This window comes from Brachyistius frenatus, unplaced genomic scaffold (genome assembly GCF_029030835.1).
Source record: "Brachyistius frenatus isolate BFR_SWC_R1_liver_20210118 unplaced genomic scaffold, ASM2903083v1 Contig_16, whole genome shotgun sequence".
NCBI lineage: Eukaryota > Metazoa > Chordata > Actinopteri > Embiotocidae > Brachyistius > Brachyistius frenatus.
In genome coordinates, this window is record NW_027210615.1 from 4,041,229 (window position 1) to 4,163,124 (window position 121,896).

General features: G+C 41.6%; 1 protein-coding gene across 1 annotated transcript; it reads left to right on the plus strand.

Moving 5' to 3' along the window:
* Positions 1-45,816: 45,816 nt before the first annotated feature.
* Positions 45,817-98,745, plus strand: ajap1 (adherens junctions associated protein 1). The gene is made up of 6 exons (XM_069694052.1): positions 45,817-46,766; positions 72,597-73,336; positions 89,011-89,098; positions 89,239-89,481; positions 91,491-91,623; positions 92,560-98,745. Exons 1-5 carry the CDS (start codon positions 46,738-46,740, stop codon positions 91,561-91,563), a joined length of 1,173 nt encoding a protein of 390 aa, XP_069550153.1. The 5' UTR covers positions 45,817-46,737; the 3' UTR covers positions 91,564-91,623; positions 92,560-98,745.
* Positions 98,746-121,896: the final 23,151 nt, after the last annotated feature.

Consider the following 121,896-nt stretch of genomic DNA (forward strand, 5'->3'; position numbering starts at 1 on the left):
ACACACACACACACACACACACACACACACACACACACACACAAACACACCTGGGCTACAAGGGCTGTCAAAACTTCTTTTTTTTTTTAAACTAACATTAAATCAAAATCAGCCACCCATTAAAACATACAGGAAATGCAACTTGCCTTGGCTAAGTGTATTTCTATCTGACCCAATACGTGATTACAAGAGGAACTAGTATTTCTCCACAGTCAATTCACAGCTGGTCATTGGAATAGACTGAATTTAAAGGGGGAATAAATCCATTTTAGGTTTGTTAAGTACTACACGTGTTGTATAAAAACCCAGAAGAGGAGTTGCATTAGCCGCTACTGGCATAGCACACCTGCATCTCATTCTAGACTGTTGTGGTTGAGTTCTAGTGTTGGTGGTGTCCATCAGGCACCGGGCTTTGACAAAGGACAAGAACGTGTGCACTAAGGTCGAGCTGGTGAACAACACCATCGTCCATCGCCAACAGCTGACAGTCATCACAATGAGTCGTCAACACCTGCCTATTTTCTGACCTGTATTTTCTGTATTTTAAGTTTACGTGAAAATGGTCCCGGTGTGAGCAGTGCAATTAGGCAGACGCATGGGTCTGGAGTGACCTCGCTTCCCTGCTCTATATGCAAAATGGACACGTACGTTAAGCAATTAAATAATAAATGCACGAACGCGACAGATTTGAGAGGAAAGAGGAGTCAAAGCAACAAGCGTTTAACATGACGAGAACAAGACAGAGGTGGTCGGGTGAGCGAGAGTGACAGAGCATCTGTTGCTGCCATCACGGCAGACAGAGAGAGAGAGAGAGAGACCAGTGCAATGATCAACGCACAGCTGGATGAGCAGCAGAAACTGTGAATGCAGCTGGACATAAACTATGAATATACATCATGATCCACATTCTGCGACGACAATAAATCACGCGGTCATTCCAGCAAAGCAGCGTTCGCCAATTTTGTGCCGATACATTTTTACTGATCGTAGCGACACGAATGAGCTGCAATTTATCCCGAGGGGCAGCGAAGGTGCTTTTCAACCAGCTGTGGAGGATGAAGCACAATGCTGCTTGTATCTTCAGTCATTTACATAACGTGTTAAGAAATGACCGATGTGTATTGTGAACTGACAAAACAGCAAACACTTCAAATGTAACAAAAAAAACAAAAAAAACAAACGTTGATATCTGCAGTTCTGTCCATCGTGAGTCCAGTGATGTCGAAGCAGTGCCGGGGCTTCCCCGCCCTCCCAAGAAAGACAGAAATACAAATGTACTCATAGAACTGCAGTCCCGTCCAGTAACTACTATTTGTGTACTTAGTTCCTGTGCAGCTGCTTCATTTCAGCTCAGCGTGAGAGTCACGCAGGCATTTTTCTGTCACTGACAGTTCACCGGTCTGTTTCTCTGCTGTGTTCTGTGTTTCATGAGGACACGCAGCGCAGCAGAGCAGAAGGTGGACACATGTCAACGCCGCCAGACTTTATGACAGCCACACCTGTTATGTGACTGTAAAAGAAAGCGCAATTAAAAGCCTAAAGTTAAGCTATCAATGAACAAACCTCGACTTCAAATTGCTAAAAAGCAGACACCTTTGTTTGTTTAAATACACCCGGCCTGTACCTACTGAAAGTGGTGAGGATGCTGATGTTAGCAAACCGGTGGTCAACCAACCACCACATCAAATGAGTAAGGTACACTTTGAAGTGAATACATGAAGAATTCTCACATGGTTCTCTCACAGTAAAATGTATAAGAGCAGCTCACAATCCAACCTGTGAATCAGCGTTTTCACTGGAAGTTTCCAGAGCCGAGGCGCCTGGATGCCACAAAGCTGATCGCCATTTCTATTAAGTCCATGCAGATTTGGCCTTTTAGTTAGATATGTGTATAATAACACTGTCTCAGTGTGAAGAAGCGAAGTTGCATTTAAGTTGGAAATAAGTGCACAAAGGCATCAAAGTTGAAGTATTACTAACAAAAAAAACAAAAACAAAAAAAGGCATTCAATCGATTGAGAAAAGATTTTGGGAGTTGTTGTTTATTCCGCCCGAGACGAGGCAACTCTTACTCCGATAACACTGGAGATTGATGGTTGAACCAAGCTCACGCCGTGTACCTCGCTGTACTGCGGGTCACACTTTTCCAGCCGATGGCTTTAACCTCACTGTCAATGGAGAAGTGACAAAACGAGAAAAGAGATAAATAGAGACATGGACGGACGGGGGAACGAGGCTCGTGATTATTGTACTGTCCATGGATGAGACCTGAGTTAAATGTGCAGTGGCACCGAGAGCGAAAGTGATGGTTGACCTCTGATTGTTGGACGAGATTTGACTTGTACAGCGTGTGATAAATCTACTGGCCTCTTGTCACGATAAAATATCTGGTGTCAAATCCATAACTGGTACACCAATGATTTGCAGCACTGCAAGGTCATGACAATGATGTACAGCGTCTGCTAGACAGCCAGATCTGCACTTTGATATAACTAACATCTGCAGGTAGACAGATGTTCCTCAGAATTTATGGATAAAAGTCAAACTGTGATGGCCTCCATCTGGCAAAATCTCAGGTTTTTTCTCCTGCTGATATTTCAGGTTAAATGTAAGATTTCACAGAATCAGTCAATAATCATACACTAGAAACTACTCATAACTCCGTGGGATAGTGCTGGAAAAAGCCTAACTTTGCTCTTTAAAAAAAAGATATAAAATAAGATATATTTCAAAAATAATTATTTCTATCTATCTTATTTTATTGCATACGTATTTGGTTGCTTTCTGTAGCCTCAATCAACACGTCAGCTAAACACCCCACATGAGAGGCTTTTCTAAACAGAACAATTTACAAATGTCCCCTAAATGCCGAATAGGAAAGCTATAGCTTGGTGCTACAATTTACGGATGTTCCATAAATGCCTCATAAGCTATCAGTAGATGCTCGCTAGCTGGCTGTACACAATAGACGCCTTAAATTACTGCAGTTCAGACAGGTGTGTGTCCAAGAATTAGATTAAAACGAGTGAGATAAGGAGTTCTGATGTCAGATTTACCCAAACTGAAGTGGACTGATTACATCTACGTGCCTGGCTGTGCATAAATGGAGCAAAGGTTTTTTGCGATAAAAGTATCAAAGTTTGGTAATGTTGGGTCTCAATGTCAACATGCCAGTAGTGTAAAGTATGCTGCAGCACAACGGCTTGTTGGTTGGATGGTGGAACAGTTTCAGAAATTTCCACCAATTTCCAATGTTGGAATCAGGGTTATATCTGACAATATCTGAAACCGACAACCCGACAGCAACCCCACGCTGTGATTGGTGAGCTTTGTAGGGCGGACATCACATCGCAAAAAGAGACTTCTTTTAAAGTATAATCCGACCATTACTGCATTGGTTTAGATGATGTGTAAGTTAAATATCAGAAAAAAAGCACAATATTTTGTACGATAAAGACATTTTCCCCAGTTTAACAATTGTTAAATTGTTAACAATTTAACAAGCATTTGCCGCTCTTGATGATAATCTCTTATTTACTATTTTATCCACACACAAAGTCGACAATGTGGAAAACTCACTTCAGTATTCTACGTTCATCTCGCGTGGAGAGGAAAGCATTTTCAATTAGAGCAAAACTCAGATGACAAGTGCATCACCGTGTCCCGCTGAAACTAAATCCACTAACATCCATAAAAAGCAGCAGGTAACAATAGCAGCAGTCCAGTTTCGTCCTCGAGCTGCTGGCTTCCTTAAAAATTCTGGCCATTACTTAAGAGCTTGGCAGAGTGTTCTTTTAATATGCTTTTTATCCTGTGCCCCTCAAGAAAGTCTTTTCAATTCTAAAAGTGGGCAAATGGTGATGTCTGTCCTCCTCTTAATGAGAGCGCCACAGACATTATTCTTTTATGAATATTGCTCTCAGGCTGCCTGACCTGTGCAAAACAACGTTGTGGTACTCAGTCATACCGTGAGTGATAATGAGCGAATTTAATCAGCTTTCGGCCTCTCGCACAACACGTGATGTACATTTTAAAATGAGCCGTTGCCACAGGCCCAGCGGAGGCACGAGGACTGCTGGTGGAACACCACAAAATGGACGTAAACAGAAATCATATTCTGAATGGCCTCTGGATGCTCAATCAGTATTTGTGAGCATAACTACCCAACAATTCCCCAAAATCCAGAAAATATGGGAACAAACCTGTGAGATGCATCATGCTGTACAGTGGAGTGCTGCTCAGCAAATAATGAACAGCTTTGCATGTTAAAAATATAGGAGTCAGTACTTTTTGGTGTTAGTTATGTAACCCGGCATTCTTGAAGGTTAACTTCTCGCAGTCAGTCTGGGCTGCAGTTAATAATCTTCTTAGATTGATCACCTCCATAGTGAGGCAGTATAACACATCCGTCTTTGCTGTCTTTGGGTCCACACCAGGCGTGTTTAACGCTGTCCCCTTTGAACAAAAATGGATAGGAATGAACAACCTAAATGCTACATAGCTATAACATATTAAAGAGGACAATGATAACAACAATGATATAACAAAGTTCCAAGGTTCCAACAAAATAGTTGCGCGAAGCAGTCGGATAGTCTGAAAAGTTGTGAACACTCCTATATGTTTGCCAAACTTATTGGTAAGAGACAACAAAGGCAAACAGTAACATGAATACCCAAAGTGTCAATTTTAGCTCGTGGCAACCAACGGCTGTGGGCAGCCAACCTTGTGCAATTAGGAATATATCAGGCGCATTTTGTGTGGGTTAAAGTGGGTTGGATAATCTGAGTAACCTGTTGGTTTATTGACAACCTGCCTGGAAATGTGACTTGTCATGTTTCAGCATGTTCTCAGAACAATGTCCAAAAACGAGGAAATAAGCAGCATTTTTAATTCCCAGGGCACCTCACAAATTATGCTAGCGTCGCAGAGATACAAACAAGGCGCCCTTTGTTGTTTGCGATGTGACCAATTCCAAAAAAAAGAAATCAGGTGAGGTAATACAGTATGAATGGTGAGAAATTCTCCACAAAGAAGAGGGTGGGGCTGGTTGAATGGATCAAACTCAGGACTTTCCCCAAGGCAAGACGACCGTGTCTGTTTCCATGAAGCATCACAAACATAACCTCACGAATGTTACATCGTGTACGTGACGTCACGTAGGTAACGCCACTAACATCGCATCATGAACAATTTGTCACATAGCTAACATAGCAGTGATGTGTGTAACATCACGTACAAAATGTCGAGACCGTAGACACAAACGTAGGGTCACAAAACGTATGTGGCGTCACATACGCAGCATCAGAAATGTAGAATCACAAACATAGCGTCACTACTGTACACCAAGAACAAATATCACATTATGCATGTGACGTATCGTACTTCACCCAAATTACGCAACCTAAATAATGTTACCTCCATAAGTAAGATATTTATTGGAACCAGAACCATTACCTTTTTGTGAACCCAACCAAGTACTTTTAGTGCCGACACCTGACTGATTCACCTTGTGTGAATCCAAGAGATGCCAGCAGGCCGTATTTGACGCCATTGAGAATAAGAACAGCGCTACATCATTATAAAACAAAAATGTTATATTCAGTTGTAAAACATTCCTCGAAAGGGTATTTAATGTGTGCATTTGAACTGTTAAAGCTCACTGGGCTCATTTATGTTCTGTCATTAAGTAATCATAATGACTAATGTGGCACAAATTTAAAAATAGCATTTAGCTAATAGTCAATCGGACTGTAACAGAAACGTAGAGTACTGTAAATTGCTGTAAATAAAAACAGTATCACACGTAACTACTGCATCCATTTAAGAAAAGAATTGGAGACCTTATCATATCTGATCATAATGAGATCAATATAGAAGATACAGTACTTAAAATATAAAATTAGTTGCCTGTCTAATCAATATAATTGATAGATAAGGATCTTATAATTGTGCTCGTTTTCTTCATACACGTGCCAGGAGTTATGACACTCTTTCTCATTTATTTCATATTTTTAGATTTATTTATGAGATGCTAAGTCAAAATTAAAAGATATGAAAGCCATAATTATGATAGATACAATATCTAATTTGACTTTAGTCCAGTTTAGTGAATGTAATGTGCTCCTGTTCTAGATGTGTATTGAGTAAACAGAAAAAAATCCTATGGACCTTTGAGTCAACGTACAGAGTTATAAACAAGCAGCTGTGGTGCTTTTTTGTTAATTGGGCCTTAAATCAAAGGCCTCACAGTGACTAAAACTACATGTCTAGAGGGAGGATAAATAAAACGATTCAACGGCCAACAATAAATACACACCGTAAAAGTGGCAGAAAACGGCAAGGCTTGGGCCAATTTGAACGATGGGAGTAACATGAGGACATGGGCTCTTAGAGCGAGCTGTGACAGTTCACACTTATTTTGCTTCAGAGTGTTGTATTTCAAGATCATTTCCACCTCTCTCCCATCAGCCCATTTGCATTTCTTACTGCAAACGTTTGGCAGCCACCGACAGCCTTCTAATTCTATTGTGAAACATCTCTGCCTGAATCAAATTGTGTGTTTTCTTCATGCCGAGCCCTGGCACAGCACACTGCAAGTGGGAGACTGACTCTTATATCACCAAATAACACTGACATTGACTCATATGCAGAGTGATCAATACCAGTCAAGCATTCTGAAGATTAAAACAGAACGACAATACATTGAATACACTGTATTATGCAAAGGAAGCACAGTGGTCAATAGATGAGCTTGTCCTCATTAATACAGCAGATTAGAATAAAGGGGCTGGATTTTGATGTGTGACATTTAATAAGACTGGCCCAATAAATTCAGTACAATTTTTACAGTTGCAATTAGTGATACTTTATTGGGAAAAACGGGCAATTTGTCAGTGGCTCTTTCCTGTAAGCAGTGCTAATGAAGTGTTTCCGTCTGCCTTAATTGCTGCAAAGATTTAAACCTTTCTGAGCAGCCAGTGCTGGTCTGGCTCTGCTTTTTTTTTCTGGAAATGGTCCACACTCTGAGGCCCTCTGAACGATGCTTTGTGTGCAACTTTCTTTACTGCGGTTATTACGAGTTGGTCCTGAAGTGTATATACAGCACAGGTAACCAAAGAACACTGAGGCTAAAGTTAGTTCCATACAAATTTAGCCAATGTTTGATGTTAGCGGAAGCATCTGTTTGCCAGAGATGTATTTACAAAGACTTTGCTAAACAGCAAATGAATACGAAGATGAACTTTCTGTGGTAGTTCGCAAACTTTTGCCTTCATGGGGCACCTCATCACCTGAGTTACTTTGGATCTGAGAGTTGAGGATTTGCAGGTGCAAAAGGCTTTTTGAAATTGGAGTTTATACAGAGAAGTGACAGATTCAAGTAAAACCTGAACGATTAGAGACACGACAAATACAGGTGCTTCCATAAGTGACATGATTGGTTACAGTGTGGTTTGATGAGTTCAAAGGTGAATCATATAATTCAATTCTGCATGGGCTTGGAAAACTTGATCCTGCAGTTTAGGGAGCTTTGCTTGATATAATCTGACCCAATGAAGACATTGTTGCGTTTTAGCTCAGGTCTGGACTTTTTCAAAGTGACAGCACGGTTATGCTGACTGGCCACTTTAAGTGATAGGCATTACCAGCACAAAAATAAATTCTATTCTTGCTGGAAACGAGTCGACTACTATTTGAAGCATGTGATCTCAGCGCCACACACGTTTTACCAGAGCCTGGTAGTAAAACATCCTTTTTACTTTCTTTCATTGTCTAATAGCAGTGGTCAAAGAGCTTTTTGGTGCATCACCGCCTCCTACTACCCATAATAATGCATTACTACCAGGCGCAGATAAAAAGCCGGGGGAATAAGACACAAACTATTCCATTTTATACTTAAATGATTATTTGAAAACTCTAAAATCCTAATCCATCCCTACATGGCAGTTTTACCATTTCCCCAGACATCCAGAGAAATAATTATTTAGACTTTGATTTCCCCGGCTTTTGTAGTTTTCTGTGAGAGTAAATTCAAGATCTTTTGAGTTTTAACAGCTGGTAAGATGAAAGACTTTTGAATAAGTTAACTTGGGCTTAAAATGGAAATTTGTGACTATTGGTGACATTTTATACAATGAAGATTAAAAACATTATAAAGAAATCAATTTTCAGATGTTTTTCTATGTTATCATTTGTTGATGGACAAAAACAAAGAAAATATTTGATGAAACTTTACAACAGATGAGCTCAATATGACCGAAACCAATTTGCAGGCAAGAACAGAACCACAAGACGAATCGGAGTTGATATTACACTGCAGGAGAACAAATTTCTAACAAGTGTACGATCAATCCAATACGTTGACAAAAATTGCATGGAGTGGAACTGGGACCTTGGAGGCCCCTGAAGGATTGGGCCCCCTATTCAGTGGCCTGCTTTGCCTGGTTGGTTGTCCAGCCTTGCGTGGGTGAATCCAATTCAACTGATTGATAGCAATTCATGTTGCACTTTACTGAGCTTTATGTGTTTACATATGTTCTCTGGTGTCACAGACAGCTCATTAAGTAATATGAGGCCTGCACCTCAACCTCATACATCAGAAGTAGTGACCTTCAGACAGAATTGAAACAAAAGTGAGTATTTTTTTTTTTTTACCAGAATATTACAGAAGGATTGTTATTGTGTGGTTTCATTCACTTTTAGATGAGAAAAATACATGACGGACAAAACAAGGTCAACAAACCTCTTGGTGAACTGCTTTCGGCGCTCTGCTGTATCGGGGACAATACCTGCATTCGCACACAGACAGGCATATGTGTTACCATGGTTACCAAAGGATCTTGTACAAACACTGTGTGTGGTATACACCCTGTATCAGAGCAGCTGTTCATGATCAGCAGATGGATTTTTATAGTAGTTTAGCATTTACATTGATACGTAAATCCCATACTTACTTTGACACACTCCTGTGGTGGAACTGATCTTCTTTTACGCCACAAATGGACGGCGGTGGACGACTGGTAGCCACACTTGAGTAAAAGTACAAATATCTTAGCAGAAAATGACTTTGGTAGAAGTTAAAGTCACCTATTACAGTATTATTTAAGTATACTTAAAAGTATCTCATATTTACTGCATTTAAGTATCAAAAGTTATTTTGTGATGATTAAAGAATTTGAAATGAAAAGTACAAGTTAAGGCTTTTAGTAAAAAATTTAAAAAAAAGTGGTCAGGATTTGAAGAATTACTAGGTATATTTCTTCTAAGTATGTCCACCACCTTAAAAACGGAGCTTACATTGCAATTGAAGAAAAAAAAAATACATCATCTCAATTTAAAGACAAAAGAAAGTTTTTCCTTCATTCATCTGCCCTCCCTTCCTCTTTTACAGTGACAGCAGTAATTACTTCAAACTTCAAAAGAACTCTCAAAAGAGAATTCAGTCTCACTCTTTTTGGGCTGAAGACATGTCCCGTGATGGTTAACAGCTTTTTTTTTTTGGAGGCATCACACCTTCACAGACAGCCTGCACACGGCTGGGAAGGATTTCAACAAGTCCATGAGATCTGCTGAACAGGCCGAGCACACATCCAGCTGTTTGGCTGTTTGGAGCCGCCTTGTGTTTGGAGACGACAGCAGGGCAGAGACGAGGTCACCCTCAGCAAATGAACTGGAACTGGTGGCATCACCGAGCTGTTTGATGTCGTCCATTTGTGGAATGAAGTGATACAAATATAAATGATTGGATGAATCCAACTGTCTTAACATGTCACGACCCCAACCTGAGGTTACGGACTAAATAATTTGCTTTAATTTGAGGCGTTTAAATTTAGTTTAATGGGTCGTAATTGATTTGTGAAGTGTCAAAATGTTCACCCAGACACTCATTTTTCACTGACCCCATTTTGTCTAATCCGTTTTGATTGAGGCATAATCTTCTCCATCGCTGTGGAATTTGGAAGAAGAATTGCAGCTGAAATCAACTTGGGGTCTCCTGACGTGGCCAGGAGGCGTTTTGAGAAGGGTTGAGGGCAGATGCCATCTCATCTGTCAGCAAAATAACCTAAATGTGTCTCCCTTGTTCACCTGCCACGTCCTCTCTCTCCGCCCCTCAGAAACACAGCTTGTTTAGTTGAATCTGTTAGTGTAGTCGGACTCATTGATCCTTTATCTGACTGAGGTTTAAACAAGTTCGACTTTAAGGCCACCCAACCCTGGCTCTGAAATATCAATAGTGGTTTGCATTGATAAATCACTGTATTTATACTGTAACTTCTCCCATAAAAACATTCCCCCTGTTAAAAAAAATTACAAATCACCTCCTAAATGTGGCCAAAACAATTCCTAATTCCCACCTGTAGAGGATCCACCAGAGCAGGGGCGGGCAAACCTTTTGGCTCAGGGGCCACATTGACTTTTAAAATTTGACAGACAGGCCGGGCCAGCACCAGATGCATACATATCAAACATAAACATAAAAAAAGGCATTACAGTGTTCATACTTACATTCACTTTTAGTGGGAACAGTGTTGTTGTCTCTGTCGGTGCATCGACGTCTGGTGTTAGTTTTGTTGTGTTCTCAGAACAGATCTGAGGTGTTCATCACTCAGCTGGGACCTGTGAGGTGCTTTGTTGGTGTTCATCACACTAAAAGTCTGTTCACACACGTACGTAGAGACAAACAACACCAGCATCTTCTGGGACATCCTCTGGGACATCTTCTGGGACATCCTCTGGGACATCTTCTGGATGTTTGGAAATTTGGCTGCTTTAATGAAGCATGAAACTCATCCAGTTTAAGAGAGTTGAACTTCTCCTTGAAGACGGTGTCCCCTTCAGGGGTTCCACGGACACAAACTCCTCCGTTATCTCAAAATGGTCATGAATCCCTCTGATAAACATTAAAAGCTGAGCGGTGTCCTTTATGTCATCACTTCCGTCCAGTGCCAAGAAACATCATGTAAATGACTCCGCTTTTTTTTGTTTTGTTTAGCTTGGTAGCTAACTCTTCGTCACTGTCCTGCGTGATGAGCTCATGTTTTCTAACGTGTCCTTGCTCTCAGGACACCAGACACCTGCTGTCTCCACCATGCACTCTTTGACAAACTCCCGTTGGAGAAAGGCTTGATCCCGCAAACGATCTGCGGACCTCCGAGCGGTCCGTTCCCGCGTTGACTGCTTGTTCGCGCAATGAGCATGCTCGGTGGGAAAGTGACGTCTGATGTTGTATTTCTTTAAAACCGTCTTCGACCGGACTTCAGAGAACAAGTATTTATTCGTCCGTTCCTTATTCAACACTCGGCGCTCGCTGTCGACTTTTCTTTTCTTTGGCCCGTCCATCGTCGCAGATGTGTTCAGAGCAGCAGCAGAGTAACAACAGAGAGCAGCCCGGCCTCCGCTAAATCAAGTCAACGTGTCACCGCGCCTAGTGCGCCACCTGGTGGACCGCCGGGTATTACAGGACGAGGTCAAATGAATGCAGTCGTAATTATGATATGATTTGATTTGGGCAATTCTGTACCAATCTTCGGCGGGCCGGATTAAAAAGACCAACGGGCCGGATGTGGCCCGCGGGCCGTAGTTTGCCCACCCCTGCACCAGAGGCTTACACTACTTCAATAATGGCAACATGACTCATTCAAATGTGACGGTGGACAGGTTGATTGTTGGAAGTGGCCATCCTATTAGGGTATTTGCTTCTGCTTTCAAGATGTTGGTTGTTTGGGTGACTGGACTCATGGCAGCAGCATAATCTGTGAGGAATTGGAGTTCAGATGGATTAAGACTGTGATGAAAACAACAACAACAACAACAACAACAACAACACTGTCATACAACACTATATAACCATTTCTTTAGATTTAACAAAAATGAAAGTTATTGGTGCCAAAAACAAGGGAGGGAAAACACATAGACATTTCTATACTGTGTTCCAAATGGCCCAGTAGGATGTACGAACACTCATATTTTGAGTGCACAAGTGCTTTCAAAATGTCAAGTATAGGAACATGCAGTGCACTACAAGCACCAGGATGATGCACTCAAAATTGTCCTTAAAAGAAGTGTGAAAAGCTGGATCCTTTAAAGAATTAAGGCGACTGAGAAAGCTGCAGATGTTCCTGAACACCACACAAAGGTGTTTATTTTTCATTACTGCAGCGAAGCCATCAGTGTGTTTACCGAGTGTGTTAAACAGAGGGCACAAAAACACGTTCATTTCTGGGTAAAATAATCAAAGCTACAGATATTTGGGTGGGTGACGTATTCACATGCTGTGGTGGTTCCCAGTCAGTGCACAACTGCAGTGGGCGATTTGAAACTGTCAAATTTCCTGCACTACACAAGTAAGAGTCCAACATGTAAGAGCACTATTTATTAGTGCACTAAGGGAGATATGTCAGTTGGAACACAGCACCAGAGATATCCATAACACTATATTCAATAATGATGGAAAGATACAAACACACATAAATCTGGAGGGACCAATCCTCTTCAACAGTGTGTGAGCTTCAGTATTTGTTCCAAAGTGCATGACACTTACTAAACGTGTAAACGTTCTTGAAGGCTTCATTGGATATTGCTCATTGCATCAAACTATTAGAGAATGTAGCAAGCACAGAGCTCGTGCTTTGGGAGCTGGAACTTAAATCATCATCTTTTTACAGAGATGCTGACATCCATGGATCTTCACCTCCCTTCTTGATAATCATCCTCTTCTAGTTAAGGTGCATCACCATCACTCCTGTCAGCATTTCTGATCATCTTCACCCAAAACTCCCAAAAAGGTTTCATGAAGTTAGAGCTATTGTCTGTTGTTGTTCTCAAAATCTTCCCCTGAATTTTGAACTCGGAGTGGATGTCATCCAGGGCGCTTGTCAAGCAACCCATGACATGTTTGCTCACCTCAGTTGTTTACAGACTGAGGCTGCTGAGGATCTTTAGAGACTGACAGATCAATCCGATGGGCAGTAACACCACAGAGGCTCCACCTTCTTTATATACCAGGAGTCGGTGCTGGAGGCAATGTGGTCATCTTCTTCACAGCCTCAGTCACCCCCTTCTTCCTTCCCATGGAGGCATCATCAATCATGGTATGCTTGGATTTATGGAATTTTTGCATTACTCAGCAAATCCTTCACAAATTCTATAAACAGTTCTTGTTCAACAACACACAGCGGCTGGAAACCTCGGACCACACATTTCACGACAGCATTGTGAATGGACCCCTGAGACACAGTCCATGTGTTCACTAATGTGGTCTGCCTGCTGCTGGAGGGAGTCTCAGTAGCCCTTTTTCTCTTTGTTGATGTCAGCTTTGCACATTTTTTAAGTTGGTGTTGTTGGTTTCTCTCCAACAGTGAGTCATTTTCTGGACATAACAAGTTATATTTAAGAAAGTAAACCTACAGTTGAGTTTAGAAATGTCAATATTTCTGGGTTTCTTCGGGTCAACGTAAGAGGCTCTTCATTGTGAAGAATATTTCAGTCTAAAATGAGACACCCTCAAAGGAAAATATGGCCACGGCTGTTTGTCTTTGTCACCAGCGTCATTTGTCCATAGAGTAGCAGGTGACATCACTTTTTCTGATTCCCTCATCAAGTCAGTCTCATCTACAAGTGCAAAGCTACTAATGTAGTCACTAACATCGGACATGTCTATGCTTGAGTGGGAATCTAAACTTTACAGCGCCTTTGAGAGAACTTGTTTCTACTTGTGCATTAATGTGATTAACCAATTATGCACCAAACCTGCCTCTTGTGCATTTTCTCTTCCAACATCATTTGACATGGCGAGAAGCTCAAAATGGCCCCCATACCAAAAATGGAGACTAAATTCAAAATGGCGGACTTCATGTTCAGTTGGGGTCATTGTGCCAAGAGACTTTTTTTTTTGAAGATGTAGGTGTGATCTACATGTTCACTGGATTTGGTGCATGTAGGTAAATGTAGCCACCGGGGCTTGCAGTTTAGGGGGCGCTAGCGAGCCATTTCGCCACTCCTATATTTCTGCTGCTGCTTTAAGATTTAGAAGATTTCAAAATAAAATCTGAGTGATTTTACAGTCTAACGCAGATTTTTAAATGAATCAAATCACCCCGTGTTCATCACAATATTTGCGTCCGCAGACACGTTGAAGGTTCAGGACGATGAAGTCGGAGATGGGACGACCTCCGTCACCGTGCTCGCCGCAGAGCTGCTGCCGGTAAATTCCTGTGTTTTCATACGTAGTTTTCTTGTATTTGAGAATAAACTCTTTAACCGTCACACTTTCTGATCGGCAAGAAGATCCACCCACAGACCATCATCTCCGGCTGGAGGAAGGCGACTCAGGCCACCCGAGAGGCTCTGAGGGAGGCGGCCGTCGACCACAGGTGAGTTTCGAATTTTCAAACACCAGAAAGCCAAAATAAAATGCAAAAATGGTCAAATTCAATTCAATTCAATTTTATTGCATCAAATCACAACACGGGTTATTTCAACAATGTTAAAATTCTTATAGCAGAACTTTGCAACATTATGCATAGAAACCCAACAATTAAACAATTCCCACAGAAGCTAGGAGGGAAAAACTCCTCTTTAAAACCTCCAACAGTAGGAAGGAAAAACTCCCTTTTAACAGGAAGAAACCGCCAACAGAGGAAAAACTCCCTTTTAACTGGAAGAAACCTCCAACAGAGGAAAAACTTCCTTTTAACAGGAATAAACCTCCAACAGAGGAAAAACTTCCTTCGAACAGGAAGAAACCTCCAACAGATGAAAAACTCCCTTTTAACTGGAAGAAACCTCCAACAGAGGAAAAACTCCCTTTTAACGGGAAGAAACCTCCAACAGAAGAAAAACTCCCTTTTAACTGGAAGAAATCTCGAACAAAAGGAAGGAAAAACTTCCTTTTAATGTATTAAAACCTCTGAAAGAAGAAAAACTCCCTTTTAACTGGAAGAAACCTCCAACAGAGGAAAAACTCCCTTTTAACGGGAAGAAACCTCCAACAGAGGAAAAACTCCCTTTTAACTGGAAGAAATCTCGAACAAAAGGAAGGAAAAACTTCCTTTTAATGTTTTAAAACCTCTGAAAGAGGAAAAACTCCCTTTTAACCAGAAGAAACATCCAACAGATGAAAAACTTCCTTTTAACAGGAAGAAATCTCCGACAGAAGGAAGGAAAAATTCCCGTGGAAAAGTGAAAAGTATGAAAACAAAATGCAAAAATTAAAAAATTAAATGGAAAAAAAAGATGATTAAAAAGCGAAAAGTTCAAAAACAAAATGCTAAAGTAAAAAAATAAAAAAAAGACACATTAGATGTAGAAAGGAGGCTAGGTCTCGGGGAGTCTCTCAGTCCCCAGTACCCATCATGCAGCAGTCAAAGTGAAGCACAGGCTGTTCTCAAAGCTGCGTTGATCGTGCTGCAAACTGCTCCTGCTAGCAGCAGCAACGAGGACAAGTACTCGTGGCTGTCCCTGTCTTAGGTTGTCCCCAGGTCTGCAGGGGGAACTTACCCGTCATAGGTAAACTAGTCTTCCATACCCGCCTATTCCAAGTATCTTCATGTGCACAACGTGCAGAGACCTCTGTCCCTGCACCGTACAGAAGGACTGGACACACAGTTGTCCTTACCGTGCCTGCTCACGGCTTGGACAGGTCAGGTACTCGTGGCTGTGCCTGTCTTAGGTTGTCCCAAGTGTCCAGGGGGATCTTACCCGTCATGGGCGAACCAGTCTACCATACTTGACCCAGAGTCCTCTGAAAATACTTGGAAACGATCGATAGCAGCTTTGAGGACAGCGTGTGCCTGACCTGATCACGTCATGATCAATACTGACGACTCACAATTCTCCCCAGTCACTTACTGTCTTCACGGCTAAAGCTAACAGGACAAAAACAGACCGTAAAAAAGCAAAAACATACAAAATAAAGTGAGACGACCTAAATAAAATGCAAAATACCAAACTAAAATGTAAAACTAACTCAATCATAATTGCGACTGATCAACTGAAAAACATCTCTCCTCCCCAGAGTTCTGATTATGACATCACAGGCGTCAAAGGCATTCCATCATTCCAATCCGACAAGGCTGTCATGGCCACGCCCTCTTTCTTGGCTCATTGCTCAGGGTATGTAACCACGGTAACCATATTTACATAACGGTGGCCAGTTGATAAACAATGATCAAAATTAAAACTGCAAGCAGTGATATGTGTGCCCTGGCATGCTGCACGATGGGGATCCAGCGGGTCGGGCCGCCGGCTCATTACATTACACTTTTTTTTTTTTCATTCTTGTTCCTTATTCTTCTTAAAAATAAATTGCCTCTTTTGGCAGCTTTAACATACTCAAAAAGTTGGTGCCTGACTTATGTGCAAACTTTCGTGAGGTTTGGAGCATCCCTGGACCTTTAACATCAACTTCCTGTGTCACGGCAAAACATCAAACTTTACCGCATCGCATTGGGCTTCCCAATATGTCCTCATCAATGTCCTCATCAATGTCTAAAGGCTATTCTGACCCAATTTGAACCCACCGCACAAAAGGTCATAGTGACAACGTGAGGATCTCTTTCCTCAGATAGCTAGAGATACAACATGAAGAAAAATCGCCTCACAAGTGTTATATCTGTGTTTCAAAAGTAATCAGCAGCATTTAAACTGAAAAACATTGACGCTGTGGCTTCATGGGATTAATTTTAATTCAACTCAAAGTGTTGAGTTTAGAAATGTCAATATTTCTGGGTTTCTTCAGGTCAACATAAGAGGCTCTTCATCCATTGTGAAGAATATTTCAGTCTAAAATGAGACACCCTCAGAGGCAAATACAGCCACGGCTGTTTGTCTTTGTCACCAGCGTCATTTGTCCACAGAGTAGCAGGTGACATCACTTTTTCTGCTTCCCTCATCAAGTCAGTCTCATCTTCGAGTGCAACGCTACTAATGTAGTCACTAACATCGGACATGTCTATGTTTGAGTGGGAATCTAAACTTTACAGCGCCTTTGAGAGAACTTGTTTGTACTTGTGCATTAATGTGATTAACCAATTACAGTGCATCCGGAAAGTATTCACAGCGCTTCACTTTTTCCACATTTTGTCATGTGACAGCCTTATTCCAAAATGGATTAAATTCATTTCCCCCTCAAAATTCTACACACAATACCCCATAATGACAACGTGAAATACATTTTTTTGAAATTTTTGCAAATCTATTAAAAATCAAAAAATGAAAAAAAAAATCACATGTACATAAGTATTCACAGCTTTTGCCATTGCACTCAAAATGTAGCTCAGGTGCATCCTGTTTCCACTGATCATCCTTGAGATGTTTCTACAACTTGATTGGAGTCCACCTGTGGTAAATTCAGTTGATTGGACATGATTTGATATGCGGGCTGCCCAATGTGCAGATCAGAATATGTACATAAAAGTTACAGCAACTTGTAGCTTCATGGTGAGAAGCTCATAATGGCCACCACGCCACGGGCACACCAATCGACGCAAACAAATTCTTTTGATGACTAAGAGAGGACAGACGAAATTTCAGGTCTGTACATCAAAGTCTGGGGGAGGATTTTGTTAAAGTACAACGTGTGCGAATCGCCAAAAATGGAGACTAAATTTAAAATGGCAGACTTCATGTTCAGTTGGGGTCATTGTGCCAAGAGACTTTTTTTTTTGAAGATGTAGGTGTGATCTACATGTTCACCGGATTTGGTGCATGTAGGTAAATGTAACAACCGGGGCTGCAGTTTAGGGGGCGCTAGCGAGCCATTTCGCCACTCCTATATTTCTGCTGCTGCTTTAAGATTTAGAAGATTTCAAAATAAAATCTGAGTGATTTTACAGTCTGACGCAGATTTTTAAATGAATCAAATCACCCCGTGTTCATCACAATATTTGCGTCCGCAGACACGTTGAAGGTTCAGGACGATGAAGTCGGAGACGGGACGACCTCCGTCACCGTGCTCGCCGGAGAGCTGCTGCCGGTAAATTCCTGTGTTTTCACACGTAGTTTTCTTGTATTTGAGAATAAACTCTTTAACCGTCACACTTTCTGATCGGCAAGAAGATCCACCCACAGACCATCATCTCCGGCTGGAGGAAGGCGACTCAGGCCGCCTGAGAGGCTGTGAGGGAGGCGGCCGTCGACCACAGGTGAGTTACGAATTTTATGCACGTCTCAAAACAAATGTATATGTAAAGCGTACCAGAATTTAAAATAAAATGTCAAAATATAATGCAAAAATATAAAATTACATGACCAGATTTTTTCATTTTCAAACACCAGAAAGCCAAAATAAAATGCAAAAATGGTAAAATTGAATTTTATTGCATCAAATCACAACACAGGTTATTTCAACAACGTTAAAGTTCTTATAGGGTTAGGGTTAGGCATGATTTGGAAAGACACACACCGTCTATATAAGGTCCCACAGTTGACAGTGCATGTCAGAGCACAAACCAAGACATGAAGTCCAAAGAATTGTCTGTAGACCTCCGAGACAGGATTGTATCGAGACACAGATCTGGGGAAGGGTACAGAAACATTTCTGCAGCATTGAAGGTCCCAATGAGCACAGTGGCCTCCATCATCTGTAAATGGAAGAAGTTTGGAACCACCAGGACTCTTCCTAGAGTCGGCCGCCCGGCCAAACTGAGCGATCGGGGGAGAAGGGCCTTAGTCAGGGAGGTGACCAAGAACCCGATGGTCACTCTGACAGAGCTCCAACGTTGCTCTGTGAAGAGAGGAGAACCTTCCAGAAGGACAACCATCTCTGCAGCACTCCACCAAGCAGCCTGTATGGTAAAGTGGCCAGATGGAAGACACTCCTCAGTAAAAGGCACATGACAGCCCACCTGGAGTTTACCAAAAGGCACCTGAAGGACTCTCAGACCATGAGAAACTAAATTCTCTGGTCTGATGAAACAAAGATTGAACTCTTTGGCCTGAATGCCAAGCGTCATGGTTGGAGGAAACCAGGCACCACTCATCACCTGGCCAATACCATCTCTACGGTGAAGCATGGTGGTGGCAGCATCATGCTGTGGGGATGTTTTTCAGCAGCAGGAACTGGGAGACTAGTCAGGATGGAGGGAAAGATTAGGTTAGGTTAGGTAGTTAATTTATTAATCCCAAAGGGGAATTTTTTTTCGCTACAACAGCATACAGAAGCAACAAGATAATAATAGAACAATAGAAAGCAATAAAATAGCAGTAAAATTATAAAATATAAATATAAAATGCACAGTATATACAGTACAGTATTTATCTATATATATTATATACAAACAACCAAAAAACACAGTAAACAGTATTATTTTGCCAGAGGTGAGTTATTATACAGTCTTATTGCGGTCGGCAGGAATGATCTCCTGTATCTGTCCTTGTGACAGCGGAGCTGGAGGAATCTTTTGGAGAAAGTGCTCCGCTGTCCCTGCAGCAGGTGGTGGAGACGGTGGTCAGGATTATCCAATATGGATAATAGTTTGTTCAGCGTCCTCCTCTCCACCACCTTTTCCAGACTGTCCAGTTTGTAGCCGATGATGGAGCCGGCCTTCTTAACCAGTTTGTTAAGTCTGTTGGTGTGAATGCAGCAATGTACAGAGACATCCTTGATGAAAACCTTCTCCAGAGCGCTCTGGACCTCAGACTGGGGCGAAGGTTCGTCTTCCAACAGGACAACGACCCGAAGCACACAGCCAAGATAACAAAGGAGTGTCTTCGGGACAACTCTGTGAATGTCTTTGAGAGGCCCAGGCAGAGCCCAGACTTGAACCTGATTGAACATCTCTGGAGAGATCTGAAAATGGCTGCGCACCGACGCTCCCCTTCCAACCTGATGGAGCTTGAGAGGTCCTGCAAAGAAGAACGGGAGAAACTGCCCAAGAATAGGTGCCAAGCTTATAGCATCATACTCAAAAAGACTTGAGGCTGTAATTTCTGCCAAAGGTGCTTCAACAAAGTATTGAGCAAAGGCTGTGAATACTTATGTGCGTGTTATATTTTCGTTCTTTATTTTTAATAGATTTGCAAAAATTTTAAACAAACTATTTTCACTTTGTCATTATGGGATATTGTGTGTAGAACTTTGAGGAAAAACATGAATTTAATCCATTTTGGAATAAGGCTGTAACATAAAATGTGTAAAAAGTGAAGTGCTGTGAATACTTTCCGGATGCACTGTATGCGCCAAACCTGCCTCTTATGCATTTTCTCATCCAACATCATTTGACTCACAATTTCTTCAGATTTTACTTTGTAGTAACCAAGTAATGGTTCCAGAAAATTTTTGGGACGACAAATACTAATTTTGTTTAGGAAATGCGGTGAAGTAAAATTGAGAATGGGCAGAAATATAAATACTCAAACAGTACAGATATTCACCAAAATAGTACCGATACAAAGTGCTTTTACTTTGTTACATTAAACCACTGCTCAACTGAGCGCATCCTTTTCAGATTGTTTTCTCCACACCAAAGTTTGATTGACAGCTTTCACGCAGGCCAACAGGAACTGTTCTAAAACGGCAAATGAAGCAGAGTTAGTTTTAACAAAGTGGTCAGGTATGAAAGCCTCCTAAAGAAATCTCACGTCTTCGTCAATGGAAGAAAAAAAATAACAAGCAAATACAGAAATGTTGAAAACATTGGGGAACACAAAAAATGTATTTAATCTGCAAGCAGTGATGTGCGGGCTGCCCGATGTGCAGATCAGAATATGTACATAAAAGTTACAGCAACTTGTAGCTTCATGGCGAGAAGCTCAAAATGGCCACCATGTCACGGGCACACCAATTGACGCAAACAAATTCTTTTGATGACTAAGATAGGACAGACGCAATTTCAGGTCTGTACATCAAAGTCTGGGGGAGGATTTTGTTAAAGTACAACGTGTGTGAAGTGACAAAAATGGAGACTAAATTCAAAATGGCGGACTTCATGTTCAGTTGGGGTCATTGTGCCAAGAGACTTTTTTTTTGAACATGTAGGTGTGATCTACATGTTCACATGATTTGGTGCATGTAGGTAAATGTAGCCACCGGGGCTGCAGTTTAGGGGGCGCTAGCGAGCCATTTCGCCACTCCTATATTTCTGCTGCTGCTTTAAGATTTAGAAGATTTCAAAATAAAATCTGAGCGATTTTACAGTCTGACGCAGATTTTTAAATGAATCAAATCACCCCGTGTTCATCACAATATTTGCGTCCGCAGACACGTTGAAGGTTCAGGACGATGAAGTCGGAGACGGGACGACCTCCGTCACCGTGCTCGCCGCAGAGCTGCTGCCGGTAAATTCCTGTGTTTTCATACGTAGTTTTCTTGTATTTGAGAATAAACTCTTTAACCGTCACACTTTCTGATCGGCAAGAAGATCCACCCACAGACCATCATCTCCGGCTGGAGGAAGGCGACTCAGGCCACCCGAGAGGCTCTGAGGGAGGCGGCCGTCGACCACAGGTGAGTTTCGAATTTTATGCACGTCTCAAAACAAATGTATATGTAAAGCGTACCAGAATTTAAAATAAAATGTCAAAATATAATGCAAAAATACAAAATTACATGACCAGATTTTTTCATTTTCAAACACCAGAAAGCCAAAATAAAATGCAAAAATGGTAAAATTCAATTCAATTCAATTTTATTGCGTCAAATCACAACACAGGTTATTTCAACAACGTTAAAGTTCTTATAGCAGAACTTTACAACATTATGCAGAGAAACCCAACAATTAAACAATTCCCACAGAAGCTAGGAGGGTAAAACTCCTCTTTAAAACCTCCAACAGCAGGAAGGAAAAACTCCCTTTTAACAAGAAGAAACCTCTAACAGAGGAAAAACTCCCTTTTAACTGGAAGAAACCTCCAACAGAGGAAAAACTCCCTTTTAACTGGAAGAAACCTCCAACAGAGGAAAAACTTCCTTTTAACTGGAAGAAACCTCCAACAGAGGAAAAACTTCCTTTGAACAGGAAGAAACCTCCAACAGAGGAAAAACTTCCTTTTAACTGGAAGAAACCTCCAACAGAGGAAAAACTCCCTTTCAACTGGAAGAAACCTCCAACAGAGGAAAAACTCCCTTTTAACAGGAAGAAACCTCCAACAGAGGAAAAACTCCCTTTCAAATGGAAGAAACTTCCAACAGAAGAAAAACTCCCTTTTAACTGGAAGAAATCTCGAACAAAAGGAAGGATAAACTTCCTTTTAATGTTTTAAAACCTCTGAAAGAGGAAAAACTCCCTTTTAACCAGAAGAAACCTCCGACAGAAGAAAAACTCCCTTTTATCTGGAAGAAATCTCGAACAAAATGAAAGAAAAACTCCTGGGGAAAAGCGGAAAGTATGAAAACAAAATGCAAAACTTAAAAAATTAAATGGAAAAAAAGATGATTAAAAAGCGAAAAGTTCAAAAACAAAATGCTAAAGTAAAAAAATAAAAAAAAGACACATTAGATGTAGAAAGGAGGCTAGGTCTCGGGGAGTCTCTCAGTCCCCAGTACCCATCATGCAGCAGTCAAAGTGAAGCACAGGCTGTTCTCAAAGCTGCGTTGATCGTGCTGCAAACTGCTCCTGCTAGCAGCAGCAACGAGGACAAGTACTCGTGGCTGTCCCTGTCTTAGGTTGTCCCCAGGTCTGCAGGGGGAACTTACCCGTCATAGGTAAACTAGTCTTCCATACCCGCCTATTCCAAGTATCTTCATGTGCACAACGTGCAGAGACCTCTGTCCCTGCACCGTACAGAAGGACTGGACACACAGTTGTCCTTACCGTGCCTGCTCACGGCTTGGACAGGTCAGGTACTCGTGGCTGTGCCTGTCTTAGGTTGTCCCAAGTGTCCAGGGGGATCTTACCCGTCATGGGCGAACCAGTCTACCATACTTGACCCAGAGTCCTCTGAAAATACTTGGAAACGATCGATAGCAGCTTTGAGGACAGCGTGTGCCTGACCTGATCACGTCATGATCAATACTGACGACTCACAATTCTCCCCAGTCACTTACTGTCTTCACGGCTAAAGCTAACAGGACAAAAACAGACCGTAAAAAAGCAAAAACATACAAAATAAAGTGAGACGACCTAAATAAAATGCAAAATACCAAACTAAAATGTAAAACTAACTCAATCATAATTGCGACTGATCAACTGAAAAACATCTCTCCTCCCCAGAGTTCTGATTATGACATCACAGGCGTCAAAGGCATTCCATCATTCCAATCTGACAAGGCTGTCATGGCCACGCCCTCTTTCTTGGCTCATTGCTCAGGGTATGTAACCACGGTAACCATATTTACATAACGGTGGCCAGTTGATAAACAATGATCAAAATTAAAACTGCAAGCAGTGATATGTGTGCCCTGGCATGCTGCACGATGGGGATCCAGCGGGTCGGGCCACCGGCTCATTACATTACACTTTTTTTTTTTTCATTCTTGTTCCTTATTCTTCTTAAAAATAAATTGCCTCTTTTGGCAGCTTTAACATACTCAAAAAGTTGGTGCCTGACTTATGTGCAAACTTTCGTGAGGTTTGGAGCATCCCTGGACCTTAAACATCAACTTCCTGTGTCACGGCAAAACATCAAACTTTACCGCATCGCATTGGGCTTCCCAATATGTCCTCATCAATGTCCTCATCAATGTCTAAACGCTATTCTGACCCAATTTGATGTAATTTCCTGTTGCCAGCAGGGGGCGCTATGACTATGACCGAATATTACCAGACAGGTGTTTTCGGGGCGGGATGTCAAAATCGGTAATTGGATTTTGTTAAAATACAACACGTGCGATTCGCCAAAAATGGCAACTAAATTCAAAACGGCGAACTTCCTGTTGAGTTCAGGTCATGATGCCAAGAGACTTTTTTTTTATACATGCAGGTGTGATACACAAGTTCAACAAATTTGGTGCATGTAGGTGAAACTAGTTGCCGGGGCTGCAGGTTAGGGGGCGCTAGCGAACCATTTGGCCACGCCCACTCGCGTAATCATTAAAATACGTAATGGTTGGCAATGAATCACTGAAATCTTAATGGCTCCTGCAAATAATCCCTGTCGAATGTAAACAGGCCTCATTTGAATATGAAGAAACTGACAAGTTTTTTTTCGTGGTGAGTTGAAATATTTTTGCAACTGATCTAGTGAACTGTGTGGATTTGCACAGGATGCATGTTTGTCTGCCACGTTTACTAATTACGTAAATGCAATTTTTAGTTCATCAGAAGTACGGTGAGAGTTGGCAGGGATCAAAATCAGTCATTTTATCATCCGTTTGCATACCATTTATTAAAGTTTCCAACATGATCCATTCATTTCTCCCGCCACTGCAAATAATCTCGATTCATTCATGATTCCAGGATCATTTCCCCTGAAGTCAGATCAGTCATTTATCCATTCATCTTGTGTTTGTAATGTTTGTCAATTGCCGTTACGGACAATTCAAGCAAAAATCATCTGCATCTGTGGTTGACCTATAATAAATATAAAATCCAATTTTTCTATCTTCTTTTGCAAATTTTAAAATGTACTGAACTCTGCACTTTTCACATTTATAATTTATGTATAATTTTTTTTAAAGGTCTTTTACCCAAAGACTCCAAAACCCCAGAACTGGCAACAGGACAGATACATGGACAAAACACACTTTATGTTGAACATGTGCAGCATGTTATAATGTCGGGAGTGATTGGTATTTGACCATAATTATGATCGACTGTCCCGAAGAGAAACGGTATCATTCATACCGCGGACGTGTTTATTGCTGCCGTGTTTCACGGTGAGTGCACAGATTCACAATTCATTCATAAAGTACGTGTCTGTGTCGCGTCAGTTGACTCTAAATTTAGGCTCAACGCAGCTGTGTAATTTAAACAAATGGCACAAGGCGCCATAAATTGAGCATCATGGGGGCTTGAAAAGTCATGTATTTACTCTGATATGTCACTTTTCTGCTGCACTCAATCAACCCGCTGCGAGCGCGGCGGGACAAACGGCGAGCGAGGAAATTGAAGGCAAAGGCTGTTGTATGTAAGAATCCCCACGTCGCACTTCCTGATTTATTTTATTTGCTCTCACTCGACGCTTACCTTCTCTCCTTTCCGGCTCTCTCGACCTCCCTCTCGCAACGTCTCTCTCACTCTCCCTTCACAATTATCTCTTATAGCCTGTGAGGTGATTAATGGGTTTCATTTGACGTCCTCTCCTACCCTTCGCAGAGCACCAACAAATAAAACCACGGCCCAACACACAAATTGTCCCTCAGAAGAGCAGTAAAACTGGGCAAAATACGGGGGCTGCAAAGACAATGAAGCAGAGAGATCTGGCCTTTGGAAAGGAAAACATTTGCAGAGGAACGGCCTGGAACGATTTCCTCTGTAGCCTCTCTCCCCAGAGAAATCCCCCTACTGCTAATCTACAGTTATTGCTATTGCCGACGGCAGTCTCCAAATTAAAGAAGGGAGGGGGATAAAAAACACTTAGACCTTATCGTCTCTTTACTACTTGTTGTTCTAAGGACTTTTCTTTGTGGTTCGGAGCGACCTTCCAGGTGCCATTACTCGACACATTATTGGCGTACGATTTCTGAAGGAGGACAAAGGTAGATTTCAGTAAAGATCGCCATCTTTACATGTTTCGTTGCAGGTTTCAGAGGGGACATTTGAAACTGCCTTCGCTTCAAGTTTCTGAAGCTGTAAGCATCCAAATATTTGTCAAAAAGCATTATGAGGACTTCAGACCTCAATCACTGCCAGGGATATAACCCATGCCAAGAACCCGACTCGGTAATTTATCGCAGAGCGTTTTTTTGAACAGTGACTGGCACCTTGGCATTTTGCCTCGCGACATAATTAACAAGAAAAAAAGTAATAGCTGTGTAAAACTTGTGACATGTAGAAAATTGTGGTTTAGAAGAGCATGTAAATGTAATAGTGGATTTTTCTGGAAGTCTAAACTGCATCTCATTATATTCATCAGCAGAGGAAGCTGAAATATCTCATCAACCTTGTGGACGGATTGCCATGAAATTAGGCTAAACTCTGCCTGGTGCTCATTACTAAATGTTAGCATGCTAACATGCTAAACTAGGATAGCGACCATCAACGTGTTAATATCGTCACTGTGAGCAGATAGACATGCTGATGTCAGGAGCAGTGATGCATTCAGCTGCATGCCAAGTTATGTAGTCTACGGGTCGGGGACACTTTTGGCATGTTGCTAGAATCAGACAGCGAAAAGCAATTCACCAACAAAAACCTGGTCTGAAGTCAATGGTGCCGTATTTTACTGCTATTTTAAAAGGTCCATAGACAGTAACATGCACCTACATCGGTGCGTGTACAACATGCATACACGACTTGTTTCACACAGTGACATGCAGCAGTGCATGAACATGCAAAAGATCAAAACTAAAAAAGATGACGGTGTGAAAGATGATACTGAACATCAATCTGTGCACAAGCAGATCCGTTTCCTCTGCAGAGAAGCTTTTTTTTTTTTTTGGCAAATCAGCCATCACAATAACATCCTGCCAAGGTGTAAGGGCACATGGCTCTTGAAGGGAATGGGAGATGACGTTCAAATTTGTTTACTTAATGTTATGCCAGAAACACACCTATGATTAATTAAGGAAATATGCACTTGCAGTTGGTGCTTTTGACTGTGTGCTCAGACTGTTAAACACTGAGCGCTCGCTCTTGTTTTTCCTGTCAAACTACTTTTTCTAAAAGATAATTTTCATGCTCAACTTATTCTCAGTTTATATTCTTCCTATGAGCAGTGACTCTTTGTCGCATTCATATTGCTCTGAATGAAGACACGTCTTCCAAGTCAACTTTGGTGAGTGGAGGTTTGCTGACAAACCATGAGGCCCTGTAGACCGGATGATTCGAATGTCCTGTGGTACTTGGGCCTTCACAGATACGATGTCCACAAATCTGCAAGTTTGGAAAAAGACTGGCCATTTGGATTCAGCCAAGAAGAAAGTCACTGAATCTGTGGGTAGTAACAACCACAATAACAGTGACTGCCGTGCTCACCATCAGGTATCCGGTGTAACAAGCACAGCGAGCAAATACAGACATCAAACACACTTTTGCCTCTTTTATAGTCACTTATAGCCACATTTACACATCCAACAGCTTTATTTCAAAGAAGTTTTACTGGATTGCATCCGTGTCCGATCTGGAAACACAACCCCGAGCATTTCTTTTCCTGTACATTGTTAGAGGGAGGTGCGCCTCTCCTTCCTGCTCCAGGCCATTTGCAGCAGTCTTATCCAGGAGGCATGGTGGGAAATGCCAGCCAATGACATTCAGCTCTGTAAAGGGTACATCATTCCATCTGCTTTGCAGTTTGCAGCTGTCTGACCACTTACCAAAGCCTGTTTGGGCATCATTACCGTATGTTTGCCATCCATCCAACAAGTGGACCCTATGTGAGACAAATATAGAGGCAGCCCCGAGGTCATCCAGGAGCTGAAGTACCAGAGAGGAAAAGGACAGAACTAATGTGAGCGCTTTGCTGACGACCCTCGCACTACTGTGCTGATGTAAGTGTCCTGCCATGTCATAATGGCATCGCTGCATACATATAACATGACATTTAAATGACATCTAAAGGCTTTTTTTTCCCATGTGCAGTTGTCAAATGCCGTCATCATGCAAACAGGACAAGACTAAAGATGATGCTGCCTTCTTAAAGTTTGCAGATATTCATTTGCCAATTAGCAAATGGTAAAATGTAACCCACACACCAGGCCCAGCGAAGGCATTCAGCACAAGTGGCTCTCCAATCAGCAAATTGCGACGGCACACCGCCGTGTTTTACATTAGTGAGGAAACTGAGGCAATGTGTAAGTAAGGGGAGATATAAATCATTCAAATCACTTGTCTCGAAACCCTGAAGGAATTTATCGCCAAGGAAGGAATGGAAAGGTGGCGGTGATGGAGGCGGAGGCGGAGGCGGCGGGGGTGTCTCCGAGAGCTTTACAACCCTTTCAATAAACAGATGATTAATTTTGGGGGAGTTGTCAGGAGCGGTCCCGTACTCTTGATCTTAAATCGATGTTTTGAGGATAAATTAGATGGCACAGAGAGGGGGAAGAGAGCGCGAGGAGAGAGGAGGAACTCAGCAGAGGCTACATTACAAGGTGATTATAAGTGTCTCTGAATTGCAATGGTACAAGGCTGCTGTACAATGAGGAGTGTGTGTGTGTGTGTGTGTGTGTGTGGGTGTGTGGGGGGGGGTCTTTTAGCCCTGATTTCTTGACGAAGCTTGAGCCTTCAAATTTATGCATTTGGAAAGCATCTGTTGAAAAGTGTTGTACATGTTGGAAGACTTCTGTGCTGGCAAATCACGAGTGCAAGTGGTTCCTCAGAACATAATGATCCAACATTTCCTTTGACAGCTTTTTGACGAGCAGTAAACCGGCTGTTAAACGGCGCCCAAAAAGCGAGCACATGTATGTACATTGTAAATATACTCTGGTTAAAACCACACATTTTTATAACAAGCTGTTAAGGAGGGCTGTCATTGTTCTGTCTGAATTGTGATGCTCCATATTGAGAGGGAGTACATTTGGCTCCTGCTTTACACTGGATTAAACTAATCTGATTTGAGCCTGTGATGAATCTTATTGGATTTGTGACCCTCGTTTCTCCAGCAATGGCGTAACCCACAGAGGCAGAGGAGCGCTGAGGAGGAAAACAGGTGTGGCGATGAGGGGGTAAGACGAGATCAAACAAAGAACCCAACCTTAAATAATCCTCTTGGAATTCTGAATAACTGAATGTGCGCTAAATCTGCATTTACCCATGGGACTGAACGGGGCATTAGGACAGAAAAAAAAGCAAATTTATTTTGTTTGTACAGCAAAATCCTTTGAATTGCAGATGAAAGCAAGTGAAACCTATTAACTGCCTCATAATATGCTGGTGGCACACAAGCTCTTCTCAAAACACACTATGATTCAGCCCCTGGCAGACAATAGTAGTGGTATAGTATGGCCGGATATGTTACAAGGATGATTGTTGCTTTTCCTTCAAGGGTCCTTTTCTTTCTAAATGTCATATTTGCGTAACTCGAGATGAGAAAAGAAAAGTTCATAGCCGGAGTTTCTTTAATCCATTGGATGACATTTTTATTTTATTGCTCAGCACCAAAGTGATTTATACTATCCCAGTAGTGCAGCCTGAGGAATAATACCATCAATTTGCCCTAATTCAGTTTAAGTGACAAACCTCTCACTGGGCGAACTCCTTCCCTCCGATCACCTCACTGCTTAAGTGGCCAGCAGTTGAAAGTGGGACTGTGCAGCATAAAGCCCAGATTCCCCTGGCATCATAGCGGCAGCTTTTCAAGTCAGATTACTGTCATAAGCCAAACTATCCCAACAACAAGCAGGTGGACCCGAAGATATTTGGTGCCATGGCGGCTTCAGTGTAAAGCAGGGACAGAGAAATCAGTCTGATAAATATAATGTGGTTTCACTTCATTCTAAAGGACAGTTCATTCTTGAATCCCGGTTACAGTAGTTAAGAAAACAACCTTACAACAAGGTCTGTTTAGTAGTTGTCACGCAGCTTTAAATCGTACCACACCGCATGATTCTCATCAGGAAATATGAGCAAAAAAGCATTTTAAAGGTCCCATATTGTATGAATTCTAATTCTTTAATCTGCGGGTCTTTGTGCTATATAAATACCGTTAAAGTGTCAAAACCCGCAGTCAACAGATGCAACTGTCGCGTTTGGACAAGGTGTTTGGATTCCGACCGGTTTGTGATGTCACAAACTCACGCCCTTGTCTTATGGCGCACAGCTCATTGTTCAACCTTTTATAAGGAAGAAATCACAGATCGGCCTTTCTGTCGTGAAACTGTCAATCTACAAAAGAAAACTGTGGTTGACCTGGATGTGCGTTGGGCTGTGACAATCATGAAATTAGTCATACAAATAATTGTAATTACTGTGAATTTTAAGCCACAATTACAGCGTAAGACTGACAATAGTTTAATAGTTCACATACAACTAATGATGAAGAAAAGCCATTTATTGGCTGCTGTATTTGGCTTTGCAATGAAATTCATAACGTTAATGCCAGTTGATGCTGATCAACATGTCGTCGGTTGAATATTAGAAGTTAGGCACCTCAAGATAAACTGGTGCTGGCGCTAATTCTCTACTTATGTTCCATTAAACCACAGCAAAAGAGAAAATGGGTGAAAATGAGATGACGCCATTAATAGAGTCAAATCTCAAACAGTGGAAAATTGTGACGTGAATTCCTTCCAGCTGTTTTTAAAAGATATGAATGGAAACACTTCTGATCATCATGCAAAATCGTGACGATTATGCTCAAATAATTGTGACCAGGCCATTATTTAATAATTGTGACAAACCTAGGCATGCGCCACTCAAAAAAAAAGAGTCAGGAGAGGGTCGTTGATGTCAATGCTCATTAAAGACAGGTCATAAGACAGCCTGTTCTTGGTGAAGATCCAGAGAGAAGCTTAAGACTAGACTTAAAACTTAAATAATATATATATTTTTTTTTTACTAAAAACCACAAAAATATCTTCTGAGAAATGTCAAACATGGGAAAAGTGTAAAACATGCAGGTTTTCCAGGAGCATTAGAGCATCAGGCGCAGCACTGAGGTGTTCTTTCACAGCGCCTAAACTGAATGAAGACACACAAAAAAACTACACCGAGTCCCTCCCCCCTTAAGACAAACGCTGACAACAGCTCAAAATGCAGGAACCTGCTACGTCACCACGGAGAGGCTCCACATGCAGCTTCCACCCTGGAAACCAGGCGTTGATCAGCACCACGGACAGCGTCTAGCACCACGGACAGCGTCTAGCAACACTATTGCAACAGCCTCCCCTGGACTCAAACCATCAGTCTAATTTCTCCAACTATCAAACGAAATAGCTTTCGCCAGCGTACACCATATGCTAACTTCTTGTCTTCTTGCTAACAGTTGCTAAACGGTTGGGAAAACATCTCCGGGCACGCCCCAAACTTCTTGCATGGGCCGCTGGAAGCTTTGTGGCTGCGGTGCGCTGCAATGTTTGCGCCATCAGTATTTAGGCCACTGCTGTGCACCCGGAGAGTTAAGCAAAACCGTTTGCCTGCCGACCTCAGACCTATTCCAACACTTTGTTGTTTTAAAAGCCGACTGAAGGCCTCTCTTTTCATTCAAGCTTTTTCTTACATGAACAAAACAAATTCACAGTCTGTATGTTTGTTTTTAAGTGTAGGTATGTGCAGTTGTTTCCGTTTACTTTGTACATTTTTGGTGATTTTGTTGTTTTCATGCAAGGAGCCTTTGATAGCTTATGTGTAAGATATTGCCATCAAATCAAGTCGAAACGGAATTAAATTAAATTTGTGACAACTCCGTCAGCTGATGATATGAAAGAAAACTGAAACAGCTGAATGGACTTTCTGTTGAAGGCTATAATTAGGTTTTATTGCAAAAATGTAGATGCCCTTTGATCCATCAACAACCAACCCTGACTGATTGGGGAGGACGTGATAAAGGTCCCCAGGACATTGCAGTTACATGGCGGTAGTATTAAACCGCTCATCTACTCGCATGCCAAAGTACTTTTTTTCATTTTACATACAAATTGTTCCCAGTGCAGGTTGAAAGATCAATTTCTAAGATATAAAACTACTTCCATCCATTCCTTAAAGCTTCAGTAGCAACAAATGTATTTCTCTAAATGCAGACAATATCTTTTCATAGTCTGGACAATTTTCTGAAACCTGAAGTTGGTCCTTTATCAGTTTTTCTCCCAGAATGCCAACAACTACTAGCCTGTGGTCGTTCCTCTTTTTGCTGCCTCTCTCTCCATAGACATCCCATCCTACTTAATACTAAAGCTAACCATGTGTGATATTGGCTGTGCTGGCTGTCCAATGACCACAATCCACCCATTTCACTACGGCAGAGTTTTGCTTCACCAATAGTGAGGGAACCGTGGTCACTCTGGTTACATTTTTTCCTTACAAAAGCATTATAGCATTTTTCGCAGTGACATGGGCACAGAGGTGACCCGAAATAAATCAAATGACCCTCGTGGTCATGCTGGTCATCATGCTCTGTTTCTCAAAAGGGAGGTGAGGAGGTGTCTCTGACCAGTTTTCTGCCTCAGCAATTTCTCCACAAAAACTGCGTGGACCGTGCTTTACTTAAAGGAGGGAGATATACATTTTCAGTTCCGCGTTTAGTCTTATTATCTCGACAACATGTAAAAGGAGTTCGATGGAGCTGCTTAGAAGTGTTTCAATATCCCTCCATGTAACATGACCTGATCAGGCAAATAACAGACCTATCCGCTTTGGGCTGATTTTGCTGTGGACACCGAGAGTCCAGCTGGAAGCTACTGTACACATAGTGCTCCTCCTCCAAGCTTTTTATCCACCGTCTCTGTACGGCGCCGTTACCATTTGTTAACAACTTTTTTTCTGCCGAGACACGGGGAAAAAAAAAATACGCTGCACGTGTGACCTGGAGAAAATGGAACGAGGTGTTTCTCTGCGCTTCCGTCAGCGCTATCGACCAATCAATTAGAGCATTCTTTCCTCCGCGGTGCAGTTTCTGCTTTAAGTTATGCCTCTTTTCTGGCAGCGTTATGCTTGTTTCCATAGCGATGACTCCAGTGCTCCCACACTCTCTACTTCCAGGTAGGCACTGCTGGGGCGACAATCCTTCACTGAAGAATTTCTCATCATTACAGCTCCTCTGCAAGACTAAAGAGAGATATTCTAGCAGTAAGTCAATTGTCTTTGAGCGTGCTCCAATAAATTTCCATTGATATCTCATTGAAAGGCTCCGGAGTTTACATTCAACATACCAGAGAGGCTCCATACCACGCTGTGCTAAACCGAATGAAACGGGACAAAGACAAACCGACTAGGATTTCTACTTTTAAGCCATACTTAATTAATATCCAGAGGAAATGGGAAAGATCGTATCGAGAACAGCACTATGTTTTTTGTGCATTTTGTTTCATTATGCCATTCCTATGTAATAAAATTAAACATAATATTTAGTCACGGGATATTTTGGCATCCTCTGAGCTTGAAAAACACGCTGCTTAACCTTTAGCCCCCACTGCTAACACAAATTGAACATTTCTTCAAGGTCAGCTCCCAACATTTCACATCACTGCACCCCCCCTCCTCCTACCTCCCTCCCTTCCCTCCCCCCTCCCAAACTGCCTCTGCTGACGTTGCTCAAAATCTGATTTATCTCGCTGCCTCCGTATGATTCAACAAAATGACAAAAGGTAAGCGAGCTGCACAGCAAAGAGCTGGAGCAGAAGAGACGTGTATCGTTCAACATGTAACAGTCTCTAAAGAAATGCTTTACCGCAATGAACTCTGCATATCATACGTGTCATATGGGATGCTTCTTTTTGTAGCTCTCTCTTTTTTGGGGGGGGGATACAGTTATTTCGGCAGGGAAAGCTCTTGCAGCCAGAATGCACAGGGATAAGGGTCTTGCAGCCTGTCAATTAGCAAATCGAGCTTGATTTAATGTTCCCTCCACCATCCAATCATGTAAAACACTCAAGCAGGGGGGGTGATTTATCACGTGCCAATCTTTCCCACATCTAGAAGACACCACGCAGGCAGGGAAATGAAGAGTCACTTTGCCGTTGTCGTTGTTGTTTCTTCACTTATTCCAGGCATACGTCTGTGGCCATCCATGGGTGCCAAATGAAAGAACCCCAGCCTGTTTTCTCACAGCTATTGGCTCAAAGACAAGCAATTGTTCATCATTGTATACTCAATGTCACATTTTCTTCATGCTCCACTTTCCCTCAGTTGCCTCTTTTTTTCTTCTTTATTTTGCACCTAATAAAATGAGAGTAATTCTGAACAGCCACATTGCTCAAATTTGGTACTTGCATCATCAAAGCTGTTGTTTCTGTTCAGGCAAATGTGTTTGACTTTGCTACAGCTGTGTGAAAGCAGACGAAAGAGTTTGAAAGTGTATCACGGAGATGATAGTTGTTACAGACACACAGAGCCGACAGAAGATGGGTACATTTTTGTAAGTGTGCAATTCCTCCTCCACCTTCACCTTCGAGCTGTCCAAACACATCCAGCTCTCTTTTAGACTTCTGCTACCACAAACAGCACAAATATGAACACATTTTCTTTTCCTTTCCACAACAAATACTTCATGTAAGAGTAAAGGTGAATGTGAGCTGAAACATCACAAAAAAACAACAACAACAAAAATGCGCTGCTTGTCTTTGAATTCTTGAAAATAGTCGAGTGGCCCGGTGTGCTGACAGAGCATTTTTGTGTGTGTGTGTGTGTGTGTGTGTGTGTGTGTGTGTGTGTGTGTGTGTGTGTGTGTGTGTGTGTGTGTGTGTGTGTGTGTGTGTGTGTGTGTGTGTGTGTGTGAGAGACTGTAAGACAGAATAAGTGCATGTCTGGCTTGACACTACGGTCTTGCTGGGGAGTGTGGAGTATCACCGCCCTGGATTGCAGGAGATCAACGGAGATCCACACGCTCAAACTGCCGTCCTGCTCACACTTACTCATGTGCCATCACTCCAACACGTAGAATAACATCAAGGAAAAATCTCAATCAGCTTGGGCAAAAAGCTGACTTAAAGTCAAGCAGATGCAAAAGCACTGAACATTATTTTAAATGAAAGTTAAAGATAAGTCAACCTAATTTTCTGCTTGAAAATAATTGCCTGATGTAATTGGAAATTATTGCCATTCATTATCTTTTCATCATTATAACTGTGTGGACTGGACCGCATGGTCATGTTTGTTTCACACTACGAGGCAGATTACTGTTGCAGCTCCATGTGGTTGAAAGAACTGCGAGAAACAGCTAACACAAAAAAAACGGTCAAAGTCAGTAGATCAGAGGCCAACAGGGATGAAACTCCCAAACATTGGATCCTACATTTCCCACAATGCAACATGCATTCAAGGACCCCTAGGAACTTCTCATGTAACCAGGCAGTTGGGAATTGGTATAGCGTGCGTTTTATTTCTGCTGTCAGAATACAGAAACGTGACAAACAACCGTGTCATCGTCCATATAAACCAACACGGGAACCAAATGGAGCTCAGTATTAGTTGCACACTACATTTCTAAATGTTTTGTACTGCCGTTCTCAACAGTTAACACGGCTAGCAGACAAAGTAGGCTAGACTAACCAAGGCTAGCTATTTCACCTTATTTTCAGAGCTGGGAAGTTCCTTCTTGCATCAAATGACATCAAACCTACTTCTCTGAGCTCTTACAAATCTTCTACTTTCCTTGTGGCATTGTCCAAGGTCAACAGGCATACAAGTTGTATTTTCCCAGGTTGGACATTTACCACTTCTCAGTTGCTCATGAATGCACCATTAGACTTTTGACTGCGGGGGTTTTGGTGCTGAAGCTGCAGGTGGTCAGCGGTATTGACACACGACGCACAGCGGAGCTTCACAAACACCCTTTAATCACGCTTTGAAAAAGCCCGTGTTCATCCATTAGTTCTTAGCTGATGTCGTGTTCGAGCTGATCCTATTCATCATATCAGAGTTACTGCTTGCTGATGATCCTACACCTTCTCCTACAGACTCCCCTTTATAACTAATGTTATTGCAGAGAGACCCGAGCCTATAACTGCTCAGTGACCTCTGCTTTCAGTCCAGACATTCTCCATTAACCTGAAATAACCCGCAAATAACACAGCTGCAGCTAAATGCCCGACGAGGCAAAGGAGGTCCAGAAGAGAACACGCTGACAGCATCTCAACACGATATCAGTTTAATTCAAGTTGTGCGTCCAGCCGTCTCAAAATATAACAGGGAGCCACTAAAATCGATACAAATCCTAAAATATAGAAAACTAGATTGAAAAATGACATCTGCATTATAAACTGTTTACTCAACAACTTTAAGAATGTAAATATTTTATTCCAATTGTATTCTAAAGAAAACACATATGGGTGTGGGAGTTTTCAGCACCTTACAATAGAATACAACCCAGCGAAAAACACAGCGACCCACTCACTTCGTGGTGGGCATGCATTGATTGAGCCTAATTTAAGAGGCTGTGAATGGATTATATTATATTGTAAGGTATGCAGTGTTCAGATCCCCCACAAGCACTTTCATTATACATTAGTGGGTTGATTCCCACAGACACATTCCCGTGGTGTCAAAAACTGCTGTTTTGTCAAAGCTGTTGGCATGAGGAGAGATACGCTCGAAGTGAAAAGCTATAACCTTCATGAGTCACTATTCCAAGTTACGTCAATTGATCCACATTAGCACCCGAGTTACAGATATTTTTGTGACCACTGTTCCAGGCGCATCTGCAGTTGCATTTTGTGATTGTCCCGCGCACTTATTTGAACCCAAATCACGATCTTGTCCTGAACCTAACCACGTGGTGTCTGGTGCCAAAACCAAAGGCAACATACATATGAAACGCCAAAGGGCACCTTGTACGTATCTCTGAGGCGCCAGTGTGTCGTGACAAGATGACAGACCTGGGATTACAACAGGTTGAATTCAATGTTGGAAGTGTCAGATGTCACTAATTGCGTTCACAAACATGGAAGATTTTTAAGGCCTCAATTTTAAGAAATAAAGTCATGTAAAGAAATGAAGAAAAATATGGTTCATGTTTTTGTGTTCCCTTTTTACAACCATGGACTTTCCGATCACAGGGAACTGTTCTAATGTAAAAGGCCGTCCGTCATGACTCCTATTAGCTCATACCAGTGATGATAAACTCAACAACTCCTGGTTCTGGCCCACGTTGTGATTAAACAGTTGACAGATGATGCCTCTCTACTATTTGCTATTATTTGCAACCCTTCCTGAAACCTTATGAAAGTCCATTTTATGTCAGCGATTTCATGCTGCTCTCCTCTGGACAAGAATGAAATGCAACTCACTCCCTCACTCTGTTTTCTCTTTAGTGATTTAATTAAATGTAGCACAGAAAATTCCGGTCACTGTTCAGTCCTGAAAGACAACAGGGTAATTAATTGTTTCATTAAATTACAACACAGTAAATGCATGTACGAGGAGGAAATACTTATAACAATGTTTCTTTTTTTGTTTTTCGGTTTAGAGTTTAAATCCTCTACACAAAGAGTACACTGATTAGTAATAAAGTGTCTCCTGCAGCAGCAGTTGAGGTTTTAGGTGTGTATGACTGGGTGTTATAATCCAAGAGGGAGCTGCCTCTTCAATTATGCTCCGACAGAACTGAGGAAGTAATTGAAAAATATATGAATGAATAGGAGCCATGGGGCATTGCTTAGAGGGAGTATTAGAAGGAAAATGCCTAATGTGAAGCAGTCTTCTTGACTCGACTGTAAGTGAGCACCATTTGGTTTCTCTGACAGACAAGTGGGCTCGAGTCAATGCCTCCTGTTATTTGAAGTAACGGTAGAAGTACTGCCCTCCTGTTAAACTTAAAAAAATGATTTTATGTTAAATGTTCAAATTTCCCCATTCGGTGGTTTATATCCCGTGATCAACGACTCCATGTCTAGTAGATAAATCCCTCAGATTCTCCGAGTCATGGCAAACAGCCAAATCTGAATCCTTGGCCCCTCCACATGGGGCCCCATTAATGCCCAAGAGCTACGGGACACTACGAGTGACCCTATAAATTACTCTACTATCTACCAGGCTTCATGCACAGTTACAGCTCAGTGTTATGGATGAAATACTGAATATGTACCAGCACCCAAAATGATAATTGTACTCAGCATTTATTCCATTGTTTCTCACTGTTTGGTACAAATTTTACATCTTGAAAGAAAACACAAACATGATCCCTGGAAAGTTGTACCGTTAATCCCAGCTGCCACTAAAATGTTCATCCAAACGACGTTGCCATAGAAACACATCAGCTTTAGTCTCTATTATCTGTTTCATGCTCCACATTTTTGGCCCATGAGATGTAATGATTGTCAGATTGTCATGACATGCTGTATGGTGGCTATCAAACAGAGCTGACAGTGTGCAGTAGATGTGAATGTATGACTGTTACGACCATTAGTTTCAGTTAAGGAGTCTGAACTATGTGAACAGGCATCATGTAAATTGTGGCTGCAGCCATGCTTGTCCTCCATCCTTGAAAGCTGAAAGTGTGCGACCAAGCACAGATCAATAAGTGGCCATTCAGTGTGACGCCTCCTACAAAATAAGAGAATGACTTGCATCAAATGGAAGCCCAGAAAGGTCATGTGCTGCACTTGCACCAGCTTATTGTTCCCCTGATGTATTTGGAGGAATTGATTGTTAAGCAGGGAATTGTGCCAGCCGGCCACTACAAGAAACATTTAAGGACCAATCGTTTTTTGCAAGCAAATGTACCGTTAACTTTTAACAAAGTAAAAGTAAATCTACCTGAACAGGATCTCTTTGGGCTTACACATTTTGTGATGTAAAAAGCTGCTCGCAGAAATGCACAGACTCCCATGACAGCAACTATTTTCCTCTCATTCTGTTGGGCTTCAGGGAGACATGTCTGGCAGCCCACTGTGATTGGCACTACTTTGCCCACAATAAGTAGCATGAAGAGGAAACTGAAAAGTGCCCATATTGCAGCTTTTGCAATATCTTTTATTTGTGCTTGTAATTTCAGTCTGAAATTCCCACTGGCAATTACTTCAAAAGTTGGAAACTTGAGCATAATCGGGGCTTCCAAGTTTTCGGCAAGGGAGGCATCACGGTGGAAAAAATCATTTTGGAGTGTTGAGAGAGGATTGGTGGGATATGCTGCACGGACAGTCAATTAGCCATTTGATGTCTATTTTTCCCATGTTTTAGAAAATAAACTACTATGCAGAAGGGCCTTAAGATGCAAATAGCGTCCGGCTCCATAGACTCTCATTCATCTTGTCTCATGAAATACGAAAGTCAATAAATCTTTTCCACTACTCATTTTGGTGTTGTTAGCTAAAGACACTCATTGGAAGTAGTTTTCTGGCAGTCCATCTGAAAAGAATCCCGTCATTAAAGAGAAAATAAGCCTCAAAAAGACTTGTTTTTGGGGAGCATGTCTGTTTGATTGACAGGCTCTGTGCTGCAGTCAGGTTTCCTCTGTAGAAGGGCGGGACATGGTATCGCTGGGTTTCCAGTCAGATCGAGTCGGATCCACTGCTCGCAAATATGGTCACTTCTGGCTCCAAACAGCTCTGAACAAGCAAGAGGCCGACGACCAAACTCCGAACTCCTTTATTCTAATCTATGACAGATATCCAGGACTACGTCAGTTAACATTTATGAGCAACTGCTTGAGATGTCATATTTTAAAGTGTTTTAAACTGGTTCCCCCCCCCCTTTTATATTGATACACCACATTACAAAACATATATTTTTTTAAGGTAGTTTAAATTTTATGGAATTAAATGGTCAGACAAACCAATTTGTCCATGAGAAATAATGGATTTCCCCTTTAAAGTATGAGCACTGTACAGAATAAATCATAATGGCTGCATAAATGTGGCTTTGCATATACAAGGAAGTGCAGCCATCTTTAAACCCATCTCTAATCAAGTAAAGGCAAAACTGAAAAGATGCCAAAACACTGGATTAAGTGAGTTTTACAATAAGAGCATATGAACAGAAATGTTATAGTGTCACTTGACAAGAATCAACTCGGGTACAATAAAATGTAATATTCTGAACATTCTCAATGAACCTCAGTGTTGTAACAGCGAACGGTTTAGTCTAGCAGGACATTTTCACAATTCATTATTGGTAGCAACATTTCAAATGCCTTTGAAAAAGCTCACAGTATCAACACATGACAAACTACTGAGTTAAGGATACAAGTCTAAAGGTCAATACATGTTTATGCTGTAATACCATAATACGCTGCAATAATACTGCAGCAGCTCTCCAACTGCAGATCAGACAAATGGACTGCATGTAGTTACACTTTAAACATTTAGAGATCTCTTAATGTATTTGTTAATTATGTAGCTGTTTGGCTAAATTTCAATACCAAGATGCCCTGCCTATTAATATATGTCTATCCATAATGGAAGACTGCTTCCATTCAGGATATATATTATTTACTTGGTAGTCAGCAGAGAGGATACATGCTGTAAGCCCCTGTAAAATGAGGTTTTCTTTTGTCATCTTTTTCTTTTCTTCTTTCCCTCATACACTCCAAAATATTAGATTAAAGTACAAGTACTTCAAAGATCAATAGTAATAAAATCCAACACTGCAATTCAATTTCTATTATTCCAAGTAACTGTTGACAAAATAAATAAAAAGGGTTGTCCTGTCTTCTTCCCCCTGACTGTCGGTCAAAAACAACACAGAGAAGCGCAGATAGTAAATACTAGAAACGTCTTCACTAATTCTTAAAGCTGAGCAATATTTATATATTAGCAATTCATGAAATGACTGTACAATGTTTTAGAAATCGCTCTTAACGGTGAACTCACACGGTATAATCACCTTCTGCATCCGAGTTCCGGTGGCGGCGTCAGCGATCTGATTCAGCTTGTGCTATGATATTTAGTGTTTTCCATTAACACGCTGGCCAGTTTTAATTTCTACTGTAACACCGCCGGCACGCAGCACCCGGCGCTTGGCAACAGTTACCGGTGTCATTCAGTGGTAAACACAAGGTGAGCTCAAAGGAAACAAGAGGTAAGGATCACAAACCAACCTCTGAAAAATGTCCACAGACCAGACGAGCTCAAACGCAGCAAGCAACAGACACAGGTGCACGTGCACATTTCAGCCTCTGCAGCTAATTGAGTCTCCAAAAAACACACGCCCCACTTTGCTCATGCTAATTACACAAACGTTGCGCTCCGGCCAACAGGAAGTGGAAGTCAGGTCAAGAGGTTTGACCATTGGCCCATGGGCTGATTCTTGGTCACCTGTTTTGGCTTTATGTTTTTAGAGCAAAATAATCGGTTTCTTTAATATATTTCATTCATTCATTCATTTGAAGAATTTACAATTATGGTATTCAGAGATTAAACACTGACAATTATAAATGAACTGACAAACCAAACAAAGCACAGCTTTAAGCTTAGAAATGTAAATATTACATTGTAATGACCAAAACAAATAAATATATATATATATATAATTATCAACCTGTCTGGGGATTGCTGATGGGTCTGTGTATCATCCAATCATCCAATTATTCCATTTAATCTGGCGAACAAAATTGATCATGTTTTTATCAAAACTGATGTTTGTTTTCCTGTTTTAATATAAATGAAATCAATTGATTTTATGTTTTGTTTGCCAGATTAAATTGAATAATTAAATGATTGGATGATCCACAAAATACTTAAGTAAACAAAGTATAATAAATAAAGTTATCACCTGCATGAGTAAATGGTTAATATTAATAGTTTGGACTGACAAATGAAATACAGCCTGTGTGTGGCACAGCCCAGATAATAATATGAACACAGGGAAGCTTTGGTTTACAAAACCATTTTATATATTTTCCTTACGGTGTTTGTATGGAGCTCTCTACATAAGATTTCAGTTCAAATGAAAGCCTCAGACAGCAAACAACAAGCATCTCAAAGAACAAGATAACTGTGTTTTTAAGGAGTGTCAGGACAGGATGGCTTCACGACAACCTTTGAACTCTTACCAAGAGAGAACCATTTCAAGTCATTACTGCATGTTCTGTGTCTGACACCCCAGCAAGACCACAGATATAAACCCACTATGCAGCATCCAATTCACCCTGCACACTTAACTGTACCCACAAGTGCTGTTCACAGTGACTCAATCCAGCTTAGCAGATACACAGCAATACTCAAATCCCTCTTCCTTTTAATTCACACTCTCGTGGCGGGGTGCTAATGGCTTACACAACAGATGTTTAGTATGCTGCGTTTAGGTCCATGTGAGCTGAAGCCACCCACAGGCTTAGACATACATGACAACCTGTGACTCTCTCCATTCACACTCTAGCACACATCGCGTGCCTTGCGTAAGCCAACAAAAGCAAAACGCGTACATACGCAGACATGAAACAGAGGAGGGCGACATGTGAAAACGGAGAGTGTTGGGAGATGGAGTGTAAAAGAGAAGGGAAGAGATGGAGGAAGTGACAGAGAGAAAGGGAGTGATGACAGCTTCCATCTGCTGGGGAGCTACTGACGCTGTCCTCAGACAGAGATATCCAACTGGATGAGCATGTATGTATAGACAGTAATGCAGTAATGAGGGTATTTGACAGAAGTGTGCTTTATGGCAACAATTAGTGGGGGAGGAAAGTTGCCTCATCGTGTATAGAGCAGTCATTTTTGGAAACAGCTGCAATTCATCTGATTGGGAGACGAGTGACTGTGTTCATAACTACATGCTGATCAAAGCAGTCTTGGAGACTGTGAGTGAAAAGCCCGACAGCGCTACAGAGCCACATCAGAGACAAAGGGAGGCTTGTGTTTGTACGTTGAGGATGTGTGCACAAAACAAAAGTCCAAATAGTGGCTTTGTGATATTTGTTTTTTCCCAGGAAAGGTTAGAACAGTTGCAAAGGCTAAAACAGGTGTGATGTGTTCATTGGTTTGACACTTTGACCCTGAGGTGTACAAGAAAGGCCGCCAAGGTCTTTTTTTTTTTTTTTTCTCACGCAAGAGTTGATCTTGTCGTAGGTAATATTTTCACCTATCTCACTATGCGGTCACATCGGCACAATGATTCTAATGAAATGGGATTTTGCTTTCCGCTGACATCTTGTAGTACAGGTGTGCAAAAAGCCTCCAGGATGACAGTTTAATTCTGCATTCATGTCATCCGGGATAGATGGGAGATATAACTAGAAAGTAGATTATGCTTTAGCTGCAGCGTGCATCTGGCGAATATTACGAGGAAACACATTTAACCTCAGTTTAGGGAGTTATCAGGACTCTGAAGCTCAGGGTGACGTGAGTGATCCTGATGTTCTGAAGGCTTCCTGAAATCTGGCATCATCACACGTCCATCTATATACACGGTATTTTCTGTTTCTCTCTAAAAAAAATAGGCTCGAGGGTGAACAAATATACAAGATATTTCATTTTTTTTATATCTTTAAGTGTCATGTTCAAATGAAAACATGAAAACACAATGTAATATGTCTACCTTTTTTCCAAGAAGACATTCATAGACAAAAAAAAAAATTACATTACATTATCCTACGTAGTTATTTGGGTTTCATGCAATGGACTATGATTCTATTACCAACAAATTGTTAAAGATAGATAGATAAATAGATAGATAGATAGATAGATAGATAGATAGATAGATAGATAGATAGATAGATAGATAGATAGATAGATAGATAGATAGATAGATAGATAGATAGATAGATAGATAGATAGATACTTTATTAATCCCTCAGAGGGACATTTTTACATTACAGCAGCATATACAGGGCAAAGCAATAAAAATACTAACACTAATACTAAACAAACCTCAAATTAAACGTGAATGAAGATCCATTGATTCAATGTCACCATTTATTGTACGTATTCCACCAATAATACAGCATTTCTGGAATGTGTCATCAGTCCAAGATTTTTTTATTTTATTTTTTTTTAATTATTCTCAGAGAATTAGGAAATATCATTTTATGTCATCTGATATCTGGGTGTTTTTTGAGCTGTTAAAGTTACAGTAAAATAGTCTCCAGGAGCTCAAACAGAACAACATGAACAGAGCACCATTACATTTCCTTTAAGTCTTACTGCTGTGGCGTAATACTGGCCTAAGGTAAGAAATTCAGGAAAAAGTATTCTAACCAAATTTTTCATCTGATCCTTATAACATAGTTTGCTGCTTTAATAAAACAAAACTACATTACACAGTATTAATACCTTGGATATTAGTAGCTTTGTGTGAAAGGCATAAGACAAAATACATGTAAATCATCATCAGTTTCAGTTAATGCAAAAAATATATAATTATTTAATTAAGTTTCGGTTACTATTCAAAATGCTGGTGATTACGAAGGGGTTATATCCACACTTTTTCTGGTGAAAAAAAAAAAAAAAAAAAGAGTATATTATATACAGAATATAATATTCTGTCGGGATCCCTGTTTGACCCTGTGCGTTTTAACCTTTGTCTCTCCACTGCCTGCCTCCAGACACCTCCCATGGCCACGCCCCCGATTGGTCTGCACAGCTGCTGGCAACCAAGTTGATCACCTCCTGGGAGAATACCAACCCTGGTCCAGCACTCCAGCGTTGTCAGGTGGTTTCGTCTTCTCACCCGGTACCACGCTGCCACTGCAAGATTTTAATCCTCTTTTCTTTTTTTTTTTTTTTTTTCTTTCTCATCTGGCCCGGGCCGTGCCTCAGTTTGTCCGCCCGCCTCAGCAACCTGCCGGCGTGCCTCAGCAACCTGCCGGCGTGCCCGCCCCCCGTCCCCTCGTCCGGCTCTCGGATTTACCCGAAGACCTGCGCAGATCCACGGAGACCCCGCAGTCGACTCTCGCCCGCTGTCCTGTGTCAGCTCTGGCCTGTGACTCCTGAATCGATCCACGGAGAATCGCCATCGGCGTCGAGCCCTTCTGCTCCCCGGTGCGGTTCGGCCTTCGCCCAGCAGGAGAACTCTGCCCCGTCACTGCCTGCCCCGGCTGGTGAGCTTTCTCCCTCTGACGTACGCTGGCTGGCTGGCTCTGCGGACCCATGGACGCATCCCCGTTAAACACTCGGACTCACCTTCAGCCCGGGAGACTTCCGGTCTTTCCCCTGCCCGCACCGCCTCGCCTCCTCCAGGAGAGACCGCGGATTATAGGTTCACGCTCCCTCTACAACTTCTGTTACAATAAAACATTCCATTTTATTCTCACCACCTTCGCCTCCGTGTCTGCTCTTGGGTTTGATCCTGCACTCCCATAACATATTCATTCTGTTGCTTTGCGTCGTTTCACTGTGCCGGAATGTCTCCGGTCTACTTCTAGACAGGCTTCATTCATTTTGTCAGCGTGCACTCAAAGTTGGAGCCTCGTTTTTGATTGGTTCTCTTGTTTTGAATTCGTACCGCCTCTCATCTGCCAATCAAATCGACGTGTTCTCTTCTAACGAACCACGCCGAGGTGGTTGGCGATGTTTTCGGATAAGGTGGGAACCGTTGTCACAAAAACTGTGAGCCGCCAGCCCCGTTGATAAGCTGTGTTACCAATCAGCAATGGAGTCAATTTATAAATGTAGACTTGGTTTGAGGTTCCGGGAACATTTTCCCTTTACTGCATTCAGTTGCGATCGACATACTTGTGATTTGTTTTGGTGGTTGTGCTTAAAAAATAAAATCTTCATTCAAGTTGCATTTCAGTTTTAATAAACTAATTGTAATACGTGTCGAGTGCTGTCGGGAGGTTTGCACTGCCGAGTTCGTATTTATATTTCACTACACGGGACTTTTCGGCTTTATTGCTCGGTTTAAAGCATTTCTTCCAAAAAAAAAAAAATAAATAAATAAAAAAAAAAGTAAAATGCTACGTTATTTTGATAAATTATTAAAATAGATATTACTTAATTTTTGTAATCTATTCTATAATATCAGACAGATCGGGGTCTGTCAGTCAGCCAGCCAGCCCTGAATACATTTAACGCGGTAATGTTTCCTTCATCCATTTCTAGAAATTTGCACAAAATGCGTGCCTCCTCTGGAGTGGCCAGCCATCCCTGGAGTGCAGCCCTGTGCAGTCCCGGGCTGGCGTGGACAGCGCTGCCCCTCGTCATAACCAGTCTGACAGTTACGAGTGTGCACCCCATACGACGTGAGACGCTCGAGCACATGACATATTTGGCTTTCAAATGACGTCACGGCCGCGCGGGGCTCGGCAGGCAGGTCGTTCGTCAGTCGGAGAGAAGAGGAGCAAGCAGGAGGAGACGGACCAGTCTCCTCTCCTCTCAAATGACCAGCTCTCGTCCCCCCCTCTCTCTCTCTAACTCCTCTCAAACAACCCTCCGCCTTTCAGGATTCTCCTCCGTCGCTTCCCCGCTTCCTTTTTTCATTTGCACCTCTTTTTATTCCTTTTTTTTTTTTTTTTTACTTTGTCTAATCCCTCCTCCACCCCTCCACACCTCCAGAGATGCATGTAGATCCTGAGGACCTCCTGCCATTGGTGACTTGAATCCTTGCGTGCATCAGAGAACCGAACATCCTCATCTTCCGCCCCCATTTTTTTTTTTTTTTTTTTTTTTTTTGGACGTTCATCTGCCTTTCAACAATGTAGGAGAAGGTGCGCTGTCATTTCAGCGATGAGGATGCCAAACTACATGCCCTGCTGTCGCTCTCCGCATCGTACATCGCCGTTGTTTGCAGCCGGTGGAGGCTGGAAATGAAAGATCTGCGTGAAGGCAAAGTTTGAGGGTTCCTCTTTCGGGTTCCCGCTCACCTGTCCGCCTGCACGCGCCTGCCCTTCTTCCTTCCTTTTTTTTTTTTTTTTCTAACTAATACCGAGGAAGAGGATCGTCAACACAACAGCTGACGAACAACTTCAAAGAGACCTGACTATTGCTCTGGTATTTTTTTGTAGTGGGATTCGGCAGCTGGTGTTGGAGGAATTTGATGTGCGCAGCGTTGACGGATATGGCTTAAATAATGCTCGTGTTGACAGCTGGAGCAAGGTCCGGAACTTGAGTTTGATTTGATTTGATTTTTTTTTTTTTTTTTTAGCAGCAATTGTCGACTTTGGTGGAGACCCGTCTAAATGGGAGGATACCTGGAGGACTGAGTCGGATTCGGTAGTCGAGAAAAAAAGAAAAAAAAAATGTGGATAAAACGGAGTGTTGCGCGCAGGTAAGACACAAATCATTTGATTTACTGGGGGATGATCATTTCACCGGACCGTGGTAAGTGCTTCGGTTGAAGCGGGAAACGGGAGATGTTGTTTTGACGCCGTTGGTCGACAAAACGTGTTGTTGTTGTTTTTTTTTTTTAAACCGACGCCACTGCAAGTTGTGAGAGTCTGCCGGAATTGATGATTGCATTACGTGCGTCCATCCGCGCGTCCGTGAGCACACGCAGCCGCTCGGAGCCGAAGTTCTCCCGTTTCCCGCGGTCGCGTTGCCGGGAAGGAACGCGAAGGCGCGGGCTCTCCTTCTCTATCTCCGTTAGAAGATTCTTTTCTTTCAAATAAAGAATACGGTGGAAACATTTCTCGTCCCGTACACTGGGGGTCGCCAGCAGTACGGCGCAAGCGAGACGCGCACACGTATAGACACACGCGCACGCACGTGTACAGACGTAGGCGCGTGCACAGGCTCAAGGTTAGGTCTGTCAGCTCCTTTTGTGAGAACAAACACGTGCACGCGCTCAACACGCAGCTAATGAGGTAATTAGTGAGTTACAGATAACAAAATAAAAGACATTTCAGTGACATTATTACATTTCTAGAGTTTGGGGCTTTTTTTTTGGTTGTTTTTTTTGGGGGGGGGCTTCACCTCCCAAAATATGGAGGTAGTGGGCGTCTGTACAGGACGGTGTTTGTCCAAGATAGAGGAGATGACGTGTGAACACATTGAAAAGCACAAAGCCTACTGTTCTTAGACGATGAACAGATACCCCAAAAACAATGTGTGTTTCCTTTGCTGTTATAACAAATCAAATTGTGTCCCTAAACCGAAGCAGCACGGAGAGCCGGCTTCTCACTTTCAAATTAGTTTGGAAGTCTTCAAACAAAAGCCAGAACCGAGCTCATTCATTTGCCGTAAAATAGGTTTAGAGGTAATGACACGCCGTGAAATGAGTCCAAACCTGCCAGCGCTGAGCTGCTCTTGCCACCTGGTGGATCTCCCTCCCACCTGGTGGCTCTCATTCTTGACCATTTGCAGCCGCGCATTTATTATGCACGACACACACTGTACATCTCAGGGCTGACCTCGCGGGGTAATGGCAGTGCACGCCGTCGACAGGGCAGTTGTGCAAGATGATGAAATGAAATGCTTTTAGGTTCCATATCTGGAGATGGATTGGTCAGAGGCAGAGAAACCAATTTCCTTCTTCAGGAATCTCCTTGTCACCGGCTGACACGATGTGGAATGTCAAAAATGGGATGCTGGATGAACAACTGCTGATATGGGCTAAAGCCGCTCGTCATTTTTAGCAATGCATCATCTCTCGGACTGTTTCCCGTCACAGTCTGAAAGCTTGTATTGTTTGTTGTTATCATTTATTATCAGGCAGTGATGGCAACACTTGGTCGTAGGTCTTTACAGGGAGAAATTCTTACTCTCCAGTATGAGTGGAGGAACAAAAACCCATCAGTATTCTTTGTTTGTAATACCAAGAGGGAGAAATGTACTGTGAGTGAGTGCAGAGAGACCAACTGTACCTGTTGGAAGAGACAAAGAACAAACCACCTACAGAAACTAGATATGTGGGTGTAAATGCAACAGCACTGACTTTAGCCAACCAGGAGGAAAGGACTGACACGGACAGATGAAGAGAAAAAAACATCACACCCAGGCTTTTTGAAGATGACCACTGTAATTACTCATCATGTATTCTGGGCAAAACAGTCTCATGAAAAGAGCTTGAGCTGGGTGACAATTCATCCTAATCATCATCTGTGGACTTTGACTGGAAAGATGTGATAATAACATGGTCAAACATTTTAATCATATCATCATCCCACCAAATCCTGTTATTTAAACGAACATTTCAAAGCAAATTGGAAGTAAAAACTAAGTGAGAAAAATTAAGTCATTTTGGTTTTAAATATGTGACTTTTTCCTCAAATATTTAACAGTGAAACACACTTAATTGAATAAATCAAATAGTTCTACATGTATTGTCATACATTTGTCATAATGTGATTTATATATGGATATTTGAATGTATTCTGTGGTATTGACCATACTGCCCTGCCCTACCAGAGAATAAAAGCAGAAGGGACTTCTGTAACTGAAAGTTTTACAGTTTGTCTTGATAAATTATTGAAATCAGTTGTCAAAACTGTTGTTGATTTGTTTTTTGTTGATTGACTGACAACCCCATATGGTTTCTGCACCAACTATAATGCACTTAAAATAAGTTACTTGCTTAATGTGGTGTAACTGACACACAGTTCTTTGTTGAAAATTGCGAAAACTGGTTGTTCATGCTAAATAGTGTGTGTAATTAAATACTCTCTATAGAGCCCTAAGTGGCCAAGCTATTGCTCAGGATGCAAATGGGGAAATAATGTGCTCATCAGTACAGTTGGTGCTGAACACTGACATGACCTGTGGGTGTGAATAAAGCAGCACATGCTGCAGGGCCTCTTCCGTGTGACATTTTTCAGTTAAAGTACTACCTTTCACCTCAAAGAAGATGAATTTACTTCTGATCCCAGATGCAAGTGCTCCGTAAGCGTACCGAGTTGTAAGCAGCTGGAATCAGAGAGTGTCTAACTTGAGGGTTAACCAGCGGGGATTCATCTCTCCTCAGCTCAGCGTCTCCGGGCTCAATCTTTCATGGACGTCGCAACGTTTTTAAGGTTCCCCAATGTGAGCTCTCTTACCGCCGAGGCGCCGGAGATGCTATTGGGGGCCTCGGCACGGCTGCAGCAGCAAAATATGCCTGGCAGAGACACCGGTTGCCTTTCGCGAGCTCTTCATTAGCCGGCTTCCACTCGCCTGCAGTCAGAATCGGTGCAGGTGACTGCTTCTTCACCTGCTTTGGTTGTTTTTTTTTTCTGGCCTGGATGAATCCGTGTACTAAATATGGACTGGTTGTGTGATATGTCAAGGGACTGAAGTGCCTGTTCCAAATGATAACGGTAACAGAAACAAAGTAAGTGGTTTTAATGAACTGCGAGCTGCATGAGCTCAGGACTTATATCCTCTTATTGATATTCCTGGTGACGATGTGCTCAGTATTCTGTGTGTTATCCGTGTGCAACAAAGAAAACTGTTTTGTATCTGACTAATAGTCTGATTCTGATTAATATCACTGGCTTAATGAACAAAGGTTCCTGATGTATTATACTCTCTGCCCTGGTGTGTTTTTTTTCCGCGCCGCGTCATCAGTCTAGAGCTGCTCGGGGGTGTGTGACCGGTCTTCGTCCTCCCAGCGAGCTCCACCAGGAACTCCAGGGCTAAACGTGGCATTACTGTGTTAGGGGCCATCAGATATTCCTATGATTTAGGTGCCATCTTAATAGCCTCCGTGAGGGTTATTAACTGGGCCTCTCTGGAGCGTGATTAACCTAATTTGCAGTGAAATAGGCTGTGTTGCTCTCTGAGATCCTATCCTCTGGAGGGGTGTGTGTCTGCGTCTGTGTGTGTGTGTGTGTGTGTGTGTGTGTGTGTGTGTGTGTGTGTGTGTGTGTGCGCGCGCATGTCGGTAACACCCCGTGCTCAGCAGTCTGTTAAATACAGAAGGACCAGAACAGGTTGTCCCTGTGTAATAACGCAGGAGACAAAACAGACATGGTTCATCTGACCACTCTGGAAATACCTCTCAGAGAGCAGAGAGATAAGAGAGACGCTCGCTGTTGGGAGGGACGTGTGTGTGTGTGTGTGTGTGTGTGTGTGTGTGTGTGTGTGTGTGTGTGTGTGTGTGTGTGTGTGTGTGTGTGTGTGTGTGTGTGTGTGTGTGTGTGTGTGAGAGAGAGAGAGAGAGGGAGAGAGAGCGAGAGAGGGAGGGGGCGGCGTGGGGGGGGGGGATTACTGACTGACAGGGCAATTAGAAGAGAAGAGACTTGCTATTGTGATTTACTTTCTTACTATAACACACACCAGCATTTTGGAAAGTGGAAATAAGAGGACTTGGAGTGCTGGTGTCGTTTTTTTTACAAGAGTAAAAACACAAAAATACTTGAATTGAGGCTCTAATGACCAAGTTAAAAAAAAGTATTCTGCTTTTCTTTTTGGACTGGACAACTCTTGTGATACGGGCTTCAAACCATCAAACTCTCCCAAATCCAAATCCCCAAACGCAGGTCATGAATTTTATGTCCCAAGTTTCCATCATAGTGCCAGCAGATCTCAGCCTGATTGGTTTTAATGACCATCTTGTACTTTTTGGGCAACATGAGAAAGTGTGTTTCTATTGCATTTGGAGCACAGCCGTCCCACAGAGTAAAGGAACTAACGGCACAGAGCTCAAACTTGATTCATGTAGTGAGCTTTTGCCGGATCAATACTGCCTCTGCGAAGGATCAGATTTATCCGTCATGGCCCTTCCCACTAACTGGCCTTCTCCAGGCGCAGGGGCGTCTCTCGGCGGGCCACTTCCCACTGAAATACTTCATGAATTAACAAGAGAAAGAAGCTCCCGTCAAACCTCCACACGTTTAATCCTGCTACTCGGTGGTAATTGATGAGGATCGTGGCACCGGGCACAAAAAGAATTTCAACAGCGAGGCTATGAATGTTTGGAGCATTGTCCTGTTTTTCTGATTCCTTTTCACCCCATTTCTTATCTTCCTGAGCATGCGGGTCATGTACACTGCACTGGAGGACATTGTGCAGTGGGAGTAATTAATGGGATGATGCAACGCTCTTGGCTGTTGGATCTTAGACCCCCTTTAAACACACACATCTGCACACTCTGCCCCACCCCTTTTTCCTTTTTTATTTTCTTTACTCTATAATTTGTGCTCCACAGCATTGCAGCATCGTCCTTACACTATAGCCATAGTAGCAGCTGCTGCAGCTCAGTCTTACAGGCAGGGATGAGGTCTTGTTTGTGTGTGTGTGTGTGTGTGTGTGTGTTGTGCGTCTACGTGCGTTGCACACTACTAAAACATTTGAAAGATTTTGTACAATATTTGCCTCCCAGAGGCCGGCTGCACAGAAGCAATCCATAAATCTCTGGAACTCTTTGGAAAGCCAACTGTGGTATTTATCTCCCTAATACTGGATATCTACTGAGGACAGCTAAACTCCTACACCACAGAGACTGTAGTTTTCTTCAAAACACACACACACACACACACACACACACACACACACACACACACGCACACACACACACACACACACACAAGCGACGAGTGGAGATAATTCCAAACGCTGCATTTTTGATTGATGATGAAGAGATGTTAAGAGGTGAAATTTATTTTACAGTGTCGTGTACTGCAGCACGCTGGCATCGTCCAAAGGAAAAGGTCATAACAAAAGATCGTATGTGCGGCCCAGAGACGATGGTTATTCTCCGTATCTCCTCTGTCCATGTTTCTGACCTGTGGAGAAATTTAGTTCCCTGTACAAAGTTTTCTGGAAGATAGCTCATATATTAAAGATAACAGAGGAAGGTCTGTTGCTCATGGATAATAAAGGCACTCGTATGTATTCTGACGTGATAATTTGCCTCTGTCGTATAGACGGGAGTAAATATTTGCAGTCAAAATAAGAGTTTGACCCGTGTTTATATGACCCTGCCTTAAAGCAGAATACTTGAATGATGAGCTCGTTTCTGTTGTTGATAATAAATGGGAGTCGTTTTCAGGGATGGTTATTGTTACGACCTGACCGGTCTCAGTTGACGTCGGACATTATGTTCAGACTGCAGGAAAACCACGTCTTCAGGAGAGACTGTCCGCACTGTTATTTGCAAGTTAACAGATCAGATTTGTTGTGTCCAGACATCAACCTATCTGCGTGGGTTGCTGTGGTAACGGCGTACGTGACGCACGCTGGTGACGTCGCGTTCCAGCGCAGAAGCGGTTTCTTTGGGCTTCTGTCCGTGGGGTGCTGTTATCGTTGTCCTCTACAGCGCGTGGATCTTATAGCGCTCTGTTAGCGGCAGCATAGCTCGGTACGCCCGTCCTCTTTTGTGCTTTAAAACGTCTGTTGCTATTTTCTTCATTAAAATATATATCATTTGGTGTTCACTGTTGACCAGTCATATTTTGAATGGCGCCTTGAAAATCAGTGTGGGTCCCGATGATCTAATTGTCATAGTGAGCAGTTTGTTTGCTGACATGTTTTTGTTCATTTCGTCCGTAGTTGTTGGTTGCGTTTTCTCCTCATCTGCCAATTAAATCTTAAGGCAAAAACTCTGTCACTCTGAAAGGGACGTTTTCACTGTGTTTTGCCGTGTTGTTGACGCAAGAAATCCAATCGGAGCCAGTCGAGCGTCCGGACTGAGAAATCTGTAGAAATCGGATCGAAATTGCATTTGTTGCGTTTGTTTTTACCTTTCAGACTTTCAAAAAAAAGTCGATCTGGATCCAATCTTCCTGTGACAGAAATCGGATTTGGGCCGAACACAGCCTCAATTACACTTTCTGTGAGGATGTAGCCTCCACAATCAACAAATTAGACACACAACATAGTGGCAATACGTGTTGTGGTACCTGTGTATCTGCCACCACAGAGACATTTGCACGTGTGCATGTCACTGTGTGTGTGTGTGTGTGTGTGTGTGTGTGTGTGTGTGTGTGTGTGTGTGTGTGTGTGTGTGTGTGTGTGTGTGTGTAGACATGCTGGGTTATTTGCCATGTCACTTAGTTTGAGAGGTTGAGCACACAGCCCTCTTCAGTTCCAACGAAGGCATGATTGCATATTCAACAGGCTGCTAACAGAGACTCCGAGGTATCACGGCTCTTCCTTTAAGTGGACGGAGGACGAACCCCCTCAGCTGCAGTGCCTGAAATGCAAATACTTCTACAGTTGCCATGCAAACACAACCAACAACTACGGACGAATTCCCGTCAGCTGGAGTATTTGGTCCATGTGTGCGAGTGGCCGATCAGAAAATATGCAGCACTTCAACATTGGTTATGAAGCAATAAATCATCATAATCGCAGGATAATGACATATTAATTGTATCCAGAAATGGCCGGAGCTTAATTTTATTGAACAGTGGAGCTGTTGCAGTGTTTAGTCTTTCTTGCACAACCTGTTCATATTTAATTTAAATGTCTTTCAGCTCTGGAATTCCAGGAAGTCTTAAAAGTACGAGCTCACTAAATATAAATACACGATCTGATAATAATCCTTTTACCAGTGTTGTGCCAAATATGTCCTGTATTAACAGGTGCTATTGCATTCCTCTTTTTCTTGTCTGCATTTATTTCTTCAAAATACATAACTAAATAACCTTACTGTTCTACTTTAATCATAAGTTAATGAATACGTTATTGATAAATAAAGGATATGGGTAGTGATCCATTTTTTTATATTCTCAGCACGAACAAAACCAACTACTGTTATATGAATTGTTCATGTATCCAGAGCGTGTCGGAGCGTGTTCTTCTCCATCGATAGGTTGTGATACCTCAGTCTGGTTCCCTTGTTTTACATTTTATAACACGACACAGATCAGTTGTGGAATAGTTCTTTTTTTTTTTTTAAGCCGTGACCTCCTTGCAAATGTTGAAATGTAACTTAATGAGATGGTTGTTGCAGCACAATACGCGGCCATGTGCAGACAAGTTTCACCGATGCACCTCACTATATTTTAGTAGGGTAGCGTTTATTCACGGTATCATTCCATGGCTTAGACTAGTCCCTTATACATGCATTCTGTACATGGCTGAATAATGTCTGCTAAAAGTACAGTGCTCAGCAGTTCTATATAATTATTTCACCCCTTTTAAAGGATTGTACTATACAGTATATTTAGGAACCATATTTCAAGATTTATGTCTTTAGTAAGAACCGGTATGCTTGAGGCTGATAAGACATGCTGGCGATGTTGTCAAGTACTGAGAATCAGACAAACTCTTCGCTAGTTTAGTTGTTTTTTTTTCCATTGGATTTGTTGATTATGACATATTATTACGTAATTATGTGTGTGATGGGATTACGATAACCATGTAATGCATTTTGGCCCACATCTGAAAGCGCTGCCAAAGTAACATTGGGCTCTGAAACACAGAACATGCTGTTCATCAGACATGAGGATCAGTTCAAGTTTTTCAGATATCAAGACGTAAACTCCCATAATCTGCCATCCCCCTTATCTTCCCTCCGAAATATATATATATAAAAAAAGAAAGCTGTTGGAGACTCGTCCCTGAAAAGTGCTTCGCACAATGGGAGAGAGTGGAAGAAAAAGTGCCAAGCAAAGGGAAAAAGAAAAACGAGCAGAAGTGGATTAAAATAACAATAGAGTATTTTTCTAATGGTCCATTTTGAGCTGCTGCCACAATATGATACTGTCTGTGTGAATGCTGGTGGATAAGAAAGGTGCTGACGTCTCTATAGAAGCACAAATGCTCTGCATGCCAGACTGCGTGAGAATGTTAGTGTTTGATGGCAGATGTATGCTGACTGTCATTCTTTCTCTAAAACCTTATTAACACACATTAAGACATGCAGACAATTGTTCCGAGTTACGCTTTTCTTTCCTTTTAGAGAATAATTTACTTTTGAGTCTGATAAAATGTGAAGCACTTCTTCAGAAACGTGCTGAAGTTTGCGTGTTGGTGTCACAACAGATTGCATTGTGTCTGGGACCGTGCCATTTAAAATGCGTTTTAAGTGGAATAATGGAAGACGTAGCCTCGTAATTCATAAATATCCAATATGCGGCACCATTCATCAGAGTTGCAGAGAATTCCTTTCAGCATTTTTGTATACCTTCTGACATTTTCAATTTGCTTTATCATTAACAGTCGATTGAGTTTATTGAACTGGAAGGGCAGACCTGCCATATTTTTCAAATGAATAAGTCGTTTCTCTGAGAAGTTCAACCTTTGTAATGGCCGTATGTTTTCCTAAATGACAGTCGGGTGTTTCTTTCCAACTCTACGCACGACTACACTTCATTGCGTGGACTCCTTTTTCCTCGTGAAAGTGGAGATGATTCCAGTCAATTTCGGCATTATCTCTCACAGATCCCTCTCGACTGTCGCTCAGATCTGCCCGTCAGGTGTCACTGATCGACGATGACGATAAGGTGAGAACTTTATGTTATACTGTGGCATCATTTTCTAGGTTAATGACTTTGCATTTTATTCAGTGTGATGCGGTCATTACTGATGTCCCCACAGCCCTTGATTTTATCTATCCATCCAATATCTATCTGTATCCTGAACAAGGTCACTGGAGGACGGGGGGAGGGGCAGGGCAGTCCCTTAGATTTTATAATGAACAATAAAAGAACATATTAGAAGACCATTTAAAAAAAAAAAATGAAATTAAAGGTTAAATGGTCAAAGTCAATAGGATTCAAGAGCCTTTAATGTCCAAATGTAACAAATTTCACGATTATCCATTATACTATCTGAAGGCACTTCAGTCTTGGCTAACATGGTGGACTGAATCAACCAATGTACTGTATGCTTGGTAAAATATGTGATCATTAATTACAGTGATCATTAGCAAAGCAACTTTAACTATATAGCACAGATGATAGTTCTTGGAAATTAGCTCTAAAGGTAAAAAAAAATAATTGAAGTTTAAGAGGTTAGAAAACTTGGTAAAAAGCTGCAAACAGGTATTGTTGTGCTACATATATATATATAAAAAAAGATACCTTGAGGTTTCACTCTTTAAATAATGCAGAGCTCTTTTGTCACCACTCCTGGTTTCATTTGTTTGTTTTCCCCAGTGTGAATAGCAAACTGTATGAAAGCAGCAGGACCACCTGTGAGACAGGTGTATTACAGGCAGCTGAGCGGTCAGAGAGCGTATTTGTGTAAGTGTGTTTGTGGAGCTTGTTGAATCGAAGCTCCCACCTACTCCCTCATTCCCCTCGAGAGGTTCGCACTGTGTGAGCGCTGCGCCAAATACGACCTTCACTTTTGTTCTTTAATCTAAATGTCCCAAAGGTCCCCGATCACCCCAAAAACCTGATTCCCCCCCCCATACGCACACACACACACACACACACACACACACACACACACACACACACACACACACACACACACACACACACACACACACACACACACACACGGATGGTGAAGCAGCAGTGCAAAATTAAACCTATAATACCTGAATAAATTCATTGGCATTGGTCAGTAATAAATGGCCACCAGTGTGCTTTAATACGTGCCGGTGGTTCTCGAGTCACCATGTTCTCTGAGGCCAGCCCTAACCTTCAATTAGTGAGTGATGAAGTTACAACATTGGTCAGTCGAATGCTGTCTCCCTTTATCTATTTTAAATCAAAACCCTTTTTTCAAATTAAAAGCCTTCAAGCGTTTCAAACACGGTCCAGCCTTGTAGGTTTTGACCTACTTTCCTAATATGAAACAGGGGTTTTTGGTTCCAGTTTATGTCGGCCAATTTTATTAATACAGTGCTTAACCTGAGGTTTGGGACATCACGAGGGGGTCTCTGGGTGGTAGTGCTAAAATAAGTTCATATGAAACAGATTTAAAACACGGACCGATAACGCACCGAGGCTGCAACATGGTATCGAGGGGTGATTTATAGCACGGTGTCACTTCTTTCCTGAGACGTATTACTTTTCTATTCCTTTACTTGCCACAACATCTCCCAGTAATGCACAGTACCAACAATTCATCAACCACCAAAAGCAGAACACAAATTGTGTTTAATTAGGTACAAATATCAATTTGTTGATTTCTTTTAGACTGAGCAGCTCCTCCTTTCTGCCAGCAGCACCTGTAGAGCAGAAAGTGTGTCACGTCAGCAGAGCGGGAAAGAGGATGTTAACCAGTTTAATGTCAATAGCCTGCATCCATTCGTAATCCAAGATTTAAACTACTAACTGTAACAGTAAACACTCCTAACCTTTTATTTCTGGGGTGGGAGGAACAAACGGACATACAATAGATGGACAATCATGATGATACTATTAAAGATAGATTGTAAACATACAGTAAATGAAGAGTATGAGGAGGACGTCAAGCTTTGTGGCAACTTCTAGATCCGCAAAACAAATCTAAGCCACAAGACCCTCAAGCACACATGTTGATTGCTGAAGCTTCATTTTTACCAAAGTTTCAGGGTACATTGTGCCATGATTAAACATTTTAATAATAATAATAATAATAATACAAAAAAAGGCATATATTTGACATTAAACCAGCCAACAGGCATCATTAATCCTTTCCTCTGTCCTCCTCCTGCTGCTGTCCTGAGAATCTGCTGCTGCTGGTGGTGAGAAGGAGGGCTGCTTGGTCTCACAGTCTAAATAGAGAATCAACCAATTTTCATATAGAATTAGACTCAACTGTTTCATACAATTGCAACTCATTCACAGGAATTCAACAAGGAAACTTACCAAGGAAGGCCCCGAGTCATCGTCATTTCGAGTGAAATACAACCTCCTCTAAGTTCTTCTGTCCATTTTTGTTTGTCCTAGTTTACTCATGTTTTGGGCACATGTGTGTCAGAGAGGCAACAATCACATCTGAGAGCTGGGTTTTAAGTTGCTCTGTTAGTCCGCAGAAAACGCTGCATTATTTTATTTCAGAGTGTCTTATTGTAGCACCCACACTGACTTTTAGAGCTTCCTCTTGTTGCAGATGACATTGTAACCTCATGCATAACCCTCTCTCAGATAGTGTTTTAAGGTTTGGGTTGGGGCTGATGATTGGGTTGGGTCCTGATTCAAGAACCCTACTTCCTCCTGAACTCCAGGTTACAGCCGTACCCTTCTCTGTTGAGGTGGAAACACTAGAAGTGTAACATGGCACCCTTGTGACATCCCTCAGTCTTTGTATTTCCTGACCACTGAATCTGTCGGTACCTGTTTCAAAATTCTACAGAAGTGAGGGGCTTGTAAGAGAGACCTGTGTGAGACCGGCATTACAGAGCATGAATGAAACTTGTTCTCTGCAGTAGGTCCTCTTGAGGGAAGGATTAAACCCTGTTCATTCAGTGGGGGAAACTGGATTTGAAACGTCGATACTGGTTTAACGGAACAGCTTCCTGACGAGATGGCTTGCTATATTTCTATCCATCTGTAAACCAAAGTCTCACTGTGACTCTATGTAATACAGAAGGAACAAGCAATTACTGCTTCATGGTTGTACGCCTCCGCCAGCAAGTTACACTTTACATAAATGTCTGTCAACACTTATATAATATATACACTGAAGCCTTTGAAGGGTTTTAATATTGAAAAGCATGATTCTAGTAAATACTCCAGTAGGAAACAAGCTGTCTTCAGTTAGAGTCTGTTTTTACAGTCAGAGGACTGATGGAGAGCTTTGTCACATGGTGCAACAACAAGCACATGAAGCCCAGTATCAACAAAAGTAATGAGCTTGTGTTGGAGTACGAGGAGAACAGGAGGCCCCTTGTCCTGGTTGTCATCCAGGCAGAGGAAGAGAAGACAGTTGACTACAAGCAGCAACCAACAGTGCGGTCACCCATTGGTTTGTGAACAGCCGTTATGAAGCCTCCAGTTCGGATTTTGGCCGTCACTATTTTGCTAGCTCGAATTGGTTTGGAGGCAGAAGTGACCATATTTGGATAAACTGGGAGGCAGCGAGCGATAGATCTGACTCCCATCTGATTGGAAACCCAACGCTACCAAGTCCCGCCAACCAATAGCCGTAACCTGAATGCACCACAGGCCTGTCAATCAAACAGACACACCCCCAAAAACACGGCTTATGAGGCTTATTTTCTAATTAATGACGGGATTATTTTCAGATGGACCTCCAGAAAACTAATAAGAAGGAGTGAATTTAGCTCAAAACACAAAGATAACTCATGGAAAAAAATTATTGAATTTGATTTTCTACTGAGAGAAGTTGAATGGAAGTCTAGGGAGCCAGAAGCTTTTTGGAGCCAACCTCAAGAGGCACTCTGGAAATATTGCAGTTTAAGATACTTCTGCATCGTCCTCATTTTTCAGACACTGAAGACACGTCCACTTTTATATACACTCTATGGTTTAACTCCCGCAACTCAAATCAATAAAAAAACTGGACTGGACTCAAAACACTAAAGCCCTTTTCAGAAAGAGCAGAGTAGACTGTTCTTCCTGAAGATACTCAAATACTTCAGTTTGTGCAACAGGCTCCAGTCAATAGGTGGCAAATTTGATCATGATTAGTGTATGAATTCTTCAGTAGTGGGCACAAGCGTGTTTTGTGAGGTCACAGTAATGTTTGACCACCAAGTCTGAATCCTTGATCCCTTCAGCCCAAGTGAAAAATTGTGCCAAATTTAAAGAGATATTCCTTCAGACATTCACAAGAATAAGACTCATGGACAGACATATGAATTTACAACCAGAAAATACAGTGCCTCCAGCCTGGAATATTGTTTAGAATATTTTGATGGTGTGTAGTGTGTTTTTCTGTAGTGCCTCTGTTTCACAAAGAGAGCAGTGGCTGAGTTCAATTGTTTAGAGCTTCCCTACTTGAGGCTGCCTCAGCTCTACAGACATCTCTGCTGACCTCCTCTTAAAACCAGTGATTATTCTGGGTCAGACTCTCTTAAAGCTACATGCTGGAATTAATGGAAATGGGAAGGGCAAAGAAGGGCTGTTATCATGCCCTCATTTTCTCAATTGCTGTTGAGGCAAAAAAAACAACAAAAAAGTGAATTTACTGCACTAATCCCAGAGGGGTCATAGTCATTTCCACACAATGTGAATTTATGTTTTTTCTAAGAAAGCAAGGCAATTACCATTATTATATTTAAAGTGTTGGGAATAAGTGCGGGCGATGGAGTTATTCAGTGTGCGTCAGCATTGTTTTTCACGTCTTGCAGAGGTCGGAGTTGAGTCTTTGGTGAGATCAAGCAGCATTTCAGCTCCCTAAGGCTTCATGCACTTGTGATTTTACTGTGATGCTAATGTGGCACGAACCTTCTTCTATTATTGAACGCTTAGGCCGGTTATCATCGAGTGACAGTGTGTGATGTAATCTCTGTCCTATATATATACTCATCAGTCTCATCTGAACCAAGCAGTGATCTGAGGAGCAGAAGACGGACATGTTTCCTTACTGTACACATGCAGAGTTCCCTTCAGCATGGATATTATTTTCTTGGCTCTGCAACAACATCATGTCATGTGAGAAAACATTTCTGATGTCCCAAAATAGTAAGACAATCCCTTCATCATAGCCACATACATGATACAAGTACAATGTCATCGAGGCATACACACGTACATGTAATTATAGGGATTATAACTCAATGTCAGTGTGTCAATGTTGGTGGGATTATACTGTAATAATATAATAACTATATTTCATAATTTTATTATTTTTATTATCTACCCATAGACTGCATATAAAAGTGGACGTAGCTTCCGGGTCTGAAAAATGAGGCCAATTCTTAAGTACATGAAACTGCAATGCCACCGAGGGCCAGTAGGCAAGGCAAGTTTATTTGTACAGCACATTTCAACAACAAGGTAATTCAAAGTGCTTCACATAAAACTATTAAAAGCATCAAAACATAAAACAAAAGAAAAGGACTTTTTTTTTAAAACAATTAAGAAATGTGATTAAAACATTAAAAACAGTCATTAAAACAATAAAAAAAAAAAAAGCTAAAAATAGGATAAAGTAGAGTTTGGCTCGAAAAAAGGGCTCTGGCTCCATAGACTCCCATTCAGCGTCTCATAAAATACAAAGTCAATACATTTTTAAATTTTGGTCTTATTTGCAAAATGTATGCCTTCTAATTACTTTTCTGAAAATAATCTCACAATTAATTAGATACTAGGCCATTAAAAGCCACATTTTTCAGGGTGTGTATGTTTGATTGACAGGCCTGTGGTGCAGTCAGGTTTCCGCTATCGGTGGGCGGGACATATCAATCAATCATCCATCCATCCATTGATCCATCAATCAATCAATCAAACTTTATTTATATAGCACTTTTAGTACATTTTGGTGCAGTTCAAAGTACTTGGCAGATGCTGGACAGGCCAATAATAAGACAGTTGTAGACCAGAAATAATACATTTAAGAACAATTTAAAGACAAAACTAAAAACAAATTCAAAGGAAATGTCATCGGGTTCCCAATCAGATCGAGTCAGAGCCACTGCTTGTTCCCCCTGAGCTCATCCAAATATGGTCACTTCTGGCTTAAAAATAACAAGATGGTGACGGCCAAAATCCAAACTTGAGACATTATAACAACAGTCCACAAACCAATTGGTGACATCACTGTTGGCTGTCACCGTCTACACTAAGAACTCTTAGAAAAGTAAAAAAAAGAAAAAGAAAAAGAAACAAAGGTGTGGATAGCCCCAAAGAGACACTAGGACCTCATCTCTCTATGATATCTGATTATCCATTCAATCCACTCTGCAAATTCGTAAGGTGCTTCAGATGTTTACAGTCTTATCCGTAACACTGACGGTACATCTGATCAGTCCTAAACTCATCCTGCAGCACCATGACATCAACCTAAACTTTTTGGCCTTTCTGTAAGCTTAAGTGTTGCGAGAAACAAGGCGTGCTCGCGACATCCAGTCAGTCTGGGATTACATGAAGAGACAGAAGACTCTGAGACAGCCTAAACCCACGGACGGACTGTTTTAAGTTCTACGAGGTGCTTGGCGCAACCTGCCTGCCAACAACTGTGGAAGTGTACCCAGGAGAATTGTTGCTGTTTTAAAGGTAATGGTAATGGTCTTACAAAAAAAATTGCAATTCGTTGAAGTTAACTGATGAATGACATTATGTATGGATTTCAATATAGATTGATAGATACAGGACATAGAGCTGAGAGTACATGAGAATACCATTGTTGTGATTTGATGAAGCAGTCAAAAGCAACTTGCCTTGCCAGTGGGGTCCAATCTGCCCTCCTGTGTGCACTGCCCTCATGTGAGTCATCTGAAAGGAGAAGTGTCCTTGTTCTATGGCCTGGATGTTATCAGAGAGTTTTATGCCCCCAGAGGGGTAAGACGGCCACACGGCTCCTTCCCTGTTCTGTCTTTTCTTTCTCCATCTCTGTCGCTCTCTTAGGGTAATGCAAATGCATACTCCATATCCTCCCATCTCTATTTTAAGAAGCTTCTCCCCAGTGTGGACACACCGTGCTCGGGGCTGGCACAATCGGGGAAGGTGGAATGAATGGAAACACATTGTATGAGCCCTCACCAGCTTTCCACTGTCTTTGGTGTATTCTCAATCCATAATCCTTTAAAGTTGTGCAATCTAGCAACGGAGCTACTGGAGCTACTTAACAAGTCGCCTCAAAGTGTATGGCTTTAAAAGAAGACAATCCACAAATCCCCCGCAGGCTTTTGAGGAAAGCCATGACAGTGTCATGCTCTATAGTCGACTTGGGCTATAAATAACGTTTAATACAATGAGGCAGCAGGATGCATGTGTCCAACTGGAAAGGTGTCTGACTGAGCAAAGAAAAGATGACCATCGTCCTCCCCATAAATGATAAATGATAAATGATCTCCCCATATCATTTATATACAGATCAAGAGATGAACATAAGATATGTTTTCCCTGACTGATACTAACCTAATATTAAGGTGAAATCATTCCAGTAATCGTGGATGTGAGATCAGGAATCTTCTTTCAACTGCTATATATATTTAATGTAAAAAGGAAACCCCCAGTTATCCCCATCTAAACCTGAAGAAGTCATCAGTGTAAACATAGCTACAGTCTACAGCGTGGAGATACTGATGAGGTAATCCTTACTGTGCTGAAAGCAGCAGTACAGTCTGTTTCTCAGTTTAAGTGTTTGGTTAAGCCTGGAAGCTCTAGGATCTGAAAGTGGTTATGATACAACAGTTCAGCACAAAGCAGAAATCACTGGCAGAGAGCTTCTTTTGTAGTTTGTTCTTTAAAGGCTTTTTTTTTTTTAAAGTTGGAGGCAAGAAAAACCTCCCTTTTCCTCAAAGAAAACATTCATCAGGGCTCTTGGCAATTTACCAAAACGTGTGTCCTAGTATTTGTAGTACATCTGGACTGACAGTTGCAACTGAATATTACAGTACTATGGCAGAATAACTAAAGCACACACACAATTACTGAATTCCTGTCTCTACACCACTTTCAGTGATGTTTTCAGCAGATATATTTTCAAACTTGTTGGCTCATTAGTGTATTTTGTGCATCCCCAGAGTATTCATTCCACCTTTGAACATATTTTCAATGGCTGGACTTCAGATGAATTTCTACAGAAGAGTGATAAACAGACAACATTTGTACTCGTCCTCTGTGGCAAAATAATCCCCCTACAAAAGTTGGTTTTACAAGAAATCACATTAAAAAGACTGATCGCAAACCTCAACTGAAAAGCAAGTGTTGGTGACAAGCAAGCATTTACTAGCCTGGTGTTTCCAGACCCAAATATTTTGGTCTGGACACACTTCATTGAGGATGTTTTCCAGTTGTTGCATCCTACTGGGCTTAGACCACAGGTTCATTTTGAAACTATTGGAGTAGCTTTTAACCAATCGGCATTGAGCACTGTATGCACCAAAACTCTTGCTGTGTCATAAACGGTCTACTTATGTACTAAAACTACTGAAACACATCCGCTTGCTCGTCAGTAAGATGATAAAACTCGACTGCAATAATAACACTTTTAATGTTGCATAATTTCTCCTCTGAATTTGATAAAGCAAATGTTTTGGGGGAGAAATATTTATCCCAACATACAGACAATGTTTCTGTCTTCAGATACAGTAAATTAGGAGAAACTCAATTGGGACAGTGTTCAGTCCGTCTCTGCCAAAAACCAGTGTCTTTAAGCATAAAATGAACTGTGGTGAAAAAATAGTTCAGCTGTGCTGAGGCAAAATCAAAATCTAAAGTCTTAGAGATTAGGCCAAAGCATCTCGCAACAAATTCATTTCGTATTTATAGCGTATACTTACATACAGAAATGTGATGCATTTTCTTGTCTACGCAACGACAACCAGATGAAATGTCAAAAAAGAAAGTCCTGTCAGTGAAGACAAGTATGATGGAGAGAAGCAGTCCTCCAGTATGTACTCACAAAGTCTCGTTTTAACCTTTTGCTGGGCCTGTTTGGGCCCACCAGAGAAAACCACCCACTGCAGCTTGAAACTTTGTGAACTGAGCTGGTGAACCTTTTCCCCAGTGGATTTTTTTTTTTTTTCCAAGTGCCATTTTTAGAAGTGTGTGGGAGAGACATGGATACCAGAGTTCAGCGTGTAAATACTCCATCAATTGCTACTGCTACCCTGAATAACAACACTGCTTATTTTTTGTATTCTGAAATTGTGAACACAAGGCTGAATCGCAGCACCTTTCCCGGGGCGGAGAAAAACCCCACTGAGAGGTTAGAGAGGGGGAAAAAAAGAGCAAACCACTGATTCAGTCGAAATCCTGCCTGGCAGACATCGTCCGCCATCGCGCCCGGCTTTTCAGCAGAGGTGGAGTCACCTTCAACAAGGCGTCTCTGAATGGCTTCGCTGGCCAGAAAATTATGTGTACTCAGTTGCAGCGCTGCGGAGACCATGCTGATAAAATTTCTATTGATGGCAGCCTGAGGACACGGGTTGAAGGGATTGAGGAAGGCGATGCCTTTTTCACCTCCCTCAGGTAAGAAGTCCATCTGCTGAGGCCTCACTTCTGAAAACTCTCCAGCAACTTCTAATTAAGACCTACTTCGCACAAGTGATCACAGTGTGATGGTGACACATGAAGTGGGCCAGTGATACAGACAATAATTAGGTGCAATATGTGATTAGCTGCAGAGATAATAGTTTCGTTTTACTGGGTCTAACGTGGTGCAAATGCTGAGTTCAAAGAGTCACACAATCCTTCATGAGGCACATGTACAATTTATGTACACTTTAAGGAAGGAGTCTAAATTTAGACTTTTTTAAAATAGTCTCTGTGTGTAGTGCTACTTTAATGTATTCTTAACTGTTTTGCCATTTTCCGTTAAGCTTGACTTCTTATGATTACTAAAACATCAAGGCTCTGTGGAGCGTTTAAAAAAAAAAAAAAAAAGGCTTCAGAAGAGCCTTTAAAGTTGGCCTCATTCACAGAGACTGTATCCTGCCCTTTGTTTCTTTGCTTATCTGTGTGTTCGACTGGCACATGTTTGGCAGAATCGCTGCGCATAATAGCCAACGCAGCACTCAACTACTTTGATCTTTCTTGAGGGAAGAGCAAAATCATCAGGCGCCGGTCATCGCTGGCCCTTTTTGTCGAGATGTTTGACATGTTGCGAGGCTTGAGGATGTGACGAGTTTCCTCTTCACTGAGATAAAATGGTGGTTGTTATATCTGGGCTGACCTCAGACACACATGACATAATACTGAGTCAATACAGTGTTTGACTGTAAACTATGAGTAAGATGATGAATAAGGTTCAGGTCATTGACCAGGCCTGAGTTTATACCCCAAACCGGTTCAGACTCTTCCCACGTTCAGTGTTCATGATGCAGATGATCACACCGTGACACATCAAGCATTCACATCATTTCAGTTCACTCACTGAAGCACACTAAAATCACCCTGAGCTACAGCTCCAGTACACATGTAGAAGAGGGAGGGAAATGTAAATACTTCATCCCGGGTGCTTCAGTCATTGTGCTGCCTGAGGACAAGAGAACTCAAGCTCTGCTCCGGCTGAATTCACAGATCATGAAAGGGTAGAAAAACAATAGCATGGAAACCCAGTGATCGTACACAAGTGCAAACCACAGCGCACAACTTCACATGTCAATAATCTGACGTGTGGGATGTCGACAACAGCCTCTTATGGAAAGCAACCTGTATCTTCAAGGCGTAACAGTCGGTATGAATGGCCTTTTTTATTAACCGCTCTCGCCCTTCGATTCAGGATTACGCTCTGAATCTTTTCCGCAGGCTTCAAAGGCTACCTATTCATTCATTTTGGTCTTTTGATGGTATTATGTTGGTTTTGTGCGGTTTCCATTTTCAAGGCCAGGTAAATGGCATTAAGTAGTGTCTGCAATGGATTACTCAATCTAATGTTTTCGTGTTTGCACAGCAGTGCAGCGTGGCTTTTGAAGAGGGAAGTGGCCGGAGATCAGAAACATGTCTATATTGGTTCCAGCGTCAGGGAAACAGACACTGTGTTGTAACTTTGCCAGCAGAGTCTTCAAACCTTTAGTGTTGCCATGTCCTTTTGAGCCATAGCAATGACGTAAACATATTTAGAGAACGTTATTTATATACGACTCACTCTAAAATGCAATTTAGCTGTATAAATCAGAGCTCGAGTCATATGCCTATGATATTTGGATAAAATGGGAAACCCTGATTTATGTGTGTCAGACTGTAGTTCTAGAGCATAAAGATCATGTGTTTAATTTGGAGTGCCTGTCAAGAACTAATCCTAACCCCCCTGACAGTGGCATTTGTAAGAAGCCGCAGAATAAGTTGGAAGTAGATTTACTGAATATAGTACAGCTTAAACTGGCACAGAGGAGGGAGAAGCTTGGGTCAAGCTTGGTGAACCTTCCTCCAGCGGTTTTTCGTATTTGAGCTGAGAAGCATAATCCAAATATATTGCTCTGAAATATCACATCTTGCATATACTGTTACATCACTGGCTTTCTGTTGAAATCCTACATTGCTTGAGTTTGATGAAGGACCGCAGAGGTTGGGATCACACGAACACACATGCCCAAGAGTTCCTCTCAGCTCTGGCTATAATTGCACGTACGACAGGCCTCCTGGTCGTCGGTTGCTACGAGAAACAGTGAGGAATAACGGCCAGACTATACAAACATATTGCTCTTCGTGTGTGTGTGTTTTGGTGGAGTAGACTCCAGGAGCTCGCGGCTGTGCGACGCACAGAGATTTCGTTTTCCCCGATGTGTCCATGTGCCGAAGCCCAAGGTGCCTCTTTCATCTGCTGTCTGTCAAGTCCTGGTTAAAACCGTCATTCCAGCAAGTCGTTAGCTGACCTTCAAACCCTGCGTCCTCCAGGCCGACAGACACGCTAATTAACGCTTCTCTCCGTAAATGCACAAAGTCATTTCATTCCCTGTATGTCTGGCTCCAGCATAGGTTAAGGCATACTGAGATCCAGGGCTTGAAAGTAGTCCTAGTCCTCCAAAATAAGCATGTGCAAAAGTGCCTCTTCCACCGACGTATCAGTTTTTCAATTTTTCAGCTCAATGTGTTTTTTGTCTGTTAAAAAAAAAAACCATCTGCCTGCGTGACCCACAGGGACTGCGTGTACAATCACAATGCTTTGTGGTGACTTGGGGCAGGGCCAAGCTCCACTGAAGGGATTTCCTACCATATTGTTGGGACTTACCTATATTCTGAAGTTAGTAACGGCTGTATGATGGAGCATGTGGTCATAAATAGGACACCAGACACACAATCCCGCCAGAAAGCAATCTGGTATGTTCATACTGTGAATACGTCACTTATTCTGCCATCTGTGCAGCACACATCTAAATGATCTTTTCTTTATGTGGGGTAGCAAAGTGGATTATTAGGTCTTATATTGCGAAACCACAGTTTTTAAAAAGCTATTACCTGCAGGCCATTTTGTACAACATGCTGTTGTTGCTCCACCTATACAAGTATATGTAATCCAAGCACCAAGATCGTGACAGTGCGTAGAAGGTATGTGTATACAATAAAAGTGAAAATATGTGTTGCCATGGTTATCATTTTACAGGAATTAATACTGCTCTGTACTGGTTTATTTGAAATTATTTTTTAGAATAACAGCAATAACAATAATTAAATAAGTGTTGATCAATCATTTCCTGTTATGTATAACAATTTGAAATAAATGAAAAATAATCATTGATGGTAAGGATTAAAAATAAAGTAGCCGGGTTCAGCTTCTTCTTTTCATATCGTTCAGACAGCTCACTCAGAATAAGCTCACAGATAAAAAGTGGAGAGTCGACTTTGTGCTTCACACAGGTACTCTGAACGACTGCCTGATGCTCGCTGGGTTTTCTGCAGCCTGAAGCATGTTGGCCAACAGGATCTTTCAGTTTCAGTGTGTTAGTCTGGTAGAAACATAACCTTAGCGTGTCCTGCTCCTTCAAACAAATCAAGAGTGATGGAGGAAATCGGCTCGTATTTAACGGGGCTAGCTTATGACAGTACACTCAATTTGTGAAAATTCCTCTACCTCTCTCTGAGTGGTTTTTATTTTTGCTTGAACATCAGCTAATTAACATCTTGTCAACATGTCAGTGCTACATCAGTAGGTATGAGGTGGCCAATAATTAGGAAAGTAGATTAGTAAATTAAAAACGACACCTGCAAAAATGTTACATGACTCTTCAAAATTGTTTCACAAATCTGTGTATGAATTCATAAAGACAAACTTCAATTAAAGAAACATCATTGGAGTGTAATTCATAACATGTGAGAAAAGTTTGGTGTGTTGAACTTTATAAAACTAATTCGATTTTGTTTTGAAGGAGCAGTGTGTGGGATTTAATGGCATGTAGTGTTAAGGTTACAGATTACAAACAGCTAAACACCCCTCAACTCATCCTCCCCGTCAAAGTACTTAAGAGAAACATGCAAAAAAAACCTTGAAAGGCCCTCATTAGAGCCAGTGTTTGGTTGGTCCACTGCATTGTCCCTTCTGGTCTACAGTAGAAACGTGGTGGTGCAATATGCCGCGCTCCAGGAACCGCTCCCTATAAATTAAAAAAGGGCTCGTTCTAAGGTCATAAAAACCAGACGATTCCTAGTTTCTGGTGATTTTCCACTACTGAATAAAAATTCGTGAATATTCTTCCAATAAGTCCCAAATCCTACATACTGGACCTTTAAGAGTGACTCAGCTGATTATACAGTACGTTAGGAAATGATCAGAATGAGGAGCGTTATCAAAAGTGAGGCACCACTGAGCATCCTCTGTGCTGGCCGGCAGTTTTAGTATATTCATCTCTTTTGTCAGGCTTCCTGAGAACTGTCCCTGACTGTGAGACTGAAGATGATGCTGCCGCAGCAGTAAAAGTCATGAAACTATTTGTATCTATCTTACTGTTGGGAAAACATGAAAATGGAAGTTTCTATTTGGTCTATTCAGTCTCAAAATGTTTTGATTCCTCTTTCCCCTGAGAAACCAGCTCGATTTCAGGGCCGGTGACATGTGATTTTTATACACCTATCTGTCACTGATAACAAACAATAACTCACCCACCTTTCATAAATCTTACGACAGACTATTAGTGATCAGTCCCCTGTGTTGCCTTTAGTCACCATCTACCCCGAGGCTGCTCTGAACAGCTCCACATGGTTGTTGCCTTCCACGTTTGAGCAGTTGGAAAGCAAACATGCTCATTAAACATTTACAGCTCTCCTTTTCCTGATGTAAATTGACAGCATTCATGATTGAGTAGCAACCGTTTTCCATATCAGATGTTGCATTATTTTGGCCCGCAGCGTTAAAACTGTATCACCTTGAGTGTGCTGATTGGACACCTGCCAGAATCTCAGTCTGAGGTCAGGGCCAAAACACTCACGAGACAAACTGTTATCCATATTTTTAGCTGTCAATAATCCACTGACCTTGTCGCAGCTCTTTCACGACCACATCAGTCACCATTTATGACTTAATTAAAATGCCATTCTAAATGATTTATCAGTGGCTTGCTGGTACCTCACACCTCAAATATAAGGGAGGGTGATAAATAAAAACACATTTTGCCTCCTGATAACCAGTGCGAGTATCTACAATTAACAAATGAAAATGTTGAAAGTCTAAAATTCGCACTGATATGCTGGATTATCTCTGAATTCGAATTGAACTACGTCTGTGATGCATTCAAAGCAACGAGTCAAGCCTCTCTCTTCACTGCAGGGAAGCATGTATGTTACTGTCAATTTTACAAACCCTGCAAACAAGCTCACCTTTATCCTCGTTCATACAAGGGGGCATCAGCAGGCTCAGAGACTGCTCCTGTTGAACAATGCCCAACACCGTCATGTGCACGGAGCACTGAGAAGCTGTAACCTTCGTGAGTAAGTCCTCCAAGTTTCAGCACCTGAGTTACACGTGCATGAACAGTGGTCTAGAACCTGAGTAGGGAGCGCACATCAAAGTTTGTGACAACCATCTTGCCACAGTTCAAGTCATTTACACGGAATGTTTTCACTCAGACGCATCAGAATATCACAGCAGACCTCCATGTTGACAGTCTGACCCTGGGCGACTACTTCATGGTGCACAATGACCCCCAATGTCAACGGAAATCCACCTGGTTGTGCGCCTGGCCCGTTGCGCCTTTTTTCGTTGCTGCCCTCTGCAACGCGAATGTCACTCAAAACATCTCTCCAGGCTCAATGTGTCGCAACTATTTTTTTTACGCAAAATAGTGAGCCCTCTGATCATGTCCACGAGAAATCGACGTGCCCATGGACCAGCGCTCCCAAAAATGGGCTTAACTTGGGTGCTGATTGAAGTGATGAAACTTGGAGGACTTCCTCACGAAGATTACAGATTTTCTGTGTTCTGTGCACGTTACAGTGCTGCACGTTGTCCGTGCGCAACAGGAGCAGTCTCAGAACTTCTTGATCCACCCTCGTATTTCAAATCCAAAATCAGTCCTTTTTCTCTTACACGGTAGCCAAAAGCAGCAATTGCCTAGTTTACTGACTGAGAAGAGGGCATACAGGGGTCAGACAGACGTTCTGGGAACAGACACTGGAGTAGGTCAAATTGATATTCTGGGTAAGTAGAGATAACTTAGTTGAGCTTAGTGCAGTCTCGACTCTCTTTGTGCCATTGGCTGAGCGTTAGTATCTGATAAACACAGTAATGCTGATTTGCATGAAGGAAGAATCACTTATGACAAGAGCAATTTTAACACACCTACACACCACCACCTACCTAAAACAGCCATCATTACAAGTCCGGTTTGTCTCATCAAATGTCACTGGATGATAGAGACTTGAAAAAAAACAAAAGCTGATGATTATATGATCGACAGATGCTGTTCTGTTACCTCTTACAGTCGATGAACCCATTCACACTTTTCCATCTATCACCACCTCTGTGATGCCTTCAAAATGAGTCTTCAGTGTGGGCTTAATTTGGCCAAGGACAGCAGAGATGAAAGATAGCCCATAATGAGGTTTCTCCCTGAGGAATCAATGTGTAGCTTTGTCCCCGGGGCCACTGAAGGTTGTCTGTAAAATCCGTCCACTGCGGGGTCTAAGCCCGAACAGCCAGCCGATGTATCACCTCGCCACCCTGTTGATCAGCTGGAGGGAAGTTTACACAGGAACATTTTGGGGCATCTGTTGGTACTGAACAAAAAAATGCCAAATAGTAATCTAGGTGAAGCTTTCTGGGATGTACTTGTCATGCTGTGTCTTGGGCTGGTACTGCACGTTACCTTCCCCCGATCATTGCTTTGCATAATCAAATCGCCCTTTGGGAATGAGATGACTTTGTGTCTGGGGGAGATAATGCAGAATATGATGATCAGCTAAACCAGGCCTGACCTTGTGTGTTGGTGTAATCATCCCTGGATTGATATGAATCTGTAACATCAAGGATAAGTCCCTACTGCTTTTGACAGTCTGAGAGCAGAGAGTGCAATTCCATAATCTTTCTCATGTTCTACAACATTTACTTTGTGTCTGACCTTTATGCTATATTTCAAGAGGCGCTTTGCGGAGCTAATTATGATCAAAGCTTAATTGAGTGGGTGTTTAAGAAGTTGTGGAGTAGAACTTCGCTAAGTGTCCAAATAGAGGATGAATACAGATGCAAATCTTTACAGTAGGACAGTAACTTGGAGAAAACCAGATTTGTATGTCTTCAACATTTAGTGCCTGAATCCTAAACAGTTTGTCTGGTTTCCTTTCTCTTTTCCCTGCAGTCCTTCTGCTCTGAGGCCAGGCAGCTGTGTGGGGCACCGGGTGTGGATCCTGCTGGCCATGACTCACCTTACCTTGGACTTCTCTGTGTGCAGCCCCCTCAGTCAGGGTCTGGGGATCAAACTCACGCCTAAATCGGTGCCTCGCTCACGGCCTCGTTTGCAGCCCCTCTGGGACACGCCCAACAAGCTTCACTGGAGAACGGTGAGCCCGCTGGCCCGCCGGCTACTCAACCCTGTCCCTCCACCCCCAGACAGCAGGGTAGGGATAGGCCCAAAGGTCAAAGGTCAAAAGCATCGGAAGCCAGCACGTAAAGGACAAGCAGCGTGTAAGGAGTGCCGGTTGAGATACTCTCAAATAGAGACGGGCGATCCGTTGGCTGTAATAGCGGAAGCTCCAGCAGCTTTATCAAGCGGGAGGTTGTTAATTAGAGCCAGGAGGCAGCTCAAGTGGGACAGCTATGACAAGTCTCAGGAGGGCCGGACTACCACGGTGGCTGGATTTATTGACTGGGGACCCACAGGGACAGATAGCATAGACGACAACGGCAAGCCGGAAGCCAATGTATCGCTGTCCACCAGGGCCTCCACTACTACAGTGGCCACAACCACTAGCACTACAACCAAGCTCTCCCAAAGGACGTTCACTGTGGTGACCACAACGGAGTCCAAGAGCACCACCAAGCCCACTATCAGCAACACGGAGACTGTCAAACCACCAAAGCCATATGGGGACACACCAGGTAAGACTTAAAGAACAGCTCAACAACTATGGTTAATATGAGGGAGTAGGCTGAAATAAATACAATCTATAGTCGCCTTTGTTGCATTTTTTTCCTGTCGTCACACACCCAACGGCTTCAATACTAAACAGGGGCAGTGCTGTGAAGATGTTCCCTTAAAGGCAACGGCGTCCAACCCTGTGCCTCAGGCTTTTCTCTGCAGGTTGTCATTTTAACAAAACGATGAGTGAGTCGACCTTTACGCAAAGACAATTAATGAATTAATTGAATCGGTAATAAAAAAACAAAGAAGAAATAAATGATACCATGAATAGACTTTTGTTCTGCAATGTTTTGAATGACATTATTGTATGATGCGATGATACCAATGGAACTTCTGTATGAATATACTTATTCTTAGACTTATACTATATTTGGCCTTTAATCTATTTATACCAATGTCCCTTTGATCCATGGAGCGATTACACACATAATGATGAACTCAAAACAAAACCACTGACTCAGAAATGTTCACTTTTGCCATTTTCTCTCGGAGGCTGGGCCGTGTATGTAGTCCTACATTTCAGAAAAGTCGAGATGAAAGAGAGAACTTGGATGCTGAACACTGGTCACACAGACGCAAAATTCTCACCCACAACCACCACCACCGCCCCCGGAGAGACGACTGCCAAATAGCGGCGAGTCCAGCTTGGTATTTGGTGCGTTCCAACAAACACCACTGACGTGCGTTCACATGTGGGCTGCTGATGTGGGATCACACTCATATTGTTGCGCTGTGGACTTCTGCTGGATGGTCGGGGTGCCTTTATGTGGGTGGGACTGTGTGAAAAAACAAACTGTGCTGCACATTTCTGATGAAGCTCCTTGTCGGCTGGTTTGGCAACATTATTTGTCAAGCAGGGGGCACTCGGCCGTTCACTCCCTCCGCAGGACTACGGGGGCAAGAGCCACGTTTCATTGGGAATCGGGAATTCCAAATTGGCAAGAAAAAAAAGAGGGTAAAATTGGGCTTCTGTCATTTATTTCTAAAGGTATTACGAGTCTTTTCACAACCTGTCGAATGATCTACTTTTCATGATTTGCAGCTCAGGGAAATGGCCTCTAATTCACTGGCTCATGTCCTTGACCACACTGTTGCCCTCATGCTTGAAATACAGCACACGGGCATATGTGACTTTTATGTGTGCTGTGGATTCACAAACCTCTCAGCCAGGCAGATTAAATTTAACATTTCATTAACTCTATAAGAAACATGGCTTTTCAAACGGACCCTACGAGCAGTCATAAAACATAAGTCATGTTTAACAACTTATGAACAGGAATTATGCTAATTAAGATGTACCATTTTTGTGCACTAATAAAACAATTGTAAAATTTGGCACAGAACAGTGATCAAAAGTCCACTTATTCAGGTACAATAAAAAAAATGTCTCAAGGTGCAGAGGAATATAAAAGGTTTCATGAAATGGGGCTCTTTGATTTCCCTAATAACTACATTATACCGTAATTATTCAGATAATAGATTCAAACTGCACCAGATCCTGAACAGGGACCACGAGCACACCTAAGTCTCATAGACCGTTACTGCTCATGAAACACCGAGCTCTAACGTTGGAACAAAAGATGACTATAAAACAAAAGATGACTATAAAAGTAGGTTTTCATTTTAGTGGCGTAAATATATGTTGCACTATTCTGACTGACTGGCGGGACGTAATTGTCTTGTCAGCGTTGTTGTGATCGCTTAATTTTTCTCTTGGTTGGTCGGCGAAACTTGAGACCACCTGTGATTCAAATGACGGCTTGATATTGTATCCTGCAGGAAATCAGTCACCACAGCTAACTGAGGCACTGATAAGGAAGGAAAGATATTTCTCTTTTCCGACTGGGTGCACATTATTGTATCAATAGGCGCACGGTGTCTCATCAGAGCAGATGAATCGAAATCACTTTTCAAAGCAGTGCTGTAACAAACTTTCCTTTGCTTTCACAACACATTAACCCATGTCTGCCTCACATTAGCCCCAAGGCGAGATATAATTACCACGTCGACAGCGCGGCGTCGGCCTGCTGATGTAATGAAAGTATTGCAGACGGAGAGGTGCTTCGCTTTATCTTCGTCTCTTACTCTTAGTGTGTCTCCTGCTCTCTTTGTGAGGATGTGTATGGAAATATTACGTTTAATCTTAGCCTGATGAACCCAAACGCAGATTAGGAAGATCTCAAGTACAAATCTTAAACTGATTGTCCTAATCAGAGCTCATAACTCTGCTCCTGCCGTGTGTTTTTTACAGCATGTGTTCAGTTAACCCAAAAGTCTGTCTCTCACAGAGGGGAGAGGGGTGGGGGGGGGAGTGGTTATGATCACTGCATACACAGATCTGACATTTTTCTATTGTACAAGGAAAGAAAGTTCTTGCGTCGTTTAACTGGAGACTTAAAGAATAATTTGGATTCGTTACAACAAGGTGTTGGGCAGGCACACACGCACGCAGCGTCACGATAACTGAGATGTATTGAAATGAAATGAAAAATGCATAACCGGTGCAAAGACTGTGAATGCATTATGTATGTCTGTTTATGTGCATGCAAAGATGGGATGTCCTGAATGCTGACATGCGGACCGTATGCATTTGGCACCCGGCTGGTTACGTACTGTATGCGGCTCGTCATCCTCATCCTTCATCCAAGTTAACTGTGACAGCTGTCTCAGTTGAATGATGCAACATCTACTTATGTTCACGGCAATGCTGCCACACTGTAATTTGCATTAAAGACATGCAGCTACATGAAACCCCTGGTGATCCGTGCCCATGTGTGAGGAGAAAAAGTGTAGATTGAGATATCAGCTACCGATGAGCTAACGTTGCAACTGTTTTTAATTACTGTTGTAATTTGGCCCAATTTAATTATTCCCAGTAATCGGTCGACGTGTAAGATGCTCTGCTTACTTTTCTCTGTGTCACTCTCATCTGACACAGAAACACCTGAGCTCAGAGCAAACCTCCAGCAGAAACAAATCCAGCCGCCCTGTAATCCACTGCACTCACAACTCATCTGAAAGCTCTGATGTAAAATGACAGCTGTCTTATTATGGATCGCTACAATTATTTGGTCTTTAAAATGTCCAAAATAATGAAAAATGCATATCAACTTCCCAAAAATATTGCGCAAACGTTGCTCAGTTAAATTGGATTAGTAGTCACAAATATGTGTTCTGCAATGGTATGAAGTATCTCAAAGAAGCTGCAAAATGTCTGACAGAAATGTAGTTATTTTGTATTTAAAATGTTCATTAACCAGTTGAACTAATCAAATATTCCACTGTTTGCTTCATTCATCCTTCCAACTGTTTTCTCTGCCTGCTTCTCCTGTTTACCTCTGATGATGATGTAATCGCTCTGTGATTGCATTGAGCAAAGTTTGTGGTCTGTTTTTAGTCCCAACAATATAGACCCAATTTGACCTATTTGTGCTTCCTTATACAATTTCACTGTACACAGATTTACTTCCTTGTCTTGTTAATGCTCAATCAAATGCAGCTCAAAAAAGCGTACACATCTTTGATATTTAGTCCCTCAGTAGCTGAATTTACAGTAAATGTATGAAACTGAAATACATGGGCTACATGGACTAATTGACTGTGACTCAGCAATACTGTAGGTAACCAGCAATGAGTGTACTCTGTCTCATTTGTATCATGACCGCGATCTTCTCGCGCTGACATCATCGCTGACATCATCGCCAATAAATGAACACAGGTGGTTGTTTGTGTGTAGAGGCAGACTGTGGTGGACAAAATGCCAAAAAGCCTTTTTTTTTTTTTTTTTTCTGTACGTAGAAGAAGTGGAGTTCCAGTTTCTAGCTTGACTGTGATCAAGTATAATAATTAATACTTCAAGTGGTGATAAATATTTGACAGCCAGTTGCACCTGTTCCACAACAAGGATGGAAAATATACTTTCCAATTTCCAACCTGGAAATGCTGTCAAAGTTTCTTGTCTCCTGATATGAAATATCTCTAAACGTGGAGTCCGGTGTTTGTGGACCAGCAGGCCGACTGTGACCAGTCTGAGTGTCCTTGTTGAATCTATCACGGCCAGCCACTCGCTCACGTCTTCATTCACTGATTCAGTTCATATACAACATCACCGTGACTGATGCCTGCTGGTGGCAGTACAGCAAATACAGTGCATGTTTCGAGTCAATATTCCTGAGATATTAATGCTTTTATTTAATTGCTTTTCCAGTGTAAATAAAATGGATCTTTACCTGGCGCAATGACAAGAGGTGAACCCTGATCTTACCCTGCGTTCCGAATCGCATACCGTTTCTTTTTCCTTTTGGTACGTACTGCAGCTCCTCTAAACATATTACTAAAAGTATGTACAGTGGCACGCAGTATGCATACAACCAGGACGTACGAGTCGTATCCCGACGCTTGAAGCAAAAAGAAAAAGGATGCCATTTGGAACGAGTAGGCTTCTCCTCCTCCTGCTTTTTGCGGGCGGAGTGTCAGCGCCACCAACTCTCTCTGCGGTTCAGTCGATGTGACGTATCTTTCGCCGCGCAAAGGATTGTGGGTCAGAACAGCCCGAGTAGCATGCTGTCCTGCGTACTGCAAAATAGGACCGGATGTAGTCGGACATCCTGGTACTTTGGGCGCACTACGTTTTACATATATTGGGACATACTAAATCTTTCTCTGGCATACTAAACAGTAAGGTAGTGTGGATATTGGAACGCAGGGTTATTTCAGATGGTGAAATCTGCCATGTCGGTCAAGTGTGGCTGCTGCGCTTGTATCAGTACATCTGAAGAAGTTGTTTTTGAGAGTAAGGCAATACCTAAGGAGTTCTACGAGATCTGCTTTCAGTACACAGTTTAAAAAAATAAAAATAAAAAAAATCCCAATAGCAGTAACGTTATACCATCTTACTTTTATTGGACATGAGAGGTTTCACATCATACACCATTCAAACAGACATGTCGAAGTGACCTGATTTTGATCCAGCCATGATCACGCGATTGTCTGTCTATCTACATTAGAGTGCAGAAATGAACATGAGCTTTACAACCGTGTGGCTGCCACGACGGGATTGGATCGGTTCCATCCTTGTTCGGTTCAATCCCTGTTGCGCAGACCAGTTCGGTTTGGTTGGGAAGCAGCGATGTAGTGACACAGGGAAAGTACATGACAGCTTGCCACAGCTCGTCTGAGTTGCGCTTGTTGACTGTAGGCAATGTGTGTCCAAACTCCCACTCACTGTTGGCATGGAAGGAGCAGGACAACAAAAGGGACAACTCCAGTCGAAAATCCAACATGTTTGCAGCGGGATAAAGAAGTTAATGTTGCTCTTCATCAGTCACGAGGCCTCGAGCGAAGACGTTTCTGCGAGCTTTCTGCCTAATTTAACTAGTTGGAAGACATTCTGATGCACGTCATCTGTCAGCGCATCCGCGGAACTATAATGACTCGCAAGCCCTAGGTGACTGTATTTCTGTAATTAGGCACCGTGTCAGTGACAGTAATAGCGAATAGCCTATAATTTCCTGTATTCAGACAATGTACGTACACGACAGTGTGCGTACTCGTCAACTTCACACATCAGCTAGTTTGTTTTTCTGGTTGCTGTTCTCATGGCTCTCTGGTCATCACACAGCAGGTGAGGCAGGGGGAGGAAGCGGGGGAGGAGGTGGGTGGGAGCGTTATATAGCTGCGGTGCCTCCAGATGCTCACTGATTGTTGGCGGTGTTTATGCCGCTAGTAACTTCGACCCCCCCACCCCCTCTCCTCTACACCACGCAGATGGAGCTGTCAGCTCCATTATAGACATGAGATGATTAAAATTGCAGTCAGCAAAGCCACTACTGATGACTTGGGTCTTGTTAGATGGCGTGAGGTTAAATGTTAGAGGTCTGTGTCGGGAAAGCTGAAGACGGCGTGTGCTCCTGACAGATAAAGTCTTGTATGAAGTGGATGTTTAAAAAGAAAAAAAAAAAAAGACGACATTCGATGTCGCAAGCAACAGGTATTTAAAATACATCCATCCGTCTGGCAACAATTCATATCGTGTTTCTCAAGTTTGTGAAGGGAGTGGAGGGTTAAATGAATGGCGTAAATAGCTAAGTCGACATCCACTGTGGAGCAAAGTGAGCACATGTAAAATGTATGTTAAGTGTCTCAGGAATCTATTTTTAAAGAAGTCAGCTCAGTCAACATTGTAATGCAGCATTTTGACCCGTACCGAGACCTGTAGAGGCGTACAACACAGCCTCCTCAACAGAGAGATGCACATAGAGACAGAGAGAAACCACTTTTCCCTAACAGTTACCATGGCAATCCAATAAAATTGCCATTACTCTCTGTATTGACTCAATAAAGTGGGTAAAAATGAATCTCCTTTTCTCGAGCGTTAAATCTGGACTTAAATGCTGATGCCTGGTGACAGGCGTGCAGTCAAACCCCCTCCCCCTGATTTACAGGAAACTCAGCCAAGAGGAGATGAACGGGCCAGACTGAGCAGATGCTGTTTCACTTTCTGTTTCTCAAGCTCTTTCTTCATGGCTTGACACATCTGCCTGGAGGAAGAGAAGTACAGATGTTGACTGAGACAGAGTTTTAGATGCAGGACGTTGTTTTGTCTGACCGAGTGGCCGAGGCAGAATTTTAATATGACCCTTCTTTATTCATTCTGGTTTTCACTTCTGCTGAAAACATGACAGTGCTGTGTGACAGCTGGTCTGAGAAATATTGCAGGTGCACAAAATGTTTCAGAATGCATTCACCTGCTAAACAATTCAGCCAAGCGAGATAAAAAAAACAACAAAAAAAACCACCACCTCGTGTCCCCAACCTGACTGCACAGGTTTCAGGGCGGTTGTTTGAAGCTGCCTTCGTAACAGCGCCAGTTTACAGCCACCTGAAAATTGCAGTCATTTTCATTCCTCGGTTGTTGTGTGTTCCCCGCTGTTTTTAATACAGACCAGCACACAAGACAAGTGTATCTTCCTGTTAAGGGACGCCATCATTGAAGCAATATGCTCTTCGCTAACCCCCTTTTTTGGGGGCTATTTTAGCATTTGCCATTCAGCCTGACTGAATTATGCAGAAGTTCCTTTGACATTGAGAGAAACGGCATGTAGAGTAATTGTTTCTGATCTCTCCTGCTTTAACTTCCTTCTTCTCTGTGTCCGTCCTGCTCCTCTCTCAGCCTCCTCCTCGGTAAGTGCTTTAGATTGCTTGGTGACCCTGTGGAAATCAGCCTAGAATGACACTTTGACACCAACGTTAATTGGCAATTCCTAACTATCAGCAGGCAACCTTTGACGGAAGTCTTCTCCCAACCTGTCCTGCTGAGGTGCCCGGTCTGCGGGAGAGACAATCTTGGAGGGGTCGTGCGGCGTATTAGCATGTATTGAATATTCCTGTACAAATAGGTTCGTGGGAGAGAGGTGGCCCGACCTCTATAAGCTGCAACTCTGTTTTACAAATGAGGGGCCTTCCCCACATTTTTCAGGAGCTTTTAAGCCAACACTGTGTGGGCGTAGGTACCATTAGCTCTAAATGGCTCTCTGCAAAGAATGGCTCATCCTGCTGCATTCAGACGATCCAGCGCACACACACACACACACACACACACACACACACACACACACACACACACACACACACACACACACACACACACACACACACACACACACACACACAGACACACACACACACGGACACAATAACACATACATACACGCACAGTAATTAAATTGTGAGCTTCCTCATCACTGCCTTGTTACAGTATTACTACTGCAGAAGCAGTTCAGCTGCTGTCCTAAAATTCACCATTTAATCTACAGATACACTCATCTGGGACTGAGATATAACATACATATATGTAAACATATACATGTTTACAGAGTTGGACTGTCTTTGCCTACAAAATGTTATGGTTGTCTCTAACTATATGTACAGTGAACCCTCGTTTATCGCGGGGGTTACGTTCCAAATAGAAACCGTGATAGGTGAAATCCGTGAAGTAGTAACCTTTTTTTTTTTTACAATTATTATACAATGAAATACTCCATAATACATTGAAACCAAAGAACAAAACCTTTTTACAAGCCCAAGCATTTGTTTAACAAATAAAAGTACTGTATAAATGTTTTTTTTTTTTTACAAATAACTACTGCACTGTAAAATAATAATTTTAATCATCAATACGAACTGAAGGCTTCAAATTGCTGAGATCGGCACCGCCCCACTGCGACCCGAGTCATTGGATTAGAACGGGAGGAAATGAAAAATGATTATGAAAACAAATACAAAGTACAGTCGGACAAATAGTGACTCGTGTATTTCACTGCTCTTCTGACTGAGCCGCTGCATCCTGACTCCGCTCTGCAGCGGTTCTTTCTTCTAAAGCCGGCGGTGCAGGTGTGGTTTTTCGAGAGAAGAACATAGTTATCGGTAGTTGTTGTCGCTCTTTTTTTCTTCTGGGCAAAAAGATTCTTATAAACCGACATGCCACCATCGATTATTTTTAATTTGGCAAGCTGTTTTACGTACGTGTACATATTAAACCGCAACGTTATTGACAAACAGGTAGAGAAGAAGCGGAGAGACTATTTAGCCAATCAGAATGCAGAACACAATGCACGATGCAAATCCGTGAAGCAGCGAGACCGTGAAAGGTGAACCGCGTTATAGCGAGGGTTCACTGTACACGTATTGGGACATATTTCTAAGTACATTATTTTAATAATTGGCAACAATAACTAGTAGCCGAGACATACAAAAAATCATTGTAAATTAATATATATATAGTAAACAGTTTTTAATAGCAAGATACCTTTGATAACAACGTAAAACAGGTTGAATATTTAAAATGTATTATATAATATTGTATTCATTAAGAGGAAGATTATTCAGGGACTACTGAGTCTGCTCAGGAAGGTTAACAGGAAGCTGAACTGTACTCCTGTAATGTCTTCTCCCTGTTGTATATTTGAGTGACGGGATTTTGCCTTTTGACCTGTCACAGGAGAAAAAGCAGCGGTGTAAATAATAACATGAATGACGGCACAGCCATCGTTAATGTGACACCTGTGCTCTGTCTGCCATGACAATTCAAAATGCCTTCCCATACAAAAATCTGAGTAAAACAAGTACAAGTTACAGAAGTGCATTGAAGTGTTCTGCTACTCTTCCTGAACACATACTCTTGACAACTACTTATTAAAAACAAAATGTAAAACGTATTAAAAAAGGAAAACCACATATTGTGTATATATGGTAGATTGTCTGGGTGTAAATAAGAGCTCAAGCTGTTGCTGACCTTTCAGTTTCTCTCACAAATATGTGTTGCTCATATTCAAATGGTATTTCAGGATCATATTGCAGGGCTTCAGGCTAACGTTTTTACATCGGTGGACCGAACCTTTTCATTTAGGCCAATCAGCACATGATTTAGATGCACCCAAGATTTTCCAGTGTACCTTTTGGCAGCCCAATAATATGTTTTAAGCGTTTCCTTTTTGGTCACTTCACTTTGGTAATTTCATTATGTAAATGTCACTAAAAAAAAAAAAGCAAAATGTATCAACACAAAATTCAGGAATTCTGCTTCGCTCGAAGGACTGCATCATTTATTTTCATCACAACATGTAGATCATGATGTCTATTCATCATTTACACTGCTCTCCCAGCTCTGGACCCATCCACCCTGATAGCCGCCACACGGCTGCTCTCTCACTCGTGCTTATCCTATCACATGGCTCCTTTTTGCATTAGCCAGTTAGCTGTTAGTCCGCACACTGCAGCTAAAACACGGGTGGTGCCCAAAACCGTCAAGACGGTCTAAAAGTCTTTTCTCTTCAACACGACCGCTTTAATACTTTCTGCCCTTAACTACAGTTAACCCGTTTGTTTACAATGTCCTTCCCTTTCACAGACAGCTCAGCTTTTAGTCAAACACACCCCGAGTCCTGACCAGCTCTCTCTCTCTCTCTCTCTGTGTCCTCTTAACCGCAGCGCTCTCCCCAAGGGTGATTTCAGATGGACTTATGACACTAAAATATCCCAAATCTCTGAACTGACTGCTGATTCACTTCAGTCAAATAGTGCTGCGTTCAGACAAAGTCGGAAAATATCTCTGTAGTATTTGTTCAAAGGCAAATGTTTGAATTTCAGGTGCACCGGTGCCAGCAAAGAAAAAGTTTAGTCGCACTTAACAGCTGACAGACAAATGGTCATACGTGGCATTTTCTCAACTGTGCTCCAGTTTCCTGCACTCAGGCTCATATACAATACTGCTAAGAAAAAGACTGGACAGAATATTCAAAAGAATATTCTCGATACTGATACTGTGATGAAAATGTTTGGTCATACAGCCCAGCACTACTAGATAAATAATACTGAGATAATTCCATGTGCTAATGGTAAACGCCACACTGAAAAATGTGTCAGTGCTTCAATACAAACCAGGTATTACTTGCTACGCACATTTATTACCTCCACATTGAGTTCTTGCGTCAAAGCTGGGGGTCTTTTATTAAAAATAGGTGGCAAGGAGAATTTTCAATTAACCACAATCCTTTTTTTCTTTTGACATGCTCATCAAACTGTTATGGCCAAGAAGCCAAGAAATCTCATTTGTACCTTGCTGGGAGCGTTGATGGGGACTCAAACCCCGCTGCCACGGAGGTACAAGCTCACTGCCCCCCCCCTCCCTCCCCCTCCTCACCCTCGCCCTCCCTCTGTATCCCTTCCTGTCCCTTTCTCTGTCTATCTCCCTCTCAGCTTCTCTTTGCCTGGCAGTGATTTGACCAAACAAAACCGAACCGGGTATCTCTAAAGCAAGGTGACTGCCAAAGGTGATTTTTCAACCTGACTGCCAGGACACAATGAGTTTTAGATAGCCAGGCCAAATTTCCTTCCCTTCCAACTGGATGAAAATAGAACTGGCCTCTGCACTCAGATTTGTCACCCATCATTATATGCTCTATTATCCCCGCGCCCTTAAATGTACTGCCCTGAAAATTAACTTATAATATACTTAATGTTGTGTTTGTGTTGCTGGACCTCACGTTCGTGGGTTCATTTATCTCATTAAATAGCTGTACCAGGAAAGGATGCATACTCTGGCTTCCAATTGGAGTCTGAAGTAAATGAGCTACTTTGACTTCAATACCCTGAAAATATGTAACACAGCATCGGTAAACTTCACACAACATGCTCGTGTTTGCCAGAGCAGCCAGTCAGATTCCTCTTATATTAAATTACAGACTGCCAGAGCTTCTAAACATGTGTGGTGTGTTTACAGAAATCACAATCGTCAGTCAATGGCAGTTTTTACTCAAATGAATTTAAGCGTCACTTTTCCTTGCCTGGGCAGAGTGGTGTCCAATGGCATGCTGGGAGGAAACCTAATTCTGCCCCATAATGTTATTTGAGCAATTACGGTTTCACAGGACAAATTTATGAAGAGCAGCTTTTGATTTGAAACGTCCTCCCCTTTTAATTTGACATCAATGTAAAATGAAACAATTCTGAGTAGACAGCTGAGCTGTTGATCAAGGTCAGGAGCAACTTCTATTATGCCTGAACTTGGACAGATGTTAACTGAACACTTTCAGCTCAAGAGCTTCAATGTCAGCCCGACACAGGCGGGGAGGGAGGTGGAGGATAGAGAAGGGGAAATTAGGGAAATGCAAATGACTCACCAGATAAGTTAGTTTTCATTTGCCATGGCAAGGGACTGTGATTGGACCGGGAAGGTAAAGGCTTCCCTGAGCCAGCCGGAGATATCATTAATCCAAAGTTGACCTGGCTTGCGTTTTGCATGGACCTGCCCACAGAAGTTTATTATCTAAGAGGAGGCTGTCCATGCAGCAGGATGGCAGAGGAGAGGAGGTTGTGCGCTTTTCCAAAATGACCGAGCAGCACATCCTTTTGAGCGTTTTTCCCGAAGACAAATTGGCTTGGATCAGCAGCTCGGCAGCTGGCTGATGGAGAGGTGAGATGTATGAGGCCCACGTGGGCATTTTCATCATGACGGCTTTCTTTTTTTTCTGTCCTCCTGCAGTACGTCACCTGCTGCAGTGTGTCATTGTGTCCTCGCCGCTCTCATGCTCTATCACTCACCCACACACACATACACTAACCTTACAGTACAGTGCAATAGGCTTGCACTAATCCTCACTTTAGACGTGTACTGCACAGTTGTGTTTGTGGATTACTGTCCTCTGTCAAAAGCGAGAGATCAGCACACACGGGAGTCTTAAGAGCATAAATAAGAACAATGTCTTTGTACTTTAGTCATACGGAGCAAAGGAGGCGAGGAGGGGAAATTTGGGCTCCAGTCATATCTCCAAGGGGGTTAAGATGTACTACATAAGCAAAAGACTGACTAGCTCCTCCTTTAAAGAATAGTCAGTTATATGGCTTCTTACCTCCCAGGAAGCTCAGCAAAACAAATAAGCAGGCACCTGGAAGATTTCAATGAATTAATGTGCAATTGCGATTATATGCTCTTCTTTGGTTTGACCTGTGATCCTACAGAGATTGGTGGGTTTTGTAATCCTTCTTAAATCAAATAATACCAATCAGTGAAATGTACCAAATTATACAATAATTTTCTATTCTCTAACGACCAATCAGGATTCACCCCGTACGAGTTTTCATTTTCTCAACCAGTGACCGTGCTATCCTTTTGATGGCACCATAATTAGGTTTTAATAATTTAATAAGAGCACGGAGATGACTCAGCTCTGTGTATCATGAATATCAACAGTTGGTGTGTATGAGTTTGAACTGTTCCCTACAGTCACATGTTAACTGGGGTTACTTAGTTTAGCGGCAGAGAGTTGGAATACCACACAAATGCTGAAATAAATTGATTGGCTCACTTTAATTTTCAATACTTTTATATGTTCTCCTGCAAAACACTTCTGACAAATGTGTCTTATTTCAGCATTTATAAACATAAAGTATGATTAGCACTGACAATGTCATGAATGTGTTGTTCTAAAGCCCCTTCAAATTGTACCACTTCGTTTTCTTCTTTACTTTGTTGTAATACGTGCGTGTGTCTTTATTCGTTTACCGTACATGCCTCCCTTTTCAAAGTGCACAGGCTGCTTATGAAGTTCACCTTTTGATCAAATATGTTATTTGATATAGCATATCAAATAATTTGCTCTCTTTTAATGTTTAAATAAAAGCCTTAGGCCAAAAACCTACACAGATAGTTTGAGGTGAGCAAAGGTTATAAAAAGCACACCAGCTTTTCATGTGCGGAGCACCTAATGGAAAATGTATTGAGTTGGCTTTATTTTTTTCTTTAGATACTGATATCGCCGTGTTAGGAACGGGATGAACCTAAATGTATGAGATGAGGGTTACAAAAAAAAGTAAGGGGCTTATTAAAACAGCAAAAAGAACAGTGGCAGAAACAAAAGGCGAGCCAACAGGGCTGATTTCAAAAAGCAGGTCGAAACACAAATTAACAACATAAAACCCAACAAACTAATGCAGATACAAAGAATGTGCAGATAAATCAAACTTGAGAAAACAGATCCACGAAGGGGTCACAGGCAGGAAACCGGACGAGATAGGCAACAACAACGGACTGACAACCAGGGAGCGAGTATATGCTCTGTTCCAATATCCATACTACCATATTATTTAGTATGTCTGAAAAACATACATAATATGCAAAATACAGTGTGCCACAAGTACCAGGACGTCATATCAAATGTCGTTCTGCGGACCGCGACGCACACGACCAAGAGGGTGAAAGTTCAAGATGCCTTTTTTTTTTATGACTAAGTAATGTGTCCCATACATACTGCATGCAGTAGTTCATACTTTGTAAGGGTAGCTGCAGTAAAAAGAAAAAGTATGTGATTCGGAAATGGGGTTGTATTTACTGTGTGCGTGAAAAGAGTCCATATGTCCATGTGGTATTTATGAGCTTGGATTTTTCTGTGATCCTTGACTTCACGAGTTGTGATGTGTTTGCTGATGTTTAGGGAGTGGCAGAGGCATATGTATTCATGACTTAGATAATAACCTACGTCTGAGGAAATATGTTGAACGGCACCCCCCCTCCCCCCCTCATTAGCCTGCTAAATTGTTAGCCTTTGTGGCTCGACGCTGTCCGTGTTGCCGTTGCTTAGCAACAGTGTTTGTAAGACTCAACCACTTGAACACGACGCATACGGCGCAAACGACTTCTCATGTCGTGACCACAAGCTCACCGGTTCCATTTGAACACAGCCTGTTTAAGGGCAGCTGCAGCGCATCCTAAAATTAAAAAAAAAAGAACAGTAATGTGATTGGGGATGCTGCTGTGCTGGCGGGGGTGTTGGGTAAGCGACCGCCGCTGGGCCCGAAGCGAAAGCAGGTGACCAGAAAAAGGGGAGAAATAGACTGTGGTGAGACCTGTGGCGGCAAAACACAGGGAATGACACAGATACAAGGGACCACTCAGAAATACAGTTACAGTTACACATGAGAGAAGACAAGGACAAGCACAAAAGGAAAGTAACTTTCAAAATAAAAACCAGAAACACAAGCGAACAGAAGAAGAACAGAAAACATATACAGTGAACCCTCGTTTATCGCGGGGGTTACGTTCCAAATAGAGACCGTGATAGGTGAAATCCGTGAAGTAGTAACCTTTATTTTTTTTACAATTATTATACAATGAAATACTCCATAATACATTGAAACCAAAGAACAAAACCTTTTTACAAGCCCAAGCATTTGTTTAACAAATAAAAGTACTGTATAAATGTTTTTTTTTACAAATAACTACTGTACTGTAAAATAATAATTTTAATCATCAATACGAACTGAAGGCTTCAAATTGCTGAGATCGGCACCGCCCCACTGCGACCCGAGTCATTGGATTAGAACGGGAGGAAATGAAAAATGATTATGAAAACAAATACAAAGTACAGTCGGACAAATAGTGACTCGTGTATTTCACTGCTCTTCTGACTGAGCCGCTGCATCCTGACTCCGCTCTGCAGCGGTTCTTTCTTCTAAAGCCGGCGGTGCAGGTGTGGTTTTTCGAGAGAAGAACATAGTTATCGGTAGTTGTTGTCGCTCTTTTTTCTTCTGGGCAAAAAGATTCTTATAAACCGACATGCCACCATCGATTATTTTTAATTTGGCAAGCTGTTTTACGTGCGTGTACATATTAAACCGCAACGTTATTGACAAACAGGTAGAGAAGAAGCGGAGAGACTGTTTAGCCAATCAGAATGCAGAACACAATGCACGATGCAAATCCGTGAAGCAGCGAGACCGTGAAAGGTGAACCGCGTTATAGCGAGGGGTCACTGTATATATAAAACTTGCAGAAAAGTTGGATTTGAGATTATTTATCCATTACATTTGACTGTACTGTAATGGAATAATTCACATCAGTCTTAAATGATTAATATTTGCAGATTACACGTCATCAATACTAGAAGAGCAAATTGTTCTTGTTTGGCACCCCCGACTTCTTAAGTGAACTGTCCTCGAAAGTTTCAGTGTTTGAACGGAACCGAAAATAAAAGAGAAGTGATGTTCACGTCTCTGCTGTGAGCAAAAGGAGTCAAACCATTTCCTCCACAAATGATAGTAATTCTCTGCTCTTGTGTTTCTTTGCGTCCTTTCGCAGGTTTGGCAGTTCACCAGATAATCACAATCACTGTGTCTCTCATTATGGTTATCGCAGCCTTGATCACAACACTCGTCCTTAAAAACTGGTAGGAAAGATTCCTTTACTTTTGCCTCATAACCCGTCAGCTGCAGAGCCTCCCTCTGCTCCACAAAATCCTCACAGATAACCAGAAGTACAAGGTATGATTTTATGTTTGTTTCTTGTCTTTGGTGCGTGTTTTTGTAGCTGTGCGCAGTCTGGAAATGGTCGCCACAATAGCCATCAGCGCAAGATCCACCAGCAAGAAGAGAGCTGCCAAAACCTGACAGACTTCACGCCGGCCCGCGTGCCCAGCAAGGTGGACATATTCACTGCCTACAATGACAGCCTGCAGTGCTCACACGAGTGCGTTCGGACTGCCGTACCCATCTACACCGATGAGATGATCCAGCAGACACCTGTCTACAAGACTGCTTACAACGGAAACAGGTACGCTGGTCCGACACTGAATACATGAAAGGTGGACGCACACTGAAATCGTTCTGCCCTGGAGATCCACAGCGATGAGTGCTTTTTATGGCGTCTGCTGAACAGCAGCTACGTCAACTTAATATAGGTTAAGACATACATTTTGATTTAAAAAAATAAAATTATGGGTTAAGAAGAGATAAATTCTAATAAACTTTGTATGAAATTAGAATGCATAAAAAGCTGATAAAAATCCAAACAGAGGAGAAAGAATGCATTAAAAAGATCATGAATCTTAACATTCCTCTCCTTGTGTGTTGTTACTCTGAGCCACAGTCTAAATCTACATAGAAATCGGTTGCTTTTAAATACTGTTGTCCATCGCCTCCTTCCTCATCCATCTGCCTCACACCTAGCTGTACAATGGGCCTCACACACTCACACAAAAATCTAAATGTTCCACTGATTTTCTTTGGTTTAATGTTTACATTTCTAGATACGGGGACGTCTTCGCAGTCCCATTTTCTCTTCCTGACAGAATCTTAAATGTACAAAAGTGGATATATAATTTCAAGACTGAACTTCTTTACCACAATCATATCATTTAAAATCAGTAAACTACACCCAACACATTTATGAACCCAGTTAATCTGTGCTGCTTTTATAGCAACAAAAAAAAGAAAATATGCAAAGGTCTAACATTGGTGATACCCATTATAAGTGTTGTGTGGTAATAAGTTGGTCAAGTACTGACAATGTTTGCAGTCTGATTAAACTAACAGTCATCGAAGTTGCAGGGCCAGCAAAGATGGTCACACTTACTCAGTGTATCCAAACCCTGCAACAGATTCATTATGTTGGCAGAGAGGGGACGACAACTCATCTGGTGTAAGTAGTCCACAGTGTCTGTGTTTATTTATTAAAAGTTATGGAAGGACTGTGACATTTTTACTTGTGATATTTCCCACGTTTTGCAACAGCATTTCTGATGCATTTATAATGGGGATCACCAATGAGAACAGAAGAAGCATCTCATGCTAGAGGTTATATGTCTTCAAGGTTCTCGAGCAAACTCAGTTATTGTTGGATAACACTTCGAAATACCACCACCTGGATGACTGACAGACTTCACAGACGTGATGAAACTGGGATTTTGATCTGCACCTACAAGTGGAGGCCTCTGTCTCCCCCGAATGGCAACCTCCAGGGCTGAAAAAGGAAGTCAACGCAGAGGTTAAACAAATTGCAGTTCCTCAAGTGGCCATTTGGGGCTGGCTACAAAAGCAAATCAATCACCCCATAGACGCTAATGTTAAAAACACCAGACTTTACAGCAATAATAAATATGGTGCAAAACACAGTTTTGATCTCTAAAGCTACTTCCAGAGTTTGTGACGACTGTGAATTTTTATATAAGCCGTCTGTTTGAATTGTATTAAGGCTTAAAATTATGCGTAATGAAAGACGGGGCTGCTTTGAGTGACACGTGTGTGCCATGACAGTTGGGCAGCTGCCTTCAGGCTTCAGCAACCAGGCTTCACTTGGACCGCCTAAACTCAACCCACGCTCCACTTCTTTGCCCATTTTTGGATCATCCAGGAGTCAGGCATTGCCAAGATGGCGATGACAAGAGCCAGGACTAGGCTTTGACAAATGCTTTTCAGGGTAACTTATGAGTGACATTATGAAGGCTACATCTATTTTTTTTTTTTATACACAGTGTACTGTCTCCCTGTTTGTGTTCGTCTGTGACAACGATACTGTGTTGACTGTGGCACTGAAGGCTAACCACGCACATAATTAGGCCTTGGAGGACGTACTGCATGAAGTCTATTGGAAAAACAAAACATGTTTGTGGTCTTAAGAAATGCGCTTGCTCAGCTATAATTTCACTTCAGAATCAATTCAGGGTTATTACTGAGAACTAATGTGTTGTCGTTGTATTTAATAAGAACATGCGCTCAATCAGACTCCGTCATATCCATCCACAGGATTTCACATGTTCTACCTTCTTGCGTTCTCCCCGACAGGCCCTCCCCCACTGAAAGACAACTGATTCCTGTGGCCTTTGTGTCCGAGAAGTGGTTTGAGATTTCTTGTTGACGAGCTGAAGGCCTTGTTCATGTTCCGTGGGTGGAAGAGACTTCCTGAATTCACGCTCTGGTGGGTACTGTGCCATTTTGTTCTCCTGCAAATCCTCGTCTGAGCCGTAGCCACCTCGATCCCTGTGGTGATGCTGCCCCACTTTGGGAATAGAGGGGAACTTGGCGTATGTTTGTTATTTGTGACATGACTACGCTCCTTTCCATCTTGCGCGCAGGGATAAAAAAAAAAAAAAGTGTTGATAAATCCAGTTCAGTGCAGTATCACAGGTCTTTAGTTGAGATAAGAGACTAATTATGCTTATATCAGTATTGCTAAAGTGTATTGTAACAGTTCATTATTTCTCTCCTCATATCTGAAAGACTTTCATGAATATTTATGCGGCCGCTCTCATTCTTACACCAAAACCATATTGTTTTGAACATTTCCAGGACTAAAGGGGCACTTTCATTTGACTTGTGACACATTTTTCTGCATGGATAATATATGCCGGAACGGCCCTGCATTTGAAATTCAAGGCGTGAGCGTTAAACACATGCTCTGGCCCCACGGTGTTGCTGGAAGCCCAGAGGGAGATGTAACGTTTGCTATTGACCCAGATTTGAAAAGGAATAGATTGCCTGCAGGTAACGTCGTGAGAGGACAGAGCCCCGGCGATGTCTGGACACACATTAGTCTCAGTCAGCTCAACTTTCCACAGCATGCTCACTGCGCTGCAGGCTTAAAAGACATAGGATCCCTTATTATCTCGGCAAACCTAATGTATTTCTTGGGCTTAGGTGTATGTTACAGGAGGCTTTAACTGTGCCGATTTTAAATACAGCTTTGCCCTTTCATCTGATTTAAGAAAGGCGCTGGGTTGCAGGTTTTTCAGGCAAGAGCTGGACACCCTAAAATAAGTGTTAAGTAGACCATCCTTATAAATCCTATCTCTGTTGTTTTATTTTGCACTAGGTTAATAATAAAGGAGTATTTATGTGCTCTGCATCTCCACAGGATCCAGTTGGAAACAAGAACCACACAAAACAGCTTCTTTTGTAAAATAGTGTTATCACTCTTTGGACACCGGTGAAGATATTTATTTTTCTAGAGATGACAAGCAGAGCAGCCACAACGCTGCCACTCCATATTTCCAGGAACCTACAGTCATTTAGATATAGATTATATATAGATATATTTACAGGACGTATGGAACGAGACTGTGGACGTCGCGGATGTCTCAAGGAAAACAATTTGACATTGGACAGAGGAACCCAAAGGAGCTGCTTTGGGTGGAAGATGAACTGTATTTCTGAACAATGTGCCAATAATGCCACTATGTGCCACAACCTGGATAGACGGAAGTTTCAAAAACAACGGATGGACTAAACAAAGAGCGCTATATTAACCCTGTATCAACTCCAATTACATTGTTTTTTCTTCTGTCTTTTTTTTTTTTAATTTTTTTTTTAAAGAAATGTGAAAGTTTAAAAAAAAAAATGCTACAAATGTATTTGAATATGTTTTGAAATAGTTTTAAGAAATGTGTTGCAAAAGAGAGTGCAAAAGATATTTATATAAAGGCACGATTCTATTAGCTGTGGGTAGAGATGCGACGGAAAAACAGAAACGGTATATGCTTTATCGAATAGTTGGTTCTAAAACATTGTTTCTAGAGTTCCCATTTTAAAAACAGAATAGTTATGTCTATTTTTTTACAGAAAAGTTTGCCACAGCCCTAACAGTCGAAGTCCGAACACTTCGGACCGCTGTTTAAATCACTCCCACCCAGGCTGAGATTATTACAAAGAAATAAATACAACAGGTGCAAGCCGATGCAGTGCCCACCTCAACTGATTATCACATAAGAGATGTAACTGATTACACAAAAAATGCGTCTGTGGTGTCGACACATGGCTTCGACAAATCCCCCAGCTACAAATTCCTGTACAGATTGAGCAAGGTCAGCCACAACAGACTGCACGGAGCTGGACAGGACATTCACACTGGTCTCAGGTCTGTCTAGCTCTCTTGCACACTTCACATTGGTCTGTTTGGGATAAACTCCCCAACGATTGGTTGCGATTTAGATCCGAGCTGCGAGGATTAAAGGGTGGAACAGATTTGATTCGAGCATCACATTCATAAATTTCATGTGGTGATTTGCATAAATAGCAAAGAGGTTGAAAAATGAATTCCGCCACAGACAGTAATTGAAAATCCCCATTCAGCTCCCAGATTGGTTCACTTTTGAAATTAGTTTTGAAAGCCAAAACACTGAATTATGGTCTGAAAGTCAAGAGGAACAGGAGCCAGGTGGTTGAAGACAGAAAGTAAAATAATCTTCAGTTTTCGACTGAAGAAGAAGCTGTGACAGAGCTTTTTCCCTCGGGATCATAACCATCTCTTTTAAATGCACGATGGAAGCAGGAAAGAATTCCCTCACCAAATATGTCGTAAGGGTTCGCTCTCTCTCTCCGAACCTAAATCCACTCAGTTCGTGAGGACGATATTTTCTAGAATATCAGAATTGCAGATCTCACAGCCAGGAGATTGTTTGAATTTGTGCTGAAGGAAGCTGAGGGAAAACAAGATATAGATTAATGAGGAGGACGCTGTATATTTTGTTCTTTCGAAACCCTAAAACACCCCCTCAGTGTCAAGTTGAAGTAAGGGGATTAAGACAAGCCAATCAGGCGCTACCAAATTGGTTTAAACTATCTCTTAAGTCAAGGTGAGGGAACTCCATGGTAAGGAAAACTCTCCTGAAAGCCTCCCAGCACCATTCATTTTATTATCAACCCCGAGCTCGGAGAGACAGATTACCTTTGCGCTGCGAAGCTTTTGAGGAAGTCGTTTATGAGTCTACCTTTTATTGTGCTGTGGGTTTGTACAAAGCACAAATACAATTCTGTAATTGTAAACGTTTTTGGCTGCAGACAGCAATATGTACAGATTTAAAACGGAGGGTTCCCGCTGGGTGTCGACCTCCGCTGATTCACGTGCGCTCGGTGGTTTTTAGTCGTGTACTCACTCCCTTGGAGGATTCGAGAAAAACAGCTTGTCCCAGTGAGATCAGTATCTGAAAATGTGAGCCATTCAGGAGGTGTCAAGATGGCTTGGGATAAACACTGTGGTGCAAAAACTCCTGCTTTGGCCCATTCGCAACATGAAAACCACTCTCATGAATGACCCAAACCAGTTCAGCCTCGCGTTTGTCAGGCTGCGTCGCTTCTTTGACATAACATATATTTTTTTGAATGAAGAGTGTTATCTTAGAGGGTTATGAAACTTACTGTATATTATACACGTGTAAATGTATTTTCTATATATTTGCTTCTATTTGTGTACAGGTGTGTTCTATTTTTCAGGACCTCTCCCGTTTTTGGGAAGGTTTCGGCTAGGTCGGGGATAGTGTCTTTGTTTACATGTGTAACTACGGTATTTCTTTCAAAAACACAAAACTAACCTTGTGCCAAGCTTCTTACCTGCACCTTCAAGCAGTACCTGTATTATATCTTTAGCTAACCAGTATAATACTTCAGTAGACGCTGCAGTAGTTCAGAGACTCGAGAGGGATTTGCAGGAGGGATGTCTGAAAGTAACAGCGCTGAGTGGTTTTAAAAAGTGTTTGTCAGCATATCTGGGGTTGTGGCTGGGAAACCAATGACTTGTTCTCCTTAAACGTCATTTTTACATGGATTTAATAGACAGTGTTTCACCACTTAAATAATAATAATAATAATAATAATAATACAAAAAAAATAATCTGTAAATCCAACAGTAGCTGCCAAGAACCCAACTAAACTTGATTGAGACCGAGTTTAATTCATTTGTTATTTTGTATTTGTATATACAACTGGCCCAGAACATTTACAATTTCTCTCATACTTAACTGTGATGAAAACAAACTACTACTAACATTTATCAGCATTTGAAATAATCAGGGAAAGATATCTAAAGAAATAGTTGTGAAAGGAAGATGGTTTGTGAAGTACACTGTCTGTATTTTCCTTTTTGATCGTTATCGTTTAAAAAAAACACAAAAAAACCAGCCAAGATCAGAGTCGATGAGTAACTTTTTTTTGTTTTTCTTTTTAAAGGATAATTCCGTTTTTTTTTTAACGTTTTCAGTTTTGACCATGTATTGGCTGTTGGGACGGCCGTATCGGTGCCGGTTGCTAAGTTGGGTTACACACAGATTCCCCGGACTGGCACGCTAACACGCTAAAGTAGGATAAGTGAACACGATGAACACGACGCCTGCTGAACATTAGCACGTTAGCATGCCGATGTTTAACTCGAAGCACTGCTGCTGCGCCTCACAACGGCCTCAAAGAAGCCACCAACGGGTCCGTCGCAGCTTTGGCCATCATGTCTGTTGGTTATAATGACATTATGCTGACCGAGTAAATCTGCTGAGATCTGGAGACACGGTGACGTCACAGCGGTGACCTGAGCAACAGACAGCTCCGGTCAAACTCAATCTTTGAAGCCTGTAAGCTGTGGTGGATGTTTACAACAGACAGTTTGTGTCACAATGTTACAGTTTGCCTTTGTTTTTTCTGGATCAAACAACTTTACCTACCTGGAGATTTGTTTGCAGCCTGTCTGATGGTCTGACATGCCCCGTCACACTTATTTTTAGCAAAGGCGTTGACAAGACGTCGACAGTGAATTTTGCTGAAGACGGCGTTATTATTACTGATTGCAGTGACGGCCAAAACTATAAAAAAAAAACAAATTCTTTTTTTCTGCATAATTTCAAGGTGTACTAAACATACTGATACTGATGATGATTGTGAGAGATCTGTTTAGAAATATGAACTAGTTCCCTGCTACTCCTAACTTCTTTTTTTTAAAATTATTATTATTATTATTTTTTTTTTTTGCTTACAAATTTGCATTGTTGAACACCTGTGAGCATATAGCTATTTGAGTTGCTGTTACCCGTTTCATCAAGGAAGGTACCTGTAGTTACCAAACTTCTGACACTTATCAAACGATGTGATCAATGTGACCCTTCTAAAAATTGTTGACATTTTCTACCAAGCTATGAATGACAGTGTGAGTCTTATTTCTGATTCTTTGATATATACTAAATCAAATTACTGACCAATTATTGAATTTGTTTGTATTTAAAAAAAAACAAAAACATCTCAAAGGTTTTACTTCAGTTAGCCTTGAAAAGCTTGTTTGTATTAATATTCCTCATTAAAACCTCAAGGAGCTGCTGGCTGAAAGAAATTCAAGGACATTAAGTCAAATAAAAAAAACGTAACTAGTGGTTTTTCTACATATTTTAAACACGCACGAATGTCTGGAGACATCATACATCAGCCGTCCTCCTTTTACCTCTGTCTGAAATCCAACCGATACCTACGGAAATGTCTTGCTGCTTTTTTTTTTGTGGTTTTTCTTCCTTTTCAGTTTATGTTAAAGCATCGAAGATGAGTATGGTTCATCATAGCTAAGAGGGAGGAAAACGATTCCACTCGGGTGGTCAGATTTGATTCAGGAAACATTATCTGAGCAGCTGAGTGCCGGCAAAGGCGTTCGGGTGGAGGAGGGAGGGGGCGAAGACTTGACATGCCTTGTTCACGGGGAATGAATATTTTTTTTTTTTGCGGCTGCCGTTTCTGTCTCTTCAGCAACCCGTGAAACCGACGCTCCCTTCAGCACAAACAAGCTATCAATCAGCGTGGCTTCTCCTGTCAAGATGAAGGATGTGGCGCGCTTACAGGGACGGTGATTCCCGTTTGCACGTCAGACACACAGAGTGGAACTTATTGACATACGTGTTGTTTTAATTAGATGTTGGCTGAACATCCTCTAAAGCCAAGGTTTCCCTTTCCCCCCCTCCCATATCGTTGCAAGCATTCACATGAGAGGAGAGTAATCAATGTATTGACTGTTTATCCATGGCCTTTTGGTGTCTGATCAGCCTGGAAACATATTACACACTGGCATTAATGTTGACGTGGTTGTAATTTTGATTTGTAAAAAAGAAGCTCAGACAAAGAGGTGAGACTCGGCAAGAAGAAGACAACATTTGATGTTAAATTCAGAAGAAAGAACGAAGGTTATCTTTATGTACGTATCTTTACTGACTTCGTTTTTTTTTATCCGTCAGAAAACTGTAGCTCCTCACTCCGCTTCTCTTCATTGTTTCCAAAAAAAACAAGAAAAAAACCACATACTGTGCGCTTATTGTATCTACAGTGGAGGGCTCCGACTCTCCTCTCGGGTCATGTTTTTACTTTTCTATTCACAAGAGCTAAGGCGCTGTCACTGTCAGTGCTTATCAATACAGTCAAAGACTTGAAAAACAAAAAAGAAGAAAAAAGATGAACACTTTGTTAGCAACAAACTCGATTTCTCCCAGAATCCCTCTGCTGGATGGAGACCAGCTACGTGACCCAAATCTGCATTCATGTCAATTGATTGGTATAGAGAGCCTCTAAGTACTGTACAATGCCTTCCCAACAAAGTGGAGGCCTGAAACGTGGGATAACAGGAAAATATAGACACAAAGTCGCCCGTTTCCGGAGAATTGATTAAAATAAGAGTGAATGGAGAAGTCAAAAACGCAACAAAAAAAACAACACATTAATATCATGAGTTTAAATTTCAAGGGGTGAGGACATTGTATAGAATATTCTTTTTCTTTTTTGGGTGGTGGGTGGGAAGGTTTTTCACATGGAGGGCACACAGTGGTTTGTTCATTGATGCTGACTTACAATCACAGTTCATACGTACCATTGAAGGAATCTGACTCAAGTTGTGTTGTTGCCATAAAAATGAAGAGTTTGTACTTTGTGACTCTTAAAACCTTTTTATATTTGTGTTTAATATATCAATGAGTACCTCTGTTAACTTTTGTATAAGACCTATGACTATAGTATACCACACATACACACACACACACACGCACACACGCACACAACACACCTCCACACAAAGGGACTCCAGTCTGTCTCTGTGACGGCTCAATGTTGTATAACTTTTATTTTGTGTCTTATGAACCACATCTCTTCCTTTTGTAGTTATTGGTAAACGTTTCAATTTCCAGGTGACTTTGATTTGGTTACTCTTGTACTACTAAGCTCTGTATTTGCAAGCACTGTAAATGCGATTCTCATTGGATTCGTCCTCTGTACATTTAGTACTCTGATGTTGCTATTAATAAAATGTAAAACAACACGGGCTAGTGCTACAGGGAGTTTGTTGGAGTGAGCCTTCGGGGAGGGCAGCGATCAGGGCAAACAGCACAAAATAAAAGATTTGAATATGAATTCAAGCCGGGGTCTGATGAGTCTGTCAAATCAAATGACATGCTAGATTTTTAAGCTGCTATGCTCAGTTAGCTTTTTAATGAATAAATAATTATGTTGTTAAATTTGACACGTTAGTATTATTACTGCCAGCAAATGAGAACAGCAACAAGGGCGGTGCCATCATCCACCATCATTTACACTGTGACATTGGACAAGGGCTCTTCCATTAACCACAGAGGGAAAGGACGGGCATACACATTTAACACTTAAGCATAAACATGAACAGGAAAAAGCATCCATCATTAGTACGACGTACTATAATTTATATGCAGCTTAAGATAAAGGTAAAACTTCATCATAAATCAGCCCGGTATTACGCCAAAGCGTGCAATGCACCCGTAAGTCCACTAGAGGAAATCGTGACAGTGTCACGTTTAGCCGTGCCTAAGCGTGAGAAGTACACGCATGCATGACCAGCCTGTTGTCATTCACAGGCGTACAATTAGTGATGACATTCAGGAGATGATTGGAACAAATCCAGGACTTTCACCTGGTCTGCTGTGTTTGATTCTGTGGGGAAGCAAACATACATGTAGATTTCTTTTGAGTGACACATGTAAGTTACTTACATAACATAATATACTTATATAGAGTTTGTTGTTTTAACTCAAACCATAATCTTCAACTAACTCTGCCAAGTATTTTGTGTGCCAAAACCAAACCAAATTGTGAATGTGACACCTTTAACCTAAACCAGGATATTTTTTGAAAGCTAACCTGCTTTTTATACCCTAAACCTATAAGGCACCTTCCTTTTTACGCCCTTGGCAAAGCAAAGCGTGACACTGACACGGTATCCTCTGGACTGATGTGTGTGTTGTATTGGCGTGATAACGGGCTGAATGAACAATATTCTGAACAAAACAAGAAATATACTTGCTCTACCTCAGGCATGTGAAGGATCTTAAAGGAGAACACCAGAAATTAACTTAGTTAAGTGATATGTTATCGTACAACAGACGGAAAATATAAAACTACAAAAATAAGACTCCAATCCCTACTCATCATAGACTGTTCCCACTCCTACTATAAACACTTCATCTGAACCTGCATTAAATCAAGACTTGGCAACTGTGTACATACAGCTGCATGTATGTGGGTGTTAGCAGATGTTTGTAATAATGTATCTTATAAAACATAAATGACAAACTAGGATAATCATCATATTATCTTCCACTAAATATCCTGCTGTTGTGCTTTTATGCCATTGTAATTGTAATTGTAGGATTATTTTAACGAGTGTAAATGTGATCGACTGGAAGTCTATTTGGGGTCAGTGACACTGGAATATTTGTATTATATATTTATAGAGAAATTAGTGCCAAACATCTGATACTGCCAATACTAATATGGTCATTATGATCCAGTTTTTGTCTGCAATGCACTATTGCTTTGTAAAATAATGGAAAAAAAAAAAACTGGCACTGTGGTCTGTGTGGATAAAAAGCTCCACAATGAGCAGTGACATATTTGCAGGGAAAAGCTGTAAGTGCATTTTTCTACCTGATTAAGGTGTGAACTGTCATCTCAGCTGGCTTTTCTTCCAATCTAAAGCAGTCAACCATTAATAATAGCATTGATTAAAGCTTTGCGAGCCCAGCCCCGGTTTGTTTAGTATTCACTTCACAATGGTCATTGAAGGCTGGGTGGAGAATCCTGTTTAACATTCGCCCAAAGTTACAACCCGCTCACATGGAAAACCTCTGATATAACAGGAACCTGGTGGCAGTCCTTCGATTTCTTTCATGTTGAATTTCATTACTCTGCTTTTTGTGATATTTGTGATGCATTTTTAGTCACTTTAGCTCTACAGTGACTGCGATATTGGACTTTTGATCAAATGGTTTGATTAAATGTCTCAACAACTAATGGGTGGAATACCTTTAATTTTTGTATAGATATCTATTGCTCAGACGATGAATCCTACTTACTTAAATCCTTGGTTTTCCTCCAGCGCCACATGTGTGGTTTAGAGTGAGTTACACAACTATTTGATGAATTTCTGTGAAATTTGTTACACAAATTTAGATAACTTTCTAGATACATTGACTTCTCATGTGGGGCATCAGGTCAAAAATAGATTACGGGGAAGCTAAGGGGAGCTAAGGGGAGCTCAGCTTCCCTCGAAAGAGCATGAGCTTCCCTGAAAGCCTACTGAGACATTTAGGGGGAGCTGTAAAACATTTTTTGTAGTCACAGGTTGTAGATTCTGGCTTTCTTCACAATAAAGTTCCAGTGATAAATAATAGTAAAAAAAAAATAAAATAAAATAAAAATAAATAAATCAATGTTATGTGTAAATTAATAATCATAATGCTTTGTCCATTCCTACTAAGGCCAGCATGCTGCACTCAAATTACTAAAGTCACGTTGCCACTTTAACTTTTCTTCCCTGAAACAGACAGATGTCACTTGATCCAGTTGCTTGCTATAGCTTTTATTGATTGTATATAACTTTTAGCACTAATTCCTACGACAGGGAAAGTGACAAGACGGCCAGTAAGAGAGAGAAAGAAAGAAAGAACCATAGAGAATGTTTTTTTTTTGCAGTAGTCATGCGATTGACTTTGCTGCTACACACTTCAATGTGTGTAATTTGAACCCTGAGGTCAAAGATTTAACTTGGCCAGTACTTCAACTCAGTTCACATTAGGAAATGTTGGCAATGCCAAAGGACTAAACTACCATGATACATTATTCTCAGCCAGCTGCTGGCATGTGCCTAAATATTATCCACTACACATTGAGAAAGATGGTTGCCAGACCTACTAAAAAAGATCTAAATTGCAATCAACCAGAACTGTACTTTAATTGAGTGTTTCTGAAATGATAGGAACTAAAAGCTTTGCTAGAATGAGTAACAGTATGAATGGACAGACACTCCGCTCAATACAACTGCTAGCGTTTCATGTAAAAAAAGAGTAGAGTAGTTTTCCAGTAGACTGCCTTAGTGCTTTGAAAGATTAATATTTCATAGAAGACATTCAAGTCAGCCATCAATCTTGGTCTGAAAGAATGATACTTGTTTTCACCTGGTGTTACAGCATCACACATTTTACTGTAATTGTACTGTATTTCCTGTAATTGTAAAAATGCAGCAGTGGGATAGTTTGTTCTAGCAAAATGCTATCGGTGGTTCATGACATAGGGACAAACAAACAAATGGATGGAGACAGTTTCTAACTCTTTGCACACACTCAGCTGATTCCACTGATGAGATACTAAATGCTAATTTCCCAAAGCAGCCAGCTCGTGTTCCTCCATTTAACAAAGCCTCTCCTGATCGGAGGCCTCGCTCTCATTCTCTCGTGTCTTCTCTGTTGTCGTATTCTTCCTCCGTCGCACTGCTTTCTCTTTCTCTCGTGCTTTTCCGAGTGGTTTTGGGATCACCTGGAGATACAGTTCTCCTCTCCTATTTGACGGATCGGCATGGGCAGAATGAGTCCTCCTCTACGCTCCCTAAAGCCAGACTCTGTCCTGGGGGAGGCCTGCCAGGCCGTGTTAGCATGAGGCCAGTTGGATCGGTCCGCACAGACTGTGACAGGCCTGGAACCCCCTCGATCCTCTTACATTAAATAGAATTATGCAGCCCTGCCTGCACAGACGGACCCGATCAATGGGGTAGACGGCACATGCCAACAGCTGCCAGGGAGATATTTTAGTGCAGTGAGATTAATCCCCGCTCTCAAACCTGCACCCGTCAAAGAGTCTGCTACCACCAAGCCCAGACAGAGCAGTCAAAGTTGATTAGCTCCTTGGTTGTCCGGTGTGGAGTGGAGCAGCCACACCACCAATGCCTGGCAGCTGATATAGGTGAGGGCATGGCTGAGAAGACTACCCAACTATCCTACTAAAAGTTCCTTTCATGTTTCACCATACAGCCATTATGGGTAGTCTCTATACAGATCCGGGCATCGTTGGTGTTTCAAATGCAGATTGTATTTTCCATAAATCCTGGTATGTTCTCAGTAACAGAGTGACTTTCTTCTTGTCCATTTATACTACGAAAACAGTACATTTCCTCTTTTGTGTCATGCAGTTGTCTTCTTTGAAAGAAAGCAGCAGGTGTTCCAGTTGCCAGTTAGTTGGGCTTCACATTAAAATGACTCCAAATACACAGCCTGAGCCTTCAATGGCAGCTGATCAGGATTCCCTTCAGAGCTATGCCCGACCAGACCTGACAGCTTAGCAACACAATAAAGAAATTCAAAATGGTGTGCCTTGGGGAACTTGATAAGTAATTGCCATGGTTGATAGGCTGCCACTGTCTTGGTCATGTCTTCATCTAAAAATATGGCTGCAGTGTGGGAGAGCCAGAGGATTAAAATGAGCCAATCCTGCATCCCTTGTACTGGTGTGACTATCCTTTAACAGAGCAACATGCAGAGTCACAAAGTGGCTCCTCCTGGTAAGCTAACTACGTGTGCAATTAATGCATGTGGTTCACCCTGAGCTATATTTGTTATATGTGCAAGGCCAAAAAAAACAAGAAATCATGGCTTTGCAACTAGTTGCAGTAGCCCTGGGTGCCAATTGGTGTTTCATGTATTGCAGGAATGCTAACCTGGCTGAATCTATACAATCAAGTTCCAAACACTGGGTTGACAGCTGGAGAGCATAGCTTAGCTTGTTGTCTCCAAGGAGAAGTGTTGTTCCTAGAGGGGATCATTCTTTGCTAGTTTGGTTTGCTGCTGTGTGAAGCTCGACCACAGAGCTGCCAATCTGTGTCAGTTAGTGAATCCGCAGGACAAAGATCCCGTCGACGTCGGACCCCAACAGCCTTCTCAGAGAAGAAATTTGAAGGAGCAGCCAATGTTGTCATCATGCACGTAACACATCCGTTAGTCCTTTAGAGGACACCGTGTCAGTGTCACGTTTAGCTTCGCCTAGACGTGAGAAGGACACGCACATATGACCAGGGTCGAAGAGAGAGGTCAGGTGGCAAGGGGCTAATTTGATGAGTACAAAAATGATTAAGTCTGAGTACAGTGGCAGGTTTAGGGTAGCTGAATCAATCAAACTCAGGACTTTGACCCTGTAGACCAGTGTTCGAGTTTATGAGAAAGCGACATCAATTTAATTAAAAACGATCTTTTCTTAAACCTAAACAAGTAATTTATTGGGCCTAACCACATAGTTTTGTTTTCCTAAACTAAACTCATGCTTCCTTTCTAAACTGAACCCCATGATTTATCACAGCAAAGCGTCGCACTGACACCTTATGCTGTAGCGGACTGACGGGTGTATTACACACTTTTGGTGCGATACTGGGTTGGTCATGTCCTTCTTCATGCCTCAATACTTTGTGGGAAAAATAGAATCTTTCTAATTAACCCAGGACAGCACTTCCCTGACATTGCTGTCTTTGCCTCAAAGTCCATGGAGGTCTTCTCAAACAATTTTAAAACAGTTGAGTTTTCAAACTTGTGGTCTGATCAGAACTTCCCTATCTCTACCCCGTTTAAGGTCATCTAATTTAGTCACAATATAAATCACAAGTCTGCAGGCTGGAGGTGCATTTGGAATTTACAAGCACTATTTAGAGTAATCCTGGCCATGAGCATATTCAAACTGTTAAGTCACTTGCGAGAGTAGAAAATATAAAAGGAAAGATTGATCATTGGTAATAACCTCTAGGTCCGGGGTCTACAAACATGGAACTTAGGTTGGTTGAGCACTCAGAAGTTTCCTGTAGATGTGCTGTAAAGCGTGAAAGGTTGGTCAGCCCTGCGATAGACTGGTGAGTTGGGAAAAGCTTTAGACACACCCCCAACAAAATGTTTTGACCTTTTTGTCCTCTGTGTGACTTTATTATCCAATAATTACTGACTAAAGCCTCATTAACAAGCTACCCTGTAAATGTGAACTTTTAAGGTGAGAGCTGAAAAGTGCTGCATCAGCATCAAGGCTGTGCCCTGGCCCAATCAGATGCTGAAGTGTGACTGAAGGTCATTGGGTAAAGTGTGTGGCGCATTGATTAACATCTTTAAAAATTAAAATGACCAACACATTTGCCTAAGTAAAGCATGGAATGATTAACTCTGTCTTTAACTAAACACATTTGTATACTCCTAATTTGTATTGCCAAATTTAATCAGGAGGAAACGTTATTGCTGCCAGGATTATGTTCTTCGGCAACATTATTTCCAACGACTCCGAAAAGGAGGGGCACCTTCTGTGAGAGAAAGTGCAAGAAATTGGATGAAAAATAGAGACTGTCGACCCAAGAAAAAAACAGAGCATCAGTCATTTCAACAAATGCTCCCAAATTACATTTTTTTTGGCAATGAAGTAACTAAGCCCTCTAGCTGCCATAATGATGACTGTTGGAAGAAAAAGAGGAAGTAACGTGACGTTATTATAGAGCCACAAAGTCTTCAGAGGGGAGGAGGTTGGGGTGGAAGGATGGCAAAACAAAACTTCAAACTTTAATATGAAACGTTGGATTTTTTTTTTAACCATGATCATAACAAAGGGTTTTACTATTGTAACCACGACGACAGAGGTCCCCTAACGTTGACCATGCATATTTGTTTTAGCCAAAAACCCTAATCTTTCTCATTTGTGCCTAAACCTCACCAAACCTCAGCAAACGTGATGTCCGCTTATAAAGCAACTCTATTCAGTGTTGATGTTAACTCACTTTTCCAACATGATGAAAGTGAACATTGTTAATGTGTAATATTAACATTCTGAGCAGAATCAGGTGTCACACAAAATACAGTTTCTATTACAAACAGGTTGTGTATGAACACCCGTTTCAGGAGACCTGGGTGTAAAAATATGTGGATGTGTCAGGAGCATATATGCATTGTTGTATTTAAAGCAAGAACTCTAAAACAATTAATCAGCTAGTTGATATTGTTCTGTATTTATAGGCTGCAAAGTAAATACCATCATTCTGAAATCAGTCATTACTCATTTGTAACAAGTGGTTTTGATTGACAGTCGTTTCAGCCTTTAAAAAGTGGCTGCTGCATGCACAACACTCCTCAGCTCCATCCAGGCTCCTCTGTTTGACCAGTTTGGGATTGTCAGGCTTCAAGTAAGGCCTTGAGAAACCTACAGTGTCATAACAGGTGCTAAATCAAAAACACATGTTACAGCCCCGATAATGAGCTAAAAGAAAGAATATTACACAGCATGTATGGTCCAATGCCTGGCTACGAAAGTACACTCATACTTAGCACCTCCAGTAATGCATTGTTAAGTCTGAAAATGGCAAAACATTTTCGTGTGACAGACGAACTAAATGTCTGTCATGTAGAGGCGCTGTGAGATGCCAAAGGTTAGAGAAATCAGAGAGCGGAGGAGAGAGAGCTTAACACAGTTAGGACTTTTACCATTCCTTCAACAAAATATGAAATCAGGGGTGGCCCTGGGAAAGCATAAAAATGACAACTTAATTCCTCTTGCAACTGGGAGAAACACTCCAAAACAGGTTAAAACCAGGAGCCGGGAGTCGCCAGAGGTGATTTGTGGTGATGTCATCCAGCTAAAATAGCTCCTCATTAGCACCTCTGAAGCAGGTCGTATGATTAATCATCAGCAAAGATTTACAATCCAATTAGAGAGTGTCTGGGTGTGGAACAAATGACTCACCTTTGAGGGAAACACATCAACGAACAGACCCAAATGATCTTTTTTGGGGGAAAATTTTGTGCTTCAGGCTGATTGATGCTGAAGTGGATGGGCTATGTCTCCCAGATTTTGGATGTTTGTCAGATCCAGAGGTCATCGCTCACCACGCTGGGTGGCTTTTTCAGAGTCAGTACATTCACGGTTTCTTCTTGACTTCAAACGCTTTGTTTAAGTGTTCGTATGTTACATTCTGTTTGAGACACCGCATACAAAAATTGGGTCTCGGCTTGAGCTTTTGTGTTTGTGCGTGCACACGCGTGCGTGCGAATGCATTTCTCTGAGAATGACTAATTTAGCAGCGAGTGCTTCCCTGCTCTCCAGCCTAGCCTGAAGTTTTAATCCCCAAATTTGCATGGCTAAACATAGATCAGCCTCCACACATCCGCACTGGATATCGACTCGAGGAATATAAATGCTTGTTTTGACTGCACATTGAAAATGTTGATTAAACATTCATGAGCGAGCGCCTTCTCTGTCTCTGCGGCAGCCTCTCCAACACTACCTGTACATGATACCGTGAGACAGTATAAGCAAGAGTTCCCAACTGCAGTGAAACAACTTCACTTTTTTTCTTTATCCCTGTCGGAGACCGACCACTCAGTGTTCCAAAGAGTGATTCAATTCATTGTAAATGGGCTTCTCCAAGAGTTTCTTTGCAGAGTTTAAGAAGAGAAGCTCACAGATGCGGAACGGATGCAATAACCGCCGACTCGCTGGCTGATAGAATAGCTTTATCACACACTACTTGCACTGTTGAGCTAGGATATTCTATCTTACCGGTCTTTGCTCACACAAAAATGCACAAAAACATACAGGAGCCCTAAATAAGAGATGGCGACATACATGACAATGAAAACGCAGTAAGTCTTGTAGCAAACATTGTACACACAGTACAAACATATTGATTACTGTGCTGTAAGATGTATTGTGTAACTGGTAATAGCAGCAGACACTGAACAGTCCTCCACAGCTGTTCAGCATCCTGTTTGGCCGAGCTTCTTACCTGAAGGTGCCTCGGCTCATGGCGGAGATTGTGGCTGACGTTGCCATCGAAAATGACCGGAGTCATTTGTTGATACAAATAAATGGATTTTGAGATCGTTAAATGTATAAATCACTGCATTGCTTTTTCTCATGTAAGGTAAAGAGTGTATCGTTGAACATATAGGGCATCACTGGACGAAATACAAGAACCTCCAACATTTCATCCGATTCAAAACAATTGCCATGCCAATAGCACGGTTATGGTAATATCATGGTTCGGGGTCATTTTACGGGGCAGCTTGCAGTCATTGATTCAACTATGAATTCTACATCATATTAAATAGTGCTTCAAAATAATGTGTCTTATAATAATCTGTTCGAAAAGGAAACATGACTGGAAAGTGTGACTTTCAACTGGCTAATGATCCGAAACACCCAAGTAAATCCACTGAGAAATGGCTCAAAAAGAAGAAATAAAGGCTTATTTCCTAGTCCTAGTCAAAGCCCAGATTTGAATCCCATTATGAGGTTGTCGGAGAAATTTAAATGGGCCGTACATACAAGAAAATCCCTAAACAAATTGCAAGGAATTTTACATGGAAAAGTGGTCCAAAATCTCTGTCAGAGACTCAGACAATTATGTAACAAGGAGTTATTTCTGCTAAAATACGAGCTTCTGGTGCCAAAGGTGGAGGTATACTTTTTCCACAACAGAATGTAATATCTATTCATATGTTTGTTCCGTTATTGATTTAAAATGCGTACTGTGGTATTTATAGTACAAGACCTTTACTTGTAGGCTCTGTTTTAATGATGGATCAAATGCTTGTTTGGCCAAACATGTTGAAAAATATATTAATTTTCATGGGTAGTTTTTAGCTCGTGACTTTACTTAGAAACAGTATACAGGGCAAAAAAATGTAAAGTCTACCAACTGTGTTTTTTGGGTAACATTTTTTTCAACTACAGATTATTATCTGCCTTTACCAGACCTGATTGATTTAAATTCAGTAAATAGCAAGTTAATAAAACTACAAATAAATACATATGTCTAAAATTTGTATCTTTAGTTTTAGGCAATCAGTAAGGGTGTTGGCTCAACATTCAAACGTTGAATCTGTTATAATGCCAGATGTTTCCACATCACATCATACAAAAAGTGAAATCTTTACTGTCCTTACTGAGGAAGAGCTGCAGCTTGACTCAGAATTACACTGACTGCTTGATCGCCTCCTCCTGCGCTTGTTGTCCCACGTCAGTCAGGTTCCATCACGTTCAGGGTGAGTCACCAAAACACCAAAAGATCACAGGCAAAAGGAAAAAAGAAAAAAAGTGGGATTTTGTCACAGTGCTCTTGTTAAAAATGCCACATTTTCTCCCACTTCACAGATGCATGGCACCGGCGTGAATCATATATATCATAAAAATAGAGCCCACGGTGTTCACATGTACAGGCAGCATACTTTGTTCCACAAACTCTGCCAGGTGTGTTAGTTGCTAAAGCGTCTGTCTCTAATTAGCAAGAATGAAAGTCTGAAATCCCTACAGTGACCCTGCAGGCTGATGAGTTCATCGCAATCGATGATAAGACTGCAAAAGTTGGAACAAATAAAATTCCAACAACCAGAACAAAACAATTGGATTTCACTGTCTGACGATGCTAAATGTCTAAATATTTGGCGCATATGGTGGTCAATGTTGATTGGCTAAAGGCTCCTTCAACAGTTTCAAAATTAACCCAAGGTTTATGCCCAGGATGTAACACTTGAAAACTATGGAGGGTGTACAGACTCACATATTCACACGGTGCTTTTGGGTCTGTGAAGTCCAGGCAAGCTTTTTTTGAGGCATGAAGAAAAATGTGCAAAAGACATTACAAAAATGAAAATGTGTGTGCATGTCAATCAAGTGTTTTGTCTCTGGGTAATTAGATGAATACATTTAAAACTAGTCAGGCCAAAAACTGTCTGACCTGTGACCTTGATGTCTTGGAAGCCATATTTGTATATAACTACACCAAGATGAGATTTTACAAAAGATAAAATACCACTGTGATAACTCTTTATAAAAACTAAAAGCAGCATGACCCAAGCAACCAAATGGGCACAAATATATAGAACATCTGAGACTGATGATGGGGGAAGTCATTGCAAGTATTTGGTCATGTACCAAAGTATTTGACAAAGTGATCTGAACCACATTTAATGACGATCCATTCAGCTGTCAAAACGTTTGACCCTGAACTCAAAGTGTCAACCTGTTAGTGGAACGAGATAAAAAGTCGGGGGCTCAACAAAATCAATGGCATTCATCCTCTGGAGACACTGAACATCTGCACCAAATTTCATGGCAATCCATCAAATGACTGAAGATATTTCATTCTGGTGAAGAACCAAACACCTTAACTTCATCTTTATGAATCTTGTTTTCACGGCCGTTACTTCTTCAGCTGGGTATCTTTGAAAGAAAAAAATGGAAATGGTAATCTGGTGGCAATGATATCATATGATGACATCATCACCCTGAAGCTCCACCCATGTTGGGGCAATGCAAAATACACACAGACCAAAGCAATGACTGTTACTGGACGTCCAAAATGGCAGCTAAAGGACACATCACCTGCATAAACAGAATCCAGTCAGTTGTGTTTTCTTTCTTTAGCTCATAGAAGGCAGATGAGTGTGAATTCACCATTATAAATCTGTACTGTATATAATGTAGAGATGATTCCTTTGACAGTTGAACTTTCCCATACTTTTACCTGTCACCACCAACATTCAGACATGTTCTTCGCAGTTAGCAGCAAATCATGGGAACTCAGGGAAGTCCTGTGGGTATGGATTGTTCTCGCTGTGATTGTTAAATGTTTATTAAAAGGGTTCAGCAGCGGCAGGAGAGGCGGGGTGCCCTATTCTCACTGAGAATCCTCAACCCCCCTCCACTCTCCGTCTACTCCCCCTCCCTGTCCCGCCACCACCACCACCATCACCATCGCTTCGTTCTCTCGCTTTGAGTGAACACAGATTGACTCCAGGACAACCCAGATCTGCCTTTTCCCATCTATCTCCGGGGCACAGCCCACTTTCCTCGTCGCCTCGGTTTCCCTCTTTTCTTGTCCACAGAGGACTTTTGATTGCGTTCTCTCAGCCCACTGGTTCTGAATAGTCGACCACCAGGTCAGGAGTTCAACTAACAGCACAAGCAGCGGGGTAGGAAAAGAGCCAACTGAGAGGGCTCCTGCTAGACTCATTGTCCCCCATCTGTGACTTGTTTTCCCTCAGCTGACAGATGATGACTTTTTTCTCCCTGGCTGAGTTCTCTTTCAACTACGCAGGAGAAGATCAAAGAAGAAGAAGTGACAGCAAGAGTGAAACTCACTTTTGAATTTGACTAAAAAGAGTTTCTACAGTGCCCACTTTAGACATTTAATCTTCTTTGTCACTATTTAAGCAGACAGAGAAGGGTTGCTATCTGTGTAATTGTGTTACCTGTTTTGTCCCGAGGGATTGACTTTGAAAATCAACAAAACTTCCTCCCTAACAAAACTCCAGAGGTCATTTATTATAAAATAAAGTACTCATTTCATCCCAGCTTCAACTTAAAGGCGTTAAATGAGATCAAAGGCGGTTCTGATGCTAATATTTTAGAGAGGGAGTGAAAGAGAAATTGCACTTTGCTATGAGCCTAAAGCCTTCTTGTCGGTTTTGTTCATTGTACCGTTCGCTTCTGATGAGGAACACAGCCATCTGTCTGTGTGTGTGTGTGTGTGTGTGTGTGTGTGTGTGTGTGTGTGTGTGTGTGTGTGTGTGTGTGTGTGTGTGTGTGTGTGTGTGTGTGTGTGTACTTCATCTGTCTGTGTGTGTGTGTGTGTGTGTGTGTGTGTGTGTGTGTGTGTGTGTGTGTGTGTGTGTGTGTGTGGATCTGTCTGTGTGTGTGTGTGTGTGTGTGTGTGTGTGTGTGTGTGTGTGTGTGTATCTGTCTGTGTGTGTGTGTGTGTGTGTGTGTGTGTGTGTGTGTGTGTGTGTGTGTGTGTGTGTGTGTGTGTGTGTGTGTGTGTGTGTGTGTGTGTGTGTGTAAGCATTTTCAGAAAATGGAGGGAATTAAGTGGAGTGAACAGGACGTCCAGATACAGTAAAGTCTATTTGGGAGATCTGATCAAAGAAACATTACAGCTCACATTTTGACTTTAAATAATTCTGATGTTTTATACAACTCTGCAGGGATGACAGGCAGCGAAAAGACAAAACCCTTTCCTCTATCTGTCTGCTGCACGTGTGAGTGGAACTTTTTCACCATTTATCACGTTCCATTATGAAATGAATTTGCTCCATCTGACATATTCCCATCCAAATGCTAATTGCCTGCAGGCAACAGATGAGGTGGCACGCTATGATTACAATCACAGATAAGTTGGAGATTTTCATATTTTGCAGACAGACTCCCGCCAGCTTGACCTTTTCCTCTGTTTTCATGGGACTTTCCTGTTTATGATCAATACAGTCGCGGCCCTGCTGGGGATCGGGCCCGTATTCAGAATTCTTTATTTCCTTCACAGCTCTGCTGCTATTATAGCACTGTCGTTGCAGCGCTGAGAGACCGAGCTACACAGTTTAGTTTGTGTGTCTTATATTTTTATGTAAAATTGTTTTATCTAAACAAACCCTAACGGTTTTGACCGACTGTGATCTGTTGTTCCCTACAGAATACTCCATTGTGTAGCATTTCTAAAAATAAATTCTACATGGCCACTCATTTTCTCCAACACAGGTGTCTGGTCTGAGGCACTTTGTGTTCCTGTCTAGTTCCTCCGACGGATGTAGCAGTATTACATTTTCATACCCCAATTACTGGGGTCGAATACGCCACATAGAGCAGAGTCTTAATGGGATCCATCCTGCTCCTGAAATACTGTTAGAACTAAAACATAAAAATGTATTCTCCAAACCCATCAAGCACCAACAATAAGCCACATTTTGTAATTTCTATTTACTCTGCAAAAACATCAATATTAAATAGTCTGAAAGACGCAATGGGTATAAGCAAGTTTGTGGTGAAGCTGACATTTAAACAGAACTACCTTGACTGCTTCACACAGCCTGTGGCTCTGTGTGCTTGTATTTTATTTACGTCCATTCATGTTTTCATGCATTATCTGGATGTTGCGTGCAGAATCGTCTAATATGAAAACCTCTGCATTATTTAAACATACCAGCATCATCTACACTGTCTCAGCATGTAACTTGATTATTTTAAAGGGCAATTTAAGGCCTGATGGGAAGCCAGTAGAGGAAACTGTCCTACACTGAAGAATAGCAGCCTCAGGTGAGGCTAATATTATTAAGGCCTTGTAGGGAGGAGGTTGGGGTGTTTGGATGGGTCAAGAAAACATTGACCTTTAAAACAGAACATCACTGTTCATTTCCACTTTTTAACTGACAGTCAGGATTGTTTTTTGTTGTGTGACCATGATCACTTCCTAATCTTAATCACGTTTCTTTGGTTTTGCTGAGTCATTGTACTATAAATCACCATGTTTTCTAAACCTAACAAATGGGTTTTTGTGCTTAAACCGAGCCAAATCTTAACTACAGCACTGTCACATAATAAAATGGGTCTGAACACATTTTCAAATGTTTTTGAAAGCACAGACAGATTGTATTGTCGTGCTGATAGGTGCATCAGATCAGAAAAGGCTTCAATGTGTTGATCTACGGGGAATGGAAAAATAATCTCGTTTCTTGTTTCAAGATGAGAAGAAAGGGAAGAACAATTCTAATAATTTAACACATCTCAGCCTGGTGTGAAATTATTTTTTAAAGTCACAACAACAAATGTAAAACACTTTCATGATAGCTAATTCTAATGTTGGCGTGTTGTAGTTGATATTACAGTTTAGTAAAAGCTTGGTTCCAGACCTCTGAATCGCCCAAAATCACTGATTTGCTGTGGTGGAAAAATACAAAGTACATTTAACAAAGTATTCTATTTAAGTACAATTTTGAGGTACAAGTACTTTACTTGAGTATTTTTATTTGATGCTACCATATACTTCCACTTGTTGTATTATATATTTTATACATTTATCTGACAGCTTTAGTTACTTTTCAGATGTAGATTGTGTACACAATGGATAATATAACAAGCTTTAAAAATACAATACTTTGTTAAGATTAAACTAGTGTTTTTTAACCTGTTTGTTTTCAAATCCCTTACAGAAATCAGTATGCAGTCATGGTCACATTTTAGATGTCTAAGTTGTTAACAGCTTCAGCAAATAGGGATTTTTGTTTTTGTTTCATTTTGTTCAAATGATTGGATATCACAGCCGTCCAAAAACTTAGTTAGAACTTTGTTTTTCCTGTCTCAGTACTCATCTCACATCTATCTGCTGTCCCTGGATATAAAACTGTATATGAAGTAATTCAAACCAGCTCCACCTGCAGCAGCTACAACAGTAACATGCTTCTTACACACTGATGCTTCACTATTAATCATCTACTCATGTTGGATATAATAACGTATCAGTCAGAATGACCGAACCAAACCTTTTATTTTATATTAATTTAGCTATACGGTATTTTGTTGCTGATCCTTCTGTACTTTTACTAACAGCTGTATTTCAGGACCTTTACATATTAATGACCATCAGTTCATACAATGCTGTTTCTGCCTCACACCACCAGGTGATTCTCTCTGTGTATCACAGTATACACAGTTTCTACATCTGGTGTCTGGTGATAAATTCCCATGCCTGTAGGATCGATGCACACTGGCAACTCTGACTCTATGCTAACTTGAATGGGGATACAAATAATTCAATCATGCGGCTCTTATAGACCTTCAAGATGTTATCGGACCAAATGGATCAAAATCTAATAGTGAAGTGATTCAATTTTCAGAGACAGTGATGCCTTTTATTTCAATTATCCACCATCGAGCCACAATTTATCCTCTGATGTACAGCTGTAACAGTAGTGATGGAGTAGGCTACAGAACCACCTATGATGTAAGCAGGTGTTGACAGAGTTTATGCAATTAGGGGGAGACCAAAGTTCTGTAATGTAGGTAAGGACAAATTTCATGATAGACTTTTACATATTCATACTTTTACTTTAGTACAGGAAACAGTCAATCAGTGTTCAATTGGTGTGATTAAGAATGGCAATGCCACTTTCTTACATACCTAGCAAGGTTCCAAACTACATTCATATAAAACAACACAAAAGAGACAAGTGTGATTCCCACTGAGGCAGTACAAATCATTGTATGTTAACTCACAGAAATATCACCTCTTAAACATCTGTCATTTCTCTGATAAATGTGAAAAGCATTCGCTGCTCCGACCATTAGCTGCCCGAACTTCTGAGATAAATGAAAATAATGTTGATGGAATGGACTTTCTTCAACCCAGGTCAACTAAACAATAGAGAGTGTTTTTTACTGAGTGACTTTTTATATGAATAATAAGATCAACAGACCATAAAAGCGTTCTTAAAGTTTACTGAGTAAAAAAGCGCCATCACCTTGTGTCCATGTAAACACAGTGGGAGTACTGTTTACCAGCCATGAAGCAGTATAGGAGTTTAAGCTGTTTAGCAGGTTACAGAAACATATATCCTGATTGGATTCAAGAAACAAGAGACAGGAATTTAATTAGATTTTTAAGGGATCACTGCTTCCAGTAAAATAAGTAACAAAGATAAATACATACTTCTAATTGGCATATTGAGTCCAAACGAATCTGAATAACACTAAGACCTGCTGGCTGTAAGAGCTACACAACTGTACCCTCTGTGTATTAGAAATACAGGAAGTTTCAGCACTGTTGAAAAAGTTTGAGCTTTCAAAGTGACTCCAGCAGGTTTCATCTTTGGCAGCTGGTGGGAACATTAATTGCCAATCAGTTGATCCCAGCAGTTTGCAGGGGTTAAGACCATCTCATCTACTTAATGTCATCCACTGCCTCTCCCTCCTCACATTGATCGAATGTTGTTTAATTACCAGCCAACTGTAGAGACTCAATGAACTATTAAATAACTTAATGATTTGGCACTTTCCCCCCAATAGCTTGGATCCATTGAAGCGACTCCCTGCGCATATTATACAAATGACTACCGGCGGAGGTGTATCAGCCTTGTGCTCCTGTACCCGCACCAAACGCATTGCAATTTAGCTGCTATGAACCACAGAGGCCATGTAAGCACCCCAGAGATCATAAACACAACAGAGAAAATTGTTATCCCACATTTGCTCTTTAAAGGGCTTTAAAAACACATCGAAGTCACATTATTGCTTAAGCGGTGACTCCATCCCCGAGCTTGTAACACTTTCAAATGCACCTGCACTGCACTGCCATCCTCCCCCCAGAGGTGCTGCATCACCAAACTGAACAGGACCATTGCTGGCTTTTATGAATTGGTGCTGAGACGCCTGCCATGGAGCCAGCTGTATCAACACTCACAGAGCAGGATTTGCAGCTACTGTTTTATGCCGAACAGTGTAAGTGGAAAACGAATAGTTTTGGATTATTAAAGGCAGCTAAAAGGCAGCTGTATTAAGTCGCTGCCACAGGAGAGATGTCAACCCAATCTACACGGTGGCCCAAGGCAGCGTTCATCTTACTAAAGATTATTTTTAGTACTTATCAGCCTGGAACCTGGAGAGCTCACACGCTATGGTATACAGCTCGGCAGCTATCCTGCCAGCCTACATCACCACTATCAGTCACTCAATGCAAATGCACGAATATCTCCGCATAAATCATTCACACATCTCTCTGATCTTCCCAAAGACTGAAAGGGAATGCACAATGTACACAGTTTTCAAAGAACCGCACTGGTCCTTTGCAGCCAATTAAATTGTGCGGAATAACAGTACAACATTACCGCTTACCACTTTCCAAAGAGTACCATTCAATCAGTTTGTAAAAATATAAAGCTTTCTTTTGTGCTGAGGTTACATACTAATGGTAAATAGTGTCTGCCAATGCCTCTGTTTTGACATTTTTTTTTACTGTTGGAAGGTTGAGACAGTTTTTTAATCCAAGACCACATTTACACTGTGAGTGTAATTACACTTGGATGTGAGTTTCCCCATTTTTTTTTAAAACAGTGCTGGTGATATGAATGTAAAATAAAGGAAATGTCATCATCTGTTTCACTGCAACCTTTGATTAATTCTAAAGTCGAAGTCAATACTTTTGCATAATCAAATAACTCAAAAAACTGCAAATGATTTGTTCAAATGCCTCACCAAATTGTTTCGATTCTGTAGAAAGCTTTGATTTATGAGGATAAAATGTCAATACATTTCTTCGAACACCTTGCCAACTTGCCAAATGTGTGATCACATTCTTGGAAATATTGTATGTTGATAACAGTTGGTGATTTTTCTCAGAGACTCTTATTTGTTACAATGAAACTTGGTGCACGTTTGTTGGTTTCTGTTGAATAGATGTGTTTGTAATCGCAAACAAAAGATGACTAGTGAACAAAATACATTAAGTTGAGGATAAGGTCTTGTAGTCCAAGGATTAATGGTTACGTTCTCTTAAAAGTAATTGCTCACTTCTGTCTCTTATGACTTCCCGACTACTGGCGACATAATTGAAATCAGGGGTTTAAGAGTACGAGTATTTGTCCTGAATAATTCAGTATGCAATGGTTCAATTTGCCCCAAGAGCCAAACAATTGTAGTCAGAAGTCGATTTACTCAAAACGTTTGCTAGCAGGCTTCGCCTTGAAAGCTAGTCTGACGCTGTGTTTATTTAACATGTATGATGTGTTCAACTCACATTTAACATTCAATTTGAGTTATAATCCCACACCCAGAATCTGCATGATCTCAGCTCAAACTTTACGGGTCAACCAGCTTTCCTTTTACCTCCGGCCCGTGTCCACAAGAACGTTTTTTTTTTCCTGAGTACGGTGTATTTGTTTAATTGTTTTAATGAACGCCAGCAGCTTGACAAAGTGCTGAACGTTTATTTCCGCGCTAAGCTTTTGCTGATTTTTTTTCCAGTCAGTGAGAGTTGAAAAATATTTAGGCTGCGCTCGTTACTGTCGCCAGCTGTCCAATTACACCGTCACTGCTCGCTGATTAGTACGAGCCGAGTTACCAGACTGTTATCACAGCGAAGAAAACTGAAGCTGTGAGTGACAGTCGGTGCAGGCAGGCTAACTTTGTGAAATTCTTAAAGCTGAATTTGCGCTGCTGCCTTTAATGGTTAATTTGTTAATTATGAAGATACTGCACTCGCCATAATGATTGATCATTTTATTCTATTTAATTTACACCAGAGAGTGGCTCAGTCTATGTTTTGGATGTAAATGATAAAAACTAACTCACTAAACGAACCAACCCATGACTACAGAACGGAAGTACCAAACCGTGAATTATGTGTACTATTACACAGAAAGATATGCAATATACATTCACATTTTTCCAAAGTCCCTTTGAACCACTCACCAAATACTTCAGAGAGACAAAGTTTTACAGGTAATCAGTAAAGCAAAGAAGTCACTAAATGTGATAACTTGATTGTAGAGTATGTAGAACTCAATGAAAGACCTTTGAGATTGTAAATGTAAAGCACACCATGCAGCTTTGTATCCAGCTTGTGAACATGAGCATTTCTATCCTCCTGTTTTTCCTCTACTGCTTGTTGTGAGCTGTTCACACACATACTTGAAGCAGCCGAATAAATTTACATGTATGTCAAAACAATGTGCTTGAATGCTGTTCGCGGCTATTTTTGCCTGCTTTTGATGTGATGTAAAACCCTGTAACAAGGAAACAGAAAATCATGTTCGAGCCGCTGAGTGGCAACAAATCCAGTAACATTAACTCGGCGACAGGTTGCAAAGCTCGGTCGAAAATATGAACATTTCTGCCTTCGTGTCCAAAGGCAATAGCTGATAGTGTTGGAAGCTTTCCAAGTATGTTTGTCCTGTCTGTCCTAAAGTCCACAAAGACAGAGAAGGTGAGTCATCCATCCTCAGCCCTTTCCTCGGTCCTGTGGCACAGGCTGACCATCCATCCCTTCTCCCTGCACCGCAGAAAAACCAACCATTCATCCTCGCTATGCTTCAGCATGACCATCCATCCATCTTCAGCAGGTTGCTACAAACCATTAGCATCGATGCACCATACATCTTTTAAGGTTTAAGGAAATGAAGAATTATGCTGTTTTCAAGTTTGGCTAAAAGAATATTATCTCGCTTATTCAAACCCTTTCGATTTCAACAGCCAAATATAGACAGACCGATAACAATAGTAAAGGTGGTTTTCTGGAAGAAGAAAAAAAAAATCTAAGAATGGAAAGCAACTTCTCGAGTACAGTAAAGAAAAAAAAAGAAGGAAATCAAATACGAAGCGGTGTTTCTTGGCATTCTTTTTGTTGGGAATTTTGGAATCTACTGCTTGATACATCACTTCCAGTGTTTCGATAGTATAAATGAAGTCATACTGGGAAAATACTGTTTAATTTACCAGGAGTACAATGCAAATATGATAAATGAGATTCCAAATTTGCAAGTGTCTTAAATGGAAGGGAAATAATCCATAATTGTTCAGTGGACAGTACAGTCCCAGAAAATGTGCATCTCCAGCTGGATGCAAATGTTTGTGTTTGTCTATATATTAAGTATTTATGTATGCTTGCACAGAGCAGCCCATCCTCCTGTGGCTGCCCCGAGCTGCAGCTGTGTTGTCTCACTCTCAGCTCTGTAATAATAGACTTTACATCTGCAAGCAACGATCGGTGCAGATGTAGTTATTACACACTCACATAATATGAGGCATGTTTTTGTAGGAAGGAAACTTCTAAGAAACTAAGAAGAAAAAAAAATGTAATTTTTACAAGACCTTTAATATTACTTTTCCACACGAGCAATTCAAAACAGCAATTACATGCTCAAGGATGTGGGAATGCAATTGTAAAAATAAATGTAAAATAAAGTTGGTGAGAAAACTTCTTTCCAGAGAAAGTTAACATTGGACTTATTGAAGTTATAGAAGGATGTTTGATGGAACTCACTAGATAATAAAACATACAGTAGATGGAAGATGAGAAAGCTGGAGTACTGCTCCATCATACTGTGACCAGTGGCAGCATTGAGAGCTCAGCAGCGGGGCAGCTGGTTGGTTCCCCCAAACTTTTGCTCTGGCAGTGGTTCTGAACTGGTGGGTTGAGACCCAAAAATGGCTCTTGGGGCCACTTTGAGTGGGTAGCGAATGTGTGAAAAAACCAAACAAACCAAAAAACAACCTTTACTTTGAAGTCTTCCGCTGCTGTAATCTTATTTTGAAGAACATGCTTTACCCATGAGGCAGCGCTGTTTTCTTACAGCACTGTCATGACAGTAATGACCATAATGACAGTAACAGATTTAGGGTTAGATAAGTCTGTCTTTTTATTTAGTTCAAGAAAAGTCTTACTTTTTTATTTCTTATAGTTGAATATAGATTCGTGAAATTTGGTGAGCATTGCCAGTTTTATCTTGTTTGATAATCATACAGCACCATATGAGCCTGTAGTTCAAGGTAAGTCTGCTTTTATTGTGATTTAATAATTTCTGAAAAATGTGAGTCCTGACGCTTGACCGGTTAACAACCACTGTTCTATGGTATCATCATGAGGCTGACATTTGTGGTTTTGAGTGAACCGTCTCAGAAACTATTGGATGGATTGTCTTGAAAGTTGGTACAAACATATTATCCACAAAATAAACTTCACCTTGGAGATCCCTCAACTCTTTATCTGGCATCATCATCAGGACTAAATTTCTGCTAAACATCAGCATGTTAGCATTGTCATAGTGAGAATGGAGCATGCTGATGTTAGCATTTAGCTCAAAGCACTGCTCACGCAACTGCATTTGCATAGCAACAAAGTCTAATTGTCCAACCTAGATGGTGGCAAAGAATGCTGTACAATGTCAAATTTATGATCCTCTATGGACTGAGTCCGGGCCCTTTGAGATTGCCATCATATCACAGTCTTGGATTGGGCCTGGAGTGATGGAAAGTTGTTATAAGAAGAACCGTAGCAGCACTTGGATTTTATAGATTATATATTGCTAAGTTGTTTGTTACTGTTGAAGGTAATTATAATGGAGACTTCTGCAACTTGAGTCTTACAATCATTTGGTTTGAAGTATCGCTTCTGAATGTAAATGAATATTTCCTATCTGTTCTGATCATAGTCATGCTGTGCTTTTCATAATAAGCCAAAACATTGATGAGAAGAAACCATTCTAAGACTGATGATGAGATCCATTACACCCCCCCCCCCAACCGTTAACAGTATCATTCCATATTAAATACATATCTGACTTTTAACTGATAAACTATCAAGGTTATGATTTCCATTAGTGAAAGTTGGTTTTAAAACAGTGTTAAATGACAAGCCTCTGCTCTTCCTCTGAAGTGGAGTATCCGAACTAGGTCACTCGTGGTGTGCGGAGAAGGCACAAAATGACCGTGCAGCTTGATGAAAAACCCTTGAAATTAGCCCAGAGGGCAGCAGGTTCATCGTGAGGAAAAATAACCATCAGGTGCATTTACTGAAGATTTATCCTACGGTTTCAGCCTGCAGAGAAAAAGGGCATGGAGCCAATGACATGGAGTTTGGTGAAGTGAACAAACTGCCTGAAGGAAGAAAGGCAACTTTGTCTCTGTCCCAAATCACTGAAATGTGTCTCCTTTGAATAGCCTCATTCTCGGTTTTTATGTCATCTTCACTTTGAGTGCTACTTTTGCTGCCGAGGCTGCCAATTTGTTAGACAAGACCAGACGAGGACCTTTTGGCTCGGAGTGACACAAGCACAGATACAAGTCATTTGAAACCTGCACCTCACCGCATAAAAATGTGGGATTACCAAAGCAGCATTTTCCTAAAGATATCCTGGTAGTGCCGGCGTACCCTCCCTCATCATCCTCTTCCCCTGACTCCCAGCCTTTTTCTATTGTAATGCAGGCAGCGAGTGAAAAGTATTGAAAGCCTTGTTTTCAGCAGCTGCTGTGTGTGTCTCTGTTGAGCTTTTCCTAATTACCTCCCAAAGGAGCCTTATTGCTGTCAGACAGAGAGAGAGGAGGGTGAGAGGAAACGAGATAGAAGAGGTGAGACAATGTAGAGAAAGGATGGGAAGAAAGACGGCGTGTCGACGGGAACAGGGAGGCAGCGGTACACAGTGAAAATGGAACGAGTGAATGGAAATAAAGTGGAGGCGAAAAAGAAAGAGTGTGCATGCGATCCTCCATTTAGTCGTGCTCTGCAGCGCTGACTGTCACTTCGGCTCTGGAGAACAGATAGAACGACTCCATCTCCACTACAGGATTTAAAAAATGCAGTGAGCCAGTGTTTTACCCCAAAAATGCTTCATCTGATAAG

Bases quoted from the DNA above. Each gene is read 5' to 3' on its own strand.
- ajap1 (XM_069694052.1), top strand. From the start codon at position 46,738: ATGTGGATAAAACGGAGTGTTGCGCGCAG. The intron at 46,767-72,596 runs GTAAGACACAAA...TTTTCCCTGCAG, and splicing joins AAACGGAGTGTTGCGCGCAG to TCCTTCTGCTCTGAGGCCAG. The intron at 89,099-89,238 runs GTAGGAAAGATT...GTGTTTTTGTAG, and splicing joins ACACTCGTCCTTAAAAACTG to CTGTGCGCAGTCTGGAAATG.